At 41.1% G+C, this 134,944-nt stretch overlaps 18 protein-coding genes across 22 annotated transcripts; 7 read left to right on the forward strand and 11 right to left on the reverse strand.

Moving 5' to 3' along the window:
• Nucleotides 1-36,990: 36,990 nt before the first annotated feature.
• Nucleotides 36,991-41,173, reverse strand: LOC108114631 (amidophosphoribosyltransferase). Its single transcript, XM_017225697.2, has 3 exons — nt 40,191-41,173; nt 39,959-40,128; nt 36,991-38,529 (listed from the first exon to the last, which is right to left on the reverse strand). The coding sequence occupies exons 1-3, from the start codon at nt 40,234-40,236 to the stop codon at nt 37,102-37,104; spliced, it is 1,644 nt and encodes a 547-aa protein (XP_017081186.2). The 5' UTR covers nt 40,237-41,173; the 3' UTR covers nt 36,991-37,101.
• A 16,322-nt stretch (nt 41,174-57,495) lies between these two features.
• Nucleotides 57,496-58,004, reverse strand: LOC108113947. Its single transcript, XM_017224659.2, has one exon. The coding sequence runs from the start codon at nt 57,925-57,927 to the stop codon at nt 57,496-57,498; it is 432 nt and encodes a 143-aa protein (XP_017080148.2). The 5' UTR covers nt 57,928-58,004.
• An 853-nt stretch (nt 58,005-58,857) lies between these two features.
• On the forward strand, nt 58,858-60,691 carry LOC108113946 (zinc carboxypeptidase). The gene is made up of 5 exons (XM_017224658.2): nt 58,858-59,152; nt 59,208-59,723; nt 59,921-60,014; nt 60,084-60,380; nt 60,442-60,691. Exons 1-5 carry the CDS (start codon nt 59,003-59,005, stop codon nt 60,633-60,635), a joined length of 1,251 nt encoding a protein of 416 aa, XP_017080147.2. The 5' UTR covers nt 58,858-59,002; the 3' UTR covers nt 60,636-60,691.
• Nucleotides 60,692-68,482: 7,791 nt separating this feature from the next.
• Nucleotides 68,483-75,535, forward strand: LOC108114105 (putative uncharacterized protein DDB_G0271606). 5 transcript variants are annotated; one of them, XM_017224868.2, is made up of 6 exons: nt 68,483-68,872; nt 70,446-70,802; nt 72,337-72,520; nt 72,588-72,630; nt 73,381-74,289; nt 74,351-75,535. In XM_017224868.2, exons 2-6 carry the CDS (start codon nt 70,724-70,726, stop codon nt 74,576-74,578), a joined length of 1,443 nt encoding a protein of 480 aa, XP_017080357.2. In that variant the 5' UTR covers nt 68,483-68,872; nt 70,446-70,723; the 3' UTR covers nt 74,579-75,535. The 5 variants fall into 5 exon arrangements, with proteins under 5 accessions (XP_017080357.2, XP_017080356.2, XP_017080355.2 ...); XM_017224867.2 differs by having other exon boundaries at nt 68,485-68,755; nt 70,474-70,802; nt 72,573-72,630; XM_017224866.2 differs by having other exon boundaries at nt 68,627-68,755; nt 72,573-72,630.
• A 50-nt stretch (nt 75,536-75,585) lies between these two features.
• On the reverse strand, nt 75,586-81,733 carry LOC108114102 (ATP-dependent RNA helicase DBP2-A). Its single transcript, XM_017224861.2, has 4 exons — nt 81,604-81,733; nt 79,987-81,383; nt 77,418-77,596; nt 75,586-77,353 (listed from the first exon to the last, which is right to left on the reverse strand). The coding sequence occupies exons 1-4, from the start codon at nt 81,609-81,611 to the stop codon at nt 76,493-76,495; spliced, it is 2,445 nt and encodes an 814-aa protein (XP_017080350.2). The 5' UTR covers nt 81,612-81,733; the 3' UTR covers nt 75,586-76,492.
• A 93-nt stretch (nt 81,734-81,826) lies between these two features.
• LOC108114111 lies at nt 81,827-83,049 on the forward strand. Its single transcript, XM_017224874.2, has 2 exons — nt 81,827-82,487; nt 82,544-83,049. Exons 1-2 carry the CDS (start codon nt 82,325-82,327, stop codon nt 83,047-83,049), a joined length of 669 nt encoding a protein of 222 aa, XP_017080363.2. The 5' UTR covers nt 81,827-82,324.
• Nucleotides 83,050-83,056: 7 nt separating this feature from the next.
• On the reverse strand, nt 83,057-84,204 carry LOC108114110 (ubiquinol-cytochrome-c reductase complex assembly factor 1). Its single transcript, XM_017224873.2, has 4 exons — nt 84,061-84,204; nt 83,760-83,948; nt 83,449-83,700; nt 83,057-83,381 (listed from the first exon to the last, which is right to left on the reverse strand). The coding sequence occupies exons 1-4, from the start codon at nt 84,115-84,117 to the stop codon at nt 83,100-83,102; spliced, it is 780 nt and encodes a 259-aa protein (XP_017080362.1). The 5' UTR covers nt 84,118-84,204; the 3' UTR covers nt 83,057-83,099.
• An 86-nt stretch (nt 84,205-84,290) lies between these two features.
• Nucleotides 84,291-85,665, forward strand: LOC108114109 (SURF1-like protein). Its single transcript, XM_017224872.2, has 4 exons — nt 84,291-84,730; nt 84,791-84,912; nt 84,976-85,170; nt 85,222-85,665. The coding sequence occupies exons 1-4, from the start codon at nt 84,527-84,529 to the stop codon at nt 85,601-85,603; spliced, it is 903 nt and encodes a 300-aa protein (XP_017080361.2). The 5' UTR covers nt 84,291-84,526; the 3' UTR covers nt 85,604-85,665.
• Nucleotides 85,632-90,911, reverse strand: LOC108114107 (UDP-glucose 6-dehydrogenase). Its single transcript, XM_017224870.2, has 3 exons — nt 90,680-90,911; nt 87,935-88,073; nt 85,632-87,455 (listed from the first exon to the last, which is right to left on the reverse strand). The coding sequence occupies exons 1-3, from the start codon at nt 90,827-90,829 to the stop codon at nt 86,314-86,316; spliced, it is 1,431 nt and encodes a 476-aa protein (XP_017080359.1). The 5' UTR covers nt 90,830-90,911; the 3' UTR covers nt 85,632-86,313.
• A 337-nt stretch (nt 90,912-91,248) lies between these two features.
• LOC108114103 (cilia- and flagella-associated protein 52) lies at nt 91,249-93,935 on the reverse strand. Its single transcript, XM_017224862.2, has 5 exons — nt 93,341-93,935; nt 92,578-93,282; nt 92,291-92,520; nt 92,016-92,232; nt 91,249-91,954 (listed from the first exon to the last, which is right to left on the reverse strand). The coding sequence occupies exons 1-5, from the start codon at nt 93,763-93,765 to the stop codon at nt 91,303-91,305; spliced, it is 2,229 nt and encodes a 742-aa protein (XP_017080351.2). The 5' UTR covers nt 93,766-93,935; the 3' UTR covers nt 91,249-91,302.
• Nucleotides 93,936-93,989: 54 nt separating this feature from the next.
• On the reverse strand, nt 93,990-94,982 carry LOC108114113. The gene is made up of 3 exons (XM_017224876.2): nt 94,814-94,982; nt 94,466-94,758; nt 93,990-94,344 (listed from the first exon to the last, which is right to left on the reverse strand). The coding sequence occupies exons 1-3, from the start codon at nt 94,881-94,883 to the stop codon at nt 94,144-94,146; spliced, it is 564 nt and encodes a 187-aa protein (XP_017080365.2). The 5' UTR covers nt 94,884-94,982; the 3' UTR covers nt 93,990-94,143.
• Nucleotides 94,983-95,200: 218 nt separating this feature from the next.
• LOC108114104 (putative serine protease K12H4.7) lies at nt 95,201-97,209 on the forward strand. Its single transcript, XM_017224863.2, has 4 exons — nt 95,201-96,169; nt 96,230-96,368; nt 96,427-96,898; nt 96,960-97,209. The coding sequence occupies exons 1-4, from the start codon at nt 95,388-95,390 to the stop codon at nt 97,085-97,087; spliced, it is 1,521 nt and encodes a 506-aa protein (XP_017080352.2). The 5' UTR covers nt 95,201-95,387; the 3' UTR covers nt 97,088-97,209.
• Nucleotides 97,126-98,183, reverse strand: LOC108114112. The gene is made up of 2 exons (XM_017224875.2): nt 97,825-98,183; nt 97,126-97,765 (listed from the first exon to the last, which is right to left on the reverse strand). The coding sequence occupies exons 1-2, from the start codon at nt 97,889-97,891 to the stop codon at nt 97,206-97,208; spliced, it is 627 nt and encodes a 208-aa protein (XP_017080364.2). The 5' UTR covers nt 97,892-98,183; the 3' UTR covers nt 97,126-97,205.
• Nucleotides 98,184-98,281: 98 nt separating this feature from the next.
• LOC108114108 (G protein alpha i subunit) lies at nt 98,282-106,524 on the reverse strand. Its single transcript, XM_017224871.2, has 5 exons — nt 105,968-106,524; nt 99,802-100,273; nt 99,640-99,734; nt 99,163-99,351; nt 98,282-99,096 (listed from the first exon to the last, which is right to left on the reverse strand). The coding sequence occupies exons 1-5, from the start codon at nt 106,086-106,088 to the stop codon at nt 98,906-98,908; spliced, it is 1,068 nt and encodes a 355-aa protein (XP_017080360.1). The 5' UTR covers nt 106,089-106,524; the 3' UTR covers nt 98,282-98,905.
• A 2,982-nt stretch (nt 106,525-109,506) lies between these two features.
• Nucleotides 109,507-110,248, reverse strand: LOC108114003. The gene is made up of 2 exons (XM_017224751.2): nt 109,937-110,248; nt 109,507-109,876 (listed from the first exon to the last, which is right to left on the reverse strand). Exon 1 carries the CDS (start codon nt 110,102-110,104, stop codon nt 109,937-109,939), a length of 168 nt encoding a protein of 55 aa, XP_017080240.1. The 5' UTR covers nt 110,105-110,248; the 3' UTR covers nt 109,507-109,876.
• LOC108113925 lies at nt 110,234-110,644 on the reverse strand. The gene is made up of 2 exons (XM_017224632.2): nt 110,413-110,644; nt 110,234-110,349 (listed from the first exon to the last, which is right to left on the reverse strand). The coding sequence occupies exons 1-2, from the start codon at nt 110,570-110,572 to the stop codon at nt 110,264-110,266; spliced, it is 246 nt and encodes an 81-aa protein (XP_017080121.2). The 5' UTR covers nt 110,573-110,644; the 3' UTR covers nt 110,234-110,263.
• A 7,246-nt stretch (nt 110,645-117,890) lies between these two features.
• On the forward strand, nt 117,891-121,497 carry LOC108113952 (forkhead box protein biniou). The gene is made up of 4 exons (XM_017224664.2): nt 117,891-118,936; nt 119,819-120,095; nt 120,170-120,560; nt 121,058-121,497. Exons 1-4 carry the CDS (start codon nt 117,915-117,917, stop codon nt 121,360-121,362), a joined length of 1,995 nt encoding a protein of 664 aa, XP_017080153.2. The 5' UTR covers nt 117,891-117,914; the 3' UTR covers nt 121,363-121,497.
• Nucleotides 121,498-129,518: 8,021 nt separating this feature from the next.
• LOC108113943 (fork head domain-containing protein crocodile) lies at nt 129,519-131,694 on the forward strand. Its single transcript, XM_017224653.2, has one exon. It carries the CDS (start codon nt 129,821-129,823, stop codon nt 131,333-131,335), a length of 1,515 nt encoding a protein of 504 aa, XP_017080142.2. The 5' UTR covers nt 129,519-129,820; the 3' UTR covers nt 131,336-131,694.
• The last annotated feature ends 3,250 nt before the right edge of the window (nt 131,695-134,944 follow it).

The following is a 134,944-nucleotide window of genomic DNA, read 5'->3' on the forward strand; positions in this document are numbered from 1 at the left end:
GTTTTGATATAAATAAGTATTCCTCTTCGTAAGTCCCACTGTACAGTACATACCCAACTGAAACCCCAATAAAAAACCTAACCACATCTGCATCCCTGGCCATCGCCAAAGTCCTCCTAAACTCATTCCCGTTTCCCATTCCCATTCCGAGAGAGGGCAGAGCATGCTTCGTTGGCCAAGAGCTGGAGTAATGGGATGGGGGGAATACTGGGGGATACTGTTGCCAATGGCGTTTATCAATTTGCCGGGGTTCCAGACTTCCGCTGAGCAAGAGAGATGGACAGAGAGGCCGCCAACAAAGGATGGCCCACCCACAAAGTCGAGAAAACATACCATTTTCCATTCAGACTCGCCGTGGCCCACTCATTAACACGTGTTTACGTAGCCGCCAGTCCTTTCGATCTCAACGCGACGCCAATAACAAAACGATAACTGCCCGATCATGATCGGGCCATATAATATATATATATATTTCGAATCCCTAGCCAGGTTCATTCACCAAACATTTCGTTTCGAGTATTATTATTTTCATTGTTAATATTTGTTACACGCCTTTTGTTCTGGCCCTGGCCATCCATCCCTGCCATCATCATCATCTCAGATGAAAACTGCACTCGAGTGGCGGCTGGGCTCGTTGATTGCCGATGATGTGAGGATGATGATGACTCAATGTGCGGCTCCCGATCTCGAGGCAACGAGTGCTTATTTAGTGACTGGACGAGATCGGAGGCCATAAGAACTCCAAAACTCGAAACTCAAAACTCGAGACATGAGACACTTCTGGCTGCCGTTTTGGTTGTTTGGGCTGTTTGCTCAGCCACTACAAATTCGAAACCTGGAGCCAAAACACCCAAGATTGGTACCAGCGTTATGGGCCCTGAAGTGGCGCAGACAATTCCCCGGCTCCACCGCACTCAAGTGCAGCAAGATGACCAAGTTAATTTCGAGACGGGATACCAGTCCATTGAGGTTATCAATGAGGTCTTGGAGCTCTGTAGCTCTGCGGTTCTTTGGCTCCAAAGTGCCCAACTGGTAGCCCTCTAATTGATATGGCTAAATGGCCGTCTATGTTGCAGGTTGTTGGTTGTTCTTTTGCTATTTGCTGGTGCAACCAGCTTGTGGCAATCGTCGGGGAGGATAAGGATGAGGCCTAGAAGACATGTTTCATGTCGCCAGCGTGTACGTGGCAATGCGTAGAATTCCATATAAAATAATTAATGAATGTCACAGCAAAATGTTTCGAGCGAGTCTGTTCTGCCTCTCCTGCTCCAACTTCAGTTCCTGCTTCTGGCCTGATGCCGTTCTTGCTGCTGCTGCTGATGATGATGATGAGGCCTCCTCCATCTCCATCGCCTTTTTGTGGTGGACCTGGCTGTTCCTCCTCCTTCCATTCTCGTATCGTTTTGCCAGCATTGCGCGCATATTTGGCGTCAATATTAAGTGAAACTGATGGATGCTTGAAGGCCCTACAGGCCTCCTAAAGGCACTGAGAGAAAACGGGGGATATATATACAAATAATTTGAAGAAATAACTGAAGATTGAACCAATTTTCTTTCCTTTCATAAACATTTTCAATCAAGATTTTATATCTAGTGAGTTAACTCTATAAAATAGAATATAAAATCCTTTGTTCTCACTGCATACCCCGGTCTGGCAGTCGTCCAGGTAGGGCCCATCTACGTCTGCTGGCCCCTGGTAAAATGCGAAAAAATAATTTTGAAGCACACTGTGGCATGCAGCAAATGACAGAGAATGAAATCGTGAAAATATTTGCGTGTGTGTCGTATGGTTACTGTGACACTTGCACACACAAAAAACCCGGACACGGAGCCACTCTACGTGGATGGCCTGGCTCCTTGGATCTCAGTCTGCGAGTCAGTTCGTCAGGTAAACCCGGCCCATTCAACTTGCCCTAAATGGATGCAAAAGGAAGGATGGTTATTGCATCGACAGAGAGAGAGAGAGTAGGAGAAAAAAATGCTTTACACTGCTTGTCTGTTGTCTGTTGTCTGCGTAGCAAATTTGTAAAATTAAACAGTCAACAGAAAATGAAGGTTGGGGAGACAATCAAGTGAGGGCGAAAGACCGAGCCATACTTCAATTAAACCAACTTCATTAAATTTCAGCTAACAAAGGCGTTGGCCAAAAGGGGGCAGCGTTGGGGCGAGAAGCCTGGCAGAACTCGTCATCATCAAGGCTGTTGTTGCACGTATATATGGCGTAGACTGAATTCGCTTAGATTGGAGCCAAGAGTGGAGAGTGCTTGGAAATTGTCAGTAAATTGGCTCAAACAACAGCAATAACAGCAACAAAGATGCCATCAGCAACAGCAATAGCAACAGCAACAACAACAAGAGCAACATCATGTGGCAGAACAAAAGGGAAATTCCTCGTAGCAACATTTTACTTCGATTTCTGCATGTTTTGTGTTTTGTCAGCAGAAATTTGCTTATGGAAAGGTTGGGCCAAGATATGGATGTTGGCTAAGGTGAACCAGCAATAAGAACAACACAAGTTCAGCTAGGTGAAACGAACAGGGAGAAAGCTAGAAATTAGGGGAGTGAATAGCATATCCAGGAAGAAGAAAGGAGGAGGACCTTTTGGAACAAAAGTAGACTATTAGGAGGAAGCATAGGAGGAGTATATGAGCTTATTTGGCAGAATATATTAATGAATTCTAACAACAAATAACAAACATTCGTGATAAGTCAATTACTTATTGTGATTTTGAGTTCTTATTTACTTTAATTTATAATAATTATAGATCTTGAAACTGCCTTCGACTGACTTTTTTAACTTCTTAAAGTTCTAGCTTTGCTTTTTACGACCCTTGACTGACTCTTGAGGTCATCTGTTACTGGTCACCATTTTCAATTGCCTTCGAATTCCCCTCCAAAAACCAAAAAACCAGCAAACCCAACAAATTATCCCAGTTACTGCCTCATATCACTCACTTAACACCTAACAGCTTCCAGCTATCAAATGTCCGGCAATCGAAGAGACAAATCACATAAACGGGAAGCCACCCAAAAACGAACCAATTTTCCCTGAACTCTGATTTTCCCCTAGATTTTCCCAAAGCAACTTTCCGTTCTCTTCCGTTCCAAATTATGCTGTTATCTTCATTAGGTCGACATAAGTGCAGCACAAATGCGCCACCCAAAGGAATTGGCCCCCCCAGAAAAGCCATCGATAGGCTAGTGAAAATTGTTTATAGAGCATGGCAGGAGGAAAATGGTCAAGATGGGGTCACTTTTGTCTTGTTTTTCCAGGCCCTGTTGTTAGTTTTCTGTTGTGTTTTTTTCGATACCATTCTTAACGCCTAAAATATCAAGAGTGTCAACGTCTTTATACGGGGGGCGTTTGTCCTTCGACTCAAAGGAAAGGAAAAAGGAAACTTATAAGTTGCGGGGGTAGAATTTTCCTCCTTACATATGTGCACTGTCAGCGTTTTTTGGCCTTCGTTTGTGTGTGTATGCTTGTAAGTTGCTTTGTTGACTCAAAGGAAATCACAGCCATGTTTTATTGGCTGGTTGGTGCTTTTAGCTGTAATGCGTATTTGACAAATAAACAGTTGATTTGCCCGGGCAACGATAGCAATCGATAGAGCAGGAGTAGAGCAGCAGTAGTTAAGTTGTTTGATTCTGGTAAACAAGTAATCGCCAGGAGCGGCGAACAAATCGCTATCCCAGATCCGATCTGGTCCAATCGGATGGCTGCTTAACTCCGGTTAAGCTCTCCCCGATGTGCAAACAGGTCAAAGTTGAGTTGTCCATGCATAGTTTTCCCTGATTCCAAGACAGGGGGTGTGCTCCTTTACAGTTAGCCAACTCACCAGCTCGGCATCTCGGGCATTTTAAATTTACAAATTCCAGGCGTGCACATAAAATCAACAGACAACACTCAGGAATGGCCAGGAGGGAGTAGCAGCCGAGCTGATGTGTAGGGAATCGGGGCACTGAGGAAAATAAATGGGAGAAAAGTTGAAATTTTAAAACATTTATATAAGAACTAAGAACTTATATGTAATAGTATAAGACTCAATGCTGGTTAGCTTCTTTTATATCTTTTATTGTCATCACCTCTTTTCTATTCTTTTCGTTTCCATTCTTGTTCATTCCTCTGCTAGCTTGTCCGTGAGCGAGATGGATGTATATACAAAACGATCTCTTAAAGCTAACTTACATGATAGAAAGAGATAACAGTATAACAGGATAATATTTACAGTTAAGTTGTCTCTTAATTTGTCTTACAGTGGGTGTTATACATATACTAAGCTACAAGTTGCACAGTGGCCTTAATAGTACTTGTCCTACCGCATATACTATGTATATTAACAGTAAAATATACAAGAAACTGAAACCTGAAAGCTCATCTAATAAATAAGGTTTATTGTGGTATAAAAGGAATGTGAGAGCCATTAGTTCTTTAGGCTTATTCCTGACACTTTTAATATAAATTAACAGAGATTAGTTTTTACAAATATTTTTTCTCAGTGCATTAGCAGACTATCCCTATCCCTACACACATGTCTGACCTAACCTACAACAAAGGACAGGAATCCCGCAAAGATCCCAGCACGAGGACTTTCCTTTTTCGTCCTGGTCCAATATCGATTGGCTGCTAGATACCTCCTCCTTCTTGGCTGCTCTGGATAGCCATTAGCATGCAGGTCGCATCCCGGGGAACGCAGCAACTTATTGATTGACACAACTTCCACTGCGCTGGCATTTCATTTCGGGGTCTTCACATTTTTTCGCCGAACGCCGGAAGCGCTGCTTAAGTTTTATTTTTGTTTTTTTGCTCCTTTTTTTCCACGTTATATTTCCTTTTACTTGAAATTTGTGTTGTGTTTTGTTGTTTTTTGAGGGTTTTTCAGGGGGTCCAGTGACCGAAAATCTTTTTTCAACTTTGGTCTGTTTCGGTTCTCTGATTGCGGGTCCAAAAAGTAAAATAAAAAACAAAAAACAGAAGAAAAAAAAACAATGAAGCTGCTTTGTTGCAAATTTAATGAGCATAACGGTAAAGGCTTTTGATGAAACAATACCAAAAGCTGAAAGCTGAAAGGCAGAAAGCCTGCATTTAACAAGCAGTCGTAGATCTTATCGTCCCGTCGTCATATTTGCAACGACAGTTGAGCCTCAGAACCGGCGGAATCAACTCAACATTTTGGCGACTGACTTGTTGTCAGTGGAAAAAGGTGCAGACATTGCTCGAAAGTCTCGTAAGATTGAGGGATCCAGGAGGATACACAAACACACACATCTCGGCAGGCACATAAATCGTCAGCTGTCAAACGGCGAAAAATGTCCGATCGGGCAATTCGAATGGCGTGCTGGTCAAGATCGGAAGTGCGTAACATCAGCAATTCCAAAGAGCTGGAATGGGGTTTTGGGGTTGGGGTATATATTGGTTGTCCCAAGAGGAGGAGGAGGAGCTGGAGGCCAAGACACTTATCTTGGTCATATAATGCTTACACTTAGTCTTCGGCTGGCTCTTTTGGTGTGAGGTTTAGGGATGGCAGAGTGATGGCTATAAGCAATGATTTTGTATGACTGATTAGGATAAATAGTACAATAGTAGTCCTCATCTTTTCAAAGATTTCTTTATCAATCTGACCTCAAAATGGATCTTAGTTTGCTATCAAGAGCTTCAAGTAATACCCTTAAGATAGATCGTGATTGCCGTGAGCCATTTGCCTCACGAGCCCATCTCCAGATTCGATTTAGTGCGACGCGGCGGCTTGGTGTCAGGACATGCGCCGCCGCTGGGAGTACTGCGCGTGATTTAGTCGAATTCACGAACTTAATGAAGCCCTTTAAATCACGCAAACTTTTGCGCCACTTAGAAGGCTGGCTGGCTGGCCATGCGGAGCCCAAGTGTCCCGATTGAGCCACAACAACTAGTCACCAAGTACAGAGGGCCATTGAGAGAGGGGGACCGAAGGAGATGGAGCAGGCCAAGATCTCATTAACACCACGCGGGCATAATTAAAGCCGACGGGGTCCCGCAAAAGACCAATCGCGATTGCAATGCCAGTAGCAGGCGGCATGCAAAAGCCAAAAACCCAAAACCAAAGCGTGCACAAGGCCCAAAAGAATCAAAAAAAAAAAAAAAGAAGAAAAAACATGGCCAAGAAAAAAAATTTCAAAGGAGATGCAATCGAGGCAACGACCAAAGTTTTCAACAGGCCAACTGGCGCTAAGTGTTGGCCAGGCTTATAATGAGCAGGATATGCTCGCCTCCAAATAGTCGTTCTGTCCCTTGTTTCTTCTGCAATCTTAATAGCTTATAACCATGTTGGCCGGGATTCTCCTCTGAGTACCCTTGCTGCTGCAGCTGATGATCTCTCGACCTGGAGAACAATGAGCTCGGGGTAGCTTCAAAAATATCCACAAGCAAACTTTTCAAACTTGCCAGGCAACTGGAGAAATCGTTCGATCCGCATTTGTGGTTGACATTTCTTGAGAGTTGACATACGCATTGATTGATCGATGACTGGAAGGTAGCCCGCTGCCTGAGTTGGGGGAATTGGCAAGGAAAGGTTCTCTCCTGAGCCACCTTTTGTTTGTGGTCTCAGAAACAAAAACCAAGGACAACGTTCGATTGCTACTTTTTAGAGAGGGTAAAGATGACGAAAAGTACTACAGATTGAGTTTAATTTAAGAAATGTAGCACATTTTTGGTTTTTTCTTTAGATTTATCAATGGTTAAGACTTTATGTAGACATTTTCCAAAGTTTTCTTTAAATACATAACTTTCTCTGGTTATTAATTTGTTTCCTTTCTATCCCCAACCTGCAATCCCATTCAATTTGATAAGCTGGTGAAACCAAGTTTCCTTTTGCGCCAATCAGGAATCCCTTTGAGAAATCGCCTCGATAAGACAGTCACATAAACAAGAAATCTGTAACTCCCAGGCACTCCTCCTCCTACTCACTCCTCCGCAATTCATTTACCCCCTCCTGATGTTAACCTGTATCTAAGGAACCCTAAGATTGCTTAAGCAAAGCCAAACTACTCGTTGTATCAGTTGGCCATTAATTTCGATTACCACGTGGCAAGACACACGACCTGGCGGAAGTGCTGCTCATCGCCTGGCAAACACCAAAGTCCAGGATCGAGGACTATGGCTAGGACCAGGCAGGACCTACTAATAAACGGGCATTTGTAGAGCAATCAATTGTTTCGAAATTGTTGTACACCATTATGCTCATTGTGCCGGGGCTGCTAAATGGTTATGGCCTGTCATAAGTTGGCCAGGGGTGTGTTCCTCTACGGAGTTCAGGGCTCAGGATTCCGGACATTGGATAGAACCACCCCCCGCCTTCCTGCTTCTATTACCAAAGCAATTCCCAAATGAATATGCAAAAGCCGAGCAGGATATCTCATGGCCGTTTCCGTTTGCACAATTATGTTTATTAAGAGAAAAGGAAAGAGCAGGAGTGGGAGGAGGAGGTTGAGGGCATTGGAGGGCAATGGAGGGCAGCGCCGGCAATCGCCAAAGATGATTTAGTTACTTCCGTTGGACCCAGGAGCGTGGGCTCAGGCAATAAAAATATATTAGTGCAATTACAGCCAGCCAACTGAGCCGGGCCCAGTATACTAACGGCGGTCTTATTTAGGCGCCCTTCTTGACTCCTGGACCAGATAAGACCAGTATATCTATATATATTTATGGAACACACTATATTAGCTCATAAACAGAAAAATATATTACAGGAATATATTAATTATAGAAAGTGGTTTAGTCTTTGGCTTACCTTAAGCAGGATTACGGAGGTTAATTAGAGGAAAATGAAAAGTTTTCATATAGAAAAGTTCAGAAATGTATTCCTTAAGATTGAAACTAAAATTGAAATTGATATTGAAATTGAATTGAAATTGAATTTGAAATTGAAAGTAAAATTGTAATTGAAATTGAAATAAAATTGAAATTGAAATTTATATAAAATTGTAATTAATATAAAATTGAAATTGATATAAAATTGAAATTGAAATAAAATTGAAATTGAAATCGAAATAAATTTGAAATTGAAAGTGAAATAAAATTGAAATAAAATTGAAATTGGAATTGAAATAAAATTGAAATTGAAATTGAAATAAAATTGAAATTGAAATTAAAATTAAAGCTAAAATTTAAATTGAAAGTAAAATTGAAATTGAAATAAAATTGAAATTGAAATTGAAATTGAAATAAAATTGAAATTGAAATTGAAATTGAAATAAAATTGAAATTGAAATTGAAATAAATTTGAAATTGAAAGTGAAATAAAAGTGAAATTGAAATAAAATTGAAATGAAAATAAAATTAAAATTTTTTCAAAGAATATATATTTCACTTTTCCTAGTGTAACTTCCTTAACCAAAAGCGTGTTCAAGAAGCTTGGCAATTACCATTCCTTTCTAAGTTTTCATTTGTTTTTAAGCATTTAAATTTCTCTATGGGGATTTGCGAGCTTTTGGCCTACAAATGCCTATTTATGCCGGCTAGAGCTGATTAGGCCAGAAATTTGGCTGTCGATTTACGAGACGTGCTGCTTACTTACACTACTTATTTAGTTTAGTTTACAAGTTTTGCTCCTTGTCGACATCTCCTCTCGAAAACAAAACAAACAAAAGCAGCTTAAGTTAGAGACAGCAGCTAGGACTGATGGCTGGCAGAGATATAGACGAAAGGCAGCCCGGTTCAATTTGCCTAAATTGGCTCGTGTTAATCAGAATCTGGCGGAAAGGACACACAGAGAGAGGCAGGACCTTAAAGCTATGGGGTTTTAAATTGGTTGGCTGGTTGGTTGGAGGCAGTGACGGGGCACGCAATAACCCCGCCGAACTGCAGACAATCAATCTTACTTTGCGCTTTAATTCAATTTCGATTGTGACATCTGCCTTTGGTCCTTACGCAGGAGAGAATCGGGCGAATCAGCAGCGACAGCAAGGACACACTGCAGAAGCAGGACTCCTTGTGCGCGCCCTGCACTTTCGGCAATGCGCTCCGCTCAGGCGTGCCACTTGCAGGATTAACGACTGCGGCTGCAATCCGTTTGCCATGTCCTTTGCCAACGCCTCCACCCAGGGCTGTCGTTTCTTTTTTGGAAACACTGAAAGAAATTTGTAACTACAAATGGGAATATGTTAAAAGTGATTAAAGATGGTAAATTTTGTTTACGCAAAGCAAAGCAAAAATATCTAAAAAAAATTTTAATGTCTCCTCTTAAGTTTGTAAAATTGTTACTCATATTGATTTCTGTTTCATAAACCTTTCAAATTTTCTCCCAGTGCCCTCAACTCCTCCTTTCGGTGACATTTTTTGGCTTGTTTTGTCCTGGATGTCCTCGGAGTCCTCGGTGTCATGCGTGAGGGCAGCGACTGCTACTCAATTTCGGCGTAGCAGCGTAGGCAGCAAAAAATTGACAGTCGCCCAAAGGATATTGTGACAGGCATGCTCGGCATTGCTACGGTGACAGGCGCAGGACAAAAGGCGGAAAGGTCCGCCGAAAAAAAAGGGGTGGCCAGCGAAAGGAAAGGATTTCAGCTGCTCCCCCGCAGCAAACTCTTAGGATATGTGCCCGTGTGTATGTCAGTTATTAGAAAGTCCACTAAACGATTTTGCCAATCGAATTTCAGCAATCTCACAGGCTGCCAAAGGATATACAGGATGTGTTCGAGAGAGATTCCCAAAAAGGGGTTCACTTGACCGGAGCCAAAGTTAATCGGAAGTTAATACGCCCTGACTTGCCAGATTTGTGTGTGTTTCTGCCGACTCACAATCGAAACTATTCCAGATGGAATTTTCATTAAAATCAGCTCATGACCGGGACACTTTTTCGGGGGGTGATGGAAATCCGCGTAGGTGGTTGGGCTCGTCCCTCGTCGTACTAATGAGAAATTCATAAGTTGCCCGGACGGACAGCCACCCCCAGCGGAATGTCCTTCCCTTCGCGGGATTTCTGATCGATCACAATTTCTATGTACTTAATAAATAATTGCAAAATAATTATGCGTGTTGAAGACGACAGAGAATAGCCCAAAAAAAAAAAGATATTCTAGTTCAAGGCAAGGAACGGGCACAAACATCTGTCGCAAAAAGTTGGTCCGAAAAAGAGGAGGAAAGTTGAGGTTAGCTGGGCAGTAACCGAAGGTTTGGTACTCTAAGGGGGTTAGTCTGTAGTACTAACTAGTATTTAATCCGTAATCTATATTTTTACTATATCTTTTAATCTACTTTTTTGATTACCAATCCAAAACCTTGTTGACTTTACAACCAAAACTGCTTAATCAGTTTGCCTGGCTGATCCCATCTCATCTGTCGCTCATCTAATTAGGATTCCGTATCGACTAAGCCAGCTCTATGACCAAACCCATTGTCATAGTTATCATACCCTCTGGGTAGGGCATAATGAGCCAGCTCCTGATGCCGCTCTCCACTCAAGCACACACACGGTAACTTGCACAAATTTATTTGATAGCCCCAGGCAGGAACCAATAGAATCCAGGACCTCGAGAGCCCAGGATCAGAGCTAGCCACTCCTGGTAATTGCCACACACACACACACTCACACACACGTAGTGTTTCTGAGAGGATTGCCTGCATCTTGCTACGATTGCCGCAGTAGTTTCACAAAATTACCAACACTTTTGGGTCGCTGTGGATGTCGATGTCATTGTCGTTGTCGTTGTCGAATTTCAATTCTCGTCAAGAGAGAGCATCTGTGCGGGATTCTTGGCCCGCGGCTAAATACAGCCAATGAGCCGTGTGTCTCTCTCTCTACTCTACTATTGACAAAAGCCCTTGATGGATTTCATAACCATGGCTAGTGGCCAGATATTCTCGCAATTATGGTCGCAGAAGTTTGAGTACGCCTCTGATTTCGATTCTGATTATGAGGGCAGGCCTGGCCAGGCCCGGCTCGAATTTGGGGACCCACAATTGAATATTTATGAATGGCCATGGACTGGTTTTTGGATGGGGGGGGCCTTAACTAAAGCTACAGCTGTCGCTGGTTCTGTTCCTGATCAAACGGCAAGTGTAATCAGTTGGCTTTTATTTTTTCCTGACAGTGGAACGTCGACTGACTATTCCCTCCCGACGTGCCACATTTTATTTGCTGCGAAATTCGATTGTCGCTGATCAAAGGCGAACGCACTTAAAAATGCTAAATTGAATTTGCCGCTACGACGCCTCCCACAGCAGGTCCTGTTAGAGGTCCTGCTGCATGTCCAGCTTTGCCATGAAATTTGCTGAAAATTTTCAAACTGCTCGCTTGCTGGCCGCTGTCGTTGCCTCTGCCTGCCTTGTTTTTTGTTTCCGCCTTTTTCGTTGGTGTGAAAAACACATTAAGACTCATTTGGGCGTCAAAATGTGTGAGGATATCTGGCCAAATCCCGCAGGATTTTCAATTTGAAAGTGCAGAAAAAAGTTGAGAAGTGAGAAGAGAGATGCACTGGCAATAAAAGTGAATAGAAAAGTGTTTTCCAAAAACATTTTTAGATGAAAAAGAAAACCTCTAGCTTAGTTCCAGTGAAAGGTTCTTAAGCAAACCTGTTTTTGATCTCAAGTTCTTTGATAAAAGGGAAAATTTCTACCTTTTCCATGCCCATTTTCCCTCAGTGTAGTATCAAAACCTATTTTTGACATACCGCTGACAATGGTTGATTCTTTAGTGCCTTCGCTGTTATGCAATTTGTGCTTTTTTGAAGTGCCGCTTATACGAAACTGGGTAACTTATAGCCCCGGGTCAAATTACACACTCTCACTTGCTTCGAGTGCCCATTAACAGGTACTTCACCGAGTCCTTCCATAATGCAACCCTCTGCCACAAATATATATATATATAGAGAGAGGAAACCCTTTGAATACCAGCAAATACCAGCATTTGGCATGGAACATCTACAAGATTTAACACCGCCGTTTTCATTATTAATGATTAATGATAAGCACACCCAGCCGAATCAGACCAGGCCTTCGAAAAGCAACCCTTCTGCACGCGCTCAAGCTTTTGGCAAACACTAAGCGCCGCTTTTCTCGCCTTTCCACGTGATTAAAGGCAAACGAGGTACAAGGAGGATGCCAGGATGTTTGGGATGTTGGCGACATAACCAGGAAAACTCATTGCAGGCAGCAACAAATATCGGCACTTTCACACGCAAATGTACTGTGCAGGGCACCAAAGGGTTAACTCTCTTTGGCGAAAGGCGTTGCCCAAAATATTTTGCCCCGGTGGGTGGGTGGTTTATGGGTTGGACTTTATATTCCAGCTTTTGGGTGGTGGTTGGCCTTGTGCCGAGCGTGCGTTTGGTCCGGTTTGGTTCATTAGAGCGCGATGATTGCCCTCATTTGGGTTAATCAAGTGTTGATATTAGTTTTATTGTATTACTGCCATTGAAAAACGAAAACGAAAATGGAAGAAAAGCGGAAGTGTTGTTGGATGGGAAAAGGAACAGCAGCAGCAGCGCAAGTTGCGATAATCAGGAGCTTTGAAATGAAAACATTTTGCAGATTACCGATGAGGTTTTAAGGGAAAGATTAGATTGCTTTTAGATAAAGTGTTTGGTTTGAAGTCTTAACATTCATTAAGAGCTTAGAAAAGAGTTTAAAAATCTTTTTTAGTAAGTGCTTATACCAATAACTTGGCCTTATAAACGTTAAGAAGCAATATTGTTACTTAACTTTTCTGCCTAATCTTTCCTTCCCAAAAACTTTGATATATTTCCCATATATAAGCCTATATCTCTCTGAAGAACCTTTCTCCTATATACACAATGGTCTTTCTTCCATACTGAAGCACATCCTGTTACTTTTTCTCGAGAAATCCTTTCCAACATCATCCTCGTTTGCCATTTGTAGCGCTTTTTGCCACTTACGCAGTTTCCATGCCATTAAGACCACCTTGGGTCCACCCCTTACCCCTTTAACCACCATCTACAGGCACCTCTCACAACCCTCAATAACCAGCCAGCAAGCAAGGCTCCCCCCTGGCAATGCCAACTGATAAAAATTGATGCAAAATACGCAAAAAGTCGCGAAAATCCTCGTGGAAAAATTTCAAAATTTTCACAGCTGATTTCGCTATAGTGACAGATAGGTAGCGAGTATGGGAATGGCAAGAGGATTCAGGCTGGTTGCTGCCTCACGCTTTTGCATATGCCTTAAACCCTCCTCGCATACCCCTGCTCCTACTCCATAATACCCCCACCCATCCTGCGAATGGCACTCAATGTGCATGGCATTATGTCCTCCGCTTTGTTTCACTCACTCCTTGCCTCGCCTCGTTGTTTGTTTGCATTTGCGTATCATCGACGCATGTCGCGACGCCATTCTTGGTCCTGCGTTGTCCTGGTCCTGGTGCTCATTTTTGGCCCCGTCGAACTCAGGAACTGCTGGCCTGGCCATCCCAATGCCCCGCTTGGTTTGTTGCCCATTTCTGGTTGCTGGTTCCTGGCTGTTCCCTGTTGGCTGTTGGCTGCTGACAACAATAATTCAGGCGAATTGCGTGCTGGATGGGAAATGCCTTTAATCTGTTGGAGTTGCCAACTGTCACGAAGCGAAATGAAATGGAAATCACACGCACTAATGGCAGAGATGCTCTCGGGAGGATGAGTGGACCTATGGGTCCACCACCAACTCATCGCCCAGAACAGGCTACGTTGGCCCTGCTGTTTTACCCTTGTTAATGGCGGATTTTTTCGATTTTTTTCGGTTTTTTTATGGACAAAGTAGGAGGAAAAAACAAAAGCCGATTTGTTGTAAGATCTTATGAAGGATAGACAATTTCTATGAATGTTAGTGAACGATATTATTTGCATATTATATAGATAAGTCTATCATAGTAGGACTTATTCTACCCACTAACTTAAAGCTAGGCCATTCAGAGTCATACGTCTACGGTCTTCAGTATGCTTTGGTTCTATATCTTAAAGAAAACCTTCATATCATATGTATAGTATATGACACATTCTAACATCTTTCCAAAATCGTTTTCCGATCACAAAAAAACATAAACCCCCTTTACTAATCCTGAAAAGCATCCCTAGCTGGGCATGACATCAACTTTCACGCGATGTCTAATTCGATTTGTTCTACGCCAACACTTTCATAATTCCGCTGTCTATTAGGGATACTGGCTTTGCAGCTCGACCTCATCCACATCCACATCCTTGTCCTTATCCTCGACCTCATCCCGTCCTGTTCTCTGACTTATCTGCCATCTTTTTACGCTGTTGGTAACCTCAAGCCCTGGGCTCACCCTCGGCGGAGTGTTCCTTTTCTTTTTTTTTTTTGGTTTTTCATACACTTGCCCGCCTGGTCTTTTGGCCTTTATCAGTCGCAATCAATCTGGCCCGGTCCGCTCGTATCTCAACTTTTGCGTTTTTCAATCTGAGCAGTTTTACAAGGGGGGGCTAAGTAAGTCCCAGCGATGGTCGCCGCCCTCAACTCTCAGTTTTCTACTGGATGTGTCTCTTTGGCCTGACTGTCACTTTCGCTGGCAACAAGCTTTAAAGGTGGTACATGGTGGGAAAATGAGACTTCCAAATAAGGAAAATCTTTTTATTTTCATATGAAATATTAATATTATTTAAGATTAAATATAAAAAAGCTAATAAAATGGTTAAAAAAGAGAACTTAACTAGCCTTTTCGAATAAATTTAACTTTGTTCATTTTCTTGCTCAACTCTTTGGTTTCATGAAGTTTTGGCTTACGAATCAAACATTTCTGATATACAGAATATAAATTTATTGCTCTAAGCAACCCTTTTTCCTCTCCGTGTAAGGCCTCTAGAACCCAAACGCTGAAAATATACAAAAAGAAGAGAGAGAGCGGAGTGACCCCAGAGCTGGCCCAGCGGGAGGCCTTTTTTCCTGATGTCACAAAAGGATTCACTTGATATTCATCAACATCAGTGTCTGTCAAACAGTCAGTCAGAGAGCAGTCATTCAATACCCACCGAAACGAACACCCCACCACCCCCTTTCCTTGCCCGCTTGCACCCACTGGAAACGAAGCCCAGGCCAAAACTTGAATCCGCCGCAGCCCAAACTACAACGTCCGTTACATACCGAAGTGTGCATGTCAAGTTTGACTGTGGGCTGTGGGCTGTGGGCTGTGGCTTTTCTGCCAGCTTTTCCTTTACCCCCCCCTGTCTCTGGCTAAGCGTATCCGTGTGGGTGGCTTGCAATTTGATGCAACAAGAATCGAGGTACGGAACAGAAGAATTATACGAGTACGTATGCATAATGCCATTGGCGTTGGCGATACTAATCTGATTAGTGTCAGAACGGGAAAAAAGAGAGAAAACTTGCAGACGGAACAGGCATTGACAGGCTTAGGCCAGTCGGATATATATTTATGAGTGATAGAGTTCCTCTACGGGCTGTTATGGTGTGGCTGCATAAATTTTAAGAACTAGTTCGCACTGAGTTAGTTTGAGAGGGCAATAAACTAAGGTGTTAAAAAGATTTTTTAAGGATTTTTAAAAGGTTTTCTAGGCAGATTTTCATTTAAGAAACTCTCTCTATATAATTAGAACTTTAATCCTGATTTTTCCAGAACTTAAATCCTGATTTTTCAAGTCAAAGAACAACCAACCTGTCTGCTTTTAGTACTTACAATAATGATAAAAAGCCCCATGCAGCGTTCAATTAAAAGGCATTTAAATCGAGCATTGGTTCCACCTTGGCCGGGTAACACCATACCGCCCCCTTCCAAGGACACCTCCCGCTGCGCCACCCCTGCGGCAATCGGTCTGGCCAACTCCCACAACTCATTTCGCTTTGAGCGTCGTTTTAATTTAAAGGTATTTAAGGCGATCCATCATACGTATCAGTGAGAGACAAGCAGGGAGTGCGACTTCACTACGTTCAACGTGCAACCTGATATGAGTGCGGCAATCTGTTGTGCAATCGCTGAGCCTCACAGCACCCCACTGCCAGCCTGCCTGCCACCCACTACCCCTCTCTCTGCCTCTAGATATGTAGTTTCTACCTCCCCCTTTGCTATTTTGGACAGGCCATCACCCCGTGGCGCATTATATTGGCCTGTCACAAGGGAGCAATTCGACGTCTCTGATGGTAAGGAGGCTGCTCCTTCTACCGCCGCTGATCCTTTGCACTGCACTGCTATGGCGGGCAGGACCAAAGAAGCAAAGAAGCTGAAGCGGACGCATTAGTGGCGGGTCAGTTGCGTTTGACTTCCAACACTTTTGGGCAATTGTCTCGCCCAGACGAGAACGGGAAGTGAAACAGGAACAGAAGGCGGAACAAACGCCGGAACATAAAAATGACAGAAGAGGAAAAAGGGATGTTCAAATACGCCGGCAATGCGCCAAGGGGGGTGGGAGTGCAGAGCACATGGAGAAAATAAGAGTACAGAAGGGAAAGGAATTTATTTTTAAATATTTTTCAGAATGAAAGGAAACTTCTAGACACCCTTCGTTATCATTAAACCTTTGATATTTTCCTTTTATTAAGAGATCTCACCCATATTTTCTCTCTCTGTAGCGTTGACAAAAAGGCCTTTGCGTTTCATTTAGCAGCAATGCAGTGCAGCCACCCAAAAGTGCCGCTGCCAGAGCCGAGCAAAAAGGACTTGCCACCCTCGTGTCGCCTTTTTCTCGCGGTCTTAAAACGATGATTAGGTTGTTATTTTAATTTGCCCATTGATATAGCCTGCCTGCCTGCCTGCCGGGCTGACTTTCGCCCATTGTGGGGTGGCTGGTGTTGTTGTTGTTGCTGTTGCTGTTGCCTTTGTCTCTGGCGAGGTTGAGGATGAGGGTGCAGCATTGTCAGCGTATTTAGCAGTCACGCCAAACCCGAAAACCCGGAGATCCGCAACGAGCTCAACTCGTCTTGGGCTCAACTACGCGTAACGTGTCCGCAATTTGTCATCGATTTTGTATTGCCGCATTTTAGGCGTTTTACGGTTTCGCTTTTTTATTTTTTTTTATTTCAGAGGGTTGTTACTGGCACAGCGTTAGAGGAGGGGCAAATGTTTTAAATTATACTAATTAATAAATTGACTTGGCAGACAAATCATTTGGCACAAATGTTTAAATTATTTTCAGCGACTTTTGAGAAGGGAAAGCCCTAAAAAGTCTTTAAAATTATACTTATTACCAAACTGAGCAGCCAGCCAGTCATATCATTTAAACAAATGAAGTTTCTAAAACTTCACCGCCAGCGACCTTGACGAGGACCCTTCGTGTTGTGCTGCTTAAGCAAAAGTTTTCCCAACCAACGGCACTTTCATAATCAGCGTAGTTTATTTAAATTTATTTTAATGAAGCAACAACAGGCAGAAAGGAAGAAGACGAGGCAAGAAAAGGAGCGGCTAGGAGGCTACGCACGCGGAAATTTCATGCCCGAACGAATTAAGCACGGGCCAAAGACACGAAAGGGTTGCAAGGACACGTGAATGGGATTCCCAGGGAAACCAAGTACCACCAGGAGTTGGAGCAGTACAGCGGTGTTAATGCTCTCGTCGACAAGTGCCCCCGGGAATGAATGAAAAGTCCTGCGGCCGTGCAATGTCTGTGCCGTGAAAAGGAGTAAATTAAATGATTAATACGCTTCGACTGTTGCCAGGACTGTTTAATTACCCCGTCTCCGAGAAAGGTCTTCCTCGGTCTGTGGATTCGTTACGGTTTTACGCTTATCAAGCACAACTGTCGGCCGCTCACCGCTCATTAGAAGCTGAAGGGATTTTATTTAGCTTGGTAGCCAGGACTATTCAAAAATCAGCCAGGATCATCTTTTCTCCTGTAGGATATAAGCAAACAAAGAAGGCGACGTTTTTTTCTCTACGAATGGCAAATCAAGAGGCGTACTAGTTGGCCTGCAAAACAAAAGGAGAAGACGAAAAAAAACAGGACATGCACACAGGAACCGGAAGCCGACCCAAGCTGGCCATCGAGTGGGAGTTTTTTTGCGGATGACCAGGGCAAACGTTGGGGCTGACCAGCACAAAAGAGGACTCTGTGTGTGTGTGTAATTTAGTGGAGCAAGTTTTTGCCATTGAAATGGCAAAGAAGGTGGCATTTGTGGACTACTCTAGGGAGAGATAGTTCTTGGGTGAAAAGTGTGGGTTAAATTATGATTTAAGTTACTTTTGGCTAAGGAAAAGTTATGGAGTTTTGAGTTAAAAATTGCTTAGGAAATGTTTCTTAATCTGAAGAGATTTTTTCCAACTTTTAATGCTTAAAAATAAGTACAAATATCAGCTTTTTAAAAATAAGAAATTTTTACTCAGACTTCCGTTGTAAACATATTTCATAGCATACTTATCAGCATATCACAAACAGGTTTTAAGCCTTGAGGCTTAATTACCTTCTGTTTTTACCCTTTTCTCATAAGTAAAGATATGATTTTTTTAGTTTTTAAATTCTTAAATTTAATTTGAATCTCCCACAGAACTAGTTCCGCTTAAACTCCCCAATCCAAGCCCAACCAGACACAGAAATCAGGCAGCACAAAAAAGCCGAAACACGAGGCAGGCACGAGCAAAAACAAATACTAAAAATAAGCGAACTTTGTGTCCTGCCCGCCAGCCAATCCATATGTGTGTGTTTGAGTGTTTTTCCAAGAATGTGTTTGTGTGGGTGTATGTGTGTGTGTGTGTGTGTGTGTGTGTGTATTACAACACTGACTGTCAATGGCGGATGCTGTGGACTGCTGACGACTGCCGGCTACCAAATACCGCTGATGATGACGAGAAACGAGAAACAGGACACGAAAACGAGAATGAGAATGAGAACGAGAACGGCAACGAGGACGAAAGCGATCCTCATTTGTATTCCAGACGCGTGGTGCAATGCGAGTGCAGGATGGAATACTAACGAATCCTGCCACCCCCCTCCCCTCGTTGATGATGAAAGTGGGTGTTCCCGGCAAGTGGGTGTGCGTGTGTAGGTCGGATATATAGAGGACGAAGCTCAGTGAAGTTTTTTTTTTGTTTTTGTATACAAAATTAAAGTCTCGGCTAGAAACAGCTTTAAGTGGCAGCTGGGGAAAAGAAAGGAAAGAAAGAAAACTAAACTGGGAGAAAGGAATGTAAGTTCTAAGTGAGAAGAAAGTTATCAAATTTTTAGCTTTATAAACTTTGTAGTTTGAGAATATCTTTCAAATTTGTATCATTTTTTAATAACTTAGAAATACTTTTTAATCTAAATTCCATTTAAGAATATTTCACTTTTCTCTCTGTTTCATTTTTCTGGTTAGTACAAAGAACTAGGCAAGGAAAGACAGAGAGTCCTGGCCCCGAAGGACCTCCAGCTAATTGAAAACAGTTATGTGCGTCATATTTCTTGAAAACCAAAGAGCTCGTTGCCTGCTTTTGACAGCCAAAAGACTTTCGCCAAGTTTCCAGCTTTACTTTATTTTCATTTTTCTACACCCATTCTCCGTCTTTCTATCCGTTTTGTCCTTTGTTTTCCTACTTTATGGCCAAGACGGCCATTTTGTATGGCTCTTTCTTCTTCTATTCTTGCCTGGCTTCCACTTAAAGTCTTCCGCTTGGAGTCTGCGCAGTGAGGAAAAAGGATTTTTATGAGCCTTATCTGGGCGAATGGATCTCCTCTGAAGTTCGCGCCAAAACAAAAGTCAGCTGTTTGCCACATACATATATATATATATATATGTAGAGAATGAAGAGGTCGTAACTCACATTCAAATGCAAAACTCGTGCGAAAATTCTGTGCCACAACGCCCTCTCGCTCTCTCTCGCGCGCTCGTTGTCCTTGCTGCACATCCTTACTTTGGGGGTGACGTCATGTCGATGCCGATTTGTAATTCAAAATTTGTTTTCGAATAGATTTGCAAGCGACGAGGGGTGTGTGTCGCTGCCGGAATATCAAATTTTTAACCCATCTCTGTTGCGCACGCGGCGGATACTTGATATGTTTATCTCGCCTGCCTTTTGCATGCAACGGCAGCAGCCGTAAAAATTCAACAGTTCGCCTGCAAATAAAAAGAAAGCTGTGCAAAAAACGAAGGAAATAAAAATGTTAAGAAAAAAACTTCTGTAGCGGAAGGACAAGGTTACGCGACACGCGACGAGGCTGGTCCTGCGGCTCATAAACTAATTTATGATTATTACACAAGAGCTGATTTTTTATGAAGCCCGCCCCTTCTCTGACAGTACAGTAAGCCCTCGTAGAGCGAGGCAGCAAAAGAGTTGCCAGCACTTTCCATTTCGCATCGGCAAAAGGCACTTTCATCCTGCGTTGAGGTAGATCACGAAAAAGTTTTTATTACAGCAAAAATCTTTTTCTCATTTTTTGCCCCTCTCAGCTCATTTGTTACTTTTTCTTTTCAGAGAAACAAACACACACACACACGACTCCTGGCTTTTGTTTATTGTGCAATTTTATGAGCTGGTTGCCATAATTTGTTGTTAATATCGGCGGAACATCGGCGGAGGCTCGTCTGCCGGCTCTGTGTGCTTCTCCCTCAGTCGAGCTCATCAGTGATGCAGACGAGCATGTGACCCAGTGATACTGAAAGTTTTTATGCATTTTACTGAACGAGGCTGCCGCCAGAGTGGAGGTTATGGAGCCTTGCTCTTGACCTTAGACATTTGCATGAAGAGTGGGGAGAAAAGGAGGCTCGATTTTGATTGAGGGGAAAATTTTGGGGGGTCTAGAGGTTTGATTTTAGGAAAATAGGTATGAAGAACTATAGGAAGGGGAATAGTTTGAAAGTGGAAAACCTTTATATAAACTCCTTGCTTATATATCCTTTCCTCCTGCATAAAAAAGAGGGGAAAAAACAAGGCAATGCAATCAGCAAACTTAACAAATTTTTCCAACAAACCAGCGGCTAACTTTTTGGAGGGACTGCCGCTCTCAGGACCTCATCGATCATAATTTCCAACTGGCTGTGATTTGTACCCAGCAAAGTCCTTGAAGGAAGCTGCACCAGAACAGACCAAAAGAATCGCTGGCAAGCAAAGAAAACGGGAAAAAGTAAAAGAGAAAGAAAGCGTGTAAAAGGCGACAGCCGCGCTAGCAGCAAAGCGGAAAATGTTAAAATAACGCGCTAACTTGGTTACCAAGTTTGCGCATTTTTCACTCGGTTCGCTTTTCCTGCGCTTTTCCTCCTCAGCGCTGTTCTACACTTCAGTTTCAGTGCCAACGCAATTCGACTCGCATATCAGAAACTCGAAAATGGGTGGAAAATCAGCAGTGGAGGAGCGTTTTGGTTTTTCCACAGCCCACTGCCTTTTTTTTCTCCCCCTCACTCTTAGTTTTTCTTTTTGTGCTGTGTGCAATGTGGGCAAAAGTTTGCCGCTGCTGGCAGAGCGTTTATGCAAATTAGGTGCAAACGCATGCACAGTCAGTGTGGGCGTAAGAGAAGGACGGACGATGGATAGACAAACGGGCAGACATTATCCTGGCATAACTTTCACTGCAGACAAGGTCTGCCAGAAGAACTCTCCTTCGTTGTTGTGTGATTTGTTCCACTAACTGTGGAGAGATCAGAAGGCGTCGTCTTGATTCATTCACTCCTCTGCGAAATGGGATCAACGGCTGTCAAACTGTGGGGTATATCAAAAGGAATCTATTACCCATTCCTGGGATGTGTTTTTCAGCCTTTTCAATCACAGCTAACCGCAAATCAGACACCCACATTTAGTTATGATGGGGAAATAGTAGTTTTAGGAATATTGGAGGACATAGTTTTAAGGTCTTGGGGGGTTAAATAAGATTGATAATAATATTTAAGCTAGATAAAGTTATTAAAAGTATTTTAAAGTCTAGACTAACTCCCTTTGCTTGCTTAAATCTCTTTTATTATCTTTATTTTTTAGGTATTTTTATCCCTATTATTTCGTTTACATTTGTAAATATTTGCCTGTTTTTGTGTGGTTGGCACGATTGCATTTCGCTCAGTTTATGTCGCATATCAATTCATCATAAAATGAGATTTATGGCAAAAACAAAGGCCTTATCGCAGACAGTATTTATGTAGACAGGTTGCAATGACCCCTCCTTCTCCTCCTTCCCACCCACCACACACATCCTGACAGACAGGCACGCCATTCACCCGAAAATGACACAAACCCCAGTTTACCAATACACCTACAGACATGATGCCTTTAAAGTACAGACAAATCGATGTCTGTTTAAATTTTCATCTATTTCCAGGACTGGTCATAGAATATCAAGCATACGCCCTGTGCGTTGCCCCCTAAAAGCTTTAATTAACTAATAGAAGAAGAAGCAAATTATCAAAAGAAAGGTAAATTCTGGGGGGTATGGGTGGCTTTTTACATACCCACCTTCCTGCACCTCAGTGCCAACTAGCAATTATTTATTATTTCGGCGTTGCTTTTGTTTCCACCAAAAACGAACGTGCCATGGAGAAGGGGACACCGAGGGGGTGGCAAACGAAAGGGGGTTAAACACAAACAAGAAAGAAAGGAAAAACTGTGTGGCAAGGAGGGGATGTGGGGGCGAACAATACGCATGCGTCCGATTTCCTGTTGCTGTGGCAACCCCCACATGGACACACACTTTTATCTATATATACATATATATCTATCCATATTCCTACACACACACACACACACTTACATAGAGAGCACCCAACGCAATATTTGAATATTCACGCATACCATAAACTAAATAGAAAGTTGGGGGGTGGTTAGACGGTGGAGGGGGGCAAATACGCGATGGGAGCTCCCTTTTCGGTTTGTATTTGTTTGTTATTTGTCGCTACCCTGCCAGAGTGTGCGTGTATCTCTGCGTGTGTTTGTGTGCGTTTGTGTGATGTCCTTTCAACCCCCAAGCAGCCAACGCACGTTCATCGTCTGGGCTCCACTTTCAGTCCATCTCTCCACCCCTCCCCTCACCGCTGCCTAGGTAAAGGTATATTTAGAGTCCCCGTGCAAGGTGGCTCTGATGTTGCCATTTTGTGCCGGATTCCTTGGACATTGTCGCCAAATAGAAAAGGCCTGTGCGTGTGAAGGATACACAAATACTGTGGCAAATGATTATAAGTACAGAGAGATTGAATCCTATGATTAATTTTACTATAAAAATGCACTTTAATTATATAAGTTAAACTAGCATTGTAAACTGTAAATTAGATTCAGCTTTATGAATATGTTAAAAGAGCTAACCTTTATAATTCATTAATTCACTTTTTAACTCTTTATTACTTATAATTTCCTTAAAATAACTTAACAAATAGTGATTAAAACACTTTGTTATAGGGTAAACAACATTTAATAACTTAATTTTAGTTAACCTTACCTATGTTCACGTTCACTCAAAGTAACACCCAAGTTTCCATTTCAAATTCCACCTAAGACAACATCTCCATTTCTCGCCGTGTTTATATTACACGGATATCTCTTAATCGGCCCTTTCAATTGCCATTTCCATATGCAGTTTCTAATAATTGCCGGCACATTGATTAGAGTATTTGATTTCTTGTTTTTGTCGCCCATCAATCTGGCAATTGTAAATCATTTGATTTTATTTTTCTTTCTTTCTGTTTACTCCTCGCTGGCCACGCATTTTTATCGATTTGTGCGAAAAAAAAGAAAACGAAAAAAAAAAAAATGAATCAGAAAGCATGCAAATAAGTCGATAGATAGGCCACTGGGGAGCTGTGAGACCCCCAAGCCTGCGAAAGGGTTAGGATTGACGGCATTTCCACACGGACAGACACACTAACACACAGCCACTGACAGAGAGCGACACATGCAAACACAGACGGACACGGATAGGCCGAAATGTGTGCAGATTTCTATCTGCATATGTATATTCATATGCAATGTGTGTGTGTGTGTCAGTGTGTGTGTGTTGGCTGGCAGGACACAAAAAGGGCAGAGGCTGTGGGAAGGGGGTTATTTTTAGGAAGTGATAAGAGTATGAAATATGAGAGTTTATTTTAAAATGTGCTTAAGGGTAGCTTTAGGGATAAAAAATATTTTAAAATTTCAAAAAATTGTTGTTATTGCAAGAATAAAATATTAAAAAATTATAAAAAATATTTAACAAAAATATTTTAACATATTTTAACTTAAAAAAGCTGATAAAAACGTAACTAAAGAGAATAAAAATGCTTTACTTAATAAAAGAAAATAAAACAAGAATAAAATCCTATATTTTATACAAAAATCACATTTAAAATTAAGAAAATATTAATAATAATAATAATAAATGTCTTGATAAATCTTAATTAACTTCAAATTAGGCAAACTCATTAAGCTCAAACCTCAAAGACATTCCTTTCTTATCTACACACTTTTAATAATTTATTACCCCCTTACCCTTACCTAAGTTCTTTCCCCGCCCCTGACTTTCACCAATCGCTTATAAACTCGCATATTTCAAGTGCCGGGCATGCATAACCACATCAGCACACACGCAATCCATAACTGGCTGGCACTACGAACATAAAGCCCACCCCCCCCTGACTAACCACAGGACCCAAAAGGACCTTCTACTCTCCAATCCTGCGTGCTACCTTGTATTTCGTTATCAATAAAGCGAAATTTAGTTTTGATTTCGTGTTTGTTGTTGTTATTGAAATTCATTGAACCAATTTTAATATTTTATTTGTTGCAGCACGCACACAGCACCAGGAGGGGAGGCAAGGGCTGAAAGGCATGTGCAACCCTTTCATGTGTGTGTAAGTATTTGCATGCGTATGTTCATTTATTCGTAGGCAAGGATGTCTATGTGTGTGACTATTTCCGGTGGACGCCATTGTCGTGGCTTTTGTTCTTTTTTTTGGGGGGGTTTGGTTAGGAAGAGCACCTCCTTTTTTCTCTCACTGTAGGTATAGGTGTACGTGTGTGTGTGTGTGTATGTGTGCTGGTGTTTGTGTTGTTTCTTGTGGCTTTTGTTTTTGCCCACTGTTCGTTGTTGTTTTTGCCCAGCGTAACCAAATTTGAATATCTCTTTTTTTTGCGCCCTGCAAATGGATTTTTTTCCACAGATTTTCGATGCCTTTTTTTCCTGCTCCCTCTCGCTCTTCCTCTCCCTCTCTCTTTCTCTCCCTCTCTCTCTCTTTCTGTCGCTCTTTGCGTTCTTTATCTTTTTGTGTGTATCGCTTTGTTCGCCTCGCTTATGATACCGTTATGATGTATTTTATTGCCACAGCAAAACCAAAGCAATGCCACGCCTCCCCCTCTGCTCGCCTTCTGCGAAACGGAAACCGGCGACATTGTAAATTTTCTCTTGGCCTTTTTTTCCCCCATTTCTTTTCTTTCTTTTCTTTCTCTGCCCCAAAGAACCATTATAGAAATTCTGTTATTCCTATTCGGTTTTTGTATTTTTTCGGGTCCGAGGTAAAGCCTTTTTGTAATTGTTGTTGTCTTTGTGATTTGATTTAATGTTGATAACAATAATAACAACAACAAAAACAACAAAAGCTAACAAATACAAGTATAAATAACCCAAAAAATAACTTTAGGAAAAAATATGAAAAAAACGTGAGGGAAAAGTAAGGGAAAAAAAGGGGAAAAAATAAGGAAACGCAAAACTTTCTTTTCAGTTCATTGGAGGAGGGAAACTTTCGGGCAAGGGTTGACTTTTATAGTTCTGTCCTGATTCACTTTGATGGCCCTAATAACCGAAGCTTAATGAGCATAACAAGTGGCTTGTCGGCAAGGATTAAGCCAAGCAGGACATATTCTTACGACTGTGTGTGTTTTTTTTTCTTTGCTTTCTTTTTCCCCATTTTCCTAGTGCGTGTTGAACATTTTTATTATTTATTATTTAACATTCAACGGCTTGGGTTTCCCTGCTTCTTCTCGTAAACACGCAAATAGTTTGATTTACAAAAGTCAACAAAAGTCTTGTTCTGAGGGTGACTTAATGTCTAACACACTAATTCGAGTGCATAATCAATGACTAAGGACTAAACTTGATTTATTTGGAAGTTATAAGGGAAATTTGTTAAGGTTTTGAGATGAAATAAGGAAAAGGTTGTTCTTTTATACTAAATATCTTTTAAATCATGAAAATTCCTTTAAAAAATATACATAAAAAACTGATTTAAATGGCTTAAAGTCCCCTTAAAGCAGCGGTTATCCTTCTGCAGTAAGCCTCTGTGTGTGTATGAGTGTTTATAAGTGTGTGTTAGTATTTGTAGCCCTATCTCTGTGTGTGTGTGTGTGTGCAACAAAGCAGTAGACAATGCGTAAGGATGCCCAAAAAGGATATGCGAGACTTGCACAGACAGCCCAGAGACAGACAACAACAACAACAACAGCAACACACACACACTCCCAGCACTCCACACATACATTTAAAATTATGCAAATTTTATTACGCAAACTGCTGCGTCCGTTGCCGCCCCCTCAACACCGCCCGCCCTTCGTCCTTCGTCCTTGCAACAGGAAGCTTGTCTTACACTCGCCGTTGGTGGGGCCGCACAAAAAAGGACCTTACACCCAGAGTCAGAATGCAATAAGCAATTGCAGGACACTACAGCTATGGTTGGCAAAAAGGACGTATTTGCAGGATCAAGGCTGGTTGGGTGCGAGGGTAGCGGTGGGGCATTTTGGGGAGGACAACAAAGCCTGGTCTTCCTTTTTTTTCTGTGCCTTTAAATGAAGAGCAAAGCTTTCATTACGGGCAACAATGTTAAAATTATTGAGCACAAGCCAGGGAGAAGAAGCAGAAGAAGAAGTGGCACAAGACGATTTTCCACAAAAGTACAGTGAGGGAAAGTTGATAAGAAAAGGGTGAAGGGTTTTACTACTGAAGGTGTTTGAAAAACCCTAGGAAGTTTTTGATTTTGTAATTTTATGTTTTTTGATGGGTTTTTGAGTTTATTTCTCAAATTTCTTTTTCTTTTTATGATTTAAGAAGATATTTTCAGAATATTTTCTTCCAAAAAATAAACTTAGAGGATTCCTTCCGCCACTTTTCATAATAACAAAGTTAAAATGATATAAAAAACCCTTTTCTCAGATCTTTTCCTGACTTAAAAAAGATGAAAAACTACTTTTAACCCATAAATTTTCTTTCTCTGCACCAAACAAATGCACTTATTGGCCAAAAAGCAACGCAGTCAGCGTGAAAATCGTCAAGGCGGCCTTTCCTTTCCTTTCTACTCCTTTCCCCTCCCTTCGTTACGTTTCGTTTAGTTTTCTCCTCTCATCATCATTGTTGTTGTTTATTCTGAGCGTGTTCTTTGTTGTTTTTGCCATGCTCTCGCAGTGAAAAATTACCAAACGGAAATGCGCCTACAAGGCCGGAGTGCCCAAGGAGTTTTTCCGATTTTCCGACTTGCTTTTCTTGGTTAAGAGCGAGTCCTGCAGAGCGGAGCTTCCGACAAACCGACTAACCCAAAAATCAAATCGTTTTGCAAAGCGCGCCAAACATTTTGTGAGGAAAATATCAGAGAGAGTTAGCGAAAGAAAAATAGAGAGAAAGCGACTCGAAAAGCCGGTGGAGCATTGCCTGGCGCCACCTATCGGCTAAGAGAGTATGATAGCAGCCATTTTGTTTAGTGTCATCTCGCTTTGCTTAACGTACACTGTATAGTCCCTTCCTGCTCCTTCCAGGCACCTGCTAGCTGCGACTGCGTTGCGCTCTGGTAACGCCCACTCTCTGAGAGCCAAGCGTGCGCACTGGAAGTCACTGAGCGAAGGCGTCGGGCTACGCCCACTGGACGGACAGCGGTGCGAGTGAGACGGCCATAGGCAAAGCCGGTACTTCCAGTCCACTGGAAGTCTGACTCTTACGCTCTCTCTTTGTCTCTCTCACTCGCTCTATGATTTTCAACATTTTCAAAGCTTTTGCGAATGTGTTGGGGTCTTGCGTTTGAATGAAGCGCCAAGTTATAATTCAAACGAAGGTTCTAAAGAGAAATTGTCTATAAAAGTTAAAAATGTGAAATTATATGATTTAACTGTTGACTGATATTAAAATTTGCAAGTCTATAGCCCTTTTTAGTCATTTTTAATACTAGATAAGCGTTTTTTCGAGGCGCTTACATTTTAACATGTAGGAAAAACCATTTCAGCTTTTCCCTTAAATTCCCAACTAATTTCTTACTTAAAAAGGTTTTTACAGCCCCTTAACTGTAAAACTTAACTGCCTCTAAAATAAACTTAGCTATTACTAACTAACTCAATAACAATTACAGTAATTTACAAGCTTTCCTGTACATTACTTCCTCATAAAATTCATACACTAAAGATATAATTTCCTCTCAAAGTGAAAATCCCACCCAAATGGGCTAATCCGGTGGCATAACCAAGCCGATCTAATTAGCATGTGTCTGCCTTAATGAGCACTTTGCATGCCATTGAAAAATTATCTAAGCATAAGCCGAGACACAAATACTCGTAAAATAAACAGCTGGCAACGCTCTTCTTCTCAGCTGTCGATCGCAGTTATTCTCTTTGGGCAAAAGAGCCAAGACAGAGAGAGAGAGAGAGAGTGTTTCTTATGCAAATTACGGTTATTTCACTCTCGACCAACGCTTATTATTCATTATTTGTTTGTTTTAATTTAATACATTTTTGCGCGCAATGTTTATGGCAGAAGAAGAAAACGGAAAGAAGCTCTGGGAAATTAACATAAAAATGCATTTTGAGCAACTTTTACTTTCAAGGTGATCATGTCTGAAGAGAAGACTACGACGACGGGAAGAAAAACAAGAAGAAACCGCGCAGTCATTCTTTAATTACCAAGAACAGGAGCTGGGAATATAAAAACGATCTAAAGACGAGGGTTATGAAGGATCCTAGGCAGGTGCAGTTTTTGGTGAGCGTGTCCTTTGGCCGTGGCATATCAATAAACCACTTAGTGGCAGGGCCAAAGGGAGAGCGAGAGAGGGGTGATCCTTATCGCTGATCCTGCCCCTGCGATCCGTTACATTTTCAATTTCGCCGACGACGACCGCGTTACACGCTAATGAAACGCTGTGAACTTGACCGTGGCTATCTTGGCCTCAAGATCTTAGAGCCTCGGACTTCATCCATTAATAAAAAAAAAGTACCAGACCAGACCAGAGACCTCCCATCCCTTCCCTTTTCGTAGACCTACGTCCCTTAAAACGCTCCAGTAAGCCTGGACACATTGCACTCAGGGGGTTCACGATCTCCGCTCCAAAAGCGATCCGGTTATGATACGCTCCTCTGCATATCCAATTTTCCCCCGCCAACTGTAGCTTCCAATGCCATGCCAACACTGTTTCTGGTGTTCAGTGCAGCGTGCATCCATCCATTGGATGCCACTCGAAATGGCCCAGAATACAAAGGTAGAGCTCTGGCTAATGGATAGAGTTGTAGGCGACGGCCAGAGAGCCGGCAGATAAGGAAAGTTATCCAATTAAAGCAGGGAGGGATTTGTGCCAATCTCCAGACATGCAAGGTGCTTGACCCGAAATTCCAAAAAAATAATATAACAATGGTGTTTGGAAATTAGTTGGATTTTCTTTATTAGTTTTTCTTTTTCTTGGCGGGAATGTCTTCTATCGTGTTAAAAAGGTAGTGGAATGTTGGGTTTTATAATTTTATTTCAACATTTTTCTACAAATTAGATATATTTTAGTATATTTTTCCATTTGCCAAAGTTGGCATTGCATTTTCCAACAACTAGATCACCTCTGAGAGAACGAAAGCCCAATTCCAGAGACCTTAAATCCATTCTATTCCCAATTTCACTTCCCAGGCAAAAAGCTAAAAACAAACACAGAAAAAATCATAATGAATTCAGCAGACAAAATCTCATTTTCTAAGAATTATTCACTCAAATCCATTACTCATTTCCCATCCGCAATCTGTCGCTCGAGTGCAGCCAGCTGCAAGACGTGACGGCGGCTGCCAAAAAGCGGCAAACACAAAAATCTCAAAACCCCAAACAGAAGAAGAAGAAGAAGACCTCCTCCGAGCCCACAAAAACGCACCCACAACCAAGCGAATAATGCAGGGAAACCGGCATAAGGCCCAACCAAATGATACCAGTTCACATTATAATCCGCAAGACATGTGTGAATTTGCCGCCGTATCAGACAGTTGAGATCTCTAGTCCGGGGTTCCATCATTCCCGCCATGAAACCCACCCAAAACCCCCCTTGGATCGCCCCCAACAGAAGACCAATTCAAAGCTCTCTGGTGAAGTTTTCCCACAGTCGATCAACATGAAATGAGATATGATGAGATATATTTGACAGTTACGTGATTTCTTTCTCGGTTCACATTTTGGCATGTTAGCTGGCTGGTTGGGTGCTACTTTAACGAAAAAGTTTTTCTTATTTTTTTTTTATCAGTTTGCGGGCGATACGAATATTAAATAGGCCTCTAGATGGCGCCACCCAAGGTTAGTAAGTTCACAAACCCAAAAACAATTCGCAAAGAGCTCCACTCGCCAAGGACATGCGTGAATTGGAGTCCTGTTTCGAGCTCATCAAAATCATCGAAGCACTTGTGGAGTTCGCCGAAGTTTTGCGGGACTTAGTCGGCTTCGATTGCTTTCTGGGGGCGGACGCAGCGAAGCGGTTGAAATGAGGGATGAAGGGAATGCTACAGAAATTTATTTAGAGTTTTGAAACCATTTTGAATGCCTTTTCAGTAACTAACAAAATAAACTTTCCTTTAAATCAGGATTTCGGATTTTTTGACGGAGGAAATATATCTGTTTTTTTTTTTAATATTTTTAGATTTGAATGCCAGTTTAATATGTATCAAAATACGAACTCAACAAGGTAATACATTCCGTGTTCAGACCATTATTAGCTTAGTTATGATCATAATACTGTCATTTTGAGGAACAAATCTAAAGTACGCAATTTTCTCATTTTTAATCATCATATTTTTTGCAAAAAATCTCAATAAATGTACTTTTAAAGCTTGGTACACAGTTCGACGGGGAATTAAATTACGAACTCAACGAAATATAACACTCCATGTTATGATCATTATTGGCTTTGTAATGACGGAAAATACTGATTTTTAAGATCATTTAAGGTTGAAAAACGGGAAAGAGCGATTTTCGCATTTTTGGAAAGGGGTAACATCATAAAATTTTACCAAAAATCTGAGAAAATTCACTTTTTGAGTGTGGTACACAGTTCGACGGGAAATTTGATTACGAACTCAACGAGGTATAACACTCCATGTTATGATAATTATTGGCTTTGTAATGAGGAAAATAATGATTTTTAAGGTTGAAAAACGGGAAAGATCGATTTTTGCTTTTTTGGAAAATTTTACGAAATATCTGAGAAAATTCACTTTTTGAGTGTGGTACACAGTTCGACGGGGAATTTGATTACGAACTCAACGAGGTATAACAGTCCATGATATGATCATTATTGGCTTTGTAATGGGGAAACTACTGATTTTTTAGGCTGAAAATCGGAACCTTTTTGGAAAGGGGTAACATCATAAAATTTTACCAAAAATCTGAGAAAATTCACTTATTGAGTGTGGTACACAGTTCGACGGGGAATTTGATTTCGAACTCAACGATATATCACCTTCCATATTCGGACGTGGCCAGGTTATAGACATAATTCTGTCATTTTGAGGGGGAAATCTGAGATAACCAATTTCCACCAAATCAAATTTTCGACTTTTGACAGATAAAATGTTTAAAAAAAATTTAAAAAAAATGATATTTTTTATTTTTAATATTAGTTTAAAAAGTTTTAAAAACAAGCTTAACGAGGTATGGCATTCCATGTTTGGGCCATATTTGGCTTTTTTATGGACAAAATACGGTTTTTCTGGGAGGATTATCAGGACTGGACAAATTTTCAATTTCTAGAAATTTTTGGGAAAAAAAATTGAAAAAAAAAAATATTTTTAGATTTAAATGCAATTTTGATATGCATCGAAATACGAACTCAACGAGGTATTACATTCCATATTCCGACCATTTTGGATGCGTTCTCAGATAGATAGATTTGATAATTTGACAAATTTCTATAATCTGAGTTTCCTTTTCTATTTGTAAATTCAAAATAAGATTATCGTTGAACTTTTTTTTACGAATCATTTATTAACACTTCAATAAATTTGCATTAACTAATGAGCTGTAATTAAATTAAGTACATGACTTGATAAGCCTTCGGGTGATGGATTAAAATAAATTAATTAAAATAATAAATAATCTGGCGGCAAACAGCAGAGCAACAACAGCAGCAACAACAACAACAACGATAAAAAGCAACGGGAAATTGCAATTTACAACAGCCAGCCAAAAACAACAAAGCCATCAACAATGTGAATAAAAACAAAAACAAAAACAAAAACAAAAAACAAAAAACAAAAAAACGATGTGTAAAAAATAAAACTGCAGAAACAATTTTCAGTTGAGCGGCCATGTAGAAATTTGCAATGGTGGCCAGACAGCTGCGACTGCGACTGCGACTGCGGATGTTGTTGTTGTTGTTTGTTGTTTGTTGTTGCTTGTCTTGTTGTTAATTTTGTTGTTGTTTTTATTGTTGGGCGTATCAGGCACACAATGAACAAGAGCAACAACAACTGCTGGCAACATAATGAACTTACACGCAATGGGAAGCACAGCAGATGCAGTCCATGGAGCTTGATGTCTGCCCTCCCCCCTACTATCATCATCATATCAACAATAAAAAATATATAAAAAAATCATAAAAAAAAGAAAGATTTACCTGCCTACACTCCGGGCAATCATCAGAAAAATCCAGATCCAGCCAATTGAACATTCCATGCAGAGAGGGAAAACGAATGTTGGGAAGGCGTCGTCTGTTAAGAACTTTGTAATTAGCGAATTAAGTGTTTAAATTAAGGGTATATACTAAGTTTATTTGCTTAAAAAAATATTTAAAAAATATTACATTAAAATCTACTAAAAAATAATTAAAGGTTCTTGGAAAAGTTGATAGATTTTATTATTAAAGACAAACTTGGAAACTCTTTTTAAGAAGACGTTTGGTTTTGGTTTGGTTTTGGCTTGGAAAGTCTCCATGGAAAATTAATGGAATGTAGGGCAAGGAATCCGCCAAAATAACAATTTAAATCCTTTAAATTCTTTAAAAATTATCTAAAATATAAAATTTTAAATTAAGTTTAATACATTTCCCTCATCTTCTTCTCCAACTTTACCCCTCTTTTCTCAAAGTGCTCTCCAATCTCCCTTTAGCTTTCATCATGCTTTGTCGCACTCTGTGACAATGATGGCCGGAAGTGTTACAGCCACCAAAATGGCGGTTCCATTCTGGCTCAAACACACACATTTTCACATATAAACACACACACATCATATACACACTGCCAACGCACTGGCTGTGAATTATTTTGTTGTTGCATGTCACTCAAATCAGAGATTTGGTTTGCCGCTTGCCTTAATTATCGTTATTATCTTTGCTGGCTCTTCAGAATTGGCCAATGCAGCGGGAAAATCGCCCCTAAGCACGCGATGTCAAATGAAGGCCCCCTCTCTTACTCCCTTCTCCATCATTTTCCAGCCCCACCGCCTAGCTTTATTTCGAGGGAAATTGCATTCTTTGGTGCACAAACACAAAACTTCATACATATTTATTACCCCAACGCGCTTTTGTTGTATTTGCTGTTGTGCACAATAACCAACATTATATATATATATATCTGGTATATATATAGTGCACTTAATTTCCGCCCAGAAAATCCCTCCTACTCCTCCCCTTTCTGGCTTTCCATCATATCGCTGCTCTGCGTGCCAGCCACTAAAATTAAATTATATTAGTTCATAATTTTAAATTATAAAACTCAACTTGTTCGTTGTTAGTTAAGGGGGTTGGGGGGTGGGTTGTGATGGAGAGATGTTGTTTTGCTGAATGAGCTCCAGCACGGCAACCTGGCTTCTTGGGATTGCCCTGCGGCATCACCTCCCACTCCCACAGCCCGGCTCGTGTTAGCTGCTCCAAATGCAATTTGAAAATTTTAGAAAATATTTAGAAAATTAACGCAAAGTTGTGGAAATGTTGTTCAGTCGTCTGGTTGGTTTCTGTTCGCCTCTCATCGTTAAACTTTATACCATTGCGTCTAAAAATATTATGCAAATTCTTCTCAAAGCCAAAAGCAGGCAGGAAATGAGCCAGGACTCTGGGCATTTGATTAGATTCCATTTTGGGGAAAGATAAATTAGCTGGCAAAAAGCTTGGGACTTTAAAGGGGACATTAAATCTTTTTTTTTTTGTGGTTTTATGGGAAAAAGTTACTTACTTTTTCGTTTCCTTTGATGTTTTGATTTTTGCAAGATTTATTTTTAAAGATTTTTGATGGGATTTTTGGTACAATTTTGAGGTAAATCAAGGGGAATGTAAAGATTCCTTTTCTAGCCTTTTTCCAGTGACAACTTAAGCTAAAAGCTCAACATTAAAACCCAATTAATTATCCAATAATTCATAACAAATCCCAGCTGACCACTTACCTCTTAGCCATACCCACTGGTCAAGCCAAAGTCCTTAAATCAAATTACAAGCTGACAAGCAGTTTTCTAGTCCCTCAGATCAAGGGTTCAAGGAATGCAAATTTTGTAGTAAAACGAAGGAAATTCCTTTTTTTCCTTTTTTTTACCACAGACACATGCCAGTAAATGTCTTGAGGCCGAAACAGGAAGACGGAAGTTTGATTTGCTAATGAAGTGGGAAAAGGATAGGCCACCACAAAGTGTTCTATTGGCCAGAAAATGACATTTGATAGGATGATGTCGATTTGGGCCATCGCATGTCTTGCATGCCAGGCACGTTTTGCGTGCCCATCGAAGGACATCGAAGAAGCCTGGCAAGAAGCATGACTTTGTTTGTTTGCCTTTTGACTTGGTTCGTGTGGCTGCCACACACTTGTTGCATGTGTGAAGGATATGCCCCAGGCCCAGGCCCAGACCCAGGCCCTGATGATGTTTAAATTAAATTTCAGCGGCGACAATTCCCATCAAGTGTTTGGTTAATGGCTTCATAATCCTCATCTACGGCCATTTCATTTGCATGCCTTGGCCATAATTTTGGCTCATATATTTACTCAGCCATTTGACTCAATAATAAGCTTGATTGTTTATACTAGAGCTAAGGTCCACCCCCCTTTCCACCCCCCAAAAGCTTTTTATTAAATTGCAAAAGCGGCTGCCAAAATTTATTGCAATTTTTTTTTTTATTTTCGGTTTTCCAACCTCACACCCTTCGACTTTTCCCGAACCGCTGTCTGCCTTTGTTTTTGAAGTAGGAAACATTGTGAAAGTGCAAGGCGAAAAAAAAGAAGAAATAACATGGGGAACTTAAGTAAACATTAATTTACATAACTTCTGTGCAAATGACGACGATGGGCGGAAAGGGCGTTGGGTTGGTGGCGGGGCGGGGCTTCGGCTGTCGTCAGCGGGCACGAAAAGCCGGATCCCAAGTCCGGACGTGGGCGTCAGCGCTCTTGTAGCCCGGCGTTATTAAAAAATTTAAAGCATGTTTTGGTAAAGCAGAGTTGGAGGGGGGTTTTTCCAAGGGGCTTTTCCTAGAGGTTGTACATATCAGGGTCCTGGCAATATGGCCCTGCTTAGTTGTCACTGTCTGCGCCCAGGATGTTTGTGTTTGTGATCGACGGCGCACATAAGCTTCTCTCTCTTTCTTTTTATATATCTATCTTTCTTTTTCTGTGTGGATTTCTTGGTCCTTCTTGGGTATCCTTGTAGCGGGGCCAACGGTTGGATAAAAGTGCCAGCGTCTGTTTTCAATGTTGCCAGGAGTCGTTTCTTTTATGTAGCCACTTGGTGAGTGTCGAGATGGAGTGGCGAAGGAGATCTGCCCTGGAAAAGGGAAGTCCTCTATAGGAACATCTTTTAGTTTTGAGATTCTACAATAAAAGTTATTGTTTTTTAACCCAAAGATGTGTTTAAGATAGCCTCTAGCGTGCTTAAAAAGTTCTAAAGATTTTTCCCATTAATTTCTGATTTTTTAAACCTGAGATTATTGAGTTTAAGACCACATAGTTACACCATAAGCCTATATTTTCTTTATATAAATAACAATTTTTAAATGTTCATTTGATTAAAATATGATAATGAGTCTCTATAGGTATCTATAATGATAAGATTAACTTATCTTTATAAGTTAACTAAACTAACTTTCCCGAAAAACCAACCAAACCCAAAGGCAAACCCTGAATACCCTACACAAGAATTAATCAAGCGAGTTACAATGACAGTGCATATTATTTTCTTCTCTTATGTCCTCGCCACACTTCAGCCAACCCCCACCCCCCTATCTGCCACCCCTGCTTTTCCGGCTTTACCAATGCCGCGCAGCTTAGCGAAATTGTTTGCGAAAATACAACACAATATTCAAGAATAATGATGACATTGTTGACTCCAGTACCCGGCGCGAGTCATAAAAAAAAATGTAGAGAGAAGGAAAAAAGTTATATACGATGAGAGAGAGAGAGAGGATATGGAGGAGGATATCCCCTCTGCATAACCGCAAGGACATCTTCCGCAGGATTAAACGCCCTAAACGCCCCGCTTTAGACATTGCAACGCCCCAAAATGGGGCGGTTGGGTGACTAGGACACAGCCGGAAAGAGACAGGGTAGAGTGGAAAAAAGCAAACACGATTACCATATTGTATGATATGAGGCTATATCTGAGAGCTTGGCTATAACCGGAACAGCGACTTCCCCTTAGCTTGGCAAACAAAGCTTGGAAATATAAATTGAAATGAATTGAAGTTATGGCATTAGACAGTTTTGGAAATAATCAGACGTTGATGTGGCCCATTAGCATTTAGAGTATGTGTTTCTAGCCCAGGGAGTAAGCTATATAAAGTCAGGAATTATATTCTTGCTGGTAGAAGGCTCTTTCTGGTGACTCAATTTGAACTGCTGTCATAAAATCTAACTGATAATGTCAGTTATTTTTGGTTATACTTAACTATTTTAACACGTCTTAATTCCACAAACACTTAGTCTTATTTTTGTATTTAATTTAATTTATTAACTCGTAGAATGATTTGCCTTTCGCATCTCCTCTTATCGCCACAAAAATCCCCCCCACTGATAGCTTATTTAAAAACAACGCTTTTTGTGTTGGGTCAAAGACCCGAAAATAAAATATATATATATACTCATATATAGGTACAATCTAAGAACTAAGTTAAACCTAAAAGAAGAAGAAAGTCGGCCAGCCAGCCTACCAGCTCAGCTCCTCGGGCAATCCGCCAGGATATTCACCCGTTAGACAGGCCGTGCAGTAACCAGCCTTCAGGGGATTCACATGGGCCTTGTTCATCTGGACGGCCTTCACCAGACCATCTACACTCAAATAGGCCAGACTATCGGCACCCACATGATCCGCCAGCTGATCTGCATTCAATTTGTTGGCTATCAGCTCCTCCCGAGTGGGGATATTAATGCCCATGTAGCAGGGATATTGCAACGGAGGACTGGCAATCCGAATGTGGACTTCTATGGCTCCAGCATCCCGCAGGAGTTTGATGATCGGTCCAATGGTATTACCTCTGACTATGGAATCATCAATCAGCACTATCCTCTTGCCCTCCACATTTTGAGCCAAGGCACCAAACTTCTTGGCCACTCCCAGTTGTCGCAATCTCGTAGAGGGTTGGATGAAGGTGCGTCCCACATAGCGATTCTTGCACAGAACCTCTCCGAATGGCAAGCCCGACTCCCTGGCATAACCATGAGCAGCTGCTGTACCCGATTCCGGCACTGAACTGACCAAATCCGCATCCAAGGGGAACTCCCTGGCCAACTGGCGGCCACATTGCAGGCGGGCTGAGTAAACCATTTGACCCTCGAACATGGAATCGCTGCGGGCAAAGTACACGTACTCAAAGATGCAGAAAGCCATTCGTTTGTAGTCCGGACGTTCCACGATGTCCACGGTTCTATAACCATTCCTAGACAGCTCTATGATCTCTCCAGGCTCCACTTCACGGACATATCGAGCTCCGATGGAGAGGAAACCACAACTCTCACTGCTCACTACCCAGCCTTCGGCCAGTTGGTCATTGATATTCGCATGTCCAGCATCCACGGGTACTATCTTACCCAAGCACAAAGGTCTATTGCCATAGGAATCCCGGACAGCGTAGATCTTATCCTTGTGCATCACCACCAGGGAGTAGGAAAGCGGAGCAAGGGTCATGAAATGCCTTATTCTGGCTGGCCAATTGGGTCCATCATGCTCGGAAACATCCTCGGGGGCACAGCACAGGGATTGGGCAATCAACTCACTATCACTGTGTGTGGACAGACCCACTCCTCGTTCTAGTACCTCCCTTCTCAAAGACTCACAGTTGACCAGCTCTCCATTGTGGGCTATGGCCAGAGCTCCATGGGCAGTGTGGACCACAAAGGGCTGGCAGTTCACTACCTCAGAGGCTGCTGCCGTGGAATAACGAGTGTGTCCTATTCCCAGATTGCCCTTTAACTTTCTGATGGCCTCGTCGTTGAAGAGATTGTTGATCATTCCCATTCCCTTGTGCACACTGAAGTTCTTCGAGCATTTGCCCAGGCTGGTCACTATTCCCGCCGACTCCTGGCCACGATGCTGTAGGGCAACCAGTCCCAGGCAGATCATTTGAGCTATGTCCAGCTGTAAGCAGAAAAATCTTCTTTAGTTGAGGTTTCTTCTTTGTTTATTTAAGATGAAAAATGAGGGAAAATCAAATAGATTTTGGAAGGTTAAAATAGGAAGACTTTATGTATATTAGAAAAACTTCCAAAGGTAAGCTTGGCTAAGCTTCTCTAACTTAAAATCCCATAAAAAGAAGTACCGATAACGGGACGTAGCTAGTACTTTCTGTTATTTTCCATTTCATTACAAATCGACAATAAAAAAAAAATCAGAACAACAGAAAGATTACAACCGCAAACCGCAAGCCGCCTTTATGGATTCGTTTCGATCTCATTGACGTCACCACATGCCGTGGGCATTGGCCAGAGATACTGCAAAGTTAGACGAGGATCAGCAGGGGGTAGAGCTGTTGGTGAATCTAATGGGACAAGGTTTACCATTGACCCACTTGAAAAGATTTGCATATGTCTGACGTACGATCATGCAGCATGGAAATGGAATTTTCTAAGTCGACTGATCTGCCTTTGACAGGCTCAATGATCTTTTTGCTTGATCTCTCGTCATCGACATCTCAGGGGGCGGGCAATCGAATGCAAAGGTGCGGGAAAAGTAGGCGATTGATTCGGTTATCTTCTGTTTGCCTGTTTGTTATTAATTTATAATGTTATTTGCCAGTCACTGATTACGATTTTCTCAAGCCTAATTGTTTTTAGCTTATTAAGTAAGTCGCAGATTTGACGAGGTTTTACTTAATTTAAGTTACAAAATGGGTTTACCTTGAAGATATTATTTAATAATACGATAAATTATCCCAATAATACTGTAAATCAGGGTTGCTCATCACCTATGCTCTGAGTTCTAATTTTTTGTTTTTGTAAATGCTCTCTGCATATCGACTTGCTTTGACTGCTCGCGAAGCTATTCCACTAACAATTTTTCGTTTTCCTCTTTCCGCCTCATTTCGTCGCTAACTGTAATATATTTTGTTCTTGTTTTTGCCTGTATCATCCTCGAACTATTGCACTGGAACTTATTCTTTTTAACTTCTGTTTTGCACTTTGGAGTTTATTTCGCAGTTGACGCTTCGACTTGAGTGTTTAAATAAGTGATAAATTGGTTAGCAAGAAAAAGTGTTTTTCTTTCTCTCAGTGTACATCTGCAAACTGATACAAAAGCTACATGACATATGTGCATGATTTGTTTGTATTTGTTTTAGTAAGTCCTCTGCCGTTAAATGAGTTTTGAGCACCCCTGTGGTAAATTGTCGGTTAAAATTTCTTAAAATTTTTAAATAGCTTGTAAAAATGACAAAAAAAAAGGTAAAGGCCCTTATTTTTTAATGCATTTACTAAGCTTTTGGACAATGGATTACTTTCTCGATAATTATAATAGAAATAATTTCCTTATTCACATCCTTTTATATCCCTTTATAACCCCTTTTGCCTACCTGTGTTGGATAATCCCCGCAAGCAATGGCTCCAAAAACGCCGCACTCGCAGGTCATTCCCGTGGCATCCTCTCCTTTGGGCTGAACAGACTTGTAGATTTTGTCGGGAAACATTTTTGGTGATATATCCTTTGAGGCCACATCCTTAACTTTCTGACAGCACACTTCATCTAGTCCAAAGAAACCATAACTAATTATTTTAATCACCAATTAAGTTATAATTTATTCTTACCCTTATTGAGTTTGGCACAGCAATTTCCCGATACACTTTGCGCCATGGTTTTTCCTTTGGATTTCTCTTACGTATTTATAGGTTTTGAGTATCTTGTTATTTGTGGGAAATTGATATTGAGTGAGATTGAGACACTGTACACTTTGCACGAGATCGCTGGTTACTGGTCGATTACTAGATCACTGGAATCGTTCACGTCTGCATTGATTGAATGCCAGCGGAATTATGAATGTTCATGTTACAGCCGCGCCTAATTAAACCTCCGATGATCATCATCATCATGATCGGAGGGGCGATACATATATGGCAGGCGGCTGATATACTTATCAGTTTCTGAGCTGGGAATGCAATCTTCTCGACGACGACAACGAGGAGAAGCGGGAAGATTCCGGAGGTTCCACAACCGCATCGAGAAAAGCATTTTAAGCGAAATTGAATTCCCTCCCACAGATTTTTCGCCGCTTAAAATGTATATTTCTTTACCAAATAAACATTGAAATTTGTTCTCACGTTTGGCTTGGCTCATCACGAAGATTCAATGACCGCATTATGTCTGTCTAGTCCTCAAATCACGCATCTAACTTTGGCATTGATCCCAAATCATGTGCGACTTTAATCGATCATGATTTTTTATTAAATTTAGCTTATCAGCTTAATGCGCTGGCACATGCAATTCAAGATCAAAGTTTAATTATTTTTTAAGGGCCCCCCTTGGAGACAGAGTCAGCACAAATCATATGCCATTAAGTTCTTCTTACATAACCCCTAAAGCAATGTTGACACTTTGTTGCTTATCTGAGTCAGAGTCAGATGGAAAATGCGTTCATTGACGCATTTTAGAAGTGTTTTCCATACTCACTTTTGGCGTAAACAATAACAGATTAAAATATGTTTTTCTTTTGCAATTTAAATGGGCTGTGCTATCGCGAAAATACCCCCAGTGGAGCACAGTCGGCGAGGGTTGATCAAACCGCTCTCGATCGCCCGATTGCCCGATTGCCTGATTGCCAATCGTAAACAATAAACAAATTCCACTTTAGTCGTCAACTAATCACTTGGGCTAATTATAGCCGCCAGTCTTTATACTTGTTTATAGGTCTGGAAAATCTTTAACCATGTGATTTTCAATCTATATATATATATATTTTTAGCACTGATTTAGCTTCCGATTGGGAAGGCGATTTTGCACCTCATCTGATGCAATCGGAGCGACCGCAGGCATAAGCGTCTGCTGCGGTTGTCTATCTGATAAGTCGGCTCTCTCTCTCTCGGCCCTCCCCTACAAAACCGTTTCGAATAAGTGCTGAGCCGTACTGAGGGATCCAGACAAAACACCGCCGTATTTATGAACGCATATTGTATAAGGTCGGCGGGACCTGGAAAGTTTTAATTACCACACGGCTGGACCGCTGGAATAAATAGTTTGAATAACGGAAAAAATTACAGAGGTTTGAGAGTTGAAAATTACAAAATTATTATATGCCAAAGCAGGGTTGGGAAGTGTGATAAAACAGTCCTAACTCTAATCTGATTTATGTATTATTTAAAAGTTTTCCTTGGACTTTAACAAAAGGAAGAGTATTCCGATTAAATAACAATGAAAACCCTCAAATTTCTTAATCTATCTCAAGACTAATCTTTGAACAATCATCATTAGCTTCCCCCCATGACTATTGCTTTGTGAAAACTTAAAGTTTCCATTTCCTAAGCCGACGATTCATTGCTGCCCTTTAACAAAGAGATAACCCCCATATAGGTAGGCCTCCCCCCCCAACCCAATATTACCTTTTATTATCAGTATTTTTCGGCAAAAAAAAACAAACAATCAAGCAAACAAACGAAATACACAACAGAAACTAAGCAAACAAACAACAGAGCTGAGATAATAAGATGCGGCATATAATGTGGAAATGAGAATGACTTGGAAGGAAGTGGGGTTTGTGGGTGGGGCGGTTCTGAACTGCTATATAGGGGGTGTCTGAGAAAAATGACCAAGCCATGAGTTTTGGTGGCTCTGAGACATGTGTAACCACTTGAATTTCATTTGGCGAAAAGCTTTATCGAAAATTATGCGAATGTTGGTTGACTTTTGGCCAAGCGCCACCGACCAGGCCGAAATGCTCCGCGGGACACTCCAAGCGCCACCTCCTATCGTGCTTCAGCTTCACCGAAAAAATAGAAGTGGAACTTGGTTTGTGCACTGAGCAAAATTAGACCCTACGAAACAGGTAACAAAAATAGTCTCAGAATTAAAAATATTTTTCAAACTTTCAAAGTTTTCTAAGAAAGGTTTCTGCATCACCTCAAGGAAGTTTGCATTACCCAAAGACAATCTTAAATCTTAATATTTATGATTTTCCCTTAAATTTCAACTAACTTAGTAAGTAATTTCTCTCTCTGCAGCCAGCTAACTGCTTAGAAGGCTGATAAAAATCCAGCACACACTCACAGCTAAGCAAACAGATAATAAAGAGGAAAATGATGCTTCAGCGAATGGGTTTGGCAGGGGAGGTTTTCCAGGAGGGGCTTTTCGCATATGTGAGTGCTGGCTGCCACACCCCCTGCTGCTCCTTAGAGTGGAGTGGCGACGTCCAGTTAGCTGCTCCTGGACGATGGTCCATGGACCAATGGACCACGGACTCATGGACCGTCTGCCTCATGCATAATTCAGCAGAATTCTGAATGATTATTCTTTATGGGACTGTTTATTTCTTTTGACCATTTATTTCAAGTTGGTTTCGTTGCCACGCTGCGCTCTACTCGCTCCCTTTTTTCATTATTTTTATACAGTTTCCAGTTGCTTGCGCTCGAAATGATTTTGACCAACGGTGACGCAAAAATCATCAAATGGCTACCCCCCGTCCCTGACTCTTACCAATGACCATGTATCTATTGAGCCAAAAACGTTATACCATCCCATTGCTATTCCCATTCCAATGCTCCGGCATACGAATCATCCTTTTTGGCCAAAGCCAACCACACACATGGCTTGGCGCCGCCCACTTTTTCTTTTTTTTTTTTTTTTTTTGTTCTTTTTTTGAAGGAAAGTAGCCAAGGGCTCTCTCGGTTTGCTTTCAACGCATCATTTCATTTTATTTTTATGCTCTTCCCTCTTCGAAAAGTGACCACTGGCAAAAGGGGGAAAATAAATTTTATTTGTTTTTCTTCAGCTAACCGCAATTGAATAAAATGTTCTCCTAATGCCAAGCCGAAAGAGGGGGCAATTACTCTAGGAATATATAGGAAAACTTGCAACGGGTTTTATTGGTGAAAGTTCTCTTTATTCCTTTATCTTATTCTATCCTTGCCTAACTTCTACTTGTATTGGTGACATTTGCTGATCGTGCGAACAGGACACACATAATGTTCGTTAGCATGATCGTTATGCAAAAGTAAGGGAGAGGAATACTTTGTGCTTACAACTAACTGTGTATAGATAAGTTAGAGTGACTGTTACACATGATAGTGTGTTACACATGCTAGTGTGACCGCCTGCTATATTGCTTTAATCTTTAATTAGTATTTTTCACGTTTTATCTTCTTAGCCTTCAAACTCTTTCCTAACTAATCAACATAATGCTTTTATCTTAACTCTTGCCAAGTCAATCGCCATTCGAATTGCTTGGCCAAACTTTAATTAAACGCAAAAGTCCGATTGCTTTTCCTTTTGGCCAATGGGAATTTCAATTAAAACTAATTGAAAGCCGCATAAACTTGGTTTCAAGTAAACAAAAACCAAAGCCAAGGAATCAGAGAAGAACTTTCCTGTTTTTCCCTTACCAAAAACCCAACAGCCACGAAAATATCGAAAGGACAGCTTCAGTTCGAGGACCTTCCTTTGGTCTTTTCTTCTTTTTGTTTTTATCCAGCATTTTTAATTCGTTTACGTTTATTATTTATTCCAAAAAAAAGCGAGGGAAAAATACAAAGATGGAAGCTAAAGAAATCCGTCGTTTAAATTTGTTGTCGTTCCACCATGTTATTTGTCTTTTCTGGCATTTCTTTATATACAATTTGCATTTGCTATATATTTACTATATAGCTCACAATTTTCATTTTTGTTTTCTGGTTTTTTTTTCTTAACTTTTCTGAGAAATTTGCATAACGAAGCAGTCACAACAACAAATGAAGCTCCCCTGGAAAAAGTGGGCGTGTAGACCTGGCTGGCTGGACCAGCTCTGTCAGCTTTCAAGTTTACTTAGTTGCCAATTTGGAGGAGCATTTGAAAATTGTCCAGCGATGTGTACCAACGGCTTTTCTAAATATTTCTCTCTAATTAGTTTTCCCCAAGACCAAGCTCACCTCTCGTCTTTAAGAACTAGACCAACGCTTTTTGGCGCTTTCTTAAAGCCAAGTTGTGCATTCGTAATGAGCCAGCCACTGATTGATGTCTGTCCAAAGGGGGTCGGAACGTGTTGAACAGTGGGGACCTCGTAAAATCTTAATGGCTTTCAATTTGTGGCACATTAGGCAGATCCAGAAACATGTGTAACACCCAAAATAAACTCTAGAAGGGTTAATTAGCATTTTGGAAACGTAAAGTGAATTATCAAGCCACCAAAAAAAAACACAAAAACCTGCTCCAGTTACGCGTGAGAATTCCAGGCCATTTCTTGACTGGTTTTCAGAAAGGGTCTGCTGTTCACCGGCTATTTGTGCGCATAAAATTTCAATTTTCACAATCGAAAGATATATAGAGAGAGAGAGGCGACCACGACGACGACACATTCCCAGGGCAAGCTGCTCAATTGCTGGCCAATAATCATAAAATTTAATAAACACATTTTCTAGTCGCCGTTTGGTCAACTGGCGACCAGCGACCGTTACCCACTAGTCCAGTCAACCCCCAGAAGCACCATGGGCAACAGTGGGTTAATGTATGCAAAACGCATTCAAATTTTATGTATCGCCCGGCAACGATCTCTGGGATAGTCACTCAGTCAGCTCAGCTCTCCTCAAACCCCTCGCTAAACAACATAATTCGTTCGGGACTGGCATTTTGGTATATGGTGTATAGTATAGTTGAGTCTGGTTTTCAGCTCTCCAATTTCCAAGTTCCAGTTCCGCTGTTATCTTCCACGGTCTATTGGCCCTCGTGGGTTCTATCTTCTTGAGGGGCTTCTGTGCATGTAAATTGCATAGTTTCGGACACTTTGGGTCACCTAATGAGGCCGTCGTCTGGCTGTTTCTGTATCTGTATCTCTGCTGTTTGGCATGGGAAATGAGCAGATCTTTGGGGAAGACAAACAAAAGAGTTTTTGCACTGACACAGTTTGGAGTGGAGAAGGGCGATCTGGAAAGGTGATCTGATCTAGTTTGGGCTGCGCTTTGAGTAGGGAAGGTTTTTAGGTCGGTAGTTAAGGTATTTAAAGAGCTTTAAAGACCTATGTTTATGGTTTCCATTAACTAACTAGGAAGTCATCCTCTTAAGACCACAAAAATATCCTCCCATATGTCCTAAAAGCATTTGTCTTTCCACGCTTTTGTCACTTTACAGGCAATTGCACTTTATGAACCGCAAATCGCATCAATTATATGATGAACTCTCCACTCCAACCTCTCTCCAACTTTACACAACTTTCGGAAGAACTCAAGTTTTGCCAATAAATCAAATTTTCTGCAGGCCATAAAAACGCCAAACATTAGCACAACAACAACAAAAAGAAAAGAAAAGGACGATGCCATCCCCAAAAAAGTAGTAAATCTGGGAATCACTTGTCGCGATTGAAGTACAGTGAAGCGTCTCTGTGTTTGTCTAGCGAAGACCACAGAATGGTGCATTAAATTTTACGCATTATTAGGAGACTTCCGAATGTCCAAAAGGACAGACAAATCAAGGACAGCAGCGACAAAGGATAACAACGAAAAATTAGGCACATTTGCGGTTAAGGGTTGGGGGTTTGAGTCCGAAGGGAGGGTGACTTGATGGATAGAGAGAGGGTGCCGGGGTGGGAGTTTAACGCTCTACGCATCATTCCACTTCATTGGCGACTTTTGTAACATTTGTTTGTGACGTTAATTTATACAATAATTGTGACAAGGACCAAGGCAGCTCTAAAAAAGGGACAACGAGTGTCAGTGACAATGGACAGGAAAGTTAAATCTTGGCGGAGATCTATTTAGTAGAGCTATCTTTGGGATTTAGTTTGTGTTACAGAGGGAAAAGTGTATATTAAAAGATTATTAGTTGCTTAATTATTAAGCTTAAACTAACATTTATGATTTTATACTATGAGATATAAATAGAAAACTTATTGAAATCGGAATTCTGTTTCAGTAAGCTACTTCCAGGCTACGTCGCCGGCTTCTGCTTCCTAGTGCTGGACATTCTCAACGGGCTTTTCGATACACGACTCTATTCGATATTAGGGCTGCCAACTTATTTGCATTACGCCACCTCACATATATTAGCCAAATAAAACTGTAAAAATCGTATACAATATTCTTATTTTTAACTTTGATAGATGACTTCTCTCCATACATATTTCCCTGTGTATATTCTCTTTTTGTCACATACGATTTTCCCTCTTAGCTCTCCTTTTTTAATGGAATTTTAATGTATTTTTGTTTGCCTTTTTCTGGACACACTGCTGGCAAAAATATATTTATTTTTTTATATTTATTCTAAATTATATTCATACAAATGTTAAAAGTTTCACAGCCACATTTACATCCCACACTCTCTCCCACACACTTACACACATACAGAGCGGGGCATGAATATTGAAAATGTTGCCCCGACTTTTCCCGTAGCTCAACTTTCATTACAAAACGCATCCTCGTATGGAAAAAGTTTTCCCACTGCCATCAACATTTTTGGAATATGAGTGTTAAAAGCCAGGCCCTGCATATATTAATATAAACCAAAAGTGTGTGTGTGGGTGTGTGACTGTCAGAGTGTGTGTGTGGTGTTGGGGCCAGGTACAAACTGTCCTAAACGAAGAAAAAAACGAAAAAACACATTAAAATTTTCATGAAAAATGTCATCAACAAAAGTTGGAAATGCAAATAATTTTTGCAAGTTGCCTGGCTGTGTGCCGTTCTGCTGAGTGCTCTCAAGGAACAACAGACAAAGACTTTCATGCAGGACATTCAGGACATATGACAAAACACACATCATTTGATATGGTTAGCCGACCCCAAAGCATAGCTCACTTTTTTGGGCCTTTCTTGGCATTACAATGCATTTAGAAAGGCATCTAACTGTCAGAAAGGACGAAGGATTCAGGACAATCATCATCAGGCAAATCCTAGCTGATCGATTATGATTGATGTTTGCTTACATGGAAAGCTGCTTGGAGGAAAAAACCGATTTGGTGGGCAATTAAAATTCAAATTGAGAAATTGAGAAATATCAAAGGCAATACGAGAAACGAGAAATATTTATGCAGGGCGTGGCCAGAATGAAATCTGGACGTGATTTCATTAGCAAAACGAAATCAAAGCAATGCCAGGATTTGCCAGATTGGAGAGAAAGCAAATGGGAATGGCAGTCCTTCAACTTGGCCTGCACTCGAGTGTCGCGACGTTCGCCATTAAAACATTTGCCACGCTCACTTGGCAACATGGACAGAGCGGCAGCAGCAGCAGCAACACCAGCACCAGCAGCAGATTTGGAATCAGCAATGGAATAAGTGTCCTTCGAGTGGCGGCAGCATAACCAAAGGACAATTGCGATAAAAATGGCGTCTTAAGTCGTACCCCCAGCCGAGCCTGGAAGTCATTAACTCAGCTCGAGGGCTTTTATCCCGCCACTTGAGCGCATCTCAAGCTCTCAACTTCCACAGATTTCTTCCCCTTTTTTTTTCAAATTATTTTCCTTCTTTTTGGTTTTTCCCATTGGCAGCGCCATTTTCCTTTGACTCTTGTTAATTTCTATACGACAATTACACACGCAACTGATAAGCAGCAGAAATCCACTCACTCGCAGCTGGAGAAGATTAAAAAGCCAAGCGGGAAAAAGTTTTATGGCCCCGACCGGGCGGAGCCAACATAAAACTTAAGCTCTTTGCTGGCTAGCAGAAATTTTGTGATATTTAGTCAAGTGGAAAGTGGAGACTATTGGGGAAAAGTCTTTCAATTTGTCTTTTGTTTAAATTAAAAAATAATTATTGCTTACAGTAATTAGTAGAAAATATTCCAAAATATGAAAGATTCTTAACCTGTGAATATTTTATTATTTTCTACATTATTTTCAGATTTTTGTGTTCCACAAACTTTAAATATTTTAAATTGAATGTTTATGTTTTTTCTATAAATTTTACTGATTTTTTATCCTCCTTCTTCTGCTGATAAATGATGAGTTTTCTGATAAAAATTCTTAAAAAATGTTAAAAAATTTTTAAAAATTCTTAAAAGCTGTGGAAAAAAAAGCCCGTCTTTTCCTTAACAACAAAGTACATTTTTTTTCTAGATTTTCCCAATATTACCTCACTACATCCTTCCTTTTCAAGTGCATCTATAAGTCGGTACTCATTCACCCATCTCAACCACCCACAGCAATGTATTATCTCCTCCCCACTCCCATCTCTTCTTTCTCCCATTAATCTTGAAATTAATTGCTGACTTGTCAACAAATTTGGCAAGCATTTTACGAGCGGCCATAAACTACAATAACTACCCTTGTATAAATTTTAGAAAACCCCCCAAACTACACAAAAATCAAGAAAAATCAAATCTATTAACTAATTAAGAAGAAACATTCAGAGGGGGGGAGTAATAAAATTAAATCACAGCCAATGGACAGCTATCAATTAAATTGGTGTAAAGGCGTTGTTCGAACAAGCGTATCAATTATTTTAATGACACGCATTCGGGGGTGAGGAGGGGGTTTGGTCACTGGCCAGTGGTCACATTTCGAATGCACCCCTCATCAGGGGTCACATTTTCGATCGGGGTGTGCGATGAGGCATGGAGGTGGCAAATGCAATTTTAAACAATTTGTAACATTTGTTCGTCAATTTGCGGTTGATTTCTCGGACACACGACAAATGAAAACAATAAATTTTACCCTCTAACCGAAGGCAATTGAATGGGTGTTGGCCCTAATGACGGGAACATATGTGTTAGGGAGGGGCATAAACTAAACTCCATCAGCGATCAAGTTTTAATTGCTTATTAAAACTGCAGAGTGAGTTTAGCTGAGAGAAAGAGAAGCCTTCTGCATTTTGCTTAGCATATAAATTGAAAATTTTAGCAACAATGCAAATTTTTCACATAGTTTTTTTGGCCAAAGAAGAACTTTAAGTTTGTGTCTCGAGAGTTTGGCGTGGCGTGGCGGTGTGAAAGCAGCTTAAGACCTGGACAAAGGCTTTTACCCCAAAATGAATGCAGTTTTATCTCGCCAACTCAAAACGATTTGCATAATCGCTGTCAAGTTAGGAGTGTGATGTAGTTGTCCTGGAAGGATGCTAGAAAGGATGTGGGAAATGTGGAAAATGCCGTGGCATTCATGCAATTGACACACATCATTTCACGCCCTGACGCCTTTCAATAAACCAAATTCATCACCCTCCCGGCTAACAAAGGCAAGGCAAGGAGGGAGTCAACGACAATTTAAAATCCTTCCATATCCTTTAGCATATTGAGCTTCTGTACACAAAACAAATACAAGTGTAATCAGTCAAGCGTTTTGTCAGCCAACGAATGACATCATCATCGGTTCCCATTCTCTTTTTTTTTTTTTTTTTTGGGAATTTTCCAAATCTGCATATCAAAAAAAATGAAAATAAAAATAAAACCAACCCAGTTTCAGGGCGAGTTCTCACACAAAAGGGTTGCTGATTAGAGCCCGGTTCAGGGTTCCGTGAACCATGAATGAATCTGCGGTCGTCGTCGTCGTCGTTTATCAAGCCATCAGCTCTGAAAAGGTGTGACTGGGAGTCACACCACCCACACCAGCCCTCTCGAAAAACCAAAAATAAAACCACAAAACCATTTCCCAGTAAAGAATCCATCATCCTCATCTGAACTAATTCCAGCAGCCCAAGCAGAGACATTTGTAAATCTCCACGCGTTCTGTTGATGTTTTTAATTAATTTTTGTTTTCCAGGGGTTTGTACGGCTCGCAACTCCGAGAGGGTTCATTTTCAGGGTCTTCTTTTAGCCCTCTAACCCTGCCTTTTCTCTGATATGATTAACATGTTGAGGTGTTGATTTGTGATCCGCATTAATTTGTCAATCACAAGTCGTGCGTTGCGGATAAAAAAGTTGCGCGGTTTTGTAGGTTTCTCAATGGAAGTTTCGATATCACAGAGAGGAAAAGTTGGGAAAAATTATGAATATATTAGAGGGAAATATGTCTTGAGGCGACCTTTTTTAATTGGATTTTTAGGTAATAAAAATCTTTCAATAAATATTTAAATATTTTTTGGGTTCATTCACAAAGCTGATTCCCGTTTTGGAAGATATTTCTTGCCTTTTTGGAAAACCACGACTGGCTAATCTATCCAAGACTTGACTAATAAGAAAAGCACATTGGCAGCTGAAACCAGAACACAGACCGACTCAATCAACATTGCATTGATTCATATGTCTCATTACAACACCCAACTGGAGAGATATTTATGCTGCAAGTGGTACTGGCAACTATGTAGCAGGCTCAACGTCTATCCGTCCTTCCCGCTTCCTGGGATGTTTCCATGCGGTTCGTCGGATTGTTTTTATTTTTTTTTTCTTTTTGCCATTCTGCACATTCACAAAATTGATTTCATTCACAACATGCCACGTTTGCCTCATTAAATCATCACTCAGTAACTATCAATGTTCGATTGCCAGCGAGCTCATGTAAAAATCAGTCGGAGTGCTCAGAAAAATGCGGGGCTGTTCGTTCGGCCAGAGAACAGATCAAATTAATTATGAATCAGAAAACAATGTAATTACATGAAATCCGATCGATGGATGGAGTGAAGAAAAAAAAACCAAAGCAAACACACAGAAAAAAACAATCGAAGGCAATTGACATTTTTACAACGTTTTGCAGGCCAGAACCAGCAGGGAAAGTTTGGCCAGGGAAACATGACAAATATCTGTGACAATCGACTGATTGTTGTTGGTTGCTCTCAGCTTGCATTCATCTTGTTTTTCCCCCCGATCTTTAACTTATATCGTATATATATATATAACCTCCTATAACCCGTTTGCGCACGCGTGAATGCCGCTGAGCCAGCGGGAATTGTCTGATGGCGCTAAACGGCCTGTTGGGCCATCGATGCCATCGATACCTTGGAGTTCACTCACTTTGCTAGCCAAGACCTGACTTTTTTACTAATACCCAGAGATATCTATCACAGCGGGTGACTACAGGACTTGCCGGTCGTTGGGTTTAACCCTAAAAGTGGGCGGTAAAAACCCAAATGACAGGCAATGAGCTCCGCCTTTTCCGCATTAGTTGGAAAAAACATAGAAAAAAGTTTGAAAATAAGTAAGAGGAGGAAACCCTTGTTGGAAAAGCTTTATAAGGTTAAGACTTTAAAACACATAACTTAAAGTTAAATTGAAATTGCTTCTAAAATTAAACTTATTTTTGACTAACAGAAAAGTGAGCTTAAAATGCATGACTTTTATGTTCGTAATTTATATTTCGCGTAAAATGCAAATTTCTATGCTTTCGGCAATGGAGAAGTTCTTTAAATAAGCTGCTAACATTTCATAGAGTTTTCATCCAAGTAGTAGTAGTTTTTTTTTTTTTTTTTTTTTGGGAATTTTCCCAATATTTAAGCGCATATTTTTCACGTTCATATTTTGTTGTTAGCACTTTGAACTGCGCATGGAAAGTTTTTCTCAGCTCCTCCTATTTTCAACGCGCGAATGGCGAATCGCACACCACTCACACACACAGAAAGCTCAGGCACACCCACACATACTAACGTAGGCCCCTCTCACATACGGCAGCTGTGTGTGCAGAGGAAGAAGCAGCAACAGCAGCAGCACTAGCAGCTTCGTCTGTTTTCGTAGCATACTTTTAGGTGGTGGCTGCATCTTCGTACACCAAATACATGAACGAATGTCGCCTCGCCTTCTCCCTATATACTCCTATTATATACATATTTATTTACCCAACTGTCACTGCAGTACCACGCCCAACCGCCCTCCTGCAAACGGCACCTGCTCCTTGCGTATATTTCAATTTGTCTGCAGCTCGAAATTGCTTTTTTGTGCATTTTGTCAAATGAATTTTCCACGTCGCTCACAGGAATTATTTGGAATTTGTTTGCAACTGCACCCTCCCATTTCGTTGATTTATACGCATTACTCTTCTATATCATATATATATCTGGAGTATATATATATATAGTATTTTTATATGGCAAAGCAGTAAAATTCTTATCTCGTCGCCAACTAATTTTGTGATTGCATGCTGCGTCTGCCGAGAAAAAGCTGAGGGAGAGATGAGAAAATGCTCTGAATTTAAATTGGATTTTTGCGCACATTAAAATGCATTTTCCATCGGGTTAGTTATGAATGCATATGAGGTGACTCCTGGGTGGGGGTGGGAAAACTCTAGAAGAGGAAAGGGGACTACACTAAATGTTTACGTTTCCTGAGCGTCAGTCAAACATGGCAAACATTTAGCAATGTTTTTTCCAGCATTTTGGAAATAATTGCTGGACATTCCGGGCCAAATGGTAATGGCCATAAAAAGCCAGCTAGGCTGGCTGACTTGACGTGACGGTTAGCCACAAAACCAGCCAAAAGACAGCGGAAAAAATATACAATAAAACTGAGGGCGAAAAAGGGGTTAACAAAAATATATATAAAATGTAACGAAATACTCGCGACGTGGCCAGAACATAGAACATGGCTAATTCTTGCATGACAATTCCACATTCATAACCCTTTTTGTCCGCGCTGTTCGCCCTGTCCGCTGCCCGCCACGGTTAGCGGTCTCATAATTATTCTCTATGTTAGGCAGGAGATGGTTGGGTAGGTTAACTATGAGACCCTTTTGGGATAGGTGAGAAACTAAACTTAACTTTATGGTATTTTATAAACAGAAAACTTTGTTTTTTCTAACTCAAAAATTCAACTTTTTCCATATAACTCAAACATAGAGTACTCCCAAGTTTGCCATCTCTCATTTCCCCAAGTTTTCCCTCTCTGTGTCACGCCATTTTTTGTACTTTATATCATGGCATTTCCACGGCTATTTTGTAAACCGCGATTTGCGATTGTTCATTTCCAGCTCGCTGTTAATTGTTAATTTTTATGGTCTGGCAATTGCCAGCCAGATAACAGCCCACAGAAAGGAGAAAAAAGCAGAAAAAAGTAGAAAAAAACTAAAGGAAATAAAGAAATTAAAGTGGCCGAGAAGAAGAGCTTCTGGCTGGTTGCGAAAGGCCTATAAAAACAATTTAGCAGGCAATAAAAATTCTGAAAATAACATTAAATTGAATTTGAGCAACGTTCTTTCTTATTGATGGGTTAGATACGATAGAGCTAGGAAATGCTATTGATGTGTGGACTTAGGGGAGTTGGCCAATTGCCTGCCAACACCCACGCCTCAACAAGGAAACATCAAAAAGCGAGGCCATTAAAGGCTTCTTTTTCCCACAATTTTCTTTATTTGAGTCGCCTGCCAACCCTTTCACGCACTTACAGAGCGAGCTTAAACAAACAGGGAAAAATGTGAGGCTGGGAGGTTTCAATTTTAAAGTAAATATTTGCCTCCAGGGTGCTTTTGATATTTATTACCTCTTTTTTTTGGGAGAAGGGGCGGTTGGAGTTATCAGTTGGTCAGTAAATAGTGAGGACATTAGCCTCGAGTGCTGACCAGCCAAAGGCAATTTGGTTCCTTTTGGTTAATGGTCCAGAGACTGGCCATAAATTTGGGTATCTTTTAGAGTAATGACTATTGGTCTTTGGAGAGCTCCTGTCAATGCCTCGATCTAACTGGTTAATTCAAACAAATTGCAATTATGCCAACCCAACCACCCTAAAACCCAAACCAAACCAAAACCCAACTGAAAAGTCACAACAGACAGCTGACAAATGACTCAAAAAAAAAGGAGACGACATTAAGCGATTAACTCGTTCAGGCCAAGGTTGTAAATGTATCTCTGTGGAGCTGCCTTAGTCTGTCTTAGGGCAACTTAACATATTGTTAACGTGGGCAAACGGCTTGTTCTTCTGGAGCAATACCCAGCGAATGTCTTAAGGGGATTTCGGTGTCCTTGCCTGATGATGCGATCCAATGCGATGTCCAATGACATGCAAATGTATGCAGATCTCAGCCTTTTGTCATGTCAACGCAGGCAAATCGACAAGCCATCCGAAAAATGTGTCTAACCAACTCTTTGCTTTTTTTTTACTTTTCGTTTTTGCCTTTCCAGCCTTCGAATTTTTACTTAAATCTGCGCGCATGTTTTGTGCGGTAAATAAAAAAATGCAAAATAAATGCGTAAATCTCTAACATAGAGGTGGGGGGTAGGGGAGTCCTCCAAAGGGTCCAAATGTGTCTGCAAAGTTTGTTTTTTTTTTGCAGGTGCCATGTCTTTTGTGTGCGTCTGCCCGATTTTCAAGCGGAGGACAGGCTATGCCAGCGACAGTTCATCAACTTGACTTGTGATTTCCGGTTTGCGTTTTATTTTCTCTACTTTGTTACTTACTTTAAAAGCGGATTAGGCGGAGACAAACGCCCACGGTGGCATCAGCATATCCACATCCCAGCATCCCAGCATCCATAGCCAGCATTGACAGCATTGAGGTGAAGGGCTTAGTTAGCATGTCTGAGATCGCTGATGTGGGTTCTCGGCCACAAGTTGAAAGAATGTCAAGGTGGAATTAAGTTGATGATGTGAGGAAGGGATACTGGTGGTCTATGATAAATGTTTCTAAAGGAAAAGACTGTTTGGAAAGTTATAAAGCTTAATCTAGTTTACAACTTGAAGAAGGAGAAATGCATAGCTTAACCATGAGTTGGCATAACATATCAAGAACTATACCTTAAAGTTGAAGTTATCAAAATCTTAAAAGAAACTATCATCATCATAAAGCTTAAAGGAGTAAAAATGAAGTTAAAAAGCTGAGCAGGAAACCTCTTTGAGATGCCCATAGAAGGGCTTACAGGAAAGCCTCTCTCTGCCCTTCACCGAATCTACTATAAACCCCAACCATTTCCTATTCTACCTCATAAAAAAAAGAGCAATTCTCAGAATATTTTTTTACCTTTCCATCTCTTCCCAGCTAGATGCTGAACAGCTGCCGCAGCTTGTTTGGAATTCACACATCGACAGCGGCGCTTAGAAGGCCTTCGCTCCAGCCACTTACCTCGTCACACACCCCTCCCCCACCCAACCAACCAACCACCTGAGTCACTGACGGATGTGCCAAAAAATCCCAACCACTTCAACCTGAGGCTATTTGCTGTCTTTCACACACACACACGCAGCCACTTCCATGCCCCAAAAATTCTCTCGCTTTGGCGGCGGCAGTGGAAAAACAATTTTTCGAGAGTAGAAAAAATAAAGCGAAAATGTTTTAACGCTACAACGCATAATGACAACAAACAAATCGCTTCATTTAACCATAAATAGCTGCCAGCAGCGACGACGTTTAAAAAAAAAGCACACGAAATGAAAACAATTCGAAGCCGCTGAAGAAAAGCTGAAAAAATAATCGCTTACTGAACACGGCACATCATCATCATCATAGCCTTCGTTATGAGCCACGCCCTAAGGGCTAAAAGTCACTTGTTGTCACATTGGTTTTGGATGATATATAGATATATATACAGATATATATTGGAATCGGTGCAAAAGAGATGATCACACAAGCGTGCAATTAGATTGCTATGCCTGGGCGTTAATTATTCCCAGGTAATTGCTGCTCCAGTTGGGCGTGTCAACGCATGGAGCCACTTAGCTGGAATTGTTCTTGGTATTCTACACCTGGAAATGAAGTCAAATTAACAATAGAGGTGGCTAGCTCAAGGAAGGTAGGTTATAATTGTGATGATAACGATCAGAAGTCTTGGATGTTGCATTAATGGCCAAAGAACATGCGGAAAAGATTTAGGTGAGAATGGGTGGGTTTTCTCTTTTAATTTTGTAAGAAAGGAAAGAGTTGGCTTAAGTCAAGGGGGGTTTCTGTGTTTTTTTATAACTAATTTTTAGTATTAATCTTGGTTCTGATAGTAATCTAACCGGGAATTAGGAGTAAGTCAAGCGGAGTGGAAGATGTTTAAGATTTCAGCTGATAAAGTTGGATAATAAATCATAATTAAAGCTGTTATTAAAAAGCCTAAAAGAAGCAATGGTTCCTGCTTTAAAGATTTCTATAATTCATTAGAATTTTTTGTATAATTTTTATAAACCTTCTTAAGCTTAAACTTAGCTCTTAGCTTAAACTTTTCCCTTAAAAATCAAACCCCTGCTTATGAATCAGTTTTCCATCTCTCATCTAAATGTTTTCCCTTACCCTCCTTTCCTTAACCCCTAAAACACTTCCTTAGCTGTCCGAAAAATGTGACTTAAGCCAGCAAATTGAACTTGAGGCCAAACATGCAACTTCCTTCCTTGGCCAAAGTCCACTTCCTTGGCTTATCCTGACCCTTTCACAGCCCTAGCGAGGACACTGGGCATGTGGCATGCCAGGTTGCCATTTTCCGGTTACATTTTGAGGCTAATTAAATCCACGGCTAACAGAGAAAAAACCGAATGCTAAACGCTTTCCGGCATTGACATTTTTTCGCGAGTTGAGTGAAAAATATTAAGCATACGACATGTGCTCCCGGACCAAGCAATGAGATTTATGTTATGGTTGCCTTTTTTTCTCCCCCCTTTTTAACCGCAACAACCGCCACACAATTAAAAGCCAGGCAGGAAATGTTAACTTCGCGATATTTATGACACTTTAAAGGCTGCTTCAGGCGAGTCCTTGCTTGGGAGCCGTTAAGTCGAAGGCAGCCAAGGACTTTTGGCAATTAAAAATGCGGCTCAAGCTTATCGCACGCGCCACGGCAAGTGTTGTGTTTTCTCTGTTGGTTAAAAAGTTTTACGCGCCAGCCGAAAAAGGTGTCGAAAGTTTTAAGGAGCAAGTTTTCGCCGCAGGACTTGTAAGCCAACGCCATCCAGTTTTTCGGCTTTAATCCCGCTTGGCTCGCCTTTATTGCTGGTGATAAGGACTAAGTGTTCTTAGAATTTATTTGGTGCGGTGCTGGGGACAAGGCAATTAGCGGGCTAATCAAATAATCCGCAGCTAATTGTTGAAAGGAGTTGTTGCTGTAGTGGAAGAGGCTTTAATTTTGTCTAATAGCTGCTGGTTCTGGGAGCTCTTTCCTTCTGATTTAACTTCTTTCACACTCTAACTACTGCGGTTCCTTCTTTAAGCTGTAGAACAAAATGAAAACCATTTCTGTCAACGAGAAAAGCTGCAGTCCAAAGATCAAGATCATTTTTATATAGACCAGGACATAGTCCTCCATAACCAGCATGGCGGGGTTCGTTAGAAGTTCCTTGATATTTTGTATGGTAGTCCAAAAGCAGGTTAAATACTGCATCAAATAGGGTATGACGAAGACGCCTTTGAAGTTGTATTGCCTTTCGGTGGTAAACATTTTCGAGGGCATCATCAGTACTATCGTCGTGAATATAGCATACAGATTGGCCTCTACAAAGGCCTTGGTAATGTTGGTGATCATCAGACTTAAAACCGATTGACTTGACATGTAAAGGTGAGGACAAAGCTGCATTCCCCAGGCCGTGAGCATCAGGGGTAAGTAGATTCCAAGGAAACCCATACTGTACTGGACTTTCTTCAAAGATTTTAAAAGTTATATTCAAGTTTTCTAATAGATGTGATAGGAAATACTTTTCAAGGCTGATTAGTTTCAGATTCTTGATCATTTTTGATGAAGTTATAAGCAGTTTCGTTAAGAGTAGCAATCATCCGAATGCCAAAACAAACATCTTCCATAAATCAAGATGATTTTTAGTACCCAAAGAACTTGAATGCTTAACTTGAAGAAGCTTGTAAATTGCTGTTAAGTCCCTGATTTAACGTAAAAGCTGTAAATTCTTCACCCTTCTCCATTGGCCAGTCAAAAAAGTTAAACAGATTGAATGCTCCCGAAAGTTTAGCATTTTCCACCGATATTTCACACAGCCATTAACATTTTTGCGAAATATTTTCCGGCCACCCCTGTAGTTTCCTATCCCTTGAAGGAAATCCACTTTGATGCGCCTTTCATGTCCAGGAAACTTAGCAAAACCTCACACCTTCTTGGCATTTCGGTAGAGGACACACGTTGACGCACCTCATGCGGTGACAACGACCAAGTCGTGTACCTCTAATACCCGCGCAAAATATGACCAAAGCCCAGGGCGAAGTCCTTTAAGCACTCGCCACAGGACATAAAAAAAAGGCAACTGAAACTCAAAGCGAAGGCAAAACCTTAACAAGGCCTAAACACTAAGCGCCGCAAGTCAGAGAAAAGCGGTCTCTGAAATCTCCTCTCCGGCTCGAGGGAAATTTATGTGCCTCGGGGCGGTAACTTCATTATGCAATGACCTACTATGAAATGGGCTGCCGTTGCACAAAATTTATGTGCAAAGTTGAGAGACAGCCTAAGTACAGAAGTGCTCGGCCTGCCCAGACAACTCGAACTGCTTCAAGTTTTTCTCCTTTTTTTTTATTTACTATTTGTATTTCTCTTGGCCAAAAATAGTTTGTTTGTTTTTTTTATGGCTGATAAAAAACAGTTTGGCCTATTCAATGAGCTCAATGGGCAGTCTCGCAGCGATAAGTTTTGGCCTAATCAGGTGGGAACTTTGAGGGGCTTTGGCAGTTCTCTACTGACTTTCCCCTAGACCGGTATGTTGGTTAAAATTCTGCTATTCCTAGGACTTTTTGCCCTGACTTCGTGCCTAGAACAAGTCCGTTATGATAACTTTAAAGTCTATAAAGTGAGAATAGATGACCTGGAGCAGTTCAAACTGCTTAACTCTCAGGAGAAGGCCTTGAAGGTGGGTTGAAAAACCCTCCAACTATCCCTTTTAAACCTGAGAAAACTTTCCACAGCTCAGCAGTTGGCGTGAGGCTCGTCACCTGGGTGAATCCTCGGACATAATGCTACCACCTCAATACCAGGAGACCTTTGAAAACCTCCTGACCAGCCACAACTTCACCTATGAACTCAAGATCGACAATGTCCAGGTGCACATTGATGCCCAGAGACCCAAACAGCGTATTACCACCATGGAATGGACTCAATTTCATACTCTGGCAGAGATCTATGCCTGGCTGGATGTAATCGAAGAACGTTATCCGGATATAGTCACAGCTTTTACCATTGGAAACTCCTACGAAGGCAGACCTATAAGAGGCATTAAGATTTCATATCAGCAAGGAAATCCCGCTGTCTTTATAGAGTCCAACATTCATGCCCGCGAATGGATTACCTCATCGACCATCACTTACTTCATCGATGAGCTGCTGGTGCCCAGGAATCCTGCCGTCAGGGATATAGCTCAGAATGTCGATTGGTATATCATTCCTGTCCTGAACGTTGATGGTTTTTCTTATTCCCACGAGGTGGTGAGTCTAAATTGTTTACGTAATAAAAATAATGAATGGAATTGAAAGTGCAGCCGACGCTTGGAGATTAGATTTCACGATCAGATCAAATAAGTGCCGATGTCGTTATAATGCCGGTGTTATCTTATCGTCTACTACTAACTAGTAATCAATTAGCTCAATTAATGACCGATAATCTCTATTCCCATGACTTGTAGGAACGACTTTGGCGAAAGTCGCGGCTGCCCTCGGATCCTACGGGGGAGTGCATAGGAACGGATCTGAATCGGAATTTTGACTATCTTTGGATGTGTGAGTGGAGATTTTATATTATTATTACTTTAGCAAGTTAAATTCCTAACTAATATATCATTTATATAGTGACCGGAGCCAGTGACGATCCCTGCTCAGAGCTTTATGGTGGACCTTCTGCCGAATCTGATCCCGAGATCAGCCAGCTTACCGCCTACATAAACAACTCCATACCAGATGGCAGCATTAAGATCTATATATCTTTGCACTCCTATGGTCAGTATGTACTATCGCCCTGGGGGCACACTGCTCTTGAGTTCCCTGAGCACTATCCCCAAATGATGCACGTGGCCAAAGGCTTTTCCGATGCTCTACTCAGGAGATATGGTACGGTTTTCACCTACGGATCCAGTGCCACGACTTTATGTGAGTTTTTCTATATATCTAGGATTCTTTATAATCCCTTATAATGGTGTATATCTTTCAGATGAGGTCTCTGGTTCGGGCAAGGAGTGGGCCTATGCGGTGAAGAACATCAAGATACCCTACACCATCGAGCTGCGGGATAAGGGAGAACTGGGCTTTGTCCTTCCACCAGAGGATATAATCCCTGTGGCTCGAGAGGTTACTGAGGGCTTTGTTGGCATGATAGCAGCTGCCAGGGAAATTGATATATTGTAGATTGTTAATAATATATAAAATATATGGCATTTAGATCAAAAAGTGAAAATTTTCTAATAAAAAATATTTTTTAAGAATTTTTGTTGCCAAAAATCTGTTCTAGAAGGTAAAAATCCAAATTATTTGTAACAAAAAGTTATTAACTATTGCAATTATTAATAATTTAACCTTAATAGAAAATCAAACCCCCTTTTCTATCACAATTTCTCCCCCATTTGGCGGCGCCACTGTGTCGAAAGCTTTTGCTCCGCCCCAAAAACGAGTCACTTGCCGAAGCTTCCAATCAGCGACGACGCAATGTTTTGTGGGGGAAAAAGCGGGGAAAAGTCGAGGAAAGTGAAGGGAAAGGGAAAGCGAATGCTGCCGAACCGAGTCCGTTGATAAGGAACACTCCGGGGCTGCATTCCCAGCTTTCTTTGGCGTTTTTTCCGGGCACTGGCAAAAGTTTTGTTTTTGTTTTTTTGTATTTTTTCGCTTGGCCAGAGAGTCTCCGCCTCTTTTCAACGCGCGCGCAGCATCCTGTTGGAAAAGGACGAGGCTGCTCCACCGTTGGATGCCCATCTGGATATATACTATACTCTGCTCCTACAATGTACATATGTGCGAGGGAAAAGCAAACGCAACGAATGGCAAGCGACCAGGGAAAATCTTCAGATTGTCCGCAATATGGCGTCAGTCTTCCTGGTACATAGGGATATATATATTATATGATATGATATATATATGGGATATATATAGAAGCCTTGGCTTTAGTTTTTGTTTTTGTTGTTGTTGTATGCTTGCACTTATTTTTTTCAATTTGTCTAATGAAATTGCGTTTTCCACTTGCGTCGCTGGCAACCAAAAATAAAAATAAAAAAAAAGGAAAAAAAAGGAAAAATGACAGCAAGGAGGGAAATAAAATGGCAAGAAAAATCTTGGAAAATTCGAGAAAATATAACGTTGACACTTTTTGCACTCTGGCTCCTTGACAGTGCGTTCTGTTGTCCTCTTCCTCATCCTCTTCCTTAGCCTGATGTCCCATGTCCCATGTCCTGTGTCTGCCTTTTCACTCACAGTTCTCTCTGCATATAAATTGAAATTTACTAACCTCGCCTCGCCTCCTCTTCTGCTGTTGTCAGTTGCACCTTTATGACAATTTTCCTGCCACTGCCACAGCCACTTCTTTTCTTCTACATTTTCTTTTTTCTCTTTCACTAGGTGTGTGTTGCGCATATTGCGGTGATGAATTTTTCCCTTTGAGTTATATGAAAAGAAAGCTACAGAGTTGAAGGGAAATGGCAGCCCTAGCAGAAGCTGAAGCTCAAACTGGTAGCAATAAAAACTTACTTAGCCAAATTGCAGTAAGCTAGGGGTTAGGGGGGTTAAGGGAACTGCTGCTAATTTGTATGATTTAAAGTGCTGAAAAAGATTTACTGTCTCGGAATATTTACTAGATTTTTATAGGTACCCAGAAGTTGACAAGAAAAAAAGTTAGAAAGACTAACTAGGGGTTAAGTTATGCTGAAAGACTTCATTCAGAGACAATCCTAGTCCCATTTTATCTAAACAAACAATTAAGAACTGCTAGACTTATGCAGATTTCCTAACCATTAAAGTTTTCCACTCCTAATTGCCTTTTTCCAACCATAAATTTCGACCAGCAACACCCAATGACTCATTGAGACCGCCAACTCCCCACAGAATAACAATTATTTATCCAAACACCAACTCTAATTTGATAATTCAATTATGCATTTCAATTCCCCCGACAGCCAATCAAGAAATCAAATCAAAGTGGATTGATTTTGGCGACCGAACCCCAAACTCCAAGCCTTAATTGCTGCCAAGGCAATAAACTTCAACGGCAATTGACGCTTGACACTTTGAGAGCTTGAGAACCAGCTGGTAGCTGTTAGGAGATCTCAGAAAAGAAAGGATATATATATATGGTATATAGTCTTTGAGCAGGGAAAGTATGACGATGGATTGGATATTCCCAACGCGCGTCATGAAGCTGCGGCGTCTGCGCCTTTTTTGGACGTTTCTCAATGTGGCGATGATGGCTTTGGCTTGGAAACAGTTCCTCCGAGATGATCGCATAGTGCTGAGATGCTGGCGCTCAAATGGAGATCCTCGTAGCCGTACGCCTACCTACCAGAAGTTATGACAGTCCACAGAGCTTGGGCGATCCTTAAATGGTAGAGAAGAAACCTCCGTTTATGGACCGACGACACAGAGACGACGACGCTGGCGTGTTGACAATGATGTTGGATGATTGGTGTTTTGTGGCCGTTTCACAGGAAAGCCAAGGGTTCCCGTTTTCCCCAGAAACGTTACCAAGGAGACAACAAGGCTCTCTGCATTGCATCTCGTCTTAGGTCTTGGCTTTCCAGACTTCAGACTTGAGACTCTTTCTTAGTCTCCAGCCGCTGCCTTATATGCCAAGTCTAGACAGGCTGGAAAAAATCACAGCACAGCATCGGAATCATTCAGGCATTGCCAAGTTTGGTGAGGAGACCTTCCTTCAATGATTGCCCCCATGAATGAATGAATCGGAGAGAGACTCTGCTGTCGCCGGTCCAGCAGCAATTAGTATGCGCAGATTGCGATCACTCGGAAGTAATGCTAATTTCCCTTGTCTACCCGGTTACCCAAATGGGTAGGAGTTGCAGGAGGTGGAGGAATGGGTATGCCTGTGTCTTTGCTCCCAGTGGGGCAGATGTGATCGCTGTTTACTCTTCTCTAGAGAAAGTCCAAGGGTTTGCTAAGATTTTTCAGGTTGGAAATAGATAAAATTTCTGAAATTTGTCTTATGATTTCCCCATTTCTTCTCAATTCCTTACCTTTTACAATATCTATTTTGCAAGCCATTTTATCATATTTATCAATATTTGCCAAGTTCAGAGCATTCTTAGGTTTTTATCCCTAAAGTCAAGTCACCTTCCTAGCTTCATCTTTCCCATTCCCAGCTCAGCTTCCTTCTTGAATCCTTTAACCTCGACTAGCCGCTGAGCTAGTTTTTCTAAGCTTTCCGATACTCACTCAAAAAGGCCTGATGCATTGGCCCAGGAGATGTCATTAACATTAGACGCGGAGCAGGTGAATGAATGCAGCTGACAGATGAAGACAGTTGTGGGTTTGGACCAAAGAATAGGGAAGAGGAGTGGCTGGAGGTGGAGTCCATTATGCAGGCAGCTTGTCTGTGCCATTAAGAGCGTTAACAGGAGGACATTAGTATCCTGTAGGCAACACCTGACGCAGCAACGGCAACGGCAACGGCAACTTCAACAAGACGAGGTCAACTTCAGGCAAAGACATGCAAATGCGATTTAGTCAGGCAGGGCAGAGAACGAGAGGGGGGAGGAAAACTGGAGCCACTTGGGTTGCCTTGGAAAATAAGAAAACAACTTTTGTGCGCTAAGCAGATGAAGGACAATTTGCATATAGTCCACGGATGGGAGGACAGCCAGCGAAATCAAAAGCTTTTTAAAGGATATTCTCTATAATTTCACGCTTAAAAGGCGGGGGCCAAGTCCGAATATCCTTAAAACCAGGATGTTTGCTTAGCATCCTGAGGGGAAATTAAAGAAAGAAAGAAAAAGAAGAAGCTACACCCCCATGGTACGAAAGCAGCCGCTGTTTTACCCACGTGCCAAGCGGCTTAAACAGGACTCGTCGACGTCGTCGTCCTTCTTCATCCTGGGACATTTGCATGCGACTTTTAAATCAATTATTGTTAAATATTTATTTCTTGGCAGTCCATTTCGACGGCGTAACAGGGAATTGTCTGCTCGGTGGGCATATTATGCTAACATAAATTACATGATTGATTTCATTCGAAGGGCCGCGGCGGCTCACACACTTTTGTTGGCCTGGCAAAACAATAGGGAAAAAAGTAAACAAAATGCAAATTTACTACAGCTTTTGGCTTGATTAAAAAGCTTAGAAATTAGCATATCATTTGTGCCAGCTATTTGCTGGCATTTAGAAAAATATTGATTGGCTGGGTGGAAGGAGGAAAGGTTTGATATTTTTGCATTTTGATAGAAGACAGGAAGTAGGCCGGCTTTTAGGAGTTAGAAAAGTAAGTAATAGAATTCTTTAGAAGTTTTTAATAACATAAATGCTTAATTTTATAATTTTTATTAAGTATTTTATGTGGGAAACCCCTTTCTTATCTTTAATTTTGATTTTTGTTTCTAAACTTCCCTGAAAACTCATTTCCGAACCCATTTTGGGACCTTCAACTTTTCGCCTCGTCTTTGGCCAACTTTTACCCAACTATATATATTTAGCTACCTTTTGCTCTTTATTTATATATATTATATTCTTTTTTTGTATTTTATTTTTTACTTTGCCTGGACCAAGTCTCCTCAGCTGAGGCAGCAGCGTGTGTTTTGCTCACTGGCGCGTTGACATCGCCATCAAAATGCTTTGACGTGGTTTTTGATTGACAGGAAACTCATAAATAATTCATGTCATTAAATCATGTTACATTTTTTTTCTTCCCCCCCTCCCCAGCTCTCTGGGACGAGCAGTTCAGCTCCTCTGCTTTCGGGTCGGTCCTCTTATACCGCGCCATCCACTAGTTTCCAGCATCTTTACCGTGGACCATTGAAACGAGTTTCATCCAAGGTGGAGAGTTGGACATTTGGGCAGCTCTTCTCTCGGTTTTTATCCAACCTCTTCTTCCGAGGGAGCCTCCTTCTTCTTCTCCACTGCAGTTCTCTAGCAATTAAATGTCAAAAACTGTTTCTCTTCTCGCCTGCTTCTCCGGCTTGTAACTCAATTCAGTTCTTGAGTTTTTCCCTCTTTCTTTTTTTTTAATATTTTTCCTGCTGCGGAAAACTTGAAGAAAATAAGTTTTCAATGAATATAATTATGCAAAGCAGCAGCAGCAGCGGGCAAGTCGCCCTCCACTTGGCTGGACCTTAAGAGGCTCTCAAAGAAAAAAAGGACATTAAAATTATATAAAAGCAGCTTGGCGAAATTTCAATATTTCAGCTACGTTTTCCCCTCATTTCCACGCTGTCATTATATTTTATTATTTCTTGTTTTAATTCCTTGTTTCATCATTTCACAATTTCTGATGTTTTATTTTCTTATCTTTTCTACGCTTTTTCTCTTTTTCTCCGCCTTGTCAATTGTCCTTCGCTGGAAAGTTTTTAATTTTTATCAAAAGATTTCCCGCCTTGCTGCTGTTTTTAATGAAATTTCCTCGCCTTGTCCTGTGTAAAGGATTGGGCGCGGAATCGAAATTTGCATAATTTTTTGTCAGCCATTTTTAATTTGTGATTTTCAGCAGCCGAGTGAGTGTCCTTAAAAAAGTTTCCGCGGGTGTCCTTTTTAATTAAAGATATTTAGGGGCTTAAAAGATGTTTTTCTAGGCCTGGGAAAAAGTCTAAAAAAATATATTAACTTTATTTTAATATTTTTAAAGCCATTAAGACTGTTTTAAGGCAAAGATTATCTTCCCTTAAGATTTCCCAAATATTTAACAGCTTAAATCTTAAATATGTTACTTCCTGATTAGTCATTCTCATTACCCCAAAGTGTTTTCATTAAATATCATTAGATATATCTAGGAATAAGCACCCCTCTTTAAGCCATAACCCGCATTGGTAGCATCTCCTAGCTGGTCTCAATCTGGCAAATCATTTTAATTGCTTTCCCCACCGCACTTGGCCAGCCTCCTCCCTCCTCCAAAAAGGCATCCAGATCAGAGGTTTTAGCCTTTGTTGTTGGCGATTGTGTGCGGCGATAATAATTACACGTCACGCTGCCACGCAATCAAAACATTATTTGTGCAAAATCACGGAACTGAACTGAAGCGGAAGTGATGAAGGACTTATTGGCTGCACGCGTCCGCCGTCGTCCTCCGTCGAGAAGGAAAAAAGTTTAAAAAATATTTGGTTGACTGGCTGACTGGCTGGCTGGCTGGGTGGGCGTAGCGCACCCCATTTGCATTGCACCCAAGTCTCAGGCGACTCCATGGCCATGGCCGTGTTAAATTCAACACAACGCGTGCGGTCACGTGGCTAGCCGACACGCCCACTTTCATGATAGTCACAATCGACAGTCAGTCGAGATTTAAACAAAACGCTTCCACCGCTTCCATCAAACGTCATTCAGGGCCGCGAAACTCCTTTACTTGCCGCCGTCATTGAAAATCGTCATCATCAGCACCAGCAGGGCAACCAAAAAGACTGGGAAAGTGCTGCGGAAAATCGCTGGAAATTATGTAAATTGTTTTTTGTCAATGGTTGGAGTGACTGGCAGAGATCGAAAGGAGTGCGAAAATTTGCCTAAATGCTGGCATGACTTCACAGCAGGTTCAGACTGTGGCAGACAGCGGGAAAAAATGCCAAACAATGTGACAGAAACATATGTTGCCATTATCAGGAGTTAACCAAAGGGACAATCCTTTAGCAAGGATTCTATATAATTCGGGGAAGGATGCTGATTGGTTGGGGAAGCAATTCTGGTTGGTAAAGGTCTTGGGTTTGCAGGAAAATTAAGAGTTTATAAGGAAAATCTAAGCACAAGAAGGTTAATCTTAAGAAGGCAAAACTTGGTCCTGAAAGATTTTTGTTCCAGTTTTTTAGTCTTAATAAGAAATATTTTGACCAAGATATTTCCCCGTTTATTTAGCATCCTTAAAAGCCATTTCCTTTAGCTTTTCCTTTAACCATTAATAAAAGACTGCAAAAGCCAACCCCGTTTTAGCCCAATCCCTCGATCAATGGCTAGATATCATTTCGCATTTGTTAGATATTACTTCCTGTCCGCCATGACCATATACATTTCATATTTTCATTCCCACCAAATCCGAGATAACCCAGCGTTGACCACCCCCTTGAGAAGGCGATATATAGTGGCAATTCCTGACCCCCCTAACCACCCACCCATCGACGACGACGACGACGACGACACACGTCCGTGGCAATAAAAGCGCAAACGTTTCAATTCCGTTGCGGCTGACAAATGCACGGAAAAAATGCCAACGATTCTGCCCCAAAAATATATTATAATGATAAAAAAAAAAGAAAACGAAGGGAAAGCGAGTGAGTGGAAACGAAGGAAAGTTTATCTCGATGCTGTCGAGTGTTTTGATTTGTAACGTTTCTCACTTCATTATTATGCAATAAATAATGCCATCTACATGTCCCGCCGTCTAATGAAATGCAGAAGGGCCGGGGATTCGCAGGGGGTTGGTTCCTGGTCCTGGTCCCGGCTTCTATATCCTTGGACAGAAGTGGAAGTGGAGCGTAACGCTGGTCAGAGAATCATTGCTGTGGAAATTAATGAGGCCTAACATGACAGGGCGCGACTTTTTTGCAAAAATCTTCTTTTTTTTTGGTAAGTAGGGAGGGAATATAAGGACTAGGATTATAAAGATTGGATAAAGATGAGAAGTTATCAATCAAAATTGGTAAGGATAACCAAAGGATTAAGGTATTAGTTATAGGAAACTGATTAGATTAACCTATTGTAAAGATCTATTAGTAAAAAGATATTAAAAAATGATTTAAAGAGTCCCTACCTCTTTTAATCCCCATTTTTAAGGTTTAAAAAATGTTAAAAAAAATGAAACCCAAAACTAAAAAGTTTATTTGTAGCTTAAATAAGGGTTATAATTTCGTATAACACCCCTTATCAACCCCTAAAACCCCAAGAATAGGGGCTGGCCTGACCTCTGGAGGAGCTTTCTGGAGATTCTCAAACAGCTTTCGCGTTGCCAATCAAAGGGAAACTTTCAGCAGCGCCAAACTTAAAGCTTACTTCCCTCCTAAGGGGTAGCTTTAAATGCCACCCCAAAGCTTGCCCTTTGCTGAAAGCTGCCCTGCTATGTGGTAGCATTGAACCCCTGTGCCAAAGCTCCGCCGGAAAACCCACCCCCATTTCGATGGGCACTCACCTTCAGCGCATTCGTTGTGTGTGTGCTGGCATGCCGCACTCGCACACTCTCTCTCTCTCTCTCTACCACTCTCTCTCTCGCGAGGAACTCGCTCTCTTTGGTTCGCCTTTTTTTTTGTGAGTGACACAAAGAGGAGTGTCAGCAGCATAAATTTCATACAAAATTCCACACACTCGCAACGCGTCGCAGATACTTTTCGGCAAAGCAGGAAAAAGCCAGTGTAAATAATTTGAATGCAAGGGAAATCCGAAATGGAAAGTGGCAAAAACAGTTCCTCTTAGTTAGTTATTAGCCAAAAAATGTTGTAAATAAACGGTGAAGTGCGTTTCGTTTAGCGGTAAATCATAGTGTGTATTCGTGTCTGTGTGTGTGTGCGCCTCTGTTCGAATTGGCCAAATGCGCCCAAGTGTTCCCCAATGAGATAAATCAAACAAGTTTCTTGCGGGGCAGCGGCCACCCGAAGAAACGCCATGGGAATGGAAATTAAATTCAAAATCCAAGCAATCATAAATAAAACATAAATTATGTTTAGCTGCCAGTTGGCGCGGCAACAAAAATAATAAAAAAAAAAAAAAAAAATAAAAAAAAAAAAAAAGAAGAGAATGGGAAAAAAAAACGCTGTGAGCCAAGCGGATATATTTTGATTTTTTTTTTATAAATAGAAAAATCAATTTCGCACGCGAAGAGAGAGCTCTCTCTTTTTTGGCGCGCGCCTGTCTGTGTCTGTCTTCCCCCGAAAAACTGGAGCATGTGTGCGTGTGTGTGGCTGGCTCTCCCGTGTCGGTGTCTATTATAATATCCAGTGAGCGAAAGAGCCAGCCAGCCAGCCAGCCGAGAGTGGCCGAGTGAATGCGAGTGCTCCCTCATTCTCTCTTTCTGCGAAAATAATTGAATATAATTCAAGTGTTTTTGTTGCCCACTATTTGTTGTGCTTATTATTGTTATTATTTGTTTAAATTACCAAATAACAACAAATAACATAAACAACTGAAACGCGCGCGTGTTTTACCTTCAAAAGGCATTCGGAATTGCCAATAATACCAACATCAAAATAGAGACAAAACGGCTCTCGAGGAGAGCGAATTCCGAAAGTGCTGCATCCCTGGTCAGAAAAACCCTTTTTATGGGTTTGTCCTGTTTACAAATTGACGCTGCAAATTGAATTTATAGCACGGCCGAAACAAGTGGTTGAGTGCCAGCCAAGGGACCCACTTAATTTCCGTTATAGTCCCCAAAAATCGAATACGGGAAATAACAGTACAGTGGAGCATCTAAAAGTGAACTTTATCGGTATTTTAAAGATACTGTAGCTGCATAGCTTATACTCTCTTAGTCTCTTGCAAGCTTAAAAGTGAAGATCGATAACTTTATAGGAAGTCCTTCTTTAATTTCTAAAATTAGAAAAAAATATTGCCTACTTCTAGGCACTTTCCTTAAAGCTTTTAAGCCTTCACTAGGATCTATGGCAAGAAAATGTTATATTATTAATAAAAATAAAAGTTGATTTCTAAAAATATTTAAATTACAAGATACTAGAGTATTTCGAAAACCCTAAAAAATATTTTAAAATTAAATATTTTATTTCATTGGGTTAAAAACCTCCTTCCCATTTGTTTTCTTCCTCATTACCTAAAAAATTTCACTTGACTTAGCCAAGTTGGCCTGTATTTGGTTTAAACTGGAAATAGGTGGCTGGTTGAGTGGGTGGCTTGGGTGGTATTTTCCCTGAGAAAAACTCACGCACAAATGTATTTCCCCCCGAGGAGCAGTTGTTGCTGTTGCCGCTGCCACTGCTTGAATCTTTCGAAATTGACAGCGGCAATAGAGGCAGCAACAGCAACAGTAATAGCAATAGGAACAGCAATAGCAACAACAACAGCAAATCAAATAAATTAAATTTACACACATAGTTAAATTAGTGAAAATTGAATAAAACAGAAGAAAGAATAGACGAAAGAAACGTAAATAAAAGACGAGAAGCGAGAGGTGGAGAGTGACGAGCGGCAGACAGAGCGGGAGAGCCAACGTGTCGAGCAACAAATTAATAATAAAAAAAAAAGAAGAAAAAATATAACAACAACAGCAACAACAACAACAACAGAAAAAGAAACACAAATTGAAAACAACAACAAAAGCAAAGGCAGCGGCAGCGATTCTGGATTTCTAGAGGCAGCGGCACATTCAAAAGATGGGCTGTGGACAGAGCAAGATACATTTGTATCCCAGGAAATCGAAGAGTAAAGCGAACGGCAAGAAAGGAGGACATGGTGAGTACACAGTCAGGAGAGAGAGTATATATATCCTTTGGGTCCTGAAATTATAAGATCCATATATATGGTGCAGAGAGAGAAACTAGAATTAGGAAGGCTAGCTAGAAGGGCTAGCTATTAGTATGACAAATTTGAGCTCTTTTTTTTATCTATTCAACTTAATACCTTTTCTTTTTTCATTTTTCTCATGTCAAAAGAATCATTTAATCTATCAAATAAACTTTTTATTTCATGTTCTTTGCCTATACATTGATGTTCTTTTTTGCGTGTTCAAAATTGATATTGTTTTGATACATTTTAATGACCCAATCATTTTAAAAGAAAGAAAAAAAACGAAATATGAAAACGATCTACGGAAAATATCAACATTTTCTTCTGTGTTGAGAGGAAAAGAGGAGGAAATACGGGGGAAATGATGAGGAAAAAGTATTGCCTCGCACAACAAAAGCTTACACGCATGACGACATCAATTTGCCTCCAGCTGTGTGTGTGTGTGTGCGTGTGTCTTCGTGTGTCGTGTTGCTAGTGTATATGTGTGTGAGCCACCTGTTTCCACACACAATGAGGACATCATTGATTAATATGTCACCAGCAGTGAAAAAATAGAGGAGAGGTGCGGAAGGAAGAGCAAGGAGAGGCCCAGTTTTAAGGCCATGCATTCACCAAAGTAATAATAAAGGCCTACATTTTAAAGCCCACAGCATTGTCTATATATATACACCAAAATACACACACATACTAACTTGTTTGCTCTTAAGTTTATAAAAAAATGTGAAAACCTAGCCTACATGGCAAACTTTTGACTATGCCCAACCCCTCCTCTCTTTTGTGGTTGTCTGTGGCTGTGTGCGTGTTTCTTGTTGCTGTTTCTGTTTTTTTTTTATATTTTGTGTGTGTATAATTAACTGCTAAAAAGGCAACTTGTTGTTGCATTGGGCGCCGCTTCAAGGGGTGTGGCCTAGGGGGCTGGCCCTCTGTGTGTGTGTGTGTGTAAAAGGGTTAAAGCTAAAAAAGTATAGCATACACAAAGGCGCCATTGTGCCATAAACGACCCAAATTTTTCGTAGGCGCCTAAGCTTTAGTCTCGGTCCTAGATTAATTATTCATAATACTCGGCTCTCTTTGAATTTGCATTAAAATGCATAACGGTTTTTAATTAAATTTATGGGTAGCGGGCCACTTCAAAGAATGGCCCAAGGAAATATTAAGTATACGCAAGACAAGCCGAAGGTTCCGAAACAAGGATTACCCAAGGAAAGAAAGGAGTAAGGAAAGGATGGAAGAAAGAAAGGAAAGAAGAAACCTTAGTTTTTAGAAAGACTGATTTATTTAGTAACAACTAGTTTTTCTCAGTGCCCACATTCCCAGGTCCTAGCATAATTTCTACAAGTGTTTTCTAAGCATTTTTCCTCCATTGCCCGCCCCCTTTACTTACTTGGCTTATTGAAAAACTTTTGCCACTCGCGAAATTGCCCACTCATCTTGACTAATGCTCGAAACTCTTCTTTGGCATTATCCATTTGTCTGGCAGCCGACTCAGATGCCGAAACGGACGAGGACGAAGGCCACATCGAGGATGCCGAGAAGGCACAACAGCGCGACCGCGAGAAGCATGACGAGAGCGAGGAGCTAAGCAATAAGGACATCCAAGACAGTGACGAAGACGTAGCCGTCTCCCTGCTGCGTGCCAAGAACTTGTCTCTGCTCCAAAGCCAGTAAGACATCCCATTGTCCATTTAACCGAAAATAAACACCTCACTTTTCCAGGGAAATATCATCTAGCCAACAGAACTTCTTCCGCATGCTGGACAAGAAGATCGATGAGGTGAGAGATTGTTTACAAAAACAAAACAAGCAGGGATTTTATGATCATAAATTATAAGTATCTAGGGGATTCCCGAAAGCTCTAGTCCATTAAGTTTGAAACTATTTAAGTGCTTTGTTTGTCTGTTTCCAAAAACACAAAACTTCTAAAATAAGAAATATCATAAATTTGAATTCATTGACCTGGAATATATATGTATTGCATCTTAAAAGCACGACTGCCATTAAGGCACCTAATTTATGAATTTAAACATATATATATTTTCATCTTGTCTAAATCTTTGGACAGCCTTTCAACTTATCTTTTTTTGCTAAATAATTTTGCTTAAATGGTCATAATATTGCTATGCAATTGCCTGTTCCTTGATAATAAACAAATGGCTCGCTGCCCAATGATCAGACTACAAATGTACTTAGTATTTGGTTGCGCCAAATCGAAATAGCAAAACCATTTATTTTATGGCCGCTAATTTGTTTTTTTTTTCGAACAAACATGTGAAATACCATTAAAATTAGCGTGTTACCTGTAAATTAGACTTCAAAGAGTTGAGAAAAATATATGCAGAGAAAGAAATATTTATAAGATTGAAGATCAAATTCGGGAATGTTAAAATTTATACATTAATTATTACGAAAGCATGTTAAAAAGCTTTCCTAATTTCATTTGATTACTATACAAAGTTATAATTTGATTACCAAACCCCTTTTTATTCCTGTGTATAAACCTACCTAAAATCATTTCTTCTTTCAGGGTCCCGACTACGACTCGGCCAGCGAGACGGAGATCGCTCTGGAGGAGGCCCGACTGAACGCCCTGCGTCAACATTGGGAGTCCGCCAGCATAACGGCCTCCATCTGCTCCTCAGCCAGCCGTTCGTTGCAGACGACGCCCATACGCCAAGTGCAGGTGCCTCTGAAACAGCCACCCCGTGGCGCTGGCCTGCTGCTACAGCCTTCCAGTGCGGCAGCGGTAACAGCCTCCTCTTCGACGATAGTCACGCTGCCCACGACGGAGTATCTACCTCAGCATGTGCTGGCGGGGCGGCAGCAACAGCAACAGCAGCAGCAACAGGCGGCAGTGCTCTACCAGCAGCAACAACAGCAACTAATCCTGCTGCCACAGTTGGATCCTAATGTTGTCAACACGTCCACGGCGGCAGCAGCGGCACAGCTCGTCCAGCTGCAGCAGCAACATCAACAGCAGCAGCAGCAGCAGCAACAGCAACTCAATCAGCAGCAACAGCAACTCTACCAGCAGCAACAGCAATATCTGCTATCCCTACCCGCCGGAGCCAAGCCGCAGAGCGTGAGTCCAAAGCGCCTGATCTATGGCAGCACCGCTGTAGCTGGTCCGCCGGGCACTACCGCCTGCCCACCGCCGGCACCACCTCCTTCCGTTCAGTATATAGCCGCCGGTTCAAGCGGTGGCTTCCTTAATGGCGCCGGCGCCATTTCCGGAATTGCAGCGGGGCGAGGACCCTTGCAGCTGGCCTACTACGGTGCCGCACCCCCGAGCACTGCCCCTCCGACGGCGACGGCCCTATCCAATGCCCCCGAAACGTACGAACCGCCAACCGCTCCACACAGCCAAATTCAGCAGCAACAGCCACCGCCTCCTCCGCCGGGCGCCTATTACGGCGAGATGATGCACGGTGTACAGGTGAGTTATCTTTGATAAGATATGAGAGTTTCGTTTATGTGACATGCTGGCCTTTTTCCAGGCCGCTCCGGCGGCGGAATACAAGTTCCCGCCGGCCATTAGCGTGCAGCGATTGGCGCCTCAGGTGCAGCGGCAGTTGCGCGAGACGCAGGAACTTATAAAAGACTCGTGCCCGCAGCTGTATGCAGCGGGCTATGGCAGCCCAGGACCACCGATACGCAATCCCAGCAGGAACCCAACTAGAACTAGACCCACCCTGGAGACCCAGTTCTCGCAGGAACTCTCGTGATATCTATATATGTAAACAGCCAGCAGACGTAGGATGCACACCCACGTTCAGACATACACATAAATACAGTTCGTTACAAAAAAAAAACTGCAGCCAAAGATGAAAGCTAAAATTAATCCAAATTAAAAAACAAAAAACAACAACAACAGACAACCCATGACAAAGAAAAAACCAAGAAAAACCAAAAAAAAAAGAAAGAAAATCGAAGAAAATCAATTATGAAATTGTAAAACTGCACTCAATGTTTCAGACCCTCAGAACCCCCCCAGGCGGGCAGACTCCTCGCCCCCTATATGCGTACTACTTACAAAAAAGATGAACAACAACAACAACAACAACTACTAAAAAAAGACCTAAGCGGAGCAACAAATAAAGCATTAAACAAACTACAAGAAATATTCAAGAGGCAGCCAAAGAACCGACTAGGCTAGGGCTATAGGCGAGTGTGTTGGATGAGAAAAAAGCGCAAGGTACATAGATTTAGGAATCGAGTATAAAGTTATAATGCGATATATACATATAGTATATATATATATATGCAAATGCCACAAAAACAAGGATGAGGTTAGAGCCCGAACAAAGCAAACACAAATCATACAAAGTAAAATAATATAAAGTGTAACAAACAAATGACTTCTACATTCTCACGCAATTTTGTTAGTCATAAACAAAAAAAAAAGAAAAGAAAAAACAATCTCATGGTGTAATTTTTTAAACAAATATTTTCCGTCAAATTCTCGAAGTATGATAATGATGATAATGATGATGATGTAACACGTTGATAGAATGTTCGTTGGATATGCAATTAAACGGATGAAGCTGTCTAGTAATATTTGTATAATTTAGTTCTATTTATTATTATGATAATTTTTGATGTATGATAGTTTTTCTTATATGGATATATATATATATATATTTAAAAATGCAAAATAAAAGCAAATCAATTAAGTTTAAAAACTTACCCTGTCTCTTCTCTCTTTGGCACTTACAAAATACTTAATACAAAATTGAACTTCTAATTAATTCCTTTATTTATATCTTGTTATCAATTCATACTTATGGGCTCACATAAAATGGAATTGCATTTTATATATTTTTCAGAAAGTATTTTAGTTGTTGGTTGGTTTTTGTTATTGTGTGAAAAGTATCCAGCTAAGCAATTCATTAGACTAGTCACATAATATGGTTTAAGATGACATTATAATACGCGTTTGATTCTAAGAAATTGACATTGTTCCTTATGTGTTTACATGTGTGTGTGTGTGTCCGATATTGTGAAAAGTGTTCGGGATTAGTTTTTCCCATTTCAGAGTTTTTGTTTTTTTTTTTTTTTAGTGTTTCCTAGTAATCCGATTGAATCTAATCTCTTTTGGCTTGGATTTGGTTGGAGCATTGCAAACATTTCTTTTGCAGTGTATGAATAGATAGGTACAATATTCGAGAATTGTATAAAGAAATCAAATACGCCCTGGGCCGTGGAAATATAAATGCCAACAACATCGATGATGATCGGCACTCGAATGCCCTAACAATTTGACTAAACCAAAAGCTTATCAACTAAATTGGGTTTTTGTTTCTTTGTTTTTTGTTTTGTTTTTCTTCTTTTTTTTTTTTTTTTAAAGGGGAAACATAGAGATTTATCAAATTAAAAGCGTATTTGATTCCAGATTAAACCATATTATATAGCTATGACGTGGGCGGAGGAGATCTACACGAAACGTACACCAACAACGCTCATCGACGACATCTTTCCCTATTGAAGTCTCTCTCTGGACTCGTGATATATAGTTACTTTGTTGTGTACATTTATACGGGTGGTGTACGGATGTGCGTGTAATGTTCGTGTGGGGGAAAAGGAAATTACAGTAGAGTGGGATCTACGATTTGGTAGCCTCTTTTTGAACTATAGAGCCTCTAGTTCTGCACGGGCAGCGGAGGCGGCGGATAGGCAAAGATATCCCCACCGTTCGCCATCATATAGGGAGCCGCCTGCGTGGGTACTGCATACTGAGGGCGGTACGTATTGGCCACCGCCGCTGCTCCTCCGTTCAGCGACACGGTAGCCATACTGGAGGACATCGACGAGTACTGGCCATATGCCTGTGGTGTCTGCATTTGTTGCTGCTGCTGCTGTTGCTGGGGTGTCTGCAACTGTTGCTGCTGGGCCGCCGCCGCCGCCTGCTGTTGGTTCATTGGTGGCGGGGGCATGTTGGCGAAGTTCATGTTGTATGGCGAGAAACGGGAACGCTTCTGATCGATACCATAGTTGGCCGCCGTCATCGCCGCTTGCAGGGTTGCATCGGGCAGCAGATGTTGTTGCTGGGCAGCCTGCGCCTGTTGTTGCTGCTGCTGCTGGTGCTGCGCCTGTGGTGGCACCGATCCTGGACCATTCTGTACCTTGTTGGGTTCAAAGCAAGCGGCATTCGGGTTAAAGCGGGAGAAGGGCACTCCACCGCCTTGCTGTTGCTGCTGTCCCTGGTAGCCGCCACCTCCCTGGCCACGGTAACCTCCCTGTCCGCCCTGATTCGGTGGCGATGTGCGAGGCTTTTGTTCGAATCGTGGCGGTCCACCAGCTCCACCGCCATTGAAAGCACTGCGATTCATGTTGCCACCGGGACCGTTGTTGTTGCGGTAGTTGTTGCCGCCGTTGTAGCCACCACCCATCTGTTGGTTGCGACCCTGATAGCCGTTGCCGCCACGGTAGCCACCCATGCCGCCACCGCGCTTGTTATAACCCCCGCTCATGGCCATGTTCATCAGTTTGGGGTTGATGGTCTGGAAAGGGGAGGAAGACAAGTCTAAGTATATAAGTTCAAGGATAATTAAATGGATAACTAACCTGGTTGGCCTCGCGCAGAACCTGGATCAGGTCATTGGCCTTATTGGCGTTGGAGTGAGTGAACAAAGTGTAGGCTGTGCCGGTGTTATTGGATCGTCCGGTACGTCCAATGCGATGCACGTAGTCCTCAGAGTTCGAAGGATAATCATAGTTGATCACAAACTTGACATCGTCAACGTCTGTTTGATTTCAAATATATTTTTCATTTCGAATTTGAAAATTGAAGAAGTGTGAAAAGAAGCGTTAAAAATATCGAATCGAACCAATATTTCGAAAATAGGAATCTTTCTCAATACTCAGGAACTATTTTAACAAAAACAAAAAACTTATTTGTGTGTGTAGGTGTGTAGAGTGTGTGTCCGTTTCTGTCTCAGTGTGTGTGTGTGTGTCGGTGTTACAATGTAGTATTTAGTGGGTTAATTTAGTTAATAGAACTTAAAATATATTTGATCGAATCGTTGAATGGATTTTGTCGGTGTAATTCAGTTTTTTAATTTATTTATAATTTTTTTTTTTTTTTTTTTTGTTGTATTTTTTGTACTTTGAACAAAAATTTCGCCATCAATACTATTAGCGTATATTAATAACTATACATCTTTGGCAATTAGATATATGTTTTTTCTATACTGCAGAAATGTGGACCTCGACCTTTTCTTCGTCTTATCATATCTTTTCTTTCTTTTTTTTTTTTAATACACAAATCGTAATATAAATGTTTAAGCTTAATGCATACAAGAGACGGCTTGATTAAAATTAATATTATAAATAGATAATATAAAATTAAATGAATGATTTAAGCTTATGATAGAGGGTGCTAGGAAAATCTTAAAGTTTGACTGGGTAAAGAGGTTAGATACGTTGATGGCAAGGATAAGGGATAAGAGGGGTGCGGACATATTGCTATGATTAGGAGAAAGTAAACTAGCCTAGTACTTACCCTGACGATTTAGGGTTAGAAATGGTTTAGTGTTAAGGCTTACGCGGTAGATTCCCTGGAGATCCTGTCCTCGCTATTGGGTCACATGATGGTCGAGATCCCATAGATCTCAGCAATGCTAGAAACTTAAACTCAACCCTCAACTTGTATTTATAGCTTTTATCTTTTTTAACTGCTTTGTGTATATAACTTTTAAACTTTTAACGTTTCTTATTTCTTTCTACTTTTTTTTTGTTTTTAACTTGTTTTGCCATTTTGAAAAATCGAAGTCCATTTCATAAAGTGCTGATGATATTTTTGTTCACACACAAATTTAGGTTTTATACATAGAGTAAGGAGCGACGTAATATAGTATATAGAATACTTTATGATACATAAATAAGCTACAGAAAATTATCATCAGTCAAAAAATTCTTGGGCCGCAAAATGTTTCAATTACTCAAAACATTAGTTACATCATATTATACTACAAACTAAAAAAAAAATATAAAAAATATAGATATACATATATATATTGTTTTACGGCACAGTATTTAATCGTTTTGCCTTGGTTTAAGGGGTTATTTTTTTAAAGTGCACTGAGATTATTTACTTTCGTTTTTTCTTTTTTTTAGATTATTTTGCTGGGCCATTGACTCCTTGACTGACAGTAAGTTGCTTTAATACGATAAGGTTACGCAAAATGTGATTGACGAGACACAACTAAAAACTATGAGCAAGAGAGAGCAACAAACAAACTAAAAGTTAACAACATCATATAACCAGCAATGCATGGAGAACAAACACATTCCCCTCATTATTTGAGACCACACCATTTCTTCGTATTCGGAGTATCATTCAGCAGAAACTAAAGGGATCGAGGGGGAAGCTAAACGGTCCACCAGGAATCGAACCACTCGAATATCATTAAACATAAGCCCATAAAAGTCAGGAAAAATAATAATAATAGAATTTCTTTGGCTTAGGGTTTTAGTTTCGAACATGCAAAGTAATTAACAATCGGTCCTTGTCCGGTTTTCACTTTTACTAACTTACAATGTTTCGATAGCTATTAACCAGTGAAAAGCTCTAAACATATCGCTTGGCTGCCCTCCTTTAAAGATCTTAAAAACTCAACAAAACATTCCTGGAATCAAAAAAATTTCCAAATATTTCCGCAAAACAAATGCAGTTGGGCGAAATGTACTTGTAGAGCTTTTTTACAAAACATTTTTAGTTTAAGCTTTAATCTAAATCATTAAGTTAATAAAATAAAAACAAAAAATGCCGAAGAACGATTCCTTTTATGAAACCCCCAGAATCATTCCACTACCAGAGAAAAGTTCGATTTACTTTTTAAATCAAATCGAAAATGTCATGTGAAATCCGGAACTGACCCGAACCAAAAAAAACCTCCAAAGTTCTGGAAATAGAGCGGAAGAATGGTCGAAGAGGCTGGGCGGTGTTGGCCGATTCATCGCTGACGGATCGCTGAGACCAGACGAACCAGGAAGGCGTCGACGACGAATCACAAAATAATGAATTAAACCCCACGGGATGCTGATTGATCCACAGGCAACAATTGCTTGGTTACGGAGAGAAAAAACAGAAGTTGGCCTCCTTTGGAGGCCCACAAAGGCTACGTTTACTCACCGAGTCCGCGAGCAGCCACATCGGTGGCCACCAGAATAGAGTGCCGGCCATTGCGGAAGCTCGAGAGCACAAAGTCGCGCTCCTGCTGTGACTTATCACCATGGATGGCGCATGCACGCCAACCCTGACGGGAGATATTGCGCGTAATCTCGTCCACACGCTTCTTGGTCTCCACAAAGATGATCGTCTTGGTCTCGTTCTCCGCTGAGATGTCTGTCAACAGTTTGATCAGCTTCATCAACTTCTCGTTCTCATCGCATACGTCCACGATCTGCAGGATATTGTGGTTGGCGCTCAGCGACAGCGATCCAATGTTAACCTGAATATAGTTATTAAGGAACTCTTCGGCCAGCTGGCGAACCTCTTTGGGCCAGGTGGCGGACCACATCAGAACCTGACGGTCTGGGCGGATCTGTTGCATGATCTTCCTAATCTGAGGTTCGAAGCCCATGTCCAGCATACGATCGGCCTCGTCCAGCACCAGATAGGTGCATCTCTTTAGCGAGGTGGTGCCACGCTCGAGGAAATCAATAAGACGGCCAGGTGTAGCGATCACAATCTCCACGCCGCGCTCCAGATCTCTGGCCTGCTGTCCCTTGGGCGCTCCACCAAAGATGCATGTGTTGCGCACATGGGTATTACTACCAAACTCAATGGCCACCTGCTGAATCTGCTGGGCCAGCTCCCTAGTGGGAGCCAGCACCAGGGCGATGGGTCCATCACCGCGCTCCAGGCGCGGCTGGTTGTTAATGTGCACCACCGCTGGCAGGACATAGGCCAGGGTCTTACCCGATCCGGTCTGGGCTACGCCCACCAGATCACGTCCACTCAAGGCGATGGGCCAACCCTGTGCCTGAATGGCCGTTGGCTTGGCAAATCCCTGCTTGCGGATCTCATTCATCACATAATCGGGGAAGCCACCCTCCTCGAATTCAATACTGGGTGTTGGTACCTGATCGCCCTTGATGGTGATCTCATTGCTGGTGAGGAATGTCTCTGTTTCTCCAGGAGTCCGAGCCAGCACCGACTCACAGGGCTTGTAAAAGTTCTTACGGAAGGGAGTGAGATTTACCTCGGACCACACGATCTTGGGCAAATGGGCGCCGTGATTGGAAGAGCGTTGTCCACCGTTCTGACCACCGAAACCATCTTGGTTGCGGGGACCTCCTGGTCCCATGCCAGGAACACCTCCGCCATTGATACGACGCTGTCCACCATTAGAGGGTCCGTGTCCATTGAAGCCGGGATAGGGGGCAGAGCGATTGCGCTGGAACATGCCAGCTCCACCGGGCCCACCGCCTGGAGCACCTCCTCCCATGCGATTTGGCACCATGCCGCCGGCTAGGCCACCACCACCTCCACCGCCGCCGCCGTAGGCGTTAACCTGTCCATTGTACCTAAAACGAGCGTTTTGCGCCATGTAATTAGAATTTTGAGCCTTTTGATGCGAATCCAAAATGTTTAAATTTACACAAAACGATCTTTTTTATGTAATTTTCATTTTTTACTGCCATTTTGAATTTATTGATTTTCGACACTTGGCCCCAGGCCGCATGGCCACTAGGATTTTGTTTAAAAAAAAGGGACTTTTCATTGGAAAAGTGTTTCTGGACTTACATGTTCATTGCTGATGTGCTGCAAGTGGTTGAATATCTATCCAAATTATAGTCTTTCGGGCACTTTTAACAATTTTTCACTCCACAATTTTTTTTCAATACGTCTATTTTCTACGTCATATACATATATCGATACTCGATAGAAGAACATCGACTCTTTAACAAGTATTGAAAATATAACTATCGTCGGTGGTCCATCCATACTATATGAAACATATGTTTCTCGATAGTCACTTGTTAACTTCAGCACAACGCCAAATAAAAATTATGAAAAGAAGATTTGTATTTTTATATTTATATAAAAAGACTAGAGTATATTAAAGAAACTAAGAGTGTCATTTATATTAGGCCGCGATATTTGTTTAATCCTATCGAAAATACCTGTCAATAAGATTAGTGTTGGATAATGGCTGTCTTGGCTATTGACGGTCACACCATGACACACAGTGATCTCTCAAAATCATAAAATATTAAATAAGTGGAATAGTTGAAAATAATACATCAATGTCTTATTATTTGCTTTGGAGTATAAAGTTTAAAAAGATATTTCTTTCATAAATGTTAAACCAATTTTTTCATAAATTTTGCACACAATTACAACACCGGATAAGGCAGAGTGGCTCACTTAATCGACTGCTTACTGTACTTCATAAAGTAAACAAACATGGCTCAAACAAGGGAATAATAAAATTTATTTGAACCGCAAGAAATTTTTAGACAAAATGCGCACCAGCTACAAGAAGAATAGACCCTTCGATTTCAAGCTGATAGATCTGGTGGAACCGAATCCAGTGCTTTACAAGAGATCTGGACTCTCGAATTACGATGCCATGAAGGCAAAAACTGATATTTGGGCAAGGATAGCTGAGATGATGGGCTGTGATGGTATGTCAATTCTAAAATCCATTAGTTTTATAAATTTAAAGTAACACAATCCACAGTGGACTTCTGCTTGATGCGTTGGAACAACCTCCACTACCAATTTCGAAAGGAGTTTCGCCGAGCGGATACCAGTGGTTCCACTTGGCCATACTTGGAACGTCTTCGATTTCTGGCCGATAATCAACCGCCATCCAGGACGAAGAGCAAGGCGAAGGCAAAGGATTCTCCTGGAAAACCGGATGACACGAGTAAAGAAGAAACTCCCGTGCAGTTCCTTTGGGAGACCTACGAAGATGGTGAAGATCCGCAACAATCCAGTACCTTCATAATAGAGGAGGTTATCGAGGAGCCCAGCGAGCAGATAATTCAAGAGGAAATAATCTACGAAGACCAGGAATCAGCGGAGATACTCTCACCTAGAACTAGCTTCCTCCAGATGGACAAGGTCCTTGCCGAGCTCAAGGAACCCCACCGAAAACGAGCGGAGCGAAGAATCACAGCCTTTCTGCTCAAGTGCCAACTTCGTGCCTTGAGTAATCAGTCCGTGGAAGACCTTAAAATATAACTTATACTTCACATACTCTCAACTTTATTAAAAAACAAAAGAAACTAAAATTAAACCTTGCACTTGTCCAGATCCACCCAGGCCACCTTGGGTTTAATGATGAACTGATCGCGCGGTAAACTGTCCAGCATGGCGGCCTGTTGGCGTACGTACTTGACCAGTCTCTCGATCTGCACATAATCATCGCAGTTCATTTCAAAAAACCGACGCCACAAGGAGCAGGCCAACACCCGATCGTCAGACATAATGCCTTCGTCGTAGGCGATGAGAGCTGCTTGGAACTGCTCGGATAATGTCTCGATCTGCTGACGGGTGCGTGAAGGGTTGTGGGCCTGGTGGGAATCAAGGAGACACCATTAGAATTAAGAAAACAATACTAACATTAAGCTAAAAACGTACTCCCAACTTTTTGGCGCGTGTATTGACATCTCCCCACATTGCCTCCACGATGCAGTTGCGCAGGAAGCGTCCATCTTCGCCCGTTTCTGATCCTTCGGCCATTGAGCGCATCAGCAGGAGCCAAACGTGGAGTTCCGTAACCAAAAACCAGGAATTAAATGTATTTGGCAGATTGAAATCGCGGAAGAAAGCCACATAGTTGATCTTATCGGCCACACTTTCGTAAAGGAGATGACTGGTTACCTTAAGGCGCTGAAATGGAATACTTTTGATAAATATAAATGACATTGGGATACTAATTATTCACCTACCGCTTTTGTATTTGGTGTAAAGCCCACTTTATTAAGCACTCTCTTTAGAATTCCTTCTTCTGTGGGTGTACCTGTGCCAGGTTTTGTTTTATTAGGACTATCAACAACACCGGTAGAAGAACACAAGCGGCAGGACTGCTCAAATACTCCCAGTATTGCTGGAGTCTGTTTACTTGGCTGTTGGGTTACCTAAAATATAATAAATTTAAAAAGATACACCCGTTTATATAAGAGTTGCAGGCGGTGCATTCTAACGCCTGTTTTATGAGTAAATGCTGTGTTTCTATTGTTTTAACCATACCCGTGCGGTTCTGACCATGCCGCTGGCCAGTCTTGCAACTGCACGAGTGCACTGCATTTTTAATAGGTTTCTAAATTTACTAAAACAAAATCTTAAAAAAACCAATTGCACGCGACAACAGTCCAAAAACAGCTGATTCTAACAGGGCTGCCAACTTTCCGTTAAATTGATGTGAACAGAGCTCTGCTTACATTTGAGTAACATTTTAGTAAAAAGTTAAAAATTAGGTTAAGCTGTTATTATTTTTTAGTGAACATTAGAAAATTTTACTTCGTATATTTGTCCCACCTAAGTTTACTTAAGTTTTAATTCATAAAATCGAGAAAAGCGGCGTATCCTAACATAGTATGACCGCATGTAATGCTTTACGTTCATAACAGCATTACACGGTCCTACATCCAACTTCCAATTGGAAATGTAAATAAATAAACATATAGAACAAAATTAGGATAAAATAATAATAAACATGCTGCGTTTGGGATCTCAAATGTGCCGGAAAGTTGCCTTCAACATGCAGACAGTATCCCGAATACCAGGCAGCAGGAATACACAAAAACTGGTGACTAGAAAGATGACACAACAGCGATCGCCGGTGGACTGGACAACAAGTATTCCCAATAAGGCGGCAAAGGACAAGGAAAAGATTGCTCCTTTGGGATGGTTCCTCCTGGTGGGTTAAAATGTGTTCCTTAATATATATATATAAATACTCAATATCCCTCTCCCTCAGCTTATTCCCGCCACTACTTTTGGCTTGGGCTGCTGGCAAGTGAAGCGCAAGATATGGAAGGAGCAGTTGATCAAGGATCTTAATAAGCAACTAAGCACGGCTCCTGTGGCTTTACCAGAAGAGTAGGTTTCATAACCACTTCTTATATATGTTTATTCCCTTGCTAAAGTTAGCATTTCCTGCAGTCTCAGTGACTTAACCCAAATGGAGTACCGTCTGGTCAAAATCCGCGGACGTTTCCTTCATGAAAAAGAGATGAGAATGGGTCCAAGATCACTCATACGACCCGATGGTGTAGAGACTCAAGGAGGACTCTTCTCACAGAGGGATTCAGGCAATGGTTACCTAATAGTGACCCCTTTTCAGCTGGCGGATAGAGAGTAAGTTTTTCTAAGGGTAATCCATTATAATCCTAACCAAAATTTCCACAGCGACATAGTCCTTGTGAATCGAGGGTGGGTATCCCGCAAACAAGTGGAGCCGGAAACGCGTTCTTTGGGTCAACAGCAAGCAGAGGTCGAACTTACAGCTGTGGTGCGCAAGGGAGAAGCCCGTCCTCAGTTCACACCTGACCACAAAGGCAATATCTACCTTTATCGCGATCTGCCACGGATGTGTGCCTCTACAGGAGCTGCTCCCGTATTTCTAGATGCGGTCTATGATCCCCATGCAGCTAATAATGGTCCAATTGGTGGCCAGACCCGAGTTACCCTTCGAAATGACCATCTGTCGTATCTTGTGACCTGGTTTAGCTTATCGGCGGCCACATCCTTCCTTTGGTACCGTCAAATAGTCAAGAGGATTCCCTTCTAAAGGGCCCCAAAAATCAAACAAACTGTTGTTATTTTTATAAAATTTACATGTTCTCGTGTAAATGCTGATTTTTATTGACCCACAGCAGGAGAGGATTGACCTGCCAGGGCTTATATTGCAACTGCCGAACCTCGAGGGGCGGATCGACACGGGAATAGGAATATGAATACAAATACGGTTTGGGGTTTCCCCTTCGGGTGTGCCTAGCTCAATACTTTAACTATTTAAAAACACTCACGTTAGGCTGGGTCGATATTGGGAAAACTTTAAAATTGTTGGATGAATCTGTAGAAAATTCGATATTAAATTATAAAGTTTTGCTTTTCTAATTATATACAGAAAAAAATAGTTACTAAATACTTTTTACTTTCATTTGAAATTCATATAAAGAAATACATTATTTCAATTTCTATTCTCCTTACTTCATGGAATATGACCAAGTCAATTGATAATTTTTTTCTGACAAACCTTTTTTTATACTTTAACTTAAGCAAGGTCAAACTGATAGTATAACTATAAGGTCCAAGATTTCATCTCAGAATCATCCATAGATAACTTTCCAACCTAACGTATCTTCGTCCATTGAATCGACCCACTCTAACACACTCAGATACAGAACAAGATACGCATATTTACAATTTAGTCTCGCAAATACTGGAAATTTCGCCAACTTTAAGTGTAAATGCCATCACATCCGTCGCCCGACGCGCCTAAAGCTGCGGCACAATGCCCCAGGATCGGAGCAGACCAGTGCGCTGGTACTTCTTGCCGATGGTCTGCACATGGAAACCAATCTGCTGCAAACGTTCATGATCGAGGATCTTGCGGCCATCGAAGATGTAAGCCGGTTTCATCATTGATTGGTATATGCGCTTAAAGTCCAGGTCCACAAACTCATCCCACTCCGTGCAGATGACCAAGGCATGGGTGGCTCGAACGGCACTGTAGGGGTCACTGTGGATCTGCACGGCCTTCTTTACCTTCTCCGGGGACTCTGTGACACTAGGATGCGTGAGGTCGTCAATGATCTGTTCGGGTTCTACTTTTGGATCGTAGATGTCTAGGGCGGCACCTTCCTCCAGTAGTGTTTGGCATACAGTTATGGCGGCAGTCTCACGGGTATCACCCGTGTTCTTCTTGAAGGCAAAGCCCAAGATGGCTATCCTCTTGTCCGACACTGTATTAAAAAGACTCTCGATGATCTTCTGGGAGAATCGTCGCTTCTGATACTCGTTCATATCGATCACCTGCTGCCAGTACGCAGCAACCTCTGGCAGGTTGAGGTTTTCGCATATGTAGATCAGGTTTAGGATGTCCTTCTGGAAGCAACTGCCACCGAAGCCCACGGACGCCTGCAGGAACTTGGAACCGATGCGGGAATCCAGACCCACGGCCCTCGCCACCTCGGAGACATCTGCTCCAGTGGCTTCGCACACCGCCGACAGTGAATTAATGCTGGAGATCCGCTGGGCCAAGAAAGCATTTGCAGCCAATTTGGACAACTCACTGCTCCACGTATTGGTTGTAAGTATATTCTGCTTGGGTATCCAGTGCTCATAGATCCACGACAGCTTCTCCACCGCCTGATGGCCCTCGGGTGTCTCTTCGCCACCAATAAGCACGCGATCAGCGTTCAGCAGGTCATTAATGGCAGTGCCCTCAGCCAGAAACTCTGGGTTGGACAGGATGTCGTAGTGAATACCAGGCTTCTGATTAGCACGGAGTATGTGCATTATGCTTTCCGCCGCCCGCACTGGCACTGTACTCTTCTCCACCACAATCTTGTTGGACTGGGCGATCTCTGCAATCATTCGGGCTGCACTTTCCACGTACTTCAGGTCCGCCGCTCGACCTGATGATAGGAAATGGGGAATTTAATATTTGATCATAAAAGCGATGACTGAATAAGTTAAAATCAATAAATTTTTAATTACTGGAGCTTTTTAATTTTCCTTAACCTTGCAGTTTGCCGAGTTTTATATATTAATAACATTACTAATTAATATGATTTTTATGATAATCATTATCAATCGATTTCTGATTAATTCCCACTTCTAATATTTTTCGTAGAATTTAAAATGACTCTTATATTATTTTTAGCTTTATTTAGGTCTGATCTTTGCTAAAAATAAGTGCATTTAATGCATTAATGACAACTTTAACTACGTTTTTATAGACTTTTATTAGTTAGCAAGGTCGTAGTTAGTTAGTACCACACCTAACAGTTTTTTCTATTGTCCATTTTGTGTAAACAAATGGTCAATAAGTATTACCTACAACTATACTCCAACTCCACTAACATTAGTTAATATTTGCTTAGTTAGTACTCACCCTTGCCATTGCCGCAGGTTTTTGTGGGCGTGTTAACCGAGATGAAGATGAGATCCGCCTCCTTGATGGCCGTCTCAATGTCCGTGGAGAAGAATAGATTCACATTGCGGCACTTCTTCACCACCTCGTCCAAACCAGGCTAAAATAAAGAACAGACATGGCTTATTAACAAATTTTTCAAATTATTCTCCTTTTTGTTGGCCTAGTTTTTTTTTTTTTATTATTATTATATTTGTAATGCCAATCACGACCCACTCCCAAAGCTGAGCAGTTGGTGACGTTCCTATATTATCAGCCGATAAGATTATACCCCTTCTGGAAATATATATACGTGGATCTTATCCGAACCATTTTCCTATGAAAGCTATCTACCAATTAGCCACGCTATGGTTCTGTTTACGTGCTAAAGTAACACTTTAAGTGGTCCACTTTTAAACGTTTAGTGATTAATTTAAAAAATATAGGATAGGGTTCTCCCATGACTACCCACGCTTATGCAATATTCACACGAATTCTTAATTCCCCCTTCTCATTCAACGATTGCCAGACTTATTTCCGTTTCTGATATGATTTGAATGTTCATTGAACTCGTTTTGGGAACACAGTCAAAATTTGCATACGTATTTTTATGGATTTCTCGGAGGCAGGTGTTAATATCTGTCTTTTTGGGATTTCTTTTGAAAGATAAAAGAGTTCGCTATAAAACAAATGCTCATCTATCTGTGAGTCTGATTAATCGACAGAGACAAGATAAAAGCAGAGAGAAAGATGTTATTTAAGGGCAGTTTCTAAAAATATATGACCAGTTCTGCTGTCGTTGATATGACTGATAAGTTTTTGCGATGTTTTGAAAAATGAATGAAACGTTAATGAGTACACCAAGTAGGAAATGTTGGAAACAAACGCATGGCAAAAAAAAAGTGTCAATTGCCAATTGTGCAAATACTAAACAAGAGGATGTTGTTTACAAGGCCGACATGATATTTTCACCAATTGCATTTCAAAACTCCAAGTCATGACCACGCTCTTTGCTGGTGGTGATGCAATCTTGCTAAGTGAACATCAATAATAAGAATGGAATGCCTTGCTAGACAGCTTCTGTCGGTACAACCGCACTCAGTGTCTTGTTCTTCTATCTGTGCATAATATAAATATCTATTACAGTTCACCTTCTTTAAGTGCAACTTATCTTAATAGTTTCACTTTTGACAGTTTGTAGGTAAAGAAATTAGTTTTCTAGACAATTATGATCTTTGGTAAAGTCAAAGAAGTTTGTTTCTTTACAGTAAATCTAGTAATTTATGAAGTATACAATGCAAAAAGCAGATAAACTTGAGCTAAAAATATACAAAACAATCTTCTAATGGTAAAAAGAAAAAGAAGAACTGATGATAAAAAAAAAATACTATGAAGGAAAACCGCTAATGGGCATTACCGATAGTAAAAACTCAATAAATCCAACAAAGCAAAGCCAAAATTCGGCCAGATAGTGGTAGGTTCGAGTCATGAATGTTAGACTGTGTTTGGGTAATAGTATATATATATATTTTTGCGTTATTTCCCCAGAGATACTGAGTGTTTGCCGAGAACGTGGGTAATTGGACAATTTCCAAGTAATGTGCTCCCGCTTAACCCAAAAAGCACCCTGCCCAGTGAGCTTATCTCCGCCAGAGACTTTGTTTTGGCGCAGACCCGATAAGAAGTGCTGGGAGCTGGCTATATGGTAAAGAGCATATAGAATGGGGGCAGACGGAAGTTGGGACGGAAATGCGACAGTAACAAAATGGAAAAATAAAAAGAGAAATACATTGTATGTGACGTGCTAAATTCTGCCGGCAATCCGCTTGCACCTTATGGCTTCGTGGCGGATTTTCTATAGTATTTAGAATCGAGGACTGGTCGGCATTATGGTCACGCAGTCTGGAAAGTAAAATCGATTCCCACGCTTGTTTTCTGTCTCGAATCATATTTCAGCAATCATTCGGCTATACGGGCTTTTTATCGTTTGTTTTTAAATGACTAATGGCCGTAACACGAGGACTGACCATTGACCTTGTTTTGGGCCAAGTGCGTTAAGCACCTGAGAGTCTAGTAAAATGCCAAACACGCACTGATGTTCAAGTAAAGACTATACAGAGAGAGAAATTGGAAGCCCATAAGTGGCAGTTGCAAAAAATGAATCTTATATGTAAAAAGCAAATTGTAAAAGGATAAAGGTAAGCAAGGCATCCTTTAGTAACATAAAAGGATCCTAAGAAATGTCTATACCAAGAGGAAGGATAAATTTTAGTTGATTTTAAAGTTCCAAATAAAATAAAAATTCCTTCGAGCGAATATATCCGACAACCTACTTATATTTTTAGATGTAAATCTATCCCTAGATATTTTCTTTCTACAAAAATCACTGACTAGATCTAACATTTTCTGTGTGCATGGGAACTGGTTTATTTTCAAGAAGAATGGGCGGGGGTATGGGGTTTCACCGACTTGGGCATGAGCGGTCATCGACGTTTTGAGTTCTTCTCGATGGATCTCGAGATTGATTGATGTTTTGTTTGTTTAGGATTAGTGGAAACCCAAAAAATAAGAGAATTGCAAGGCCAAGGCGTGAGCACACACACTACTGCAATACCTATCGTTCTCTCTCCCTTTTACACAAGCACACACAAACCCATACTAATGGAAGCACTTCCTATGTACATACAAACGTGAGTAGAAATAATAATACAACAAAAAACAACGAACCTCGTAAATGGGTAATTTATCCGAATTCCACTGGGCAATCCGCTCGGAGCTCTTGTCCACTAGGGTTATCACGATATCGGGGCATTTGAGCGCCATAACCGCGCAAGTGGGACCACCGACATATCCAGCGCCAATGCAGCAGACCTTCATAATTGCACCGCTTTTCGTTGTTTCTGTTTTGTTTTGCTGTTACTATTCGGCTTTGCTTTTCCTTCCCGTTCTCTTCTCTTCCCGATTTCCGATTTTCCCTTTTTTTTCTCTGTCCGGCGAGTGTCGCGTGCTTTTCAATCGAGCGGTCGGAGGAATCTGACTTTACGCGGCGGCGGAACAACAATAACTACTACCAGTGCCACTAATACAACACCACCCACCCGAATGCTCTTAAGTTTACGAACAAAAACAACAACAAGGGCCAGCCAATAGTAATGTCGTGTGACCGTTGAGGGACTTGTGCCGATATACCATTTCCAAAAGCGGTCACATTTTTGCAACTGTCGGTTTGAATTTAAAAATTATTTTTTAATGATTTTAGAAAAATTTTTAAGAAAAACTTAAATTAAGCTGACGACTAAAGAAAAGTTGCATTTATTTCATAAAATATAGTAAACGCAAACGAATAAACCTCAGCACTTCCTCACATCCGGAACGATTCCGCACTCGGCATATGGATCACCGACCTTGGCTTCCTTTTTGGCGCAAGGTGGACACTCCACGCAACATAGGTCGTCTTTAGGAGTGGCCTTCAGCAGCCCATCTATGTTTTCGCCCTTCGGAGTCTTCAGATTTGTGCCAGAATTCACTCTGGACGGTACTTCGTTCATCTTAGACTTGGACGTAGTCTTGGGCAACGAGTATTTTGTAGCATCCGGTGGATTGGGTCTGCCCCAGAAGTCCCTCGGCACATCCCAGATAATCAGCGATCCGTCTGTGCTTCCAGTGACAAACATGGTCATGCAAGGACTATAGGCACAACTGATTACCGAGGAGGCGTGTTCGGAACCCAAGCCCACCACTGCACCACTGTTGTAATCCCAGAGCTTAACCTGGAGATCACTGCCCACGCTGATAAAGTAGTCCCCAGTTTCATTCATGGCCAAGCAGTTAACAGAGGACTTCTTGGAGGCAGTCAGTTCCCTGATCAAGGCTCCATTGTACACCATCCAGTAGATGATTCTGCCGTCCGATCCACAGGTAATTACTTGAACTCCAGTTGGAAAGTAGGAAGCGGACATAAATTGAGTGTTGGCAGTAACCACTTGCTTACGGGTCATGCGTCTGTCGGGGATTGAAAACAATATATTAAAACCTTATACAGATTTTTCCTCACTCAACTCACTTTATATCCCAGATCACACAAGAGCCATCAGTGCATGCCGAGATCACTTCAGTGTCTAGATAATTCATATCCAGCGAGGTTATGGGTCCAGAGTGATCCTTCAGGACACCCACAAGATCTTGACGATAGGGATCTATCTTCCACACTCTCACTTGTCCCTCGATACCACCCGTGACGATTAGGCGACCCGTGGAAGCTACAGCCAAAGCACTGCAACCTGCATTTAGGTATTAAGTTTAGAATAATAATATTATAACGAAATTCAATATGTTTACCCTTGTTGTGTGCATTGGGTATGGCATAGATGAGTCTTCCGGTGATGGGAGTAAAGGCCCGAATGATTCCATCATTCCATACAGAGACAATACTGGTGCCATCATGGGTAAAGCGAACGCAAGCGCAGTTAAAGTTGTAGACCATGATGCGAAGCAGCTCCTGTTTGCGTCCAGATGACCAGATGCGGATGCACTCCCTGCCGGAAGTCGCAAAAACGCCAGAATAGTTTCTGAAATATTTAAAATTCAATTAGGAATATATATTAAAGCTATATAGTGTAACTCACTTGGGAAACGTGATGCAGTAAACCGACTTTGTGTGGCATGTTCGCAACAACTTAAGCACCCAAGTCTTAATATTAAGTCCATAAATCTCATTAGTATCCGTGCAGATGTAAAACATTTCCGGCTTGGAGCGGACGAAAGACGAAATCCTCCCCGAAACATGAGTCTTCTTCAACGTGCGTAGATATGGCCATGTAGGACCCGGATAATCCCGGAAGTTAATAAGCGGCACATCAGTTCGTTCCTCCACCAGCTCGATATCACCATTTCCAGCTCCAATGAGCAGACGTCCTCCTTCCAAAACATATAAAGCACGAACACCATTTACATAGCGATCGCAGTCTCTGCCAGTTGGCTTTCGGGGATTGTGGGTGCCAAAGGCTCCCAGTATACAACTGGTTGATCCTGGCTTGCTCACATGATCTCGATCGCAACAGTTAAGAACGATCTTTACAATATCGCCAGTTCCAGTGCCCAAATAGGCAAACTCATCACTCTTATCGATGCGGGCACAGTAGAAAACCCGTGTCTTGCTGGCCATTAAGACATCCTGAACGTAAAGTTTCTTCTCTTCGCGCAGTATACTCCAAAGGCGCAGATGGCGATCTCCGGCAGTTACGAAAAAGTACGGATTGTTGTGCATCGGTCGGACTGTCAGGGCATTTCCCGATATAGCCCTCGAGGCGGGTGTTTGGCAGATGGGAGAGCTAGAATGGGAAAAACATTCGTTAGAATTCAGGTAGAATTTATGATATGGTCACTCACAATGCTTCCATATCGAAAACGATGACGGATCCATCATCTACTCCCCCAATAGACACCACGCAGCGATCCTGGGCAGTAAAGCATATGGCCTGGACTGATACCTTGTGAAGATCATGACGAGAGATCTCCTTGCGCTGATCGTAATCCCAGATTATCACATATCCACGGAATCCCATATGGTTTATCTGGCCCGAGGCCATGTACTTCCCGCTCTTGCTTAGATCCAGACATGATATAGTATTTGTATGTCCGGCCACAAACTCCTGGGTGTTCTTCTTATAATCGGCAATACCTATTTTGTTGCCAAGTGGAAAGATAATGGATCCGGTGATCGGATGTTGGCGCACTCCATTCTCTACCTTTCCGTTGATCCCGAAGATCGCGCGGGGAAGAAGTTGCCTGCAGGCGTCTTGGGAATCACCCATTTTTAGAGGATTATAGCAAAATATACGATTCGAAATTTAACATATGAGGGGGGTTTTGTCTGTTCTGTGCCAGGTGCTTTGAAGGTTTCAAGCCGGCTTGTTTTTTGTTTGAAAACAACGCATTTGAAATTTTCAAACAGCGACCGTTGCTTGGTTTCCGTTGCTACTGAAGGAGCACCTTGTATGGTAATTTAGATCTGGCCATTAAATAAAAATTAGTTTAATTATTTTTTTAATATATAATAATTTTAATTTCATGATAGTTTTAATTTAAAATGTATTAAACAACAGATGTGGCAAAAGCCAATAAGTTTTAAAAGTGTAGACATTTTAAATTTGCAATTTAAATCTATTTTAAAATGAGCAGAAAATTATAACTTATTTTGTATTATTTGTGTCTTTTTCGGACGTTATTAGATGACCGGGAACTTTGGCGCAATACTGTTTTAGCTTGCTCACATTGAGGGAGGCGCAACTCCTTTGGACACGAGCGTGCATTTCAACCTCTTTCTGGATGAGATCCTCCATGGCAGTGTATTTCTCCTCCTCAATTTTTAGATGGGCCAGCATAGCCATGTTCTGAAAGGCAATTTTAAATTCGTAAAAAAATTTTATAATTTATTTAGGACTGTATAAGATATATCCAAAGTAAGATTTAAACTTATATTAGTAACCTCTAAATCATTAACCCCCTTGTTACCTCTCGATATCTACTCTTAAGCTCCTCTAGTTTGGCTGTCTTCTGCTCTTCCTCCTCGCTGGTGAATTGATTTTCGAAGAATACGTGTTCCGGATGCAGTACATGTGATGGAACGTGGAACACCTTGCTGTCCAGTTCTCTCAGGGCTTTCAAACCCTTGGACGCGGATGCATTAAAACGATTTTCAACGGTTTCTTTCTGGGCCTCCAATAAATCCGATGTTGCTGGGGTCTTTATTTTATCTATGATCTGTCCAATTCCTTTTTTAATGATGCCCTGCACAATATGCTCTCCTATAAGAAATATGGGTAAAGACGCCTTCCTTTTATATAGAGAGATAATACTCACGCTCCGCTGAAAGCTGTGTCGATGTGAAGTTAAAATACTTCTGATCGTAAGTACTGCTATCAAAATCCATGATAAGATATTGTGCCAATATTATTAAAAAAAACTAAATTATGTTTGTAAAAACACAAACAAAAAGTCGCGCAATTGAAATAAGTGTTACCGTTCTTTGACAATAAAAAGATACCACCACATCAAGAGTGCTGTCAAATGTATCTACTAAATAGAACAAATTAAATCTAAACTTAAATTCACCTAATTAAAAGGAATTTAAATATTTTGTGATAAAGCAAATCTGTTTTAATTCCAAAAATATATTTAATAGAAGTAATGCCAATGCGCAAACTCAATAAGTAAAAATGAATCCCCCTAATGTTTTTGTTTTGCATTAGCCGGCTTTGCTTTGCGAAAATAATGTAACGAGAACTGAATAATCAGGAGAGTGCGACGACACACATAACGGTGCCTATATAAATAGCTCACACCACTCTTCAGTCGCTATTTACAGTTGAACTGTGTTCGAGGTTTTCGATCTAATTTCTGGAATTTCTACTTGACCCAAGCAAACAAAGAAGACATGAGGGGCGTTCCGTGGCCTCTGGGATTGGGGCTTCTGCTCCTGGGAATTCTGATAGTTCCCATCGATGGCATAGGATTTCGACGCGGCAGACTGGATAATGGATTCCTTGGGGAGCCAAGCAAGATACCAACACTCCAGAGATTCCATTATTCCGAGGATCTTTGGTTCCAGCAGAAATTGGACCACTTTAAGGCAAGTGACAAGCGCACCTGGCAGCAACGATACTTTGTGAATGCCGACTACTACCGAAATGATAGCTCAGCACCAATATTCCTGATGATTGGTGGCGAGGGAGAAGCCTCGGCTAAGTGGATGAGGGAAGGAGCTTGGGTTCACTATGCCGAGCATTTTGGAGCCCTCTGCGTGCAGCTGGAGCACCGTTTCTACGGCAAGAGTCACCCAACGGAGGATCTATCCACCAAAAATCTTTATTATCTGACTTCTGAGCAGGCTCTGGAGGACTTAGCTACCTTTGTGACCGCCATGAAGGTTAAATTCAACCTGGCCGAAAGTCAGAAATGGATCGCTTTCGGCGGTTCTTATCCCGGATCGCTGGCTGCCTGGGCCAGGGAGAAGTATCCTGAGCTCATCTATGGATCCATCAGTTCCAGTGGTCCCCTATTGGCTGAAGTTGACTTTAAAGAGTACTTTGAGGTGGTCAAAGCTTCGCTAGCTGCCTACAAACCTGAATGTGTGGAAGCAGTGACCCGCAGCTTTGCCCAGGTGGAGATCCTCCTAAAGCACATGATCGGTCAACGCAGTCTGGATGAAAAGTTTAAGTAAGTTCCATAAGTTGTGTAAGGATAAATGTCATTAATTAATTTAAACTCGCTTTTTAGGACTTGCACTCCCATTAAGGATTCCATTGAAAACGACTTAGACATGGCCAACTTCTTGGAGAATCTAGCAGGCAACTTTGCAGGAGTGGTGCAGTACAATAAGGATAACAGTCCCCATGCAACCATAACCATTGACGACGTGGGTTTAACACTCCTTATGTACTTCTCTAGCACTACTAAGTATGTTATCTCCACAGATTTGCGATGTAATGCTGAACACCACCGCGGGTCCACCAGTAACCCGCTTGGGCCTGGTAAACGACATGCTTTTGAAGGAGTCAAACACCACCTGCCTGGACTACAAGTACGATAAGATGGTAGCCGATATGAAGAACGTTTCCTGGGATTCAGAGACGGCCAAGGGAATGAGACAATGGACCTACCAAACCTGTCATGAATTCGGTTTCTATCAGACCTCCAATAATCAGGCGGACACATTCGGGGGTCGCTTTGGAGTCGACTTCTTCATCCGTCAGTGCATGGATGTGTTCTCCAAAAACATGGACGCCAAGTTCTTGGATCTGGTAGTGTCCGGTACCAATGAAAATTATGGTGCTTTGAAGCCAAAAACCACAAATGTTCTGTTTATTCATGGTTCCATTGATCCATGGCATGCTCTGGGACTGGTGAAATCTTCAAACCCAGCACTTCCTACAATTTATATAGAAGGTATGTAGATGGATTTGTTTATCAATATGTTATTATATATACATTTATCTTTCTCTTTTAGGAACTGCTCACTGCGCCAATATGTATGAGCCGGTGAAAACCGATCCGCCCCAACTTGTGGCTGCTCGTAATCAAATACTCAAATTCTTGGCCAAACTTCTGGAAGGCTACACCTCAACTCTAATCTAAATACCAAATGGGGGAGAAATTCGCCAAGTCAAATGTAATTTTGGATTCGTCAGCGATTTGTTTTTATTTTGTTGCTTTCGCATAAGTTGTATAATAAAAATTTGTGGTTCGCTGGAAGTTAATCCTTCTTTGCCTGCTCCATTTTCTCGTGGAATCGCTTCCAGTAGTGCTGCACTGTGGGATTCTGGACGATATTGTGCTCGATAAAGTTGACCAGCCAGGTGGCAGTAAGATAGGACAAGTCATAAATGAATGCCACAACGCGAAAGAAGTATTTCTCAGTCTGCTGCCTGCTAGGCATATTAGCCATGATTTCCTGCACCTGTTTAGCAGCAGCCTCCTTGGCCTCCATCGCCCTCTTCTGGGCATCAGACTTCTTGTCGTCACCTGAGCATTTCTCTTCGGTGCCCTTGTTGCGAACGATGGCATTGGTGTCCAGGGATACGGTTCTGCCTATTTTACCACCAGAGGTGACGACGGAAACGGCTGGCGTCTGTACCTCTGAAGTTGCCACGCCCTTACGAGTGGTATTCTCTGGGTTACTTCCCAAGGGAGCCACGAACCCCGGCGGCACCTTTTTGGGCTTCTCATCGTCACCACCAGCAGAAAAACAACGCGCTGGGATTAAGTTCACAGCACGTGGGTTCAGGGAAATGACATTTGGCAGTTTGGAGTTATCTTCACGGTAAAAAAAAAACAAGTTGGTCTTAAGGTTCTAGAAAGATCTACTAACTTACCCCAGTTATTAACCAGTGATCCTACCACCGATCGATTCAATTTCACCAGTAATGAAGCGCGAATCATTTTCCTTCTTTGTGTTTTTCACAGCGAAAGCAGAGTTAAAAGTCTTTACTGAAGCAAAAGACAATTTAAGCAAACGAATTCCAAAATGCCTGAAAGGTTGAGGCAAAAAATGGAAAGGCCAACTCCGTCCTGACAGTCAGAGTGGCAACGCTTTCCGAATACTGTCCCTTTCCTTTAGGGGGAAATCTATATTTATAAGAAAATATATTCTTGAGTCATACTCTAAACTGTATATAGTTTTCAGGTATTTCAAATTCAAAGTGTTCAAAATGTTCACTTTTAAATATATATTTTTTAAAGTATTAAGGGGATCTCCCTTATTAAAACTTGTTGGCAGGTCTAAAAGTGATGATGGGCAGCATTGCCGGCATAGATTAACTATAACTCGTGTTTTTATAAATTGTCTTTTATTTAGGCTATTACTAAACATATTAGTATGTTAACTAGTTACATTTTAGGGCTTACAACTTCAGGCCTAGTTTCACCTTAAATAACGCTGTCAAGCTCTTGGCAAAAAATAAACGTACGGCAAATGTCGTGACCCAAAAGGGCACTCTCTGAACGATACCAACTCGAGATGTTCCCTTTTGGGTATCGCCATTTAGCCCGCGAAACTTAACTAAATCCGAAAGAAAGCCGATCGGGTTGAGGGGGGATAGGATATACAAAACCCACCGGCTGTCCTTTGGCGAACTTTACATTTTGTTAGGCTAATTTTTAAATTAGTTAACTTACAGGTGCAATTTAATGGACACGGTTAACTAAATTGCAATTGGTTATTTGTTCCGCGACTACTGGCAACCAAATCGGTTATTAAAATTACTTGTGTGTGTGTGTGTGTGTGTCAAAAGCATGTAACGCATTTAAAACATATATGGGGAGCATACGATTACGTATATGCGTAGCGTAAATGTATCGAATTCTTAGCTTTTAATGGAAATGTTGATGCGCGTTTTCCTTTAATACTACGACGCAAGCTAAATAATGATGATCTTGTGATCCTCCGCCCCTTCCCTAGAATAACCCAATTTGTTTCAGATTGTTCTTGATGATCACATCGGTGACAGCATCAAAAACGAACTTCACGTTGTTCGTATCCGTGGCGCAGGTGAGATGCGTGTAGATCTCCTTTTGGTCTTTTCGCTTGTTGAGATTTTCAAACTTCATGCGTATGTAGTTGGCCGCCTCCTCAAAGGTATTGGTTCCTAAAAATGATCAGGAATTTGTTAATAAATGTTGTAAATTTAAAATTAATAAGTTTCTTCCTTTACCTGTGTATTCTGGGAAGCATATCGTCAGGGGAGATCGCTTGATCTTCTCCTCGAACAGGTCCTTTTTGTTGAGGAAAAGTATGATGGAGGTTTCCACAAACCACTTGGAGTTGCAGATGGAGTCAAACAGCTTCAGGGATTCGATCATGCGATTCATCTCTTCGTCCTCGGCTAGGACTAAATCGTAACCTAAAAACATAAATAAAATAAAGTTAAGTTTAAACTTAATAGTATTCATTTTATTTATATAAAATGTTTTTGATAGTACTACATAATACATAGTTGTTTATTGACATTTAATAGTCATGAAGATAGTGGAGTATAGTATAGTCATACATAAGAATGATGATCTTTAAGACTTTTGCCAAGGGCATACTATTTTTAGTATTTTACAGATTGTGAGGGTCATACTTTGGAATTTAAATTAATGCCACTTTTATGTTTTTGAATATATAAAGTAATTAAAGCAAACATTACCTGATAATGCAACGCAGAAGATAATGGCTGTAACGCCCTCAAAGCAATGGATCCACTTCTTGCGCTCCGATCGCTGGCCGCCCACGTCAAAAAGCCTATAAAAAATGCAATCCATTAGAATCATAAATATAAACCAGATATAAAAAAGTAATCACAACTCACTTAAAGTGCAGCTGTTTGCAGGAGAAGTGCGTCTCGATGATGCCAGTGGTCTTTACTCGCGTACGGAGCACATCCTGCTGGGTGGGAATATAGTTCGGCTGCGCGATGCGATCCAGCGAGTTGAGATAGTATCCCGCCGAATCATTCAGTTGATATTCGCGGGATCGGGCATAGCTCTGCTGTACACCACCATCGGCCCAAAGTTTCTTCATCAAAAGCACAATCTCCGGTAGAAGGATTCCCTCATCCGCGGCGGAGGCATGTGTGAAGAACTGACGAGCAATGTCTGTTCTGCCAGGATCGGCAAACTCTATTTTAAGGCGTCCCATGGCCCTGATGATCACCATCAGACTCTGCACCGTGTTGCTAAAGACCACGCGGCGATACTCTTCGCATTCCTCTTGTGAGTAGCCCGTGTCATGGATGATCTTCATCTGTTTCACTATCGTCGACTTGCCAGACTCTCCGGCTCCTGGATAGCGAATTGGAAAATATAAAAATTAGTAATGTGATAATGGGTTATCTTAACAAGGGAGTAATATCATGCAAATTTCTTGCCCAGTGGGCGTGAACTCAAGTTCAGGGCGTAAAATTGAATGAATCAATGGTTTTACTATGGAACGGGGTGTAGATGCAAACGTTGAGAACGGAAGAGGAATTCATGAATGAATTGATCAAGAAATGTTGCTCAATTGCGAGTTCAAAAGGCCAAAAAGCTGCCGGTTTACGCTTAATTGCGCTGGTCATGTTAAGAAATGAATGAATGTCGTATGGTTTTTATATATATACAAATGTAGAGACGCCTCAACTCAGATTTCAACACCAAGAAAATGTTCACCGAATAGGGGTTAATAATATTTTATAGCATATCAATAAAAAGACAATATTTATCTTAGTTTCTAGTTTAATTATTATTAGCTGTTATGTACCCATCTTTTTTATAAATAATTGCAAGTTCTAACTTTAGCTCATTCGTCATTACCTTATAAATATAAAGCCAAGCCCTTAAGTTCATTGAACCCACCCAGCGGTTTTCAAAACTTATCAAAAGCCGGGTAAACGGGCGGAGAAAATTAACTCGACATAATTTTATTTGCTGAGAGGCTTTCAATTGTAAAATGAGACCTGACCCGACAGCGTTAATAAACAAACACAATCGTCTGGGCTGACCACCACACGAGTTTATTATCTGGTTTTCGAATGATAAAAAATTACAAAAAATATAATCACATTACGTGCTCGGCAGTTTCCCTTTTCGATGAAGGTAGAAAATGAAATAATAGAGAAAATTGGCAAATAAAATATTGGCAACTCTTGCCGTCAAGCCGTAGCTACCGGTCTAAGTTTTATTTGTATTTCAGTTATCTTTGGATATAGCTATGGGTATATATGGGTATATATATGCGAAAGATGTTGGAGTATTGCAACAATGGCACATTAAGACGACTTTTTGCTGCAGTTGGGTCCATTCCCAGCCACCGGATGATTAGGTAATTGCCGAAGCTCCCTCCGACTCAAACTAAAAAGCTGCGACTATACTTTCACTTTTTCACTCCTTTCAGGGCTTGGTACTTGCACTGAAACTATGAATTGTTTTTACTTTTCGTTAGTAAATCACCTACGGTTAAAAAAACCACCTTGGGGCGTACAGTTGCTTGAGGGGGTAATTAAATTTTTTTTTTATATTTTTCTTAATAATTATTGGTTTTAAAAAGTCGGTTTTTGGTTGCTGGTTGTAAATTATTTGCTTTAAAAAATCAATTATATAATGTTGATGTTGGGTTTATGATCTTTAGGTTAGAACGCTTTTCGATAGTTCCATTAGATTTATCTTTCTTGCACTGGCTCCGCCTGCCCTCTGCACTTGCACTCAATGACCTTTATTTTGTATTTTCAATAAACAACTCAAACATGCCTGTCTGTATATATTTTCAATTCCAACAAATCCTAACAATGCTTACTAATTTTGCAATAAAAAATATCGTTATGGTGGAATCACGGGAAGGTGCGACAGAGACGCATAGAGATAATGGCCGAACAACGGTCATCACATAATGATGAAACTGACAGATCTGAATACGAATATGGACATTAGCCGATGTTTAAACTTGCCACCGTGTGGACAAAAATAACCAGACTAGCCAACAAACAAAACAAAATTCACAAATGAACGGCAGAAAAAAAGGTCAATTTAATAATAATAATAATAACATAATGTGTGTGCGTTAGTATGTGTGTGCGTCTGGGCATTCATTTATCAATGCACCGTTAGCTGTGCCATAACAAGGGTGAAAGACAGCGAGTGCGAGCGAGAGCCAAACAATAGGGACAAGCGAGACCGGCTAAGAACAACGGCGGTACGCACAAAGCTATCCAGAGGCCGCGTTTACAAGCTCATTATCATCATCGCGATCGTCATGACCAAACGGTATTATAATTAACATCATTATACAGTGGATATTGGAGAAAAGAGAATCGGATTGAAGAATCTTTGAAGTGGGCTCATCTTACTAGGCATTTCCACAAACAAAAACATTAAAATATGACTTTTATTAGATATTTTTAAAAGGTTTTTAGAGCTTTGGTAGGATAAGTCATTCACAAGAAATCTTAAAACATATTTAAGAATTAAATTTCTGCTTAAAAATATGTATTTTCTCACTTTTCCAACTCGTTCTGATGTAACTTTATGTAAAACTCTTAAGCATGTTGAATCTTAGAGCCTGGCTTGTTAAAGATTTTTAAAACATCTTAAATCTTTAAGATTTGGTAAGAATGGTAAATCTAATATTCAGCAGAAATACTAAATTAACAAATTTTTCACTTTAATTTGTAAATTAAAATGACTAATATTCTAAAAATAAAGCAAACTCAAACATTTTCCACTGTATTTGCCTTTTTGGGTGGGGGAACTTTCTAAGGCAACGTGCAACGTAGTGCACCAAGTAATTGACTAGATAATTATTAAGCGGCGTTAGAATCATCATTAGAAATGGTGACTAAACCCCCTCCAAACACATACAACAATACGATGAGAGAAATAGCTGAAGACAGCGAGAGGAGGAGAATCGTAAGAAAGTGTTTGCGCCATGAGTAATCAAGTTAAATGGCGCCTGAACTCGGTTATCGAAGTGGGAAATGTGTTAATCAGCGGGGAGTGTGAAATTGCGACGAACCCACTAAAAACGTAAACAATTAAATCAGATGAAATGGGGCCCTAAAACGGAAACCCCCACCAAATACGATCCAACCCCCAATGACTTTCACACAGATCTCAATCCTGCTTATCATGAAATTTCCATCGTTTTCTTATATAAATTACGATTCCATCAATTATTTAACCATCCATATATATAATATTTATATAGACCACATAGCTGTTCGAAATTGACGTATAAGGTCACTACTTAGCGATAATTTTGATAAGCCAAATGATACTTTCAGTTTACTGAAGTGTGTTGGTATGTGAGTTCTTTAAAAAAAATTCTAGATTAAGAGCTGTGTTGACAGTCTGGGTTTCGATTTTGATATTGGTGCGGCAGAAGCATGACATTATTTTGTTTATATTATATATTATATTTTTTTTTAATGCAGATATACAAGCTGCTTACTCATGCCCCAAAAGCGAATTTAAAGCTCTCTCTTTGGTTCTCTCCATGCGAATATCATTAAAACTAATACTAGAATTCACATTATTTTCCCTTGAAAACGAAATGTTTGGGCTTGTAGGGGGGGTAAAAAAAAAAGAAATTCAACTGAAAGTTGTACTTTTCAATTGAATGGCGTGCAGAAAAGGGGGAAGATGGAGAGAAGTGTAATATAAATTAAGTGTCAGCAGAGGAGCTTTATTAAATCTACACAATAAGCCCAGCGTTGGGGGCTGACAATTCCAATTCCAATTTGAGCAAGCGGTCGCACTGCACATGAAAAAACGGAAACATTTTCGATGATAAATAATAGTAATATTTTATATTCCACAAGAAACTGTTTCCGACTTTTAAAAAGTCTGAAGTATTGATATTTTCTATATTTGGAGTTTCTCTGATAAAACTCCAAGATTTCTAATTTCTGATATATCAAAACATATGGCTGAAAAGGCAAGACTTAAGGTTCAATTTGGTATACAATATTTCTCTCAGTGTAGCAATAGCAGCTGCATTTGGTGGCGGGGCCATTTATTTGCGCTAATATCGTTCACCCCACTTGAAATGTCAGCGAACAAATAACAAAAAAGCAGCAACAAAAACACGGCCAATTACTCAGCTTTGCGATTGAAGAGAGTTGTTGTTGTTGTTGTTGCTTGGAATAACAACCAAGAGAGAGCAAAGCGCAGGCGCAACGAACGACGGCTCAGAGATCAGAGATCGGTTTTCATTATGATCTAGAGAAATTACAGAAAATTATGGCACACAAAGTGCAAACACAGCCCACAATAACAATGCTAACAATTAAATCAAGTGCAGTTGGCGGCGGAAAAAAGTTAGTAAGAAAATTCTGAAATGCAACTGGTGCAAGGTGTTTTCATGTCTAAGTAAACCTGCCTCATTTACACTGGTCAGCCTGGGGTTTGGGACAAACACAGCTGAAAAATTTAAAGATAATAGAGGATTGGGAAGTAAACAATGCGGGGATGAAAACTCTAGATCTTTCCTGCACCTTTCTTCTGATAATTCCCAAACCGGTTTCCAGGCTTTTTTTAAAGATGGGAAAACGATTTTCAATTTAATTTTCCAGGTCACAAATACAGTAGTTACTTTAAAAGAAAGAAAAATCGAAGTGCAATGAACAACAGATTTTTAAAACATTTTTCTGTATAACTAAAAATTAAAAAAAATGCATACATTGTATTGTGATCAGCTATGTGCTTAAGGTAGCCAATCCCCACTGTACCTTTCAGCCTGCCAATTGCTGCCTTACTCATCTTGGCTCGGTTCATTAGCAAATCAACAGTGCCGCCAGCGAAAAGCTAGAGAAAAACTCAACTTCATTGTTTTCAAAAAATGAATGGCAATGAAAATGAAAAGTACACACGCAGACAGTGAAACATGATCGTTCCCATAATCGTACATCTACAACATCGATATGTGTGTATGAGTGGAAATTTAAATGCAGAAGGTTGCAACGCCGAGCGGCATTTAATTTCACTGCATTTGCCGCAGAGGTCGGGTCACCATATATGCGATACGTTGGCGCCTCGCCGCTTGAATGGGTTTTCCTACTAAGCGAAAACCGCTGCACCACTATCGGAACCACCAACAAAGTGCATATATCAAACATGTTTCCACATGGCGGCGATCCACTTGTTTCGGATCGATCCAAAAGATCTGAAAAGTGCGTGCCACTAGACGAGAATTGAGAACTGAGAACTGACATTCGGTTTCAATTTACGTTCAATTCCCTTATCGCCAACGAAATTATTGGACACAGACATTGCATAATGCACACCAAACAAACAGACGGAGTTGTTTAGCTTGAGCCAACCATATTTCCGATTTTTAATGGAATTCCGAAGATATACATACGTAGATATATATAAACAAAGAGATACATAAAAACAATAAATGTTTATTAAAATAAAAATTATATGAAATTAAAACCAAGTAAAATTTGATGTTAAATCGCTTCCTGATTTTGTTGAATAATTTATCAATAACTTTAATTCCGTTTTGAATTTCCGTTATTATTTCAAAAAAATTTATCTAAAAGTATTTTACATTTAGATTAAAGTTAAATTTTTCTAGAATTTTTTAACTAAGCTTATCTTAACAATTTTTGTAATTATAATTCTAGTTTATTTTGTATATTCATTTTTTAGCGCAAGTTAATGAGAAATTAGATAACATTTTCTTAAAGCTACAACTTTGGTTTTACAATTTTTCAACCAGTTTATGAATAATCTGTTGCTAGATCGCCTGCATATGGTTTTCCATAGGGAAAAGCCGGTAAAAATCCTGGGCTAAACTCACCACAGTCGAAAAACGGAACCGAAACTGAAACCGAAAACCCACCCCGCCCAAGCTACAAGAAAAATGAGGTCAGAGCGCGAATTTCAGAACTCTCTTTCTCTTTTGAAAAAAATAAGATAATTTGCAATATGGGGAATACCGAAAATTGGATGAAAAATGTAAATCAAACAGGAAGCTAATCAAATTATATGGAGACGCACCCAATAGCAGCAGTTTCACCTCCGAGGCGGCTCTTTCGCCCTCCAACCTCAACGCGCGATCGATGTCTTTGGACCGTTCGCTGGCCTCTTTATCGCGTGCTGTACTCACGGCACAACCCATATTCGCTTTATGTCTTTATCGCGCTTTAATCCCAAAGGCCTGGCAACAGGGCTTTTCCGCTTTTCCCGGCGATTTCCGCACTTTTCACTCGCGATTTTCGACGATATTCGAGATGCGTCTGCGCGTCGTCGGCTGTACACTTTTTTTCTGCTCTTTTTCTTCGTTTTTTTTGTGTTTCCACCTCTCCTCCTTTCACACAAACACACCACACATGCGCAGGGGCACGCACACAACCACTCACACGCAGGGTTTCTTTGGACGCTTTGGTTTTTGGGTTTTCTTTCAATAAACCCAATGCACTACTATATTTTATGATTTATGCTGTAGCGGCAAAGCCGATTAAATTTCATTCGTGTTTAAATTTGCTTATCCGCCGATTTTGCTATGTGCAATATGATTCACTTTTGATCGTATGAGTTTAGTGAGACCGTTTGTTGTTTTTTTGAAGATCGATTGCCAGCTGGCGCTAGGTCATTTTCAACTATGACAGGTATGACAGCATTGGCTGGTTGGAAACTTTGCTAAGTAAACTATGTGGCATTACTAGTTTGAGTGAAACTTAACTAAGATCTGCCTGATTGGGCGGCAATTTTAAAATATATTTCATATGCCAAAAAACATTTCCATTATATCAACTTTGTATGTTTTTATGTTATTAAGCAACCTAAACGATCTTATTTCTTTTGGTCAGCCATTATCCATAATTTCATTATGCCCAACTTGCCCTTTGCCTTTTCGTTTTTTGTTTGTTGTTATAGCGCTTTAAGTGTAAATAAACATAGCCGAAAATGTGATGTTATTCAAATATGCAGGCGATCGTCTGCCTCTTTCATCCCCCACTCTTTGGCTCTCTTTCTCCTCTGCAATATGCACGCAAGCCGGAGGAAAAAAGTTCTCAGGTCCCTGGCATAAATAATATTTGCCTTTGGGACAATACAATTCTGATTTGGAATCCAAATGTTTGCAGTTGCATTTGATTGGGATACAGTTGGGCTTCTGTATGACGGACTAAATTTGGAAGAAAAAAAAAATTCTCATTAAGATTTTTATTAAACGATCAAAACATCAATTTTATTTCGTTAAAGACAAAAATATTTCCTTTTTTACAGTTCCTAAACATAATATTTGTTAAGGAATGCCCTCTGTCTGCCTCAATCGATGATATTAAAAGAAATTTGTGAATCGGGGAGGGCTTTCCGCAGCTAATTTATCTAAACAAAAAGATGCAAAGGCTGGGCAGGAAGACGAGGATGAAGATGGGGTCGCAGTGCAAAAGTTTTGCCGCCGGCGGAGGACGTCACATGTGGCACCCCCACCCCTTCCCCCAAAAAACCTATACCCCTCCCGCTTGCGCTCCGGCAAATAGAGGCCATCAACGGGTCATGATTTACACATGTTTACACGATACGTGCGGCATTTGTCGAGGGGCGTAGGGTAAAAAAAGGGGGCAAGGGGAATAGGAATAAAGGGGATCGGGATCATGATTCCCGTTGCCTTATGAATGAATGATCGCTTGGTCTTTTGCTGTAATATATCGTAAAAAGCCAACGCTAGAGAAATATGGATTTCTGCGGTTTTCCATGTGCGAGCAAGAGACAGCGATGCTGCACTTTGGGTGGTCTCTCTACCCATCTTTGTTGCACTCAATCCCGGCAAATGAGGCGCATGCTGCTCGCATTGTTATTGCTGTTGTTGTTGTTGCAGTCGGAATCGGAATCCCAAACTGTTTGCTGATGCCAACAAATTTGACGAATGTCGGCATTTCAACCAAAACTTCAATCGGCATCGCAAAGAAGAAACCAAAAACAACAAGCTGCCAAGAAAACAGCAGCTAAAGAGAAGAAGAAGATGAAGGAGCAATTACAAGGATGGGCAAGGCCTTGAAATAGATATACCGTTAGATAACTCACACCAACTATGCACAGTGAGAAATAGATATGATTTTTAACAAGATGGATGGAATTTTTGTTCGATTGATGGGAAATTCGGGATGTGGTAAGGAAATTTAAAAAGGGATGATAACTTTTTAACAGCTGTTTTTAACTGATTTATACCTTTCAATAATAATTCATTCCTAATTTTCTCTCAGTGTCCACATACAGAGTTTGGCACATGTGTTGGCCTAGCACTGGGCAAACTCAAGATTGAGAAGATTAATTTCCCCGTTAATTCGGGAAGCTGGAAAATTTAGTTTCAGATGAAATCTTTCGCTGGCCGTTGAAAGGTGGAACAGACAGGCGGGAAAGCCCCGCAATTCCCTCCATTATCATCCATCTACCACTTCCCCTTTTCAATCTCCAGTCGCAGCCAAGTGAAGTTGCAGTCCGCCGACGAGAAGCGTTTAAAGAGCATTGATGGATTCTCCAGGCGTCGATCGTCGGATCATCCAATTGATTTTCGGCAGTTTTTCAAAAGGCGTCAAGAGGTCGACAAGTTGAGAAAGTAAATTGATTGGGAAAGTGGAAAGGTGTCTCACAGAGGTCTTATAAAATTAGATTTTAATCCTAAACTATCTTAGTACCAAAAATTAAATAGTACAAAAAGCTAATTGATTGGAAATTTTTTATTCGGTATCTTTCCAACAAAAGTTCCGATCTATAAAATGTCCTGAAATGCATCGACTAATAAAATTGATTTATGTTTCATAGACATTTGCCTTTGCCAAACCAACATTAAAGATACCCCAGACCTCGAGTAACCCCATTAATGCCATAAATTTCCAGCGATTTGCCAACAAAATGAGGCCGCAGAATCATAAAAGCAGAGCGAATAATCTCTTTAACTAAAATTAGCCGGACACGATTTGTTTACACTGCGATAAAGTAATAATTACCCCAAAAAACAGTCGAGCACAGAAACATATATTACACCGATTCGTTTCGATCAATCCAAGGCAACCGAGAAAAAATATAAAAATAAAATCATAGAGCTGGGAAAAAAAAGAGTTTTCCAACCATTGGCTTGGGTCGACTTGAACCGACAAGTGTGACTATGGTTGGGGGTTATAAATATATATATATATATATGTTTTTTGTTTACATCAGGCAAAGGAGGAAAAGCCGAAAATATAGATCTTACATGGCCATACGGTTGCAACCTGCCTGGAAAAAGAGGAAAATCGTTCGGCGGCAGGAAACTAAAGTCGCTGGCAAATGCAATTGAATTGCCATAAAAATGGGAAGAACCAAGAGAAGTAGGGTGAGGACTTTAGCATTTAGTAGCCACCCACTCACGGATGTGGGATTTATTAGTTCCCCAGGGGTTCTGGACTTTTGGCTAATCTTTGTCATGCATCTGGGTTTTGGATTTTTCGCAGTCTTCAAAGACTTGCAACTATAGTTGGATGTTACGTGGGAGCTTTTAAGCACCTGCCAGCTGATGCTGTGCAGTTTTTCCCACCAAATTATAATGCCTATAATTCATTCAAAAACGATCGCTTTTATCTAACAATTGGTTTCGCTTAAAATTTTGATACGTTTCCCCTGGTCAATCTTGCCTTTCTTCACTTTAAATTCTCCCTCCGTCTGGCAGACATCGTAAACGGTCCATGGAAATGATGTTATATCACTTGTCCAAGTCTGGGCATTGCCTGTTCTTCCAAAGCTATTTTTGCCAGATTTTAGTTGATGCTTTATGGCTTTATAATGTCTGTGCACGTTCTGTTTTATGATCTGCCCGTAAAATGGACCCGATTCATGTTGAGCCTCCCGGCAACAATATGGTAATTTGTTGGCCATTATATGATCTTCTTAGGGAAGGGGTGACTTCTGGCTATAGCCTGTGAAGGCCTGGAAAGAATATTGGAAAAAGAATAAAACTATTCTTTAACTAGAAGTTAAGTCCCTTACCTATGACCTCTTTGATTCCTCTTCCTCGGCCACATCCTTGGGCTCCTTTCGGAAGGATTGACACTTTTCCATGAGCTTACTAAAGAGTCCGTTCTCATTTTCCACTGCCGCCGCCTGATGGCGAAGGATCAGCAAAGTGCTTCGGCATTGTAGCAAAAGACGGGACATTTTTTGAATTGATTTCAGGAATAATGTATTAACTGAAAATTTGATTTGACCTCAAGGTAGTTTGAACTGTTCCTCAAGGCTTTCTATGATCTCAAAGTTTTGATTATGAAATTGTGGAAAATCATTTGGCTTCTTGATGTAGCAACTTAGGAACCTCTTTCAGTTTTTCTTACATTTGTCTCCAGATTTATCATCTGAACCACCGCCAGGTGGATTCTTGCACTTCGGTTTGGTGGGAAGTTTAGCTGGTAAAAGAAAATACCAAATTATAAAGGTAATAAATATATATAAGATATATAATAACCCACGTCTTCCACATAAATCCAAGTTCTTCTTTTTTTTTTTCTTAGACTCCTCCTTACAGGACTCGCTCTTTGAATCGCCTTTTTTAGCCGAATCAGCAAGTAGGCGCGGGCTAATCAAGTCTTTGCTAAATTTAAGAAACGATATATTTCGTATTTTAAACATTTTATATCTTGTTTTCCGAAAGATTTTCCTAAAAAACTTATCACTATTTAAAATTTTGTTGATTTGAAAAAGGAAAGTTTACTTTGAACTGTGATTTTTGATTTAAAGTTTAAGGTTAAGGTTGCTGGGGTTATTTTTTTGTTCTGAAACAAAATTGCAGACCAGACCAATATTAAGAAGTTACTAGATATATCCTGACCTCATCCTACCATCTTGCTAGCCAGAATTCTGATCTAGGTGCCAGAGGAATTCCATGACTAAAATGACATGTGGGTGATCCGCTTCACCATTCCAGCTTGGCTTGCATTTTCCTCGTCTTGGTTTTCGGTTTCAGTTGCAATTACAAGCCGGGTTTTCAGTTCCCCTGTGGCTACCGCTTACCAAAACCGATCTCAAGTGGCGACCGCACACATTAACCACGGACCATGACTCCGGGGCAAGGGAGCTGGAAAAGCGGCGCCACGTCAAAATATTTGTCGTCAGCGCCTCAATTGTTTCGATTTATATTTATGGTGCGGATAATTAGGAGACTGCTGCGTCAGGATGTCGCCGTCGATTAAGCCCGAAAAAGAAAAGGAATCCACTTGAACATGATATTGGTCTGCGGCTGTGATCTTGTTTGAATTTTTACTAATGATCTGGTGATGATAGCTTGTCAAGAAATTGGGTTAAATGTGTTTCGAGGGGGTTAAAGGTATTTAGGGGTAAGGAGATTGTAGGAAAATGTCAGATATTAGTCAGACTTAGCCAGACAACCTTATGTTCTTTATGTACAGCCTGAAAATCCTTCAACTATATGAACTTATCCTAAGCTAATAGCTCCAGCATTCGACTGTCAAGCTCTCGAACACAGCCCATGACATTTCAATGTTGAGCAAGCAAGCAAGCAAGCAAGCGTGTTTTTCAGTTTTTCCCCGGATCCGTATATTTTTAGGCCTCACAGGTGCGCTGCCCTCGAAGGCCAAAAGACGGAGACCCGTAAAAAACGCGTCTACAAAAGCCCTGGAAGAACAAAGCAAACGACACGGAAGATTTGGGGGGAGGAGAGAAGAGAAGTGAAGAGCAGAGAAGAACGGAGGACCAATGACGACAATGAGCGTGAAATGATACGAAACAGATGCCATCCAATGGAGGCGATGGGAACATCGTTTCGCTGGAGAAGATCGAAGGAGTGGGAAACGTAGATCGTGGCTCGTTATGTGAGTGATCAGCCATTTTGGCAAAGGGTGCTTAAGCGGAAAGATTAATTACTGCCAACGTTGCGGAATCAACGATCCGACGATGAAAACCAAGTAAATCCCCAGAGATCAGATGCTCGATTTCAGTTTCCTGTTCACCAAAGCGGTGAGTCAACGCCATTTAAGTACCGGCCATTAAACTAAAAGCTAAACAACAACAACCAAAGTGGAGAATCGGATGCGATTGCCTTTTCGGCCATCCCAAAAAGTATCTTTCTTCTTTTTTTTTTTTGTTTTTGGGTCTTTTTCAAAAGTAATTTGTAGAATGCTCTTCTCGCTCTTCGCATTGCCAGTCTTCTGACCCGTTTCTTTCGTTTTTCTCTTTTTTTTCTTTCTTTTTCTTAATTTTTGTACATTTGGCGCAATTATTGCGCACCAAATGGATCGCAAGTCTATAAATTGTTCGATTTTATTGCGCCAGCTTCGACAGTTGAATGGCGCAAAGCGCCAATTTGGGTGAGGGGAAGGGGTTAGGTTTTCTTCTTCATTGAAGGCGTCTCTGAACTTTTACTGCCTCTGGCCCATAGTTTGCATAGTTTGGCAATGGCACCACCGTCGGCGGCACTGGCAATCTTGGCCATCTTGCGCAAGGCTTCCATCTTGAATTCATACCCCCGTACATGAGCACAGCGGCCAAGGTGTTTATGGCCAACTGAAGTGCCAAAGTGTGGCAATCGTTGGTCACAACAGGAGGCGAGATCCAAAAATGCAATTAACTGTATGGGCACAGCACTTTTTTTTGAGTCAAAAGAACGAAGGAATTTTGATTTTCAAGAACAGCAAAATTCATTTGATGTGGAATGCGGAGTTTAAAAATATTTCCAAGATCTTAAAATATTAAAAAAATATATAGTAATATTACTAGCAATAATCAAATTCTTTCTAATAAATTTTAAGAACATTTTGTATTTATTTTCTTGAATTTAAACTACATTTGCTGCTATTTATGTTAGCATTTTCTTGATGTAACTATTCAGCTTTAAACTAAAGCCAAACAAAAAATATTAGGTTGTCAAAAAAGTTTTGCGGTATTTTCGCTAGTTGGCGCTGAAAGCGCGTAGTTCTTGTTTTATCTTGTTCGTCGCATCAGGTCATACTATACCTTTTTGGAAAGCTCATTTCACGCGCTAATACTTGTTTGATTGATTGTCTTTTCTTTTAAGTCCTTCGTGAGTTATAGCTTCGCAATCATGGAGCAAAATAAAGAGAAAATACGGCATATTTAACAGTACTACTACGATAAAGGCCAAAATGCATCTCAAGCCGCCAATAAAATTTGTGCAGTTTATTAACCCGATACAGTTTCCATTTCCACCGCACAACGATGCTATCAACATTTTCGTTCTTGTGTAGAGGTGGTCGAAGATGCGCCACGCTCTGAGTTTTTTTGCCAATAGGGAAGCGAGCTTCTATGAGAGAGGCATTATGAAGTTGGCATCTCGTTGGGAACGCGTCATCGAACAAAACGGCGCATATTTGACTTGAATCGCATTATTGTAACCAATTTTATACCGAAAGACTTTTTCGACAACCTAATATATAAAAAATTCCCTTAATAAATTACACAAATTTATAAATATCCAGCATGCTTATTAGTAATTTTGAATATATTTTATAACAAATTATTTCCCATTTTAAATGTATTTTGAAGTAATTTTCTACCTTTATTAAAAGAAATCCTTTTTGTCTTTGATTAAATGTTTGTTTTATTAATAAAGAAGACATGTAACTATATAGTAAGATAAAACATAATTCATATATAACACCAGGTGCCTAAAGTGTATTTTTTCACTAATCATATTTGAAAAAAAAACCCCTAATTTAAACTTATTTTATTAGTCTTAAAAATCCCTTCCTTTTATCTCACTTTTCCTTCACACATAAAACCTTTTTTCCGTTTCCGTTTACTCTGCCACCCCCAAAAAAGTAGCCAAAAAAAATTCCTTTTTATTTTCTTGCCTCGTTTCCTTATTTATAAAACATTGCAAAATATACCACCCCCCTCTCCGTGATCTTACCTGTTTGAACTTTGGGCCATAATCGCCAGTGTTTATGCCACTCAAGTTTGTCAACCGCATTAGTACAAACAAGATCGAGTCTACTTAGCAAGAAATGCTCGCATTTAATGGGAAATAAAACGTGGAAATTCATAAATATTTACAAACACATAATTACAGTCGTGGGAAAGAACAATAACAACTTAAACGGTGCCTGGTTAAAACAAAAAAAAAAACCGATGTTTGTGTATTCGAATTTGGTTTTTGGCCACAACACGTGAGCCTAATCAAGCAACTGTGTGATAAACAAAAATTGAGATCAGATCGGAATCGAAATAGGAATCGTTTAGAGAGCGAGATCTGAGCAACAAATTGCACATACTAGAATGTAAATATTTAAACAAAGTCTTGGCCAAGTCAAAATATGGGCCAAAGGGGGCGGCTGCTAACGAAGTTTAACTTGACGGCATAATTTTCGCTACTCTTTGTAAATATTTTGAATTATTTTTGGGAAATTTCCCTAACTTGTAGATTATTTTTGATTATTTATTGGTAGACTGTTTAATAAGTCAAAGGGGGCGTGGCAGTTTAGATGCAATTGTTTGCTTTCAACCGTTGTTGTAGGTCAGTGTGCGAAAAACAAATCCGAATGCGGCTTCTTCTTGTATACAAAACTTGTTCTTGCTGTTGTTGTTGTTGTTGTTGTTGTTGTTGTGTGTTTAGAGTACAGCGTTTAATTGTTAAATGTTTATTAAAACTACAGTTTAAACAATGCCAGAGATTGCCCATGATGATGATGATGCCCATCCAGGAGGAGCAGTAGCACCACCATCAATGGAATAGAATCGAAGATCAGCCGGCTCAACGCGTCGTATACATAATTTTGTGTTTACAAACACCCATAATAGTAAACAATTTTCGGCCATTTAATAACATTAACATTAAAATTAAAAGCAAAACAAGCATTGTGCCTTCTTCTTCCACGTCTATGCCAACTTATCTTTATTATGATTATCTGAACTTGAAAACTGGAACAACACGATGTGGAATGGCCTGAGATGACGACTTTTGTTTGGGAATTCCCTTGTTGAGTGTTTATGGATCGGATATGTTATGGCCGCCAAGATCAAGAGATCATCCATAGATACAGGACTGTTATATCCATAGATATACAGGAACTGTTGACCCAGTTAAGATGACGCATTCGCTAGCTAGCTGGGTGGCCATTGCAATTTCCTCGGACATTGGCTATAAATAAACGACTGGCTATGAAGACAACTTGTCCAATCGGGAAATGTAAAATGAAAATCATTGCAGGGAAAAGTCAAATTCTTGGCAAACATTTTTCCTGAAACGGAAACTGTCAAAATCTGGTCGAGCAATCTTTGATCAGTTTTTGGCGTAAATATTCTGTGGGCAGTAAATGTAATGCTATCTCAGCCATAAATCAAATTATTGGAGGGAAAATGTTTTTGGTTTTTCTTATTTTTAAGCATTTTATACTTGGAACTATAAACTACAAACGATTTTTAAGAGAAACTGATTTATTTTTTAATATTTTCAACCCATTTGTTGTCTTTTCTAGCCATTTTATTTTCACCTCTATAAAAGTTTATAATCTAAAAACCAAAAACTTATTAATGATTTATGTTTTCTTTTTGTAAGTTATGGACCAGACCCGATTACCCGATTCTGGGAATCCATCGCCGGGCAGAGCTATTAATTAATTTCCCGCCATTTCAGGGTCTGTGAGCTATTGCCTGGGGCCTGCTTAATTTATTCCTCACTCGGGGGAAAATTCCTGAATTTGCACACCAAAACAAAAGCAGCGGGAAAAACAAAAAGGAAAAATAGTCGAAAAAGTCGAAAAAAATCCAATAAGAAGAAGTAATAATAATCAAAAGTAAAATTAATTTATGGCCTCCAAACCGCAGAAGCCGTAAGAAAAATGGCCAAAAGTGAAGAAAAATATCTGAATGGAAATTACGAAAGTTGAAGGAATTCAGCAAATATCGGAAAAGCCGAATGGTCTTCTGGGAAACACGCAGAAAATGGCGAGTGGTGGATGAAATTAAAATATCTTTTAGGCCGACGAAAGAAGAAAAATATAAAATAAATGTAGCCAGGAGAACGGAATTCTGCGCCTTCTTCTTCGATTTCGATTCGATTTTCTCAATCAATGCCCGACGCCGTCGACAAATAGAATTTCGTGAAATGTAAACAAAACTCCGCCCCCGTGTGTCCCGCCACAGAATGTATCTGTATCTTTGTGCGCGTCCCTGTGTATCTGTATCTCGCTTCTTCTTTTTGGGGGAATCGAATTGAAACGTTGCCCCAGGCGACGGCGAAGGTGTGAGAGAGAGAGTCAGCATTAGCGGCAGAGCGAGAGGTTGCGTTTTGGAGAGCGGCGTCGCCATCGTCTCGGTTCAGGGGTGTAGTTGGGAGGGGTTTTTGGGAGGGATTGCAAGTACTAGAAAGGAAATATTAAATTTCTCTCATATTTTACATATTTTTAAGCCTTCATTTAAAAAACAAATTTCATGCTTAACAGCATCTTCTTTCTATAGAAATATACCCCCTTGCCACACCCATGCTTCCTTCTCCGTCACGGTCGTCTTGCTGCCAATGAGTCGGCGTAGTGCTGACAGGCAATGGCGGCACTCAGGGGCTCTGCCGTACGCTCCGCTCTCCGGCGGTGTACCGTTCGTACTACCTCCCCCCCCTTCGGGGCTACCCTCTTTGCCACTGCCCCCATCTCGATCCGGATCCGTGCCAGGCAACGACTAAATCAATTAACAGCTCGTTTCGAAATCCGAATGCCGCCTCCAGCAACGGCAGCTTCCTTTTTTTTTTTCTTTCTTTCTTTTGGTTTTTCCATCGAATCCGTTGGCACTGCTAAACGTTAATTCATTCGGGCTAATTGCGGGGTTCGATCTTCGAGGATCTCTTTCTGCTTTTCGACTATTTATTAACTGTTGACTGGCCAAAGAGGGGGGGTGGAGGAGAAGGCCTCCCAGCGGGTAAATGGATGCACAAAGGTTGCCAATGGTTTGACTCAATCTCAGTCCCAAACCGAAATTCGCATCGGAAATAATAACCATAATGAGAGAGTAATGAGTGGGTTCCGATCGAGAGATCTTTGGGGTCATGGGGGTATAAATGCAGGCCAGATTTAAAGACTCTTTGAACCAATTATTGCAATTACTGTACACAGATTGCCATGTTTACAGGAGAAGCAGTTCAAAGTGCCAAATGTAGCTGCGTAAATTCGGGGTGATATTAATTATGGCAAGTATGGGGTTAATAATGGGAAATTTTGGTTAAAAAGTTGCAGGGGCAAGAATTTATCATATTTTTCTAAGAAAATTTGCTGATGAAGTCGCTTAAAATTCGCAAAGGTTAGTTAATATAACTTAAACTTAAAACTTTCCTTAAACTTTGTCATTTTTGATTTGCATTTTTAGTAGATTTCATCAAGTATTTCATCACCATTCATATCTGAGATAGTTTCTGTTAGCTTAGAAGAATACCTAGCGGAATACCTGATACTCCCACAAACTCTCCCCAGTAACAGCAATCCCCCAAAGACTCGACTTTCCTCCTGATTCCCATTTAAGTTTCTCAAATACATGGCATACCTAAGATCCACTTTCGCCAATAACTGCAGTCCCCAAGTCACAGACCTGCACCAGAGAGAATCATTTGCATTTTCTAGGAGAGGAGAGGAAAACCCCGAACGACCGAGCCAATTGGCAGCGGGACAAAAAAGAGAGCAACCCAGACATACACATAAGAAAAGTCAAGAGAGCGATTTGCGTAAGGCGTGGGCGTACTAAAAAAAGAATTCCGGCCGATGGCAACTCAAGTGGATCGCATCGGATGGGATCGTGGTTTCAGCTTCGCTCCAGGACCGATCTGCCATCAGTCGAGCGAGAATAGCCAAGCGGTGCGGTCTTCCAGTGGTTATACAAAAAATAATAATATTCCGCCGGAGAGAAAACGCGCGAGTTTTAGAGAGAAAAGCTATTCCCAAAAAGGAATATTCAAAAAGAAAATCTTTTCAAATTTTGTGATTTAAAAAAGAAAAGCAAAGAAACTTAAGTGAAAATGATTAAGAGTGAGGAGGTGTCGGATCGGTCGCTTATGTCCATGGAACAGTTGGGTTACTACCATGATCCTCGTGCCCACCCGCCATTCAGTCATCCCCACAGCCACACCCACACCCACCCGCACAGTCAGCCACATACTGGGCATTTATATCGATCGGGAAATCTGTTACCTGGTAGTGGCAATTACCAGACAATGGGTGGCGGAGAATCACCCACGGAGATGGTTGATCAGAAACCAAATATCGGGTATATGGAACTTAAGCATTATATGGAGTCTACGCCCACTGCCACGCCCGTTTCGACAGCCCAGCATTATAGTCTGAGTGCCTTGCACAGCATGGGTACACCGCCGGCATCCTCAAGTCCAATACCACCATATGGCGTCCTAATGACAGCCCATTCGACGGGTTCAGCCTCACCGCAGTCTAATTCAAAGACGCCCACGGACTTGCCACAGGATCTGCAGTACGTGAGCTCCACACCGAAGGTGCAGACGTTGCAGGTGCAACTGCAACCGATGAACCATCAGTATGCCTCCACCATTAAGTACTGTTCGAATAACACCATACTCAGTGCGAATGACTACCAACTGCTGACCAGTCACGACGTGGAGCAACAGGCACCACAGCAAGTCCAACCCCAGCAGATCCAGCACTCACCAGGTAGTGCCTACCTGCCGCGGATCTCCACATCTCCATCACAGGTTATTAGCAATGCCCATGGAATGCCTGTTCTAAACTACTCCAGTTCGAGTTCCTCCCCTGCTAAATCTTTGAATGGATCGGATTCCTCTCCGCCTAGTCAAAATAGCCAGGTGATCAAGGTAGCTGGTGGGGGAGCTGGTGGAGGTGTCTCCAGTAACCAGGATACACCCAGCACTCCTGATACTGCTAAGAAGTCCGGCACCCGGCGGCCAGAGAAACCTGCCCTTAGCTATATCAATATGATCGGACATGCCATCAAGGAATCGCCCACCGGAAAACTAACGCTCTCGGAGATCTATGCTTACTTGCAGAAGAGGTAACTATTGTGATCTGGGGGTAGGGAAAAGGAAGATCAGGGTTGCCTTGGTTCTTAGTATAGAGTCCTAATTAGATTGTAAAGGAAGTAGGAACTATATCCACGTTCTAATCAGTGATTGCAGATTGATGTTTACCATTAGATTTTGAAAGAACAAAGCAAACTGCTTCTGGGAAAACTCCTTAGGATTACTAAGGCCATCAGTAATCTTCGGAATATGGAAGATAACTTAATAAAGTTTAAGTTTTTCCAAAGATATTCCCATTAGGTTAATGGCTGCTTAGTCTTATTAGCAATTCAGAATCACAAAACTTAATCGAATAAAAACTCCCATTAATAAACCCGATCTTAAGAATCTCAAACGGAGCCAATTGGCGATATCGAGACTCTGGCAGATACGGTTATTAATACCACAACCGATCCATGTCGGGCAAACAACAAAAATGTGTCGCTTGGTTTTGTTTACTTGCCTCCGATTTTATTTGGCCAACTCGACTTGCCGCATGCGCATCCTTCAGATAGCTCAGATTTCGCGTCGATTGTTTGGATTTCGATTTCGGCGACGAGACGGAGATCCACTTGAGCTTTTATAGGGTTCAAGTTTGGGGCCAGAGGGGATTCCAAATGCGTGTGAGAGGCTTTTAAGCTGACATCGTTTATTTTTTTAACGACGAGCTGCGATCATCCCAAAAAAAAAAAAGTTTTAATTGAGTTTCGCAAGGCGAGTAAAATAAATAAACCCGCGATTATCAATTTTCATCTTTTGTCGATTGTCTTTGGGATCAAAAGGGAAGAGAAAACTTGATCTTGGCAACATAATGTGTGACATATCTGATTATCATATATCTATATCTAAAATCATTATAATTTTTCGCCTTTTAGCTATGAGTTCTTCCGAGGACCTTATGTGGGCTGGAAAAACTCAGTGCGTCACAATCTCAGCCTAAACGAGTGCTTTAAAAAGCTGCCCAAAGGCATGGGCGTGGGCAAGCCGGGCAAGGGTAACTACTGGACCATCGATGAGAACTCAGCACATCTCTTCGAAGACGAAGGCAGCCTGAGACGTCGACCAAGGGGTTATCGCTCCAAGATCAAGGTCAAGCCGTATGCAGGTCATGCCAATGGTTACTACACAGGCAGTTATGGGGATGCGGGAATGGTAAGTTTAAAAAACTTAAAAAAAAACCAAAAATTAAATAAAAATTAAATATAAATTTTTCTTCCCCTAACCAGGACAATGCCAACTTCTACGCTTCGCCCGCCTTTGCCAGCTACGATTACAGTTCAGCTGGAGCTAATGGAGTCTCACCGGCTGGTGGTCAAGGATTTGGGGATCCCTGGAATGCCCATGCCGCTCACAGCGGTGCCTCTACGGTGGGCATGGGAGTGGGTCCACTGCCTCAGTACTCGAATATATCCTGCCTGGCAGCTGGAGGAAATCTCAATGGATCCGCCTCAACGCCCCCACTGGCCCACTCTGCCCTGGGAATGGCCCCATCGGCGCCTCCTTCAAGTTCGCCTTTGGGTTCGACGGCGGCGGCGCTTCAAAGTGATTATGGACCAACCGCCAGTCTCGTGGCCGCGGGCTATTCCTATGCAACAAGTGCCAGCAGCCTGGACAACGGTAAGTGAGCAGCTCCAGCAAGCGATGAGGGTGAAGATACACTGAAAGAAAAAGTCGGTCGTAGTAGGGAGTTTGAAAAGACGAAGCTTAGTTAACCAAAAGAAGTAGTAGTAGTAGATTAAAGATTAAGGAAATAAGATTTTCTAACCATGCTAAGAAAGTTATTAGTTAGTTTACTAGAAATTTTCCACAGTGCACCCACTTGAGGGGTGTCGGACAGCTCTGTGAAGGGGGGATCGCAATGTTCCTGGGTGTTCGCGTCAATCAGGGTAATTTAATTGCTGACGGTTCACATCTCGGATTACGGTGGACGGGGCATGGCGGGGGCATGCAACATATGGTAATCTATGCCGCACTCGATCGACTCCCTTTCTTCATTTCATAGTTGCCGCCGCCGCAGCGGCAGTCTCGCTGCAGTGTGACTTTTAGCGCTTGTCCATAAAACGAGAACTTCAACTTTAATCGGTTTTCATTTCTATATGTTTGTCCTTCCTTAGGTCTCCGCTCGATTTCGCTGCAGCAATTGCCGGGATTATCCAGCATCCAACAGGCCCAGGCTCAGGCTCAGGCCCAGGCTCAGGCGCATCATCACCATCATCATCATCAGCATCATGGTGGATCTATACATCAGAACCATGCATCCATGACACCGCCGCCATCGCAATCCGGTGGCAACCATGTGATCGACCATTCGCCCATTGATCGCAAACCGGTTTACCTGCCGCCCATCACCCCGCCCCCCACTTCGGTGGCACTGAACGGAGGCGGTGGCTATTACGAGGGACTCAAGTACTCCAATTAGCCAGGCAACTGGGCATTTATCATTATTACCTCAAAGGATACAATAATAATCACGTTTAATTAGGCTCTAAGTGGGGGCAGACAAAGTGTAGTTGCATAGTGCTTAGATGAGAAATTATATATATTAATAAATCATAAATACATTGTACGCATAGCAATAAAAACAAATTATTTATAAACAAGAAACACGGAAATTTAAATAAATTTTAAAGGTATTTGGGATTTTAAGGAAGAATTACTTGAGAGATGTTACGTGATGGCAGGCGTCTCACTACGTGACTTTAAAGGCTTACTACGTTACGTTAACCGCCAGGCGCAGTACGTTGCTATGGCTTGGGCTATCTGTTATACAATGCGTTATACTTCCCTTTACTTTACGCTTTATTCTACACAATGTAAGAGTACTACCAGTTATATGACTTATTTTACTTTATTAGTTATACTATGTGTTATACAAAGAATATTTTTTGGGTTATGCCACTTTTTTTTCTGTGATATTTACATTTTAAAGTCAAAACAAATTTGATAGGCATAACTGTTCTTACATATATGGTATGACAGCTCTGGCCAACAGTAAAGTACTTATGGGCAGCATTTCTCAAAGGATCCATTGGCGTGTTTGCATGTACATTTTTGTGTAAAATTAAGTAGAATTATTACGTTTTATAGCGCCCTCTGTAAGTGTAAACACGCTATCGGACGTAGTGTGGCGCCACCATTACGATAGGCAAGCAAGAAATCGATAAGTTTGAATTATCGTAAGGTCGCTTTTTTTGAGATAAAGAAAATAAAATATTTTAAAAATTTGTCTGCTACTAGAAAAGAATAAGAACAAAATTTTTATTTGTTTTCTATTTAATTTAAGCGTAAGAGAATTCAAAACTGATAATTTTTCTAAAAATGTATTGAATTAGCTAACTCTTCTCCTAACTCTTCTCCTAACACTTTGAAAGTTTCGATACTAATCCATTTAGCACAAAACTAACTTTCCTCGTATCTTTCCTAATCCACTCGGATCTATCCCCGTGTTCCGAGCCGTACGTCAGACGGCAGCGCCCCTCGGTCGGTTGGGCGGGAGGTGGGTTGCACGTCAAGCAACGGAAGTCGCGCGAAAAAAAAGCTATGCCTAAGACTTACTTTTTTTCGGAGTTAAGTTAGCAGTTTAAAAAAAAGTAGAATAATAAATTTATAATACCAGTATTTAATATAAGCTGTAGTTTATGTAAATCGCATATAATATATATATTATCCCAATCGCAGCAATATTTTATTAATTAACCATAAATAAGGTAAAACCTGTCATACAGAACAAAGTTTCTTCCCCTTTTTGAAATATTTTCAAGGGTAAACATCAGATAACGACAAGTTAATTGAGCCACAAGCCCCGGATAACCAACCCGCACTCTTTAGAAACTAATCAGCTTATCGGATGACCAAAGTCCCTCAAAACTCGGACACAAGCCAACGAGCAACCAACATTGTCCGCAAGATCAACAATCCAATTATTCTGTTAATTGTCTCACCTTTATGAGCAAATTAAAATCCAGCCCAGAGTCAAATGGACCCAAGTTCCAGAAGGCAGAAGGATGGCCGCTGGCCATTGTCCTGCAAGGCGAAAAGGCACCAGAAATCGCATCAAGAAGTCGTCGCCGCTGATCATTATCTCGCAGGGCGACGACGTCGTAGCTGGATGACAATCCGGGTATAGGGATATACATATATCCAGGGACCAAAAAGAAAAGAAGGCAATGGGATTCCGGCAGCCGAGACTGAGCAGCCGAAAAGCCAAAGACAAACACAAGCCTGGAAAACGCACTGAGAGAGAGAGAGAAGTTTTGAGTGAAAAATTTCACAGTCAAAGGATAATCGGGATTAAATCTTCTTGAAAAGTTAATGTTTACACACGCACCTACCGTTGGCGATGAGCGCTGAAAAAAAAGATGCAAAAATTATGAAAATATTGTCACAAGTGCACGACCAACCAGCGCACAGAGGACCGCAAGGATCGAGGCAGGACGAGGCTGGACCGAGGCGAACAGGACAATTGCAGGCGGCAATCAAAACATGCAATTGTCCGTTTCTTTCCGCCTCGAATCGAACTCAACTGGCAACCCAAAACCGGATCGAAAAACCACACACTCACAAAAAGGACCAAGGACCCAGGACACACTGGACTCTGAGGCCGAGCCGTCGTAAGAGGATTTGCGCGTCAAGTAAACACACGATTGGTAGGAGCCCGCCCGATTGCCATTTCCAGTCGAAAAAGGATATATCTACAGATATATATATATGGGCAGCCTGCAAAAAGCAAATCGAAGAAGATGCACAGCCTGCATAAATAAATAAATAAATAAAATGATTTGAACATTTTTATTTTCGCACAGAGCGAAAGAGAGACGAAACATTTTTCTTTGCGTTAAAACAAACAATTTTTTAAAAACCGTTTGTTGCACTTCGGAACTCTCTTTCTCTCTCTCTCTCTCTCGTATTTACTTTAAATTTATGCGAAAATTAAAAACGTTTTTCGCAAGGATTTCCAGCTGCCCGGAATGTTTTCATAGACGAGCCATACCAAATTGTCCGGACATCATCGATGCGAAGCGAACAAAAATATAGATTTCCCCATAAACATCCACCCAGCCAGTCAGCCATTTCAAAGAGAGTTTTTCCATTGCGAATTTTCTACCATTTCCACTCTAAAATCAAACCACATTTTCCTCTTCTGTGAACGTCTCGAGTATGTCGCGTATTTCTCTCACAAATAAACAAAAGTCTTGTTGCAATAACATGGCAGGGAATATTTATTAAATAAACATTAGACCAGCAGCCCGAGCAACAGATACGGCTGCCAGTTACAACTTTCAATGGGAAAGACGCGATGGAGGCAAGGTGTTTTATGAATGAATGAAAACCGCTGCCTGACGAGGGGAAATTTGGCATTCCAAATGGTAAATCGTTAATGGTAAAGGGCTTTGACCAAATCAGGTAAGAAACGTCAATCGTATGTGGGCTGTGATTTCTGGGTCCAGGAAGGTGGGTGTAGTCAGTCAGAGAGGCAGATATTTCTGTTAAGGAAACTCAAGAAAAAGATTTATCAAGGGAACTTCTTTGGTATTACCTTTGATGACTGAAAACTTGAAGTATTTGCAGATTTTTAAGCAGGGGTAAAAATATAATACTTAAAAATGCAGAAACTTTTCTTTCTTGGTATCTTAAAGAAAATCCTAGGTAGCTATACTTCCATCTTACCTTTATCCGTTTATATGGTTTAAAATTCTACAAAAAAATAAAACATTTTAGTTTTTATTTGGCTAATTGAGATCTTTTATGTGCACTTTTAGTTCAAAAACACATTCAGAGATTGTGAAACTTGCATTGGGTTTTAAATTCGAAAGATGTTGCCTACAAAGAAGTTATACACTGAACTTAAACTCTTATAATACTATCTGGCAAATCTTAACTAACCTGCTTTCTTACCCATACCCATCTATTAACCCTTAACTTACACCTCCTCTCTCATCATCATCATTCCCATTAGCTTCTCCTACAACTAACTTCCTGGAAGCAGCTCATTACTTAGTCAAAAGATCCACACCTCGGCCACGCTCCCAATGCTCATCTTCAACCAACCCAATCGCAGTACCAATCCCGAATCCAGAAACCAGCAGGAGAAATATTTGGTAGCCAGAAACACCCACTTCCCAGCGGGTTGCAGCTTGTAAGCCATAAAAATGAAAACCACAAATAAGCCACCAAAGCCGCAGGACACGCGTAGAATCATCATTACCATGATAATCATTACGGCAAGGGAATAATATTTTTGGGGGGAAAAACCGGACACATTGAGCAGAAGCAGAGGTCAGGTAGTCTTGAGGTCGGCAAATCTTAAGCATCTGGGGGAAAACCCTGGTGAAAACTCAAGATTTCATTAAGAAATTTCCCGCGGCGCGCATTAAAGTCTAAACATGCCTAAAAAGTTTCCCCTCCTTGCGGCCGATCAATGCCTAAGCATCGATGATTAGCCCTTGGCATCCGGTGTGTGGCTGGCCAGGTAGGTAGGAAACTTGATTTGAGATACGAAATTCCGGACTTAGCGCCGTCTCCAGAATTTCCGCTGCTTATGACCGGAAGATTTTCGCCATGATTACGCTTATGATTAAGCTAATGGCGGATATTTCCCAACCCCTTCCCCGGAATGCTCACCCTAGCGTGTGCGTTTCTCTTTGTGTGTTTTTGTCTACAACTAATCTGCTAAATTGTCTGGCCAAAAAGAGGAGCAGCAGCATCAGCAGCAGCAGTAGTAGGAAAAAGGGGAAAACTTTATAGAATAAATATGCATAATAAGCCCGCAACTGTATACAAATCATAAATTTTAATGAGTGGCCAATATAGACTCCCTTACTCGAAACCATAACTCCGGAACCACCCCAAAAAACTCAACCAAAAACCAAAAAAGAGAGATACAAAAACGAGGGTGGGGTGTAAAGTATCTATGAAATATTGTGGCTACATGAAACTGCAGTGTGCAAGGGAGAGAGAAAGATATAGCCAATGCCATGACTGCATCTCTTTCTCTATATAGACCACGCCCCCTTCTCAATGCTGCGCAGTCGTTTCTGTGAGTGTATGTGTGAGTCCCCCTTTTCATATTGGCAGAGGAAATGAGAAAATGTTGCATATTCATGAGAGAGAAGTTTGCGTGTGAGTATCTGTGTATCGGAAATGTATCTGTGTGGGTTACTTTTGTACTTTGGTGTGCGTTAGAGTGCGCATATTTGAAAGATTGAAACCGCTTTATCAGCATTTTTCCTGCATTTCTTTTCCTTTCCTTTCCGTTTCCCTTCACCAAGCAAAAAAAAAAATCGTATTTTTTTTGGCTGCCTAAGTCCTTGGTTCAAGTGTCTGATTAGGTGCACTCCCCTGCACTTTAAAATCAATATTATTCTTGGATTACTCACCCAAAAAAAAAGTAGAAGGAGAGCGGGAAGGGCAAGGAATTCTGGCCAAAAAGGGCATTGCTAAAATTTAATAATGGACAATGAGCTGCCACATGGCGGGACTCTTTTCTTTGGGTACATATTTGCCTGCTTACGATGGACCTCTCAGATCTCTCAATCCCATTCCCAATCCCCTCCATCACCATCTCCAACGAAGCGTTGTCAACGGCGGTGTCAACGTTCCGTTGACTGCATCAAATTGAGCGTGGCAAATGGGCGAGACGAGACAGCTCTTTCCAGCTCTGCCTGCCACTTCCCCAAATTAATGGTCGGGGCTTTGGGGGCTGTCACTTGAATTTGGCGAATCCGTTTGCCAAATTGACAAGTTTTGGGCAGCCAGAATGTGTGGCTCATCAAGGTCTGGAGGTCAAAGAACTTTGTTTGGCTTTATGATCATTTTAATTGGGTAATTAAGGGTTTGTTTTGTATTTGATAGATGTTATGAAAAATTTCAGTTTATTGAGGAACTATAGTAGGAATACATATGGGCAGTTAAATATTTTTAGTAAAGTTGATTTCTAGTTAAAAAAATCTAAAAAAAATGTCATAAAATTCTTTCAAATGTTAAGAACAAATGTTGAAAAATTCATTTCAAAGAGTTTTTAATTAATATTAATTATAGTTTCTAAAGTTAAGCACCCCATAAGCCTTCTTTTCAAACCCCCAACCAAATAGCTTTCAACTTTCACTGCATTGCGAGGCGAAAATGTTAAGTTGCAGTTTTTGGGAAACTAAACAAATATTTGTATAGGTCAAATGCAGTGGGAAGGCGGCAGATACAGATATAGATATAGATATCGACTGCGAAATGGTCAGATCCGATAGAGTGGCGGCCTGGAGTACTACGGATAGTGACAGCTGTGTGTGTGTGTGGGAGGGATGGGGGAAAAATCGGACAGACAGGCAATGGCAACTACGTAAAAACAACATGAACTGTGCAAAAATGCACAGACATATCCACAGACAGTTACTCACAAAAAACAGCTCACACCCATCGAAGAGGGTAACCCATACAATGGCAATCACGGCGCCGATGTCGAAGACAAAAATTTGTTAAATCAGCAGCGGCAGCAGCAGCAGAAGAACTCCTAAAAAAAAGAAAGCTCAATAAAAAATGGAAAAGAAACTGACAGAAGGAAGCTGAATAAAATGCGTAAAATGGAGCAGATGAGCCCTGTCGAAGCTCCAGAGATGCCTCATTCGAATTTCAAATGCAGGACATGGATAACTGGACATACACACATGACGATGATTCATTGTTCATCTTCATCCTGCTGCTACCACTCCCACTACCACTCCTCCAGCAGATCGTATGCGAAAAATTATGTTAAAACAATAAAAATATTTGTCAAAATAATGCGATTGCGTTAATAGAGACAAATATTATTCTTGTATCAATTACCCAGACGAGTTGGGCTGTTTCTTTTTTTTGCGCATGCAAAGTGTTCTGCCTTTTTGCAGTTTAAGCCAAAGCCCGAAAAAAGGGTTAAATAAAAATAGTCAGCATACTTTTAAATTATCCAAATATAAAAGTTGTTTGTTTTCCCTGCGTCTAATAACCAGACAAACACCCAGACTCGCACTCGCACTCGCACATATACTTGCCCTTGCCCAAATAAACATATAAAATTTACTTTAAAGCTGACAAAGTCAATAAAAAATATTGTTTCAATAAGCAGGAAAAAAGAGAAGCGAAAAATAAAAAACGTGAAATGCAAGAACAACAGGGACGCAGGGGAAAGGAGTTTTTATATATACAGATCCTACCTATCTATGACTGTATCTTTATTTGTTTTGGATTTGGGTTAGCAGTCCATTGAAAAAAACAGCCCCAAAAAGAGCGTGAATGAGCAGGGAACTTGATTAGCAGGAGTTACATTTTTATCAACATCAAAAATGCTAAGTAAATGTTTTCATAAAACTTAGCTAAGGTCATAGTTAAGCTTTGCTTAAATAAATAAATAGATTTGTGTTGTCATTTGGATTTTTAAATACGTTTATTAGCTTCTAAGCCTTCGTTTTAAGAAGGGCATTAGATTGGCTTAGTGTTAGGGCAACCTTTTTCTTATCTTTAAGAACTAGCTTTTTCACATTTAAAGGAAAAATTAAGATCATTAGATAAACTCAAACTTTTAAAACATAAATCCTTTCAGGTAAAAGTTATTTTCCTGAAATAAAATCACGTTTCTTTACAACCTTAAAAACCAATCTAGAAACTTACCTTAAAGAGCCGCCTCTATAATATCTTCTTCCTCATAAAAACCAAAACCAAAAGCCCAAAAAGGTTCTTTAATTTAAGCACCCCCACAAAAATACTTAATTCCAGGCCCGAAAAAAAACGAAAACAACCTTCAAACGTGGCCCATAACTTGGCCCTCAACATCTTGGCCATACAAAATCCATCAAACTGCAAATTAGCAGACAACTTTCGTAGCCCTGCCCGGCCCGCCCTGAAAGAAAACCCGAACTTTAAGCTGGAAACGAAAAAAAACTTTGTCCACTAATTTATGCTTGAACTCAGAAAGAGAGGGAGTTAAGTGGGTAGATGGGTAGGATGACTTCAGCCCTGTTTTTTACCACCCACTTGTGCTGTTGGCTTTCCCAGGTGCCTTAACTAAATGTTCCTCACTCGCTCTAGCATGTACAGCAGCTTGTATCTTGTATCTCAGAGATGGTAGAGCAAGGGAGAGAGCAGGCTAGGCCGTATTTTAAGCATTAGTTTAAACAACAAAAACAAGGGGTAACTCAAGAGGGGGGAAGTGGGTGGTGGTTGAAAGGACACACAGCGTGGCTAACTAGCTAACTAACTATTTTCCCCTGTGAAAAAAAACCATGAATGGCGTCCGCTGGCTCTTACTCTCTCTCGCTCACTCTCTCTATCTCTCTCTCACTCTCTCTCTCTCGCATTACCACATAGATACTTTAGGCTGCAAGTGTATGTGTAGCATACACTTCACTTACTGACTGCGAGTGGCAGCCATCGTTGGTTGGCTGCAGATACAGATACAGCACATAGATACTTTCGTGGCAGCAGATACAGAGATACAGATACTTTCTGATACTGACGACGACGACGACGACGACGCTCTGCCGACTGCAAACGCTTCTGCTCGATGCGAGCTGTGTGTTATTTCAGTTACACAGATTCAGTATCAGACGTGTTACTATACCGAACGGTTCTGCGCTCGCTCTGCGCTCCCATTTCCCCTATAAACCATATATATATATATATATCTAGATATCTACCTATATATATATATACATATATCTTATGTGCCCGACTTGTTTAAGCAAATATTATCGCTAGTAATAATAAGAAGCAGCAAATGTTGAAGTGATTGAATTCGAGAAACAAAAATAACATAAAAAACAAAGCAAAAGAAAAGTTAAAAAAGAAAATTTGAAAATACACCACAAGGCGGCAGTGGAAAATCGAGTAGAAAATCCGCCGGAATCGCCGCCATGCATACGTTATTCAGCGACCAGAACTCCTTTACCCGCCACTATGCCCAGACCGCCGCCGGGTACGGATCAGCTTCGGCAGTGGCGGCGGCAAGCAGTGCCTCGGCAGCAGCGGCGGCACATTACGCATACGACCAGTACTCCCGCTATCCGTACTCGGCCAGTGCCTACGGTCTGGGTGCACCGCATCAGAACAAGGAGATCGTGAAGCCGCCGTACTCCTACATAGCCCTGATAGCCATGGCCATACAGAATGCGGCCGACAAGAAGGTCACCTTGAATGGCATCTATCAGTATATCATGGAGAGGTTTCCCTACTATCGGGACAACAAACAAGGCTGGCAGAACTCCATCCGGCATAATCTTAGCCTGAACGAGTGCTTCGTCAAGGTGGCCAGGGATGACAAGAAGCCCGGCAAAGGTTCCTACTGGACCTTGGATCCCGATTCGTACAACATGTTCGACAATGGCTCCTTCCTCCGGCGGCGTCGTCGTTTCAAGAAGAAGGATGTGATGCGGGAGAAGGAGGAGGCCATAAAGCGACAGGCCATGATGAACGAGAAGCTGGCCGAGATGAAGCCCCTTAAGCTGATGACCAATGGTATACTGGAGGCCAAGCACATGGCTGCCCATGCAGCGCACTTCAAGAAGGAACCACTGATGGATCTGGGTTGCTTAAGCGGCAAGGATGTATCCCACGCTGCCATGCTGAACTCCTGTCACGACAGCTTGGCCCAGATGAATCACTTGGCCGGCGGTGGTGTGGAGCATCCCGGTTTCACCGTGGACTCCTTGATGAATGTCTACAACCCGCGTATCCATCACAGCGCCTATCCTTATCATTTGAATGAGGATAACCTGGCCACGGTGGCTAGTAGTCAGATGCATCATGCCCACCATGCCGCCGCCGCCCATCATGCCCAGCAATTGCAACGTCATGTGGCGCATGTAGCCCATCCTCTGACGCCTGGCGGTCAGGGAGCTGGTGGCCAATCCTCTGGACATTCGCCCACCACGATCTCAACGCCCCATGGACCCGCGCACGGAGGTTGGTACACCCCGGAGACCCCGCCATCGGAACCACTTCCTCATAATGGCCAGCAGGGCACACCCACCCACCCGGGCAACAATAACAACAACAGCAGCAGTGTACTTAACCACAATGGAGTGGGCAATGGAGGCGGTGGCGGTGGAACCTCAAGTGTGCTGACCAGCAGTCCCACCTCTGCATTGGGTTTCCGTGACATGATCTTCGAGCAGAATCAATCCTGTCAACTGGATACGGGAAGTCCAACTGGTAGCCTTCAATCCGCTAGTCCACCTGCCTCCGCATCTGTGGCAGCGGCATCAGCGGCAGCCGCTGCGGCGGTGATCAGTAGCCACCATCATCATCATCATCATCATCATGCGGCTCTAAGCGGGAACCTGGGCCAGCTGGGCCAGCTGAGCAACCTGAGCCACTACCGACCACATGTGGGTCACTACCAGGAGTACGGCATCAAGTACGGGGTCTAAGCTGAGGGATAGCTGGGCTCTCTTGTATATTCCTGTAAATATACCATATAGAACGAACCACAGCTCTAGGATTCATCATCTGCATCCAGAATCTTGTATCTCAGATCTTTTATTGTTTTCCAACTTGTTTTGCGATTGTATACGAAGTGGGTGGGAGCGGGGGGTGAGAGAGAGAGGGAGTTTAGTTGTTAAGCTAAAACGCATTATTGTATTAACTGTAATTTGTAATTTTAGCCCGTAATTGTTATCGAATTTAGGCTTAGTCCCAATCGTCTGCTATGCAATTTGTGATGAGGTTTTGCTACACAGAATATAAACTTAAATTAGCGCATTTTGTCAATAACTAAAAAAAAAAACTAAACAAAACAAAAGAAAAGAAAGTAAAAAGATGAAAGTAACTACCGCATCGGATCTATCGTTTAGTACACTAGCCTAGCCCACGTAAGCAATAATAAATTATAAAACTAAATCGTAGCTATAATCTAATTATCAAAAAATTAGCGTACACAAAACCAATATGAGCCGAACAAAAAAGTGTATTGAAAATATGTTAAAATATCTCAAATCGTGTGTTTTATTTTTACTTTTACTTAAGACTTTTTTCCATTACTTTTTACGAATTGGAATGGCCTTTCCATCTGGTCATTTAGCACTCTGGCAAAACAGACTTTTTAGCCCGAAACTGGCTAGCTAACACCCATGAATTCCTAGATAAATAATTATTCAAGCCGTGTCCATTTCGAGCTCTGAATGGCTGACTCAACGAGCTAATTGTCATTGGAAGATGGTAATGGCTTTCTTGGTAACAGGTAAACAGGTATCATGTCATATGAAGGCGATCAGGTGGCTGCAGTTCTGATGGATTTGCAAATGGAGTTGCGAGTGTCTAATTGAGGGATCCGTCTATCAGGCAGATTTCATTGCAAATAAATTAGATATTATCTCTTTTGAATTGATCTTAATTTTACTACTTAACATTGCTATTTATTTCTCAAAATATTTTTTTACTACTATTTTCTACTACTATTTACTACTACTATTTACTATTACTATTTACTACTACTAATTCTATCGAGAATTCCATTGGCCTTTGCTATTTATTTCTAAAAATATTTACTACTACTATTTACTACTGCTATTTACTACTACTATTTACTACTACTATTTACTACTACTATTTAGTACTACTATTTACTACTACTTTTTACTACTACTATTTACTACTACCAGTTCTGTTGAGAATTCCATTGGCCTCAACTTTGCTATTTATTTCTAAAAATATTTACTACTACTATTTACTACTACTACTTACTACAACTATACTACTTAAAACTCAAATCTTAAGAATTTTATCTCTGATCATAAAAAGTTCGAGAACTCTGTTGGCCTTAACTTATCCCAGCAAAGGCATCTCATACATTATAAACTATTCAGAACTTCTTTAATAGTCCATTGAGAATCCATTCTCTCAACTAAGAGACATCCTATTATAACCCAAAGAACCACTTTTTGTTATATTTCCCCTAACATGGCATTTATCATGAAAAAATATAGCTTTCACTCAGTCCGCCGCCCAACAATAGCCATTAAATTACAAATCTTTAGTTAAGCAAACTTCAACCACAGTTTTTCCTAGCGACTGCTCCTAATTGCCAGACAATCGCTGCAAATTGGTAGAAAGTAAAACACCAACCTGCGCAACATTAATAACGCGTGCAAAATAAGAAAGACAACTCTTTTCAGCTTATTAGCCAGCAAACCAGTTACGAGATCGATCGATCGAAAGAGCCAAAAAAGATCGATAGATGGCTGACCATTGATTGATGGCTGATTTGGGCGATGACTTATGATGTTGTTCATGATGATGATAGAGGAGCTTGTCATGGTCTCGTCTTGAGGTTGTACGACGCCATTGTCACTTGAGTAAGCTCCGCTTGGCGCCACCGCGGCATTGAGTTCGCCCTCAGTGGAGTCTCTCGATTTGTGGGCTAAACTCCGCTCAGGTGTTTCGCAGCTTGACCCATGGTTGTACATCAGAGGAGGGAAGAAAGGGGGGATATCTCTGTTGTTTTCAATGGCGGACACATCTTGAAAGCCAAGTCAATAGCTATGGCTGTCTGATCGTAGCCATAACAAAGGAATACCTGGCTGGGTGGCATGTGAATGGCGCTCAAGTGCCAGCCAAAAGTGTGCCAAAGTCTGTAGGCCTGAAAGTGAGCTTTAAATGGGGTCTACACTGAGCGGCAGAGCTGGGGTTTATTTTGAGGGTTTTTAAAGCCAAGTGATCTACACTCTGTAGCAGGTAATTTGGTTCTTATAAGCCACAAGCTTTAAATGGAGGACCATTTAGTTCCTATCTCTGAACTTCTCATAACAAAAATCTACTAAATATGGATTCCAAACTGTTTTTCTACCCAAAGCCTGGATTTTCTCTTTGTTTCATCCTCTGTTAAATCTCAATATTTGCTTGGGCAGTGTTCGAACGAGTTTTGGTATGCAAATTCAGCACATTTGGCACCGAAAAATGTTCGGCTGGCTGGTTGTCAACCAAAAATGCGAAGCCATCCGGACTCCATTCGGTGTCAAAAGCAACAAAATTAAATGCGAAAACAAGGAGGAGTGGGGTGTAGGGATAGTCGATATATGTTTGCTCTTCGAGTGCAGCCGTTTGCTGATAGCGCGGGTGGTCCAGAATTTACAGAATCCAGAAACCAGAATCCGGAATCCTCTGTTTCACAGGCGGAGAGGACAAGAAAAACAAACGGCGATGGCGACAAAATGTTGCACTGTTTGCTTAGCGATAAGGACGCAGTCACACACAGGACACACACTCATATATATATACATATATATCTGTATAGGAAAACTGGCAGGACAACAATGCCAAATGTCCAATAATCAAAAGGGGAAAGGGGCGGAGAAAGGCGACTGCTTTTCGGATACCGCATACCTCCCATACAAATATTGACAGCTGTCTATGTGGCTCATCGCGCAACCAGCCCGATTTACATAAATATTATTGCAAGCCTAATTAAATGCAAGTATTAGCCAGGCTGTTTGGCTGTTGCCCAATGTGTTGCACAAGGATTTTGGTATCCCATATACGAGTATTCTATTCTATACTGACTATGACTTGGCCCCCAGGGAGATCCTTTGTAATTAACGCTGCTTATTTTTCGGGCTTTTCATTGAAAAACTTCAGCCGCCCTTCAGCCACAAAACCCAAACCCAACCCCCTCTTGATATTTATTTACCTGGCCAGTTGTGTTGATGACCTGTTATCATTGCCCCGTTATAACAATAAATTCAACGCTCCACACTGAACCAACGTTGACAACAACACTCCGCCTTTTTCGATCATCATGATGATGATGATGATGATGTTGTTGTTCTTGCACGTTGGTTTGGCGTTGTTTTGGCAGCTGTCGTTGCAATTAACCAGGCCATAATAGACAATGGCTCTAAAGTAAATTCATATCGCCTGGTTTAATAACCACACTCACTAGCAGCACGTCGCCGCGGATGACATTTGGAAATTGGGTGTGGGAAAAAATATTCTCACCAATTAATGAACACAAATTTTCCAGTTCGTTTTTACAATGTGAAAAA

Source organism: Drosophila eugracilis, unplaced genomic scaffold (assembly GCF_018153835.1).
Source record: "Drosophila eugracilis isolate 14026-0451.02 unplaced genomic scaffold, ASM1815383v1 contig_2154, whole genome shotgun sequence".
NCBI lineage: Eukaryota > Metazoa > Arthropoda > Insecta > Diptera > Drosophilidae > Drosophila > Drosophila eugracilis.

What these genes read in the sequence shown, in the direction of transcription:
- LOC108113952 (XM_017224664.2), top strand. Translation starts at nt 117,915, where the DNA reads ATGATTAAGAGTGAGGAGGTGTCGGATCGGTCGCTTATGTCCATGGAA. An exon ending in TATGCTTACTTGCAGAAGAG is followed by an intron (nt 118,937 to 119,818) that starts GTAACTATTGTG and finishes TTCGCCTTTTAG; the next exon opens with CTATGAGTTCTTCCGAGGAC. An exon ending in GTTATGGGGATGCGGGAATG is followed by an intron (nt 120,096 to 120,169) that starts GTAAGTTTAAAA and finishes TCCCCTAACCAG; the next exon opens with GACAATGCCAACTTCTACGC.
- LOC108113943 (XM_017224653.2), top strand. Translation starts at nt 129,821, where the DNA reads ATGCATACGTTATTCAGCGACCAGAACTCCTTTACCCGCCACTATGCC.
- LOC108114112 (XM_017224875.2), bottom strand. Translation starts at nt 97,891, where the DNA reads ATGATTCGCGCTTCATTACTGGTGAAATTGAATCGATCGGTGGTAGGA. An exon ending in ATCACTGGTTAATAACTGGG is followed by an intron (nt 97,766 to 97,824) that starts GTAAGTTAGTAG and finishes TTTACCGTGAAG; the next exon opens with ATAACTCCAAACTGCCAAAT.
- LOC108114003 (XM_017224751.2), bottom strand. Translation starts at nt 110,104, where the DNA reads ATGTCCCGTCTTTTGCTACAATGCCGAAGCACTTTGCTGATCCTTCGC.
- LOC108113946 (XM_017224658.2), top strand. Translation starts at nt 59,003, where the DNA reads ATGTTGGTTAAAATTCTGCTATTCCTAGGACTTTTTGCCCTGACTTCG. An exon ending in CTCAGGAGAAGGCCTTGAAG is followed by an intron (nt 59,153 to 59,207) that starts GTGGGTTGAAAA and finishes AACTTTCCACAG; the next exon opens with CTCAGCAGTTGGCGTGAGGC. An exon ending in TTTCTTATTCCCACGAGGTG is followed by an intron (nt 59,724 to 59,920) that starts GTGAGTCTAAAT and finishes CATGACTTGTAG; the next exon opens with GAACGACTTTGGCGAAAGTC.
- LOC108113925 (XM_017224632.2), bottom strand. Translation starts at nt 110,572, where the DNA reads ATGTTTAAAATACGAAATATATCGTTTCTTAAATTTAGCAAAGACTTG. An exon ending in CTTGGATTTATGTGGAAGAC is followed by an intron (nt 110,350 to 110,412) that starts GTGGGTTATTAT and finishes TTCTTTTACCAG; the next exon opens with CTAAACTTCCCACCAAACCG.
- LOC108114109 (XM_017224872.2), top strand. Translation starts at nt 84,527, where the DNA reads ATGCTGCGTTTGGGATCTCAAATGTGCCGGAAAGTTGCCTTCAACATG. An exon ending in CTTTGGGATGGTTCCTCCTG is followed by an intron (nt 84,731 to 84,790) that starts GTGGGTTAAAAT and finishes CCTCTCCCTCAG; the next exon opens with CTTATTCCCGCCACTACTTT. An exon ending in TTTCAGCTGGCGGATAGAGA is followed by an intron (nt 85,171 to 85,221) that starts GTAAGTTTTTCT and finishes AAATTTCCACAG; the next exon opens with CGACATAGTCCTTGTGAATC.
- LOC108114110 (XM_017224873.2), bottom strand. Translation starts at nt 84,117, where the DNA reads ATGCAGTGCACTCGTGCAGTTGCAAGACTGGCCAGCGGCATGGTCAGA. An exon ending in GCATGGTCAGAACCGCACGG is followed by an intron (nt 83,949 to 84,060) that starts GTATGGTTAAAA and finishes ATTATATTTTAG; the next exon opens with GTAACCCAACAGCCAAGTAA. An exon ending in CACGCGCCAAAAAGTTGGGA is followed by an intron (nt 83,382 to 83,448) that starts GTACGTTTTTAG and finishes GATTCCCACCAG; the next exon opens with GCCCACAACCCTTCACGCAC.
- LOC108114105 (XM_017224867.2), top strand. Translation starts at nt 70,724, where the DNA reads ATGGGCTGTGGACAGAGCAAGATACATTTGTATCCCAGGAAATCGAAG. An exon ending in CGGCAAGAAAGGAGGACATG is followed by an intron (nt 70,803 to 72,336) that starts GTGAGTACACAG and finishes TTTGTCTGGCAG; the next exon opens with CCGACTCAGATGCCGAAACG. An exon ending in TTGTCTCTGCTCCAAAGCCA is followed by an intron (nt 72,521 to 72,572) that starts GTAAGACATCCC and finishes TCACTTTTCCAG; the next exon opens with GGAAATATCATCTAGCCAAC.
- LOC108114104 (XM_017224863.2), top strand. Translation starts at nt 95,388, where the DNA reads ATGAGGGGCGTTCCGTGGCCTCTGGGATTGGGGCTTCTGCTCCTGGGA. An exon ending in CAACCATAACCATTGACGAC is followed by an intron (nt 96,369 to 96,426) that starts GTGGGTTTAACA and finishes TTATCTCCACAG; the next exon opens with ATTTGCGATGTAATGCTGAA. An exon ending in TCCTACAATTTATATAGAAG is followed by an intron (nt 96,899 to 96,959) that starts GTATGTAGATGG and finishes TTTCTCTTTTAG; the next exon opens with GAACTGCTCACTGCGCCAAT.
- LOC108114102 (XM_017224861.2), bottom strand. An exon ending in TGTGGCTGCTCGCGGACTCG is followed by an intron (nt 77,597 to 79,986) that starts GTGAGTAAACGT and finishes GAAATCAAACAG; the next exon opens with ACGTTGACGATGTCAAGTTT. An exon ending in TTCTGCGCGAGGCCAACCAG is followed by an intron (nt 77,354 to 77,417) that starts GTTAGTTATCCA and finishes TCCCCTTTCCAG; the next exon opens with ACCATCAACCCCAAACTGAT.
- LOC108114113 (XM_017224876.2), bottom strand. Translation starts at nt 94,883, where the DNA reads ATGGATTTTGATAGCAGTACTTACGATCAGAAGTATTTTAACTTCACA. An exon ending in GACACAGCTTTCAGCGGAGC is followed by an intron (nt 94,759 to 94,813) that starts GTGAGTATTATC and finishes TATTTCTTATAG; the next exon opens with GAGAGCATATTGTGCAGGGC. An exon ending in TTAAGAGTAGATATCGAGAG is followed by an intron (nt 94,345 to 94,465) that starts GTAACAAGGGGG and finishes ATTGCCTTTCAG; the next exon opens with AACATGGCTATGCTGGCCCA.
- LOC108114111 (XM_017224874.2), top strand. Translation starts at nt 82,325, where the DNA reads ATGCGCACCAGCTACAAGAAGAATAGACCCTTCGATTTCAAGCTGATA. An exon ending in TGAGATGATGGGCTGTGATG is followed by an intron (nt 82,488 to 82,543) that starts GTATGTCAATTC and finishes CACAATCCACAG; the next exon opens with TGGACTTCTGCTTGATGCGT.
- LOC108113947 (XM_017224659.2), bottom strand. Translation starts at nt 57,927, where the DNA reads ATGGGTTTCCTTGGAATCTACTTACCCCTGATGCTCACGGCCTGGGGA.
- LOC108114103 (XM_017224862.2), bottom strand. Translation starts at nt 93,765, where the DNA reads ATGGGTGATTCCCAAGACGCCTGCAGGCAACTTCTTCCCCGCGCGATC. An exon ending in GTTTTCGATATGGAAGCATT is followed by an intron (nt 93,283 to 93,340) that starts GTGAGTGACCAT and finishes TTCCCATTCTAG; the next exon opens with CTCTCCCATCTGCCAAACAC. An exon ending in ACCCAATGCACACAACAAGG is followed by an intron (nt 92,233 to 92,290) that starts GTAAACATATTG and finishes ACCTAAATGCAG; the next exon opens with GTTGCAGTGCTTTGGCTGTA.
- LOC108114631 (XM_017225697.2), bottom strand. Translation starts at nt 40,236, where the DNA reads ATGGCGCAAAGTGTATCGGGAAATTGCTGTGCCAAACTCAATAAGG. An exon ending in CTGTGCCAAACTCAATAAGG is followed by an intron (nt 40,129 to 40,190) that starts GTAAGAATAAAT and finishes TCTTTGGACTAG; the next exon opens with ATGAAGTGTGCTGTCAGAAA. An exon ending in GCGGGGATTATCCAACACAG is followed by an intron (nt 38,530 to 39,958) that starts GTAGGCAAAAGG and finishes TTCTGCTTACAG; the next exon opens with CTGGACATAGCTCAAATGAT.
- LOC108114108 (XM_017224871.2), bottom strand. Translation starts at nt 106,088, where the DNA reads ATGGGTTGTGCCGTGAGTACAGCACGCGATAAAGAGGCCAGCGAACGG. An exon ending in CTTCTGCGTTGCATTATCAG is followed by an intron (nt 99,352 to 99,639) that starts GTAATGTTTGCT and finishes TTATGTTTTTAG; the next exon opens with GTTACGATTTAGTCCTAGCC. An exon ending in ATGCTTCCCAGAATACACAG is followed by an intron (nt 99,097 to 99,162) that starts GTAAAGGAAGAA and finishes GATCATTTTTAG; the next exon opens with GAACCAATACCTTTGAGGAG.
- LOC108114107 (XM_017224870.2), bottom strand. Translation starts at nt 90,829, where the DNA reads ATGAAGGTCTGCTGCATTGGCGCTGGATATGTCGGTGGTCCCACTTGC. An exon ending in ATAAATTACCCATTTACGAG is followed by an intron (nt 88,074 to 90,679) that starts GTTCGTTGTTTT and finishes TCTTTATTTTAG; the next exon opens with CCTGGTTTGGACGAGGTGGT. An exon ending in AACCTGCGGCAATGGCAAGG is followed by an intron (nt 87,456 to 87,934) that starts GTGAGTACTAAC and finishes TCCTATCATCAG; the next exon opens with GTCGAGCGGCGGACCTGAAG.